The sequence below is a fragment of the Barbus barbus genome (genome assembly GCF_936440315.1).
Source record: "Barbus barbus genome assembly, chromosome: 10".
In the NCBI taxonomy this organism is placed as follows: Eukaryota; Metazoa; Chordata; class Actinopteri; order Cypriniformes; family Cyprinidae; genus Barbus; species Barbus barbus.
In genome coordinates this window covers 8,740,268-8,884,446 of record NC_136738.1, presented here as the reverse complement: position 1 = coordinate 8,884,446, position 144,179 = coordinate 8,740,268, and the positions used below count along the sequence as shown (strand labels likewise).

The 144,179-nt window shown below is 37.5% G+C and overlaps 3 protein-coding genes across 4 annotated transcripts; all 3 read left to right on the top strand.

Annotated features, from left to right (window-relative positions):
* The first annotated feature begins 37,995 nt into the window (after positions 1–37,995).
* LOC306875808 (rap guanine nucleotide exchange factor 4-like) lies at positions 37,996–82,075 on the top strand. The gene is made up of 28 exons (XM_079426553.1): positions 37,996–38,193; positions 50,849–50,921; positions 52,339–52,403; positions 55,950–56,000; positions 56,123–56,229; positions 60,556–60,677; positions 62,054–62,237; positions 62,558–62,642; positions 63,844–63,904; positions 64,087–64,163; positions 64,390–64,536; positions 66,747–66,844; positions 66,947–67,032; positions 67,925–68,018; positions 68,202–68,361; positions 68,508–68,596; positions 69,609–69,639; positions 69,731–69,809; positions 70,802–70,948; positions 75,533–75,630; positions 75,754–75,879; positions 77,042–77,220; positions 78,076–78,166; positions 79,880–79,930; positions 80,024–80,111; positions 81,087–81,151; positions 81,235–81,289; positions 81,372–82,075. The coding sequence occupies exons 2-28, from the start codon at positions 50,864–50,866 to the stop codon at positions 81,500–81,502; spliced, it is 2,625 nt and encodes an 874-aa protein (XP_079282679.1). The 5' UTR covers positions 37,996–38,193; positions 50,849–50,863; the 3' UTR covers positions 81,503–82,075.
* A 1,293-nt stretch (positions 82,076–83,368) lies between these two features.
* On the top strand, positions 83,369–126,382 carry LOC306876200 (mitogen-activated protein kinase kinase kinase 20-like). Of its 2 annotated transcripts, XM_079427199.1 has the most exons (20): positions 83,369–83,534; positions 88,423–88,613; positions 90,185–90,272; positions 92,442–92,543; positions 93,557–93,622; positions 94,418–94,446; positions 94,568–94,705; positions 95,822–95,908; positions 95,998–96,072; positions 99,898–100,004; positions 101,741–101,876; positions 109,862–109,906; positions 109,994–110,021; positions 110,696–110,829; positions 112,469–112,531; positions 112,688–112,786; positions 121,323–121,439; positions 121,680–121,754; positions 122,463–122,613; positions 123,408–126,382. In XM_079427199.1, the coding sequence occupies exons 2-20, from the start codon at positions 88,455–88,457 to the stop codon at positions 124,091–124,093; spliced, it is 2,385 nt and encodes a 794-aa protein (XP_079283325.1). In that variant the 5' UTR covers positions 83,369–83,534; positions 88,423–88,454; the 3' UTR covers positions 124,094–126,382. The 2 variants fall into 2 exon arrangements, with proteins under 2 accessions (XP_079283325.1, XP_079283326.1); XM_079427200.1 differs by lacking the exons at positions 109,862–109,906; positions 109,994–110,021; positions 110,696–110,829; ... (4 more) ...; positions 122,463–122,613; positions 123,408–126,382 and adding an exon at positions 105,582–107,212.
* A 1,725-nt stretch (positions 126,383–128,107) lies between these two features.
* Positions 128,108–134,613, top strand: LOC306876199 (cell division cycle-associated protein 7-like). The gene is made up of 10 exons (XM_079427198.1): positions 128,108–128,470; positions 129,243–129,386; positions 129,482–129,610; positions 129,717–129,938; positions 130,297–130,374; positions 130,649–130,846; positions 131,663–131,797; positions 131,926–132,075; positions 132,770–132,906; positions 133,803–134,613. Exons 1-10 carry the CDS (start codon positions 128,459–128,461, stop codon positions 133,831–133,833), a joined length of 1,236 nt encoding a protein of 411 aa, XP_079283324.1. The 5' UTR covers positions 128,108–128,458; the 3' UTR covers positions 133,834–134,613.
* Positions 134,614–144,179: the final 9,566 nt, after the last annotated feature.

The following is a 144,179-nucleotide window of genomic DNA, read 5'->3' as shown; positions in this document are numbered from 1 at the left end:
AAACTCTACATTTCAAAATGCTGAATATCTTTTTCTTCATATACTAACTCTATCAAAACACAGCAAGCCCGATTCAAAATCGAGTCATTCGGTCAAAACATTAGCACTGGTTTTCTATCCAACAGGAACATGTAGTCAATTATAGTGCATAGACTGTCAAAATGCTAACAATTAATAGCATTACAAAAACTGCATTACTGATCATGTTTCTGTTCGACCTGTATAGAACATACAATATGAAATCCATTAAAAAATATAACAACAACGACAATAATAATAATTCAGCCAGCAAGTTCATTTTTATGTGAGTGAGTGGATTCGTTTTAGGTAGTATGTGTACAGCATAATGAAGGGTCATAAGTACTTTATGGAATGTAAAAGAAAAGTGACAGAATTGCATCAGTAAAGGCTTTACTGGCTAAATGAAATTGCTGTCAGTGATTAAAAAAAACTTTAAATTAATGTACAGATGTATTATTTACAAGTGTACAGTTCACAAATGAACAATTTTCGGTTTTCTCTGTAGAAATGTGCCAGTTATGATGGACAATGTATTGTTATGAATGTTTTAGAATTGTTTAGGCTGAATATAGCCTGCGTTAACAAACTGTTCTTGTGCCTGGCTGTTCTGGTGGTTGGTATCGCTGACCAAAAGGCAACAGTTCAAAGAATGAGTGGGCAGGGTGTGTGGGGTCTAAAGTGATTTTTTTAGCCCTTTTCCTCACTCTGGAGATGTACAAATCTTGGATGTTGGGCAGGGGGGCACAAATATTCCTCTCAGCATTCCTGTCTGCTGTAGTCTCTTGTCAGATTTGGTAGCTGAACCAAACCAGACAGTCCTGGACCAACTACTCCTCTCCCTAGTACACCTTGTCCTCTCCCTGGTCCAACCAGTCCTTTTCCTCATCCCAACTATTCCTCTCCCTCATCCAACTCTCCCTCTTCCAAACATTTTCTTTCTTTTTATGCTTCTCTGTGTTGTGTTGTGTTGCGTTGTTCTGTATTGTTTTGAACAAAACCATTCAAGAGACTGCCTTATTGTGCATGGCTATGCATGGAAAGACTTATTCATTAAGACTGGAATCAGCTATTTCTCAATTATTAGTAATTAAAATAATTCTTAGCAGCTCTTTTAAGCTGCTTTTCTTGCAGAAGTAGAGGTTTTACACTATATTCAAAGTTTGGAACATTAGGTCTTCATTTCTGTCATGCTGTGTTTAAGCATTTGTAAAAAAGATAAGAAAGATCCATGATTTTTGGTATGGGGTAAGCTTGTGTGAAAAGAACATTTAAGCATTTTAGAAACGTGTTAATTGACTGAATATTGTGTGAAAACAACATGAGTTGTGTTAATGGTATGGTCACAAGAGAAGGATGTTGTGTTAATTGTGTTTAGAGTTTTGAAAATGTGACTAGATTGGACAAAGGGATGTTAGCAATTGAAAAAAACTGTAATATGTTAGTTTTAAAATTTTATGTAGTTTCAGTTTCAGTCTTTTCACAGACTTGCACACTAAACAGGGAAAGGAAGGGCAATTTTAAATTTTTATCATTGGAAATAAAATTACATTTACAAGGTTGATACACTGAATGTCTTTGTCGAAAACCTAATTCCAAAGCTTTTGCCAGATTTTTATTTTATCAATATTAAAACTTCTGGCTATGCACAACTGATCATGTTGTTGTCATTTTCTGAGAGATACTGTGACACAAACTTCAACCTCTTTAGTTTGCAAGACATGTTAAGGCTGCAGTGTTTTGCTTGACTTGCTCTGTGTTTGTGTGGGGTGTTAATTAGCCAATACTGTCAATATCCCATTACTCCACAGTGCTTAAACCTTAAACATTCACGTGTGATCGATCTCTGTGTCATTCTGCTTGGCCAGAGCTGTTGCATTAAAGAGTACTTGCAGTATCTGCATTGCAATGGCCATTGTTCAACCTGCGCTCTAGATATCAGCATTGGTCATCAAAATCCCATCGTTCCACTACTAGATTTGTGTCACATACTGTACAGTACCTCATGACTTACTATGTGTTGTATGTTGTTGTGTTTTGTGATAATGAGCATTGTTTCTCTGGGGTGTTGAATAAATCAGATTTGCTATATTGAACCGCTTCAAGTGGCAGTAGCAGTTAAGGGTCCCCTAACCATTTACAAACCCGCAAATGATCTTGCCTGGTTCATTTAGCTCACTGCATCAGCACTGTTTAGTACAAAGATTAAAGCAGGGTAGAACGTGGCTAAAGGTGCTCTGGGGTAAAACACACTACTTTTTTTAAAATCAGTAGTTGGCACAAAAACTGAATTTGGCTGATCTTGCGCGAAGTTGATTGAAACCGAATTTGATCTAATATTTAATGCTTTTTAAAATGTTTTAAATCTACACAGCAAATTGGAATCCATTAAAATACCAAATATAATTTGAGACCGTGGTCCTGATGATGATTTTCAGTTTTGTTCAAGGTAATTAAATCAACAGCTTTTCAATAACAGAAGCAAATGCATTTGAGGTAATATATTGGGATATACACTGCCCTCCAAAAGTTTGGAAACACCCCTGGCAAAGTGTGGTTTTGGACGATATCAGCATAAATCCTATCATTTTTTGGTGCAAATACATTAAAGTAACTTGACATTATCGTTGAAGACCAGCAATAAAACATAATAATGGCAATATATACATGTCAAAGTCAGACATGCCCCTTTGCCAGCTGTGATGCCTGGTGTTACGGGGCTGACGAGACGTGAGACGTGCGGATCCATTTGCAAAGCTTTATTAAACAACATGGTCAAGACAGGCAGGGTCAGTCAACAGCAGACAGGTATGGCAAGGGCAAGACAAAGCAATCCGTGGAGCAAGCGTGGGTCAGCGATCAGCAAACAGTATCCAAAGGGGCAAGGCAGAGAGATAATCCAGAAGAGAGAACAATAATCCAAACGGGGAGCGAACAGAGTCCAAACGGCAAGGCGAAGGGTTAATCCAGGAAACACGGGCAGGGTCAGACACGGCAGGAAAACAAGGCAAGACTAGGACTAGGATAATGGCTCTGTAGAGTTGCTATCGCTTGGGGAGTGATGTACGCTAACAATACTCGGCCCAGAGCAAGAGCAAGTCCCAGGTTAAATAGTGTGTGTGATGGGGTGATCAGTGAATTCAGCTGTGTGATCAGTGTAATCAGCTGCGTGTCGTCAGTGCAATGGATTGTGGGTATTGCAGTCCAGAGAAGTGTGGTGTGAGAGTCAATGTGGTGAGTGAGTGACATCTGGTGGTGATTGTCCGGAAGAGCATGGACCAGATTCGTGACATAGCCCCCCCCCCAAGGAGCGGCTTCCAGACGCTTCCAAATAATCCAGGAGGGCGGTGGAGCGGAGGCGGAACAGGGGGAGGGACGGAGGGCCAGGTCCGTGAGGAAGTGGGAAGACCGGGGACTGAGGCAGAACCGGCAGAGCAGGACACCCCGGCGGAACCGGAGACCAGGACAGAGCAAGAACCCACCAGGGCGGAGCAGACGGACCAGGAGCCCACCAGGGCGGAGTAGATGACCACCAGACCGGAGTAGAAGACCCCCACGGCGGAGCAGACGACCACCAGACCCGAGCAGAAGACCACCATGGCGGGGCAGACGACCACCAGACCCGAGCAAGAGCCCACCAGGGCGGAGTAGACGGACCAGGAGCCCACCAGACCGGAGTAGAAGACCACCACGGCGGAGCAGACGACCACCAGACCCGAGCAGAAGACCACCATGGCGGGGCAGAGGACCACCAGACCTGAGCAGAAGACCCTCGCCAGGAAGCAGACTGGGCAGGAAACCATGGCAGAGTCTGAGATCTGGGGGAAACGGAGACAGACAACACAGGGAGAGCAGAGACAGACAATACAGGGAGAGCATTCATGATCTCAGGGGGCGCGGCAGGGCAGGACGAGGATTCATAGACGGCGTTTTTAGCCGTGACAGGACAGGGTGAGAGCTCACAGACGGCCTCTTTAGCCGTGACAGGACAGGGCGTGAGCTCACAGACGGCCTCTTTGGCCGTGACAGGACAGACAGTGAGTTCAGGGGCGGCCTTCATGACCGTGACAGGGCAGACAGTGAGTTCAGAAACTGTCTCCATGGCCGTGACAGGGCAGACAGTGAGTTCAGGAACGGCCTCCATGGCCGTGACAGGGCAGACCATGAGGTCAGGAACGGCCTCCGTGGCCGTGACAAGGCAGACCGTGAGTTCAGGAACAGCCTCCGTGGCCGTGACAGGGTAGACCGTGACGTCAGGAACGGCCTCCGTGGCCATGACAGGGCAGACAGTGAGTTCAGGAACGGCCTCCATGGCCGTGACGGGGCAGACAGGGAGTACAGGGACGGCCTCCGTGGCCGTGACAGGGCAAACAGCGAGTTCAGGGACGGCCTCCGTGGCCGTGACAGGGCAAACAGTGAGTTCATGAGTGGGCGCCACCACCTCGGGAGGTTCTGCAGCGGAAGCTGCCACCTCTGGTGGTTCTGCAGTGGACGCCGCCTCCTCTGGAGGCACTGGAGCAGACTCGTGGACAGGAGAGGCCTCAGGAGCACAGTGTGCAGCCCATACACTCAAAATGGCAACCGCCATAATGGGAAGCACTGAGGTCAGGGGAACAGTCTCTGTAACAGCCAGGGTTGAGGCCCTGGGAATGCCAGCTACTCGCACTGACATCAGTGGTGGGTCCATCACACTGGATATCAGACAGGGAACTTGAAGGACTGACCTTAAATCCTTGGGTGTGACAGACTCTGGCTTGACAGCGACGACGTGAGCAGACTCTGGCTTGACAGCGACGACGTGAGCAGACTCTGGCTTGACAGCGACGACGTGAGCAGACTCTGGCTTGACAGCGACGACGTGAGCAGACTCTGGCTTGACAGCGACGACGTGAGCAGACTCTGGCTTGACAGCGACGACGTGAGCAGACTCTGGCTTGACAGCGACGACGTGAGCAGACTCTGGCTTGACAGCGACGACGTGAGCAGACTCTGGCTTGACAGCGACGACGTGAGCAGACTCTGGCTTGACAGCGACGACGTGAGCAGACTCTGGCTTGACAGCGACGACGTGAGCAGACTCTGGCTTGACAGCGACGACGTGAGCAGACTCTGGCTTGACAGGCATGACGTGAGCAGACTCTGGCTTGACAGGCATGACGTGAGCAGACTCTGGCTTGGCAGGCATGACGTGAGCAGACTCTGGCTTGGCAGGCATGACGTGAGCAGACTCTGGCTTGGCAGGCATGACGTGAGCAGACTCTGGCTTGGCAGGCATGACGTGAGCAGACTCTGGCTTGGCAGGCATGACGTGAAGGGGTGTTGTTGTTGCCGCCATTTTGTGAGTGAGTGCGGTGTTGCATTCCTCCGCGACACCCACAGTGAACGGAGAGCCCACACACACAGCAAGGCATAGTCCATAAATTGACTGAGAGATGAACGGGGACCCTCGCGGATTAACTGAGTCTTGAGCGGCTGATTAATGCCCTCACAGAAAAAATCTATAAGTGCATAGTCCGGCAGATCAGAAAAATAGGCAAGGTCCAAATACTCCTGAATATAATCCTCGAGCAGTCGCGAGCCCTGCTCGAGGGTTAATAACAGCCGTGCAGAGTCCATACCTGGCCAATGTTCTCTTGAAAAGCCGCTGGATCCTTGTGTGGCCGAGTATTCTGTTACGGGGCTGACGAGACGTGAGACGTGCGGATCCATTTGCAAAGCTTTATTAAACAACATGGTCAAGACAGGCAGGGTCAGTCAACAGCAGACAGGTATGGCAAGGGCAAGACAAAGCAATCCGTGGAGCAAGCGTGGGTCAGCGATCAGCAAACAGTATCCAAAGGGGCAAGGCAGAGAGATAATCCAGAAGAGAGAGCAATAATCCAAACGGGGAGCGAACAGAGTCCAAACGGCAAGGCGAAGGGTTAATCCAGGAAACACGGGCAGGGTCAGACACGGCAGGAAAACAAGGCAAGACTAGGATAATGGCTCTGTAGAGTTGCTATCGCTTGGGGAGTGATGTACGCTAACAATACTCGGCCCAGAGCAAGAGCAAGTCCCAGGTTAAATAGTGTGTGTGATGGGGTGATCAGTGAATTCAGCTGTGTGATCAGTGTAATCAGCTGCGTGTCGTCAGTGCAATGGATTGTGGGTATTGCAGTCCAGAGAAGTGTGGTGTGAGAGTCAATGTGGTGAGTGAGTGACATCTGGTGGTGATTGTCCGGAAGAGCATGGACCAGATTCGTGACACCTGGTTACTGGTTTAAACTTGGCCCAGGTTTTTAAAAGATTTTTGGGTCAACGTTTGAATAAACTGACAGCTCGGATGCCCAGATTATGCACAGCTGTAATAGCTGCTAATGGTGGATATTTTGATGAATCGAAAATTTTCTATGTATAAACTGTTTATGAACTGTTTTAATAAAATATGTTTTCGTAGTTTGTGTTGTCCCTTATCAGTGCAAAATTATCACAAATTAAAAAGGATTCATGCCAATATTGTCCAAAACCCCACTTGGTGTTTCCAAACTTTTGGAGGGCAGTGTAATGAAACCATCATATAATCAGAATAGATTTATTGTTACTACTGTAAAGACATATTAAATTATTATGGGATCTCCTCCAAGCCTTTAAAAAAATCTGTATTCATAAAATGAACATTGTGTTTTTTTTAACAAAATTGCTTCTATTTATCAAAATAAACAGAAAATAGTACAAACTGAAGTTTTGAACAAGCATTAACTTAGATATTATGCAAAACACAACTTTATTTCGCCTACAAATAGTAGAGTGATTTTTCCCTTGAGTGTGGGGTAAAAGGCCCTCTCATCATAGATATATATTATTATAATTTTTTTTAACCAAAACAAATCACTTATAATTTATTTTAAGAGGACAGAATGTGTTGCTCTATTAATTTGTCTGCAATCATACACTATGGGAATAGTGAAAAGTACATTTTCCTTAAGGTATGCCTTTAGCTTGGTTGAACCTAATGTGCTCTGGTTTATAATCAGACTTCTAAACAGACCAGCTCCACCATAGTGCAAACCACAAAGACAAATAAATAAATATATAAAAAAATAAAATGAAATCAAAAAGTCAAATAATGAGTAATTTGATTTGTATGTGTGTTTCTGTGTATGCAGACCGGAGGAGCGTTCGGGGGAGGATGTGGACATTATCTTGGCCCGTCTCAAAAGTGTGAAGGCCTTTGAGAAGTTCCACCCTGCTCTACTTCAGCAAATCTGTCTGTGTGGCTTCTACGAGTGTCTGGAGAAAGGCATCACATGTCAGTCAAACACACACACACACACATGATATGAAAACATTGTTTGTTGACAGAATCACTTCACAAAAGGTTGCATTGTGACTGGGTCTAGTGTAATGATATGATTTTTTTCAATAGGCCACCTTCTTCTCTCTGTTTGTGTGTGTTAGTGTACAGACAGGGTGACATTGGCACTAACTGGTACACCGTCTTGTCCGGTTCCCTGGATGTCAAAGTCTCAGAAACCGCAAACCATCAGGTACGTTGTCAAATGAAAGTGAACAGAGCTTATCCTGGATCTGAACTATCTAAGAAATTATAATATTAACATTTTAAGCCTTTCATTTATGTGCATTTAACTTCATATGTTTCAGAATCCTCATTATCGTCACATAACAAATTCATAACTCGATTAATGAATTAGTAATTGATAATAATCTATACAACTACAATAAGTATATCCAGCTTTATTGTAATACATACAGTACTCTCACTTAGTATTTACTATATGTGACCCTGGACCACAAAACCAGTCATAAGGGTCAAATTTTATCTGAAAGCTGAAAAAATAAGCTTTCCATTGATGTGTGGTTTGTTGGGATGGAAAAATCAATAATTTTTTTTTTTTTTGAACTTTATTGTGAATACACACAAAAGAAAGAAGAAGAAAAAAAAAAAATTAATACAACAAAAAAAAAAAAAAAAAAAAAGAAAAACATGAACATTGTCCTGAGACTGGGCTTCATACATTATTTACAATCAGAAACATAAACAATTTAAGGCATAGGCTTATGTCCTATTTCAGAAAGTCAATAGCAGGACCCCATCTTCTTTCAAAAACTGGAGTCTTTAATTGCAGTTGTGCTGTCAACCGTTCCATTAAATAAACTTGTCTTATCTTTTGTGTCCATTGCATAACGGTAGGTGGCTCAGGTTTTAACCAACATATTGTTATCATTTTCCTTGCCGTCATTAAGAAGAGATGGAGAAGAAATGCTTGGTCTTGAGAAAGATTATCTGGAAAGATATCCAGTAAAAATGTTTGGGAGTCAAAAGAGATGTTCACTTTTAGTAGATTTTCCAAAATGCCCTTAATGTCCCTCCAAAAGTTATGTATGATGGGACAATCCCAAAAGATGTGAGTTTGATCACCAACCAATCCACAGTTTCTCCAACATTTGTCACTCATACTACTCTTGGTGAGGAAAGATTTTAACGGAGTCCTGAAAAATCTGATTTTCGTCTTCCAATCAAACTCCCTCCAGACCTGACTGCCCACACCCTTATGACAGCCAGCGCAAATGTTAACCCAAACATTGTCCTCCAAGGTAACATTCAGCTCCATTTCCCATTGTTGTTTTATGTGTTGTGTATTATCTGACATGTCAATCAACAGTTTTTTGTACATCACGGACATTTGTTTTTTCATTACACCACCATTTTCAATCAAATAAATAAAATGCTTCTCTATATTTGTAGGCTCTCTTCTGATCAATTCCCAATCATTATGTTTTGTTACATAGCTCCTTATTTGAAAATACTTGTATAAATCACTTGAGGGTAACTTGAATTTCGCTCTTAATTGGGCAAAGGTTTTAAATACATTTCCATCAAACAATTGATTCACTGTGAGAAGACCCCTCTCAGCCCATCCCCGAAAGCCGCTGTTGTCTAATAAAGATGGAAGGAACTCAATATTTCCATTAATAGTCATAGCTCGAGATAAAGCAGTCTTTCCCTTCAACTGCTTTTGGACCTTATTCCAAATCTTTAATGTATGTTTGACCCATAAATTTGCTATTTTTATTCTTTTCTGAGACTGCAGGTTGAAAAATGGGAGTTGAGAGAGAGAGACTCCCGGCACCGAATATTCCTCCATAGAAACCCATTGTGACTCCGGATCCCGAATGATCCAAGCCACCACAGCTTTTATTTGGGCAGCCCAATAGTATAATTTGAAGTTTGGTAGATTTAAGCCCCCATTTTCCTTAGGCGACATTAATATTTTTAGGCGCACTCTTGGTCTTTGGAAAAATCAATAATTTTGACCCATACAAATATACCTGTGCTACTTATGACTGGTTTTGTGCTCCAGGGTCACATATAGAACATCTTAACTGCTTGATTGTTTATCGCTGCAATCGTATATCATTGCAAAATGTAAACTATATTATCAAACAGCTCTTTATGTAAAGTTGGATATGTAAGTATGCTCAACTTCATCTGTACACTAATGTAAAGCAATATGTATCATATAGCGAATCTGAAACTGCTTGATCGGCTGTATTGTTGTTAAATGCAAACTGTATTATCACATAGCTCTAATCTGCTAAATGTGACCATAATGCATGAAGATATTAAAATATTATAAATATTAGCAACATTATTTTTTTTTTTGTAAAGCTGCTTTGAAACAATGTATTGCTATATAAATAAACATACTCACACATTCACTATAGTTCATCAAGGAAGAACAGTTATGTAAATTATCATTTACATAACTGTTATTACATCACATTAACAGGTCTCCTTAGACGTACACTATCTCTCCTAAAACGAGCTATATTTAGGTACAAGACCATTATAAGAGGAGATGGAGCACTCAAAAACTTACAGTTTCAAATATTAATTGAAATAACCGGCTAAATTCTGTTCAGTTTGCTGGTTTTCCCACATTTTTTCTGTCTATCTGTTCTTTAGCAGTTGCTTTTTGTTCTCTGTGCTTGTTTTGTGAGCAAAAAATACCAAGATAAAAAAATAAAAATAAAATACTTTACTGGAATAATTTTTTAGTTTCTAAGTAAAATCTGAACTGGAACTAGACTCATTAAACTACTTACGATTCCCATCCCAAGTGAAAATTAATATGATCTTATATTCAGCTGCTCACAGTGGACATTTTTTATTGAGTGCAGGTGCTTATTATAGACCGCAGCAGAAAACTAGAGCAACTCCTAACAGATCGGCGTCTTACATTACAAACCTTAGGGACAAATGAGCTGACCTCTCTCTTTCTCTGTGTGTGTTGTCCTTGAGAAAGGCCTGGATCCAAGTGGAAGTGCATCAGTCTCTCAATCAGAAACATCTCAGATGGCTTATATGACTCCTCTCTTCTCATCTCTTCCGCTCTGAAAGAGTTGGTTCTGACCTGTGTTCCTCTTCATGTTAAGGATGCTGTCACCATCTGTACGCTGGGCATCGGCACAGCTTTTGGGGAGTCTATTCTGGACAACACGCCGCGGCACGCCACCATTGTCACCCAAGAGTTCAGTGAACTGCTGCGAATTGAGCAGAAGGACTTTAGGAGCCTGTGGGAGGTATGACAGTTTACTGAGAGTATAGCAATGACACCTATATGAATAACCATGATTGAAGTTGTATGTATCTGTTTGCTCAATTTATTGTGTAAATTAGGCAAGTGGAAACTTGAATATTGGCAAAATAAATTAGGATTATTAACACTGTCAGATTACCACTCTTAGGAAAAGAAGTACACTTTAGCATACTTTTAAAAAGAGTGCTTATTATGGAAATAATGCAATTTAATAAAATAATAAACTTACAGTAAGGGCTTGTATCATATTAAAGTGCTTAACTTTAGGACTTAAGTATATCTTTTTCATGTATTTGTCAAATATATTTGTAATTACACATTTGTAATGATGAAGTTGCAATGTAATACACATATACTGTACATGAAGACTTTAGATGCAAAAACCTCTAAGTCTGTCTGAGATTTTTCTGTTTTTTTTTCTTTTAAATGAGCATTTTTATCAGGCTCCTATGTTTAGTAATTTCACTTTAATGGCAAATAAAGGTTATTAATCAGTTATTGAATGCTTTATTTTCAAAAATGTCCAATGTTATTTTCATAGCCTGATAAAAAATGTTCATTTAAAAGAAAAAAATCTCAGGTGGACGTATTTATTAACCTTAAATGTAATATAAAATAACACACTACAGTTAAAACTATAATCAAGTACTTTAAATGTGTTTTAGCATGTTATTCAATACATCAAAATAAGTGCACTTCCTTGAAACATGACAAAAGATTATTGAAACAATTATTTAAAATACACTGTAAAAAAAAAAAATATTTCAAAAAAATTTTCAACTTAAAATAATTTGTTACCCTGCTGACTTAAGTTTTTTTAGTTTAGTCAACTTATGTTAAACAACAAGTTTAGTTACTCAATGTTAATTTAAGGGACAACTGGAATATTTTAGTTGACTAAACTAAACATTTTAAGTCAGGGGGATAACAAATTATTTTAAGTTGAACCTGAAACAACTATTTTTTTACAGTGTATGCTTTAAAGTATTACAGTATTACAAAGTGTACACACTTAAGTACACTTTTTAAAAGTGTACTTAAGTGTGTTAAGAAACTTACCCCCGGTTTCACAGACAGGGCTTAAGCCTAGTCCTAGACTAAAATGTAAGTCTGAGCTGTTTCAAATGAAAGAAACTTGCACCGGCTGATCTTAAAATATATCAGTGCCTTTGTTTTGTCTCAACACTGTAAAAAGTGATAAGTTGACTTAATCACTCCAAAAAGTGATACGTTGGCTTAACTTAAAAAAATTGAGGAAACCTGTTGCCTTAAAATTATTAAGTAAATAATAATAAAAAAAATATGTTAAGTGAATTGTCAAGTTCACTTAACTTATTTTTTAAAATTATTATTTACTTAAAATTTTTTAAGGCAACGGGTTTCCTCAATTTTTTTAAGTTAAGTCAACTTATCACTTTTTACAGTGAAGATGCACACAAGTAATGTTTTTTCTACGGCACGTTTATAAAAATTACTTAAATGTCCTAATTGAACTATGGCCTAATCCTGGTTTAGGCTAAGCCCTGTCTATGAAACCGGGCCATAGTCATAACAATTTACTTTCCTTAAGTACCAATTAGGTGGCCTTTTATTTTATTAATATTAAATTGTCTGCAAGTACAATTTTAACAACTTTGAAATTTTGAAGTACAAGTTCACTTTCAAAACAATTTAGCATATCTTTCTTTCCAAAAGGGCAGCCATATAAAGCAATAACAAATCAATTTGAATTGACAGTCCCAACCTATTTTACATTTGCAATGTGATTTTTGAATGAAACAGGATATTGAAGCGAAAAGAATGTAGAATAAGTCTTTATTCATGGATCTGGAATTTGATGCATTAAAGTGGATGTTACACACTAGAATGGAACAGGAGGTTTGAAGCGAAGAGGTTAAAAAAGTAGGATGGCATTGTGATGTCAGATGTTTTACTTCATACAAAACTGTACACTGTGCCAGCTGAGAGGGCCTGAATCCACACTGGTCCAACCTTAATTGCCAGACTGCCACAACTTAATGTAAAAATGTTTTAAATATATTGTAGTTGCTTTATCATCTGTAGCCAGCAGGAGGCGGTGGAGGAATAAGAAATATCCTGTTCTGAGATCTTAAAGTTTTGTGGTCATCCTCTAATTCAGTGGTTCTCAACTATATAGGGAGCTAGAAGTCAGGAGCCACTAGGAGACCTATGCACAATTCCATGGGGGCTAATGATGGATTAAAACACCCTTAAAATAAGCTAAAATAGCTAAACATGCTGTCTTATCCTGTCCCTATGAGTCATTGGAAAAGACAAGCAAATTTATAGGCCACGAAGAACTCTGAACATTTAAGAACATTTAGTTCTTAAAACTTCTGTAATTACATGATATAATTATTTGTATGTACTTAAAATTAATTTACTTAGGTTTTATTATACTGCCACTCATGCAGATTTATCATTACAACAGCAGTATGAAAAATATTTGAGTCTACATGGTTTTGAATGATGAATGTCTTTAAAGGTCTTGAATAATGGATGGCCTTGCAGTCAAAAAGGTTGAGAAACACTGCTTTAGTGTGACACTATAAATATATATTTTCTGTATCGTTTATGCAGAGAGTCAGGGGATTTTAGGCATGTTGCGCTCACTTCCCAGCACTCACACTGAAGGAATTTTCTATCACTTATTCTTCAAAAACACAACAGATGAAGAAGCTTTTTTGTCGTTTTCTATCTTTGGCAGAAAAGGCAGCAGTGCTTCTGCTCTTCAGGGCCCTGAGTTTATTGCTATCTTAGTCTTTCATTCTCTCGTTTTGTTCTTTCTGGCCCGTGGGCAAACAGAAATTCTGGGCCTGATGGGAAGCTTTTACTGGAGCAGGTCAGAGAAGGACAAAGCAGCCTGGAGCTACACCAGAATGAGAGGAAGACAGGGAAAACAGGAGAAAGAAACAAAAATAGAGGAAAGGAAGGAGAAGGCTTAGGAAAGATATCAAGATACAGAATTCCCCTGAGAGGGACTGTCCCTCTGCTGAGTGTGTGTGTGTGTGAAGCTGAAACTGAGAGGATCAGCAGAAGTTCTGTGCTGTATCTGATATAACTCTAAGGTGATGTCTTAACTCATGATTTCTGTTTCTGGCTGACTGCAATTATAATCTATTTATAGTATTTTTTTTTCTCTGACTGTTATAAAGAAAGTACTGTATCTATGGCTGTTTTGATGTGGTGATTAGTGTTTAAGAGAATTAGTACAGAACAAGTCAGTGTAGTGTTAAGATTGTGTGCATTTGTTAATTTGAAAGACAGAATAGACAGGTTTTATAAACATGCCACTGGTCAGTCTGTGTTTCATTATATTGGTTTCAATTGTGTTGGAAACTAATCTGCTCTGTATTGAGATTTTACAGCAGTGTTTAAAAACAAAACATCTGAATTTAACAATCAAATGCGGTAGTGCTGTTCGAATAGTTTTTTGAGTACAGTAGATACACGCTTACAATTGCGCACACTCGTCTAACTGAGTTAAAAGTGCAGGTTATTGTTAGCTGGATCTTCAATGGCTGTCAGTCATGTTGTGCTGTGCTGTTGTGTTAATGATGATTTGATTGAATACATGTCTGTGTGCAAAGCTCCTGAACAGATCAGTGATGTTCAGTGCTGTCTGACTGCCTCTGTCTGTTAGAGTGAAGCATCATGGTGTTGAGATAGAGAGGTCACTGTAGCTCAAACACCAGATTCCTCTGAGATTCCTCTAGTTATTATACCATCCTAATGGCATGATTATGAAAACATACAAACAATTACTTTAAGGCCTAAAAATACACTAGTAAAGAGTAATAAGTATATTAGGCTACACTAAAAAAACTGTACTTGTAGATAATAGAATATTAAAGAAATAAAAGACCACTTAAGTCTAATTACAAATGTTTAAATACTTAACATACAGGTTTCAGTAACACTTTAGTCCAATTCTCACTATTATCTATTTGCTTATCAGCATGCCTATAATTAACATATTGGCTGTTTATTAGTGCTTATAAAGGACAAATTCTGCATGACCATATTCTACATCCCTAATCCTACCCTATAAATTTAACAACTACCTTACCAACTATTAATAAGCAGAAAATTAGGAGATTATTGAGGCAAAAGTCGTAGTTAATGATTTGGTAAAAGCGAGAAGTGGACCTTAAAGTAAAGTGTGACCCAGGTTTCAATAGAAATTACATTAAAATACATTTTAGTTCACACTTATTTTTAAGTATATTATTTCCGTAATAAGCATGCAATTTATTAAATATGCTAAAGTGTACTTCTTTTTCACAAGGGTAACAAGCTTGCCAGCATAGGTTATAATGTTGTTGTTCATTAAAGTTGCTGAATACTGAATAGGTGTTTATATATAAATGTTTGTGGTCATATAATAAGCCTATGGTGGTGATTAGATGAGTTGCTTTTGCAGTTTAGTTTTCTTAAATGATTTGAGTGGACTGTGTTGGAAAAGGTGTGTCTAGATTATACATAAAACTCATATTACAAAATAACAGGAGAAATCCCTTTGTCCATGATTTGATTACTTTAAGATTCATTTTAGAGTCTGTTTAAAGTCCATGTGAAACGGAAGTTGCTGCTGACTTCAGTATTGTGATGCATTTCTAACTGAACTGGAACATTGAATAGAGGATGGGGGTTTATTTTAGTGCAACTCCTATACATCAAACTGACATCATCTGAGAAGGAATGGCATTCCAGAGCAGAAGCAAATTTAGACATTATTTAAGGACCATTTTTTTTTTCTGTGGATTAATTTGTTCACCTCAATACTACCAATGTGGCAGTTTTGATTTGCAGATTTTTTTTTTACAGTTGTGTACAGTCAGCTTACTTTAACAAAAATAGCAAATGACTGCTTGAATGCTTTCTGACTCCTTTCCGTTTTACAGTTATAGATCTTATTCACATGGCTGCTGGGAAAGAGAGGTGTGTCTGTGTAGGGGTTTGTGTGTGTTTGTAGTGTAATGCTGGGTCACTGGGTGGGTTGCACAGAGAGCTGACTAACAGGAAACCAGAGAGACATTGAGTGTCTGTCTGTGTGTTTAGGGGGATTTTGGGATGGACAGGATGACCATGTTTCCATCCCATCCGCACCAGCTTACACCCATCTATTATAACCACATACTATATTTGCAAACGTTCGAGAAAAAAAGGTTCTAGAATGTGATTTTGAGCTTTTGAAATATTTTAAATCGTCAGCTGTACATGCGACCAGATCATTACATCATCATTAAACTTAATCTGAATGTGAAATACTTATTAGTAACAAACTGGTTACTACACTGGAACACAGATTTGGTTCCCAAATCACTCCAATCATGCCATTTAATTACCAGTAGCACTTAATTCTTCTTTCACCAGTAGCACTTAATTCTTAAAAATGTCACTAACCAAAAAGTTATGCTTCCATTCACTTCTGTTGTCTACAGAGTGCAGTCAATGGGAACCGAAACTGTCTAGTTATGACATTCTTCAAAATATCTTCTTTTGTCATATATTGTCAATGTTTGTGTAAAATGGTGCACTTTCTTTTACAGTCCTATTCCCATATACTTACTATGTACATCTAGCACTAGTTATTCAATAAGTAACTTGGTACATGTTTATACCCCCAATTATACTACACATTAACTAATAGGTACATACACCAGTAATAATAAGTATATGGAAATAGGACTGTAAAATAAAGTGCACCATTTTGCATAAATATTACACAGGAATGACCAATTCTTCAAACTTTGTAAGCACTGTTGTGGAGAGCAATTTAACATTAACACACACTTGTTTGTAAGTACTACATATTTACCACGTGTATACCAAGTACAGTATGTGTCTTGTTTGTTACCACATAATAGCACATTTTTCCGTAGGTGCTATACATTTATCATGTACATACCATTAGTATGTACAGTAATGTGTCTTATTAGTTATCATATACGAATACTGTAAGGACGGGCCTGTTTGTACCCACTTGTCCGTAAGTACTACATATTTACCATGTATATACATTAGTAAGTACAGTAAAGGATCTAATCAGTTACCATGTACAGGCACTACCTGTAAGTGACGGTTCTTACCCACACTTGTCTGTATGTACAAACTAATTACCATGCATGTGCGACAGTTAAGTACAGCCGTGTTTCTTATTTGTTACCATGTACATGCACTTCAGGTAAATACCTTGTGTTACCACTCATTTGCTTGTAGGTACAAGATATTTACCATATATGTACCAGGGAAGTACACGTACTGTAAAATAAAGTGCTACCAAAATACAATTATATGTGTTTTGGAAGTTAAAAAGTCATCTTATTTACAGTGAAAAAAAACAAAACATAAATTGACATTCCCAGAATTATCTGTGTGTCACTTTGTCTCAGTTCAGAAATGTCATTTCTTCTTATGTGCATAAGGGTTTTATGTTACATCTTATGTTGTTAAATTAATGTTTATTGCATTATTTAAGTATAATGTGTGTTACCATGACGATGTTTGTATTTGTGTGTATGGCACTTCTGTATATTAATATTTAAATCATCTTGTTGTAAAGCTACTTGTGATGAACTTTGATTCATAATGTGCGTTTTTCTTACCTGTGTTATTAAGTTGGATGTCAGTATATTATAAATGCAAAAAGATTTTAGTAAATAGTACATTACTGTACATTTAAGTTAAATCTACATAACTTAAAATGTTGCTACCATATTTTTATGGTAAAGTTATATGCTCTGATATTTTGCCTGACACTAATTATAGAATAAATCATTTATAGTGATAACCAATATGATGGCTAATATAACATGATCTTTGTCAATATGTGCCTCTCCAATTTATGTTTATTTCTATTCATAATTATCATTAATTACCAATATAACAATGTTATAAATAGTACCTGGTGTTCCTGTTTTGGCTGCTCATTGGCATTTACAGGAAACCGTATTCATATAGATAAAAGACAGCTTTGGCAGAAACCAGCAGCACCTGTAAGTAACTCATTTCTATTTCAAAGCTGAAGCTCTGCGCTGGGTAATTGTGATGTTTGCTTGAATGACAGTGGTCTCTTTTGAAGCAGCATGTCTCTGTGCCTTTATAGAGCGACAGCTGGCCTTTAATCTGAGACAAACACAGATCCTATCACAGTGCAGACCTCTGCCCGTCTCTGAATTAAACTCCACTGCAGACGCAGTGTGTCCGTGGGAACTGGCCAAATTCAATGTGGCTTTGCTGCTCTACTATTTCTATCCAAGGTCTTTGACTGGTTGAGGTGCGTTATTTCACTCCAAAATATCCTCCCAGATCAAGCACAGGGCTTAAAGTTGCCGATTATCATTGCCTCACATTAGTTTATATATAAATATAGTCATATTAAAGCCTGTTTTTCAGCGTATAATTTTCCAAGTGTATGATACAGCTTTCTTTCTTCAGGTCAATCATATATTCCTGAAAAAAAAAATCAGTTTGAATAAGGAAAGCAGTAACTTTGCCATAGTATCCTTTCAAATGTTAAAGCTGCCACAGTCATTGCGTTCTTTGCTTGTGCAGCACTTTATTTGTACCATTTTGTTTTATTAGTTTATTTATTAGGTAGTTTCAAGGAAAATCATTTGTCATACCATTCGATCATACCAATTTGTCATACCAATTGACCAATCATCAATTGTCATACCATTCGAATTTTATATAAAGAAATTATTTCAATCCAAAAAGCAAATTAGTCTTCCTTCGAACTGGTTCTCTTTAAAATACAAAATTTGTGTAATCCCAGGCTATTGGTAGTCAGATGCACATTTAAAACTGGAATATATTCTGATGTCAGTCAACTGTTTCATAAACCCATAATCCTTTATGGATTACAATTCACCATCAAAATGATAAATTTAATTATTCCAGCTGCTCGGAGAAAAGGCTTTAAATGATCCACCACCTGCAGGATCCTCACATGCGATATAGCCTATTAGCTGGGACAACTTCTTTATGTTTACAGACGTGACATAATGATGCAGCGGCATGCTTGAATTTCCAGCAAATTCCTACCAGTACCACTCAAAGAAGAAAACATTATCATAAGCTAACCAATGTGAGCTGAACCAATAGCGGGCTAAAGCAAGGTGATAGTTTTGAACACTGGCTGGTTATGTACTTGCTAAAATATTGATTTTGTATTATTTTTAACCAAAAAAGTTACGGGGTGCAGTTTTAATAAAGAAACAAAAAGAAATATAACCACTTATAACCAAAACTGAACTATTGCAGCTAATGGGAAAGAGAGAGAGAAAAAGGACTCGGGCCGGTGTCAGACAAGGGCCGGGCTAGGGCCTAATGGCGCTTTTCCACTGCGTGGTACGACTCGGCTCGGTTCTGAACGGCACGACACGGCTCAGTTCGGCTCGGGTTACATTTCCACTGCAGTTTAGTACCTCTTTAGAGTGGGCGGGATTATTCACGTGTCGTTATAGTTGCACCGCCTCCTGAAAAACTTTTTAATTTCGCGTCACTCAGTTAAGCTCTCGCTGGATCTGTTCCTCGGCTATCACGAGAGGATCGTCTGTACTTCCTCAACAGACAACGAAACAGCCATTTATGGTTGTTAAAAAAGGCACGCCCATTCAAAACAGTTGCGTTTGATCCTTCACTGGCTGTGCTGATTTAAATCTAGCAGGTCTGTTGTGTCTCGTGCCGCAAGTTCAATGACGTTGTCATGATACTGTACAGATGAGGAAGCAAGTTGCAGGTAAAGAAATGATTTATTGTCCAGAAACTGAATATACAGACACAGGATGGAATGATGATCGGTGACGCAGGAATGGATGGGCTGCACGGCCGGTGAGGTGAAGAGTGTCCAAGGTGGTGTGGGAATCCAGTACAGGAACGACGAACACACGACTACACGGACAGACCTTGACACCGGGAACCAGAACTGACGAGAACACACGGGAACTGGAGACAGAACAACACGGGAAGACATCCAAAACGATCTGACAACGAGAAGAGAATCTGGTGATTATTTATGTGTGCGGGAAATGGGCTGCAGCTGCCGCTGCTGATGAGGCACAGCTGAGAGGAGTGAGTGGTGAATGCTCGGCCACGCCCACACACGTACGGCACGCACACACACATGACAGTACACGGGACAAAGAGGACACAATGGATGCGCGAACCGTGACAGTACCCTTCCCCTAAGAACGCCTCCTGGCGTTCCCAGGTTCCCCTACCTGTCGATTGTAGTCATCGATAAGGGAGTGATCCAGTATGTCTCTCGCAGGTACCCAACTTCTCTCCTCCGGACCGTAACCCTCCCAGTCCACCAAGTACTGAAATCCGCGTCCCCTCCGTCTAGAGTCCAGTATACGGTTTACCGAAAATGTGGGTTCCCCGTCTACGAGTCGCGGCGGGGGGGGGAACCGGGGCTGGCGGATTAATGGGAGAATGAAACACGGGTTTAATTTTGGATGCGTGAAAGACGGGGTGAATCCTCCTGTACACCGGAGGAAGGTTGAGGCGGACTGCCACCGGACTAATGATCTTGGTGACAGTGAACGGGCCAATAAATTTGGGAGCGAGCTTATTAGAAACGGAGCGGAGAGGAATGTTCTTGGTTGAAAGCCACACTTTTTGACCAACGACGTAAACGGGGGGCTTAGACCGGTGGCGATCGGCTTTAGCCTTGGTGCGCGCCCCCACTTGGAGTAGAGTCTCACGGGCTCTAGTCCATGTGCGGTGACACCTCTGGACAAAGGCGTGAGCGGAGGGGACCGCGACTTCGGATTCCAGACTGGGAAAAACTGGTGGCTGGTAACCTAAACTACATTCAAACGGAGATAGGCCCGTGGACGACACTGGCAACGCATTGTGGGCGTACTCCACCATAGAGAGTTGTTGGCTCCAAGAGGAAGGATTCTTGGAGACCAGACATCGCAACACCCTCTCCAAATCTTGGTTGGCTCTCTCGGTTTGGCCATTGCTCTGGGGGTGAAACCCAGAGGACAGACTGACAGTCGCTCCCAGCAATTTACAAAACTCTTGCCAAAATTTGGACACAAATTGGGGTCCCCTGTCGGAAACCACGTCTATCGGGAGGCCATGTAAACGAAAGACGTGGTTCACGACTGTCAATGCTGTCTCCTTGGCTGAGGGTAATTTGGGCAAGGGAATGAAATGGGCCGCCTTCGAGAATCGGTCCACCACAGTCAAAACGACCGTGTTGCCCTGAGAAGGCGGGAGGGCGGTAATAAAATCTAGAGCGATGTGGGACCAGGGTCTCGAAGGGACCGGCAGCGCTTGGAGTAACCCATCTGGGGGTCGATTGGAAGTCTTACCAGTGGCACAGACCGAGCACGCCAAAACAAAACTGTGAATGTCGTGAGCCATACGTGGCCACCAGAATCGTTGCTTAACCAAAAACCTAGTTCGATTGACTCCTGGATGACAAGCCACGTTGGAACAATGCCCCCACTGGATAACGTCGGACCGTAACCTCTCCGGCACAAATAACCGATTCGGTGGGCAACCGGGCGGAGGCATTACCCCTTCTAAGGCCGTTTTGACCTTCGACTCGATCTCCCATGTGAGTGTGGAGACAAAAAGAGTCTCAGGTAAAATGCACTCGGGAGTAGACGGGCGTTCGGAATTGTCAAAAACGCGAGATAAAGAGTCGGGTTTGATGTTTTTGGAACCCGGGCGGTACGAGAGAGAGAAATCAAAACGTCCGAAAAAAAGTGCCCACCGAGCCTGCCTGGAGTTCAGTCTTTTAGCCGTTCTAATGTATTCTAGATTCCTATGATCGGTCCAGACGATAAAAGGTACCCCTGACCCTTCCAACCAGTGACGCCATTCCTCCAACGCTAACTTAACTGCCAACAACTCTCGGTTACCAATGTCATAATTACGCTCGGCTGGGGATAAACGATGGGACAAAAATGCGCAGGGATGCATCTTGCCGTCCGCGGAAGAGCGCTGGGACAACACTGCGCCTACCCCCACCTCTGACGCGTCGACCTCCACCACAAACTGACGTGAGGGATCAGGGGCTATGAGAATGGAGGCCGAAACAAAGCGGTCCTTGAGTTTGGCAAACACAGCCTCGGCTGTGTTAGACCACCTGAACGCAGTTCTGGGGGAGGTCAAGGCAGTCAGAGGCGTGGCTAGTTGGCTGAAGTTGCGAATAAAACGCCGGTAGAAGTTGGCGAAGCCCAGAAACCTCTGCAGGGCCTTACGGGAATCAGGACTTGGCCACTCCACCACAGCCTTAACCTTCTCAGGGTCCATGCGCATTCCCTCGGACGACACAATGTACCCTAGGAAAGGAACTGACTGTGCATGAAAAGCGCATTTCTCCGCCTTGACAAAAAGCCCATTCTCTAACAACCTCTGAAGCACTTGCCGGACGTGCTGCACATGTTCCTGGAGAGACGAAGAAAAAATCAGTATGTCATCCAGGTAGACATATATGAACTGATCTACCATATCTCGCAGCACGTCATTGACGAGTGCCTGGAAGACTGCTGGGGAGTTGGACAGCCCGAAGGGCATGACCAAGTATTCAAAGTGCCCCCTAGGGGTGTTAAAAGCAGTCTTCCACTCATCCCCCTTCCTTATGCGGACCAAATGATAGGCATTGCGCAAATCCAATTTTGTGAAAATGGACGCTCCCTGCAACCTCTCGAAGGCTGAAGACATCAACGGCAAAGGATAAGTATTCTTTACCGTGCTGTTGTTCAACCCTCTGTAATCAATACAAGGACGCAGGGACCCGTCCTTCTTCCCCACAAAAAAGAACCCCGCCCCCGCCGGAGAAGAGGAAGGGCGGATGAACCCAGAAGCTAGAGAATCAGAAATATATTTCTCCATAGCCTCCCTTTCTGGAACAGAAAGTGAATATAACTTGCCCTTAGGCGGAGACATACCTGGCAGTAAATCTATGGCACAGTCGTAAGGACGATGGGGAGGGAGAGAAGCAGCTCGAGACTTACTGAACACTTCCTTCAGGTCCTGATACTCCGCGGGCACGTTAGACAGATCCATCGCCTCCTCCTGAAGCACAGAAACAGAAACCAACGGACAGGCAGACACAAGACAGGACTCATGACAGTTATTGCTCCAAGCTATGACGGATTTATGATGCCAGTCTATTTTAGGGTTGTGATTGATGAGCCAGGGGTGGCCGAGCACGACCGGTGCGAAGGGGGTGTCCATGATCAAAAAGGATATAGTCTCTGTGTGGTTGCCTGACGTGGTGAGAGTGATGGGCTCGGTGGTGAAGGCAATGGGGGGTAACTGGTGACCGTTCAGGGCATGGACAGAGATCTTGTGCGTGAGAGGTTTGATGGGGATGTGATACTTGTGAGCAAACGAAAAGTCCAAAGAATTACCCTCTGCACCAGAATCCAGTAACGCCTGACAGGTGATGGCACGTGTAGCCCATCTCAGTTTCACCGGGAGGAGGGTCGATGATGTAGATGAGGTCTTCTCTGCAGAGATCCCACCCGATAGTAGCCTCAAGTTTACTACCGGGCTTGACCTTTTACCGGGCATCACGAGACTGAGTGTCCTGCCCATCCACAGTAAAGGCAGAGCCCCTGGGATCTCCGCCTCTCCTTCTCCTCCCGGGAAAGCCGAGCTCGCCCTACCTGCATGGGTTCGAGATCGTTGACGGAGCTGACCACGTCCACGTCGTTGGTACGGTGACTCTCAAACCCACCAGGGACTCGGCTGGCCTGGACGCATCGCTCCGCTCTAGTGAGCCGTGCGTCCACCCTGAGGGCCAGGTCTATCAGTCCGTTGAGTGTGGTGGGGAGGTCCAGGATGTAGATCTCCTTCTGGACGTGGTCAGCTAGCCCATGCAGGAACATGTCCCACTGCGCCTCCTCGTTCCAGCGACATTCCGCCGCCAGGGTCCGGAACTCGATGGAATAGTCCGATACAGATCTTTCACCCTGGCGGAGATCGGCGAGTATTCTGGCCGCCTCTCTTCCGGCGACGGCTCGATCGAATACTCGCTTCAACTCTTCGGATAAAGTCAGGAACGAGGTGCAGCATGGATCTTGATTCTCCCACAACGCTGTTCCCCATAGTGCCGCCCTTCCAGTCAGCAACGTGAGAACAAAAGCCACCTTGCTCTGTTCAGAAAAAAAGGTTCTGGGTTGCAGGGCAAAATGCATAGAGCATCGCGTCAGGAATGCCCTGCAATATTGTGGCTCACCTGAGTATGGCTCAGGAACGGGTAGCCGCGGTTCCGACTGGAAGGGGGGTCCCGATGGAGTGGGGGGAGCTGGCGGCGTGGGTGGCGCAATGGGAACTCGTAGTTGTTGGAGCTGTTGGGTGAGCTCGGATACCTGCGTCACCAGAGCCTGAATAACCCGACCAGTGGTATTCAGGCTCGCCTCTTGAGAGTTCATGCGTTCAATGCTTTGGGTGATGAAATCCTCCAGAGATGTGGCTGAGGCGCCCGCTGCAGATGAGTTGGCTGGCTGGAAATGTGAACGTTCACGCACTTGAGGCCAATTCTATGAATGCTTAAAGTCCATTGGGCTCAAAACCATACAGCAGGTCCATGTTGGTGAAAAGAGAGCCTGTGTCCATTTGGGTTATGTACACGGGGTATACAGTCTCATGGAGCTGATGGTCAGGTGCAGGGGAGTTGGCCGTGTGTGTATTTTGGCCTGTCGTGGGTGGTCAACCATCTGCTGATGTGCTGTTTGGGTGCCATGACCATCTGGCGGTAGGATGGATGTCTCTGTGGTGAGAGACTGTTTGCTCTTAGTAGGAGGGCTTTCTGGTAGGTTGTTGTTTTCTCATGCCACTCATAGTTAAAAGGAGTCTGATAGTCTGATATATCCTGTTTGCCCTGCTGGGGGAGCCACTCTCAGGATCAGTTTCTTTTATGTCCTCAGGATCTCTGTTGCTGGCCCGTGTGCTCTCCAGAGTCAGTTACTGTGCAGAGATAGGCAGGATTTTAACAGTCTCTATGCAGGCAGCACTGTGTTCTCTGTAGGCCATATGGGCTGAGTTCCACAGATGTCAGGTGGTCATTGTGCAGGGGAAGGCAATGGCGCTTGGGTGGTGACTCACAAAGTAATGCAGATTTCGGGAGGAGGGAAGGTTCTGAAGTTGAAGCCTTCCTCGCTTTTGGCCTGTTCTGTCGTCTGCCGTAGACTCAAAGCTGGCTGTAGCAGGTTTCTTGTAGTTTTTGTAATCCACTTTGACAGTTTCAGACTGCTGGTACAGCATGTTGTGGGCCTTAAGGCTGGAGGTGATCCTGAGTGGATCGTCTGTTTCATGTGGTCACATTGGGCAGAGTTCAAGCATCACAGTTCATGTTTTGTCTCACTGTAGTGAGATTTTTTTTCATCACACAGCTAAAACTGAAGCCGCTGTCCTGAAGAGATTTTATCTGTTCAGGAGAGACTTACGCGATTTAAAACAAAAACCCGAAAGTGGGGATTTTCTTTGCCCGATATTAAATACACGTAGATTTAATCTAAAACTCTATGCGCTGCCGATCTGAGATTTACTAGTCAGATATGGGGTTTATGCTGTTCAAAACTGAAAGTGGGGATTATTCGCCCAGGATCAGTTAACCTTAATATAAAACTATTTACACGCGCTGCCGATCTGGGGTTTCTTCACCAGATATATAGGACTTATGCGGCTGTTGCAACAATTACTTGATCAAGATTAAGACTCCCAGTTATGATTAATCCGATACTGACCTGCAGTATTCTAAGATTAATTTTGCTCCGTGATCGGGCGAGGGGGCATGCATTAGTTAGCTACGCTAATGATTAAGCCTTAGCTATACATAATAAGGCCTTCATTTTAAGATAAGCGAGGAACATCACTTGCTATCGTCTTTGCGCTAAAAGAGGTTTTCTTCAATCAATTTAGGGCAGATAAAATAGCATTAAGACATGCTATAAAAGGTTTGGTTGTTTTATAGGGACAAATTTATATAAACTGCAGTTAAATTAAATCATTAACAGTGGCTGGTTTCTCAGTGAGAAACTCGAGAACTGTTAAGGCAAGGAAAGTGGGCGTGTAGCCTACACATTCATTCACAAAAATACGCAGTTGGATAGTTTGAATAAACACACATAAGAAACACATCATTGTTACTGAGTCTGCTCACAGAACCAGGTTAAAAACGTTGCCCTAGCATCTCCACCCAACTGTAACAAATTAGCTCAAAGTGAGATGAACATAATTAATCATAATGGGTTGTTAATAGTACAATAAGATGATTTGTTCATCCGCAGTACGGACAGTTTTAATCGTCTATTGATTCTAAGGAAAATTATTTCTTTTGCCATGAAAAATAATTTCCTCCCTAATACATTGCTCATAGAGCATGTAACAAAACCGGAACGTTAAACTGACCTTGTTGTGTGAGCAGCAGACACAAACAACCAAACGTGAACACATATGGATATTTATTAAACTACACTACAGGGGAACATGCAACATCGAACTAGACACAAACATACACACATTAAACATAGATGCCAATGCAAGGAAGGCATGGAGAGAGAGAGATAGAGATAGAGAAAGAGAGCGAGAGAGAGAGATAGAGATAGAGAAAGAGAGAGAGAGAGAGAGAGAGAGAGAGAGAGAGAGAGAGAGAGAGAGAGAGTGCTCGCGCGCAAGAGAGTAGAGTGTAATGGCAGGTAAACACATCAGCTAAACACAACCTGTTAGAACCATCTGAGAATCACATCACCTTAATTAAAAGGGGTCGATGCCTTGAAGCGCATCTAAATAGTTAAGCAGTTACTTGCATATTGGTTTTGTTGGTGCTGAGTAAAGTGTCCTGGTGCACGTATAATTTGTAGATTCTTGATAAATTCCTTTTAGGAGTGAAATCTTCGTCATTCCAGTCATGAGTTGATTGGTCCGAAGTAAATCGACAAAGTTACTGAGCTTAAAACTGCCAGAAGCTCGGACCCCCCCCCCCCCCCCCCCCCCGAAAGGGGAGTCACGAGATTTCCGTGGTGATATGTGTGTCTCCAGGGCACCGAAAGTAAAGAGAAGACCTCGCCTTTTGGGTGTGGGAGAAGTTTTATCTGTTTTATCTAACCCATTTTGGTTAGTTTGACCAATAACAAGGCACATATTTTCAGCGGGAAAGTGTTTGTTTGTCCCACTTGACACCTCATTTGCATGTTTTATGAGTGTTCTGGCGAATTGGTGTAAATTTTCCCACAGTACAGGAAAAAATAGTATGATGCATTTCACGATAACATAGTGTACATAATTGTTTGAGAAATACAGAGCAGATCATTTTGATATCAAGAAAGAGACATCTAAAAGATATTCAACCAGAGATACGCCTGAATATGAGTGTTTAGAGCTTACTAATACAAATAGCGAGTGGTAACTAGGTTAATATAATAAGGAAACATACAAACAACACATGCATATACCAGATACCTTTGTGGGGTAGTCCACTGGTCAGCCAGGTCTGGTACTGAGGGTCTCTTTGGAACTTGTTAGAAGTCCGATGGAAAGGAAAGACAGTCAGTCTGTTTAGCATCTTTTGACAGTGGGGGGGACAACCATTGACAATTTAGTACCCATATAACGGTCGAATGTGGGGCCAGGTCTGTGAATTATATGCAAAAGGCTAAAAGGGGTCTCTTAAGACATAAAATCCCAACGACCATCAAGGATCATAAGATGTTACACGATCCATCTCCCATTCAAAGTTGCGTCCCTTGGCTGTTTACTGTTTTAATTATTTTCTTTTTCTGCGGATGGCCAGAGGCCCCTCTGAGGGCAGGCCCCTCTGAGGAAGAGCGGTGTACGCCTCATCATGCAGTGCCCGTCTCTCCTCAGTGCCCTCAGGTGATCGATCTGTACCTCTGGTGCTTCAGGGCACAGCGGTCTCCAGCGAGCACTTCTCTCAGCTTCCGCCCGGAAACGTAGTGGTTCTGGGAGGCTCGCTACCTCCAAGGAGGTCTCCAGAGCAGCTAAATCAGCCGTTCGCTGCCGGTCCTCCACTTCAGGGCACTGAGCTAGCCCCTCTAAGTACACCAGAGGTCAGACTCGAGAGACTGATTCCCTTAGTAGACTATTTGGCAGCATGGAAGCTTCTGCTAAATGTGTCTAAATGGGTCCTGCATACTGTAGAAAGAGGCTACCGAATCCCGTTCGGTTCTCCTCCGTCTTGTTTCAGCGGCGTCGTTCCCCCTCTGGTGGGCCTTGAGCAGGCTCTAGAGAAGTAATTACTCTCTTGAGGAAGGAGGCCATCGAGGTCCGGTACTACAGCCAGTACTTCATCATTCTGAAGAAGGATGGGAGATTGCGTCCCATTTTAGATCTGCATCAGTTGAACCGCTCAGTCATGCGACTGAAAGATGCTCACACTCAAACAGGTTGTGTCTCAGATCAGGTCCGAGTTTGTTACGATAGATCTAAAAGATGCATACTTCCATGTCTCCATTCTTCCCCAACACAGGAATTTCCTGAGGTTTACTTTCGGGAGCGAAGCTTACCAATATCGTGTTCTTCCGTTCGGCCTTGCACTCTCAAGCCACACTGTCGCAAAGTGTGTGGATGCTGCTCTGGCTCCACTGCATCTCCAGGGCATTCACATACTGAATTATATCGACGATTGGTTGATATTAGCTCAATCGAAACAGACGGCGGTTCTCCATCAAGATGTCGTTCTCGCCCATATGAAAGAGCTGGGGTTAAGACTAAATGAAAAGAAGAGTGTGTTTTCTCCATTACATAGAACCACTTATCTGGGCATGGTGTGAGATTCGACCACGATGCAGGCACATCTGTTTCCTGCTTGGATCCGATCAGTCCTCACTGCAGTCGCGAGAGTGAGAGAAGGCTGGTCACTCACTGTCAAGCAGTTTCAGAAACTGCTGGGTCTGATGGCAGCTGCGTCCAACATGATACCTTTTGCCCTGCTGTACATGAGACCCCTACAGTGGTGGCTCAAGACCATGGGTTTTTTTCCGCAAGGGGAAATCCGCTTCGCATGATCAAGGTCACGAGGCGATGCCTACGTGTCTTAGACATGTGGAAGAAACCTTGGTTCTTGTCTCAGGGCCCAGTGCTGGGAGCTCCTTGTCGTTGCATCACATCAACTGCCTGGAGATGCTGGCCGTGTTTCAGGCACTGAAACATTTTCTCCCGGACCTAAGAAGCCATCATGTATTGGTGTGCACCGACAACACAGTGGTGGTCTCTTACATCACCACCAGGGAGGTCTGCGTTCGTGTCCACTTTACAGGCTGGCGCACCAGCCTTGTGTGGGCCCAAGGGAAACTCCTTTTGCTGAGAGCAGTGCACATCCTTGGGCATCTTAATTAGGGAGCAGACATCCTGTCGAGGCAGGGGCCGAGGTTCAGGGAATGGAAGCTCCACCACGAGGTCGTGGAGCAGATTTGGAGGGAGTTCGGCCAGGCTCAAATGGACTTGTTTGCGACTCAAGAGACCTCGCACTGTCCACTCTGGTTCTCCCTCACACATCCAGCTCAACTTGGGCTGGATGCCATAGTGCAGACGTGGCCGAGGCTTCGTCTGTACGCCTTTCCCCTGATTGCTCTGCACCCGGGAGTTCTGGAGAGAGTGTGCCGGGACGGGGTCCGTCTTCTCATAAGTCAGTATGATTCTCAGACCTGATTTCCCTTCTTGACGGCTCTCTTTGGGAGATTCCCGTCAGGAGGGATCTCTTCTCTCGGAGTTTTGGAACTGTGGATGTGGCCCCTGAGGGGGCACAGCTCATAGGTTCCGGTCTTTCAACTGAAGTTGCTGAGACCATGCTCCAGTCCAGAGCTCTCTCCACGAGAAAACGGTACTCCTTCAAGTGAACCTTCACTTCTTGATGAGGCAACCGCCAGCTCAATCCAGTTAACTGTCCAGTTGGTTTCAGCGCTGGAGTTCTTCCATTTGACTTTTTCTGTAAAAGTCTAATTAATTGAAATCATGAAACTTACAATATTAAATAGCAATTTGTTAAAAGTTTAACAAAAATCTAATTTTTAAGATCCTATGAAAAAAATTTTTCCCCTCAAGTTCAGTTTTACTTTTACCACATTCTGTTTTCCATTAATTTTCCAGATTTCATTTTAATGGTATCATTAAATATTAATAATGAAAAGTATCTCTAATATTGTTTTTTAATATTTTAAAATTTTATTCATTTCTTTGTGTATTTACATTTTTCTGCTAAATAATGTTTTCTGGTAAATATTCCTTTAAAAAATGCTATAATAATTTTATTAGTAGTAGTAGTAGTACTATCATTACAGCAAGTAATATTTCTGTCATGGTTACTTCAAGTTTAAGCAAACTTTTTTGACGATTACTGTGAAAACCTTTAGGTTTCTGTTTGTATGTGATATGACGATAGAGAGATTATGTTCGAGAGATTATGTTCATGTGTTCATTCGTGTACTTATATATTCAGGCGGCAGAGGCTGAAACCATTGTGTATGTGTGCAGCAAACCAAACTGTCCATCTGTGCCATTCATTCACACAGAGACACGCAGAACATGCAGGATTCGTATTTAAATAGCCTTTTCGCAGTTTGATATTCACAGACACTAGTCCATATCATGTTTTGACGCAAGTGTAATGACCTACTTTTGATTTATTCATAAAAAATTTAGCAAATTCCATGACATTCCACTTCATTTTGTAATTTATGTTATTATGACTGAATAGGGCCCTACAGTTAAAAAGTTATTAGCATAAACATGAGTGCAGTTTTGGGCAGTTGGTGATGCTAGAGGATTTGAGTTAGAGACTCCCAATATGCTGTGGATAATGTTGAGATCCGTATGCCCTCAAGTGGTTCTGCGGGCTGCCATAGACTTCCTTAGCTGAAGAAGAACCGGTAATGGATGTCCAGGATGAATGATTCACTGGTTCACAGTCCTTTGATGATCTGTGATGGAGAGCAGGTGTGTCCAATTCCACGTCTCATCAGCACACATGGCCAGGCTGCTGCTGTCGTCCAGAGCAACGCTAACATGTGCTCAGATGACTTGCTATAAGAGCAAACATCTCTTTCTTTAATGATGCTGCTGAAAATTCAGCCTTGGTGTGAAAGAGCATCTCTGTGTCTCGCATTCAGTCTGATAATCAGTTTTGCTGAAGACACAAAGCAGACCACCAAACACATGACGACATGATACAGGCATATTGTAGGGGTCTGTTTTATAGTGATAAATGCCAGGTCAGCGCTTGGGAGAAAGAAATGCAACTAATTGTTCTGAATGTGCACTTAAACTTTTTTTCTTCAAATCTTAAATTTCTATTTTAAAAAATACTTGCAGATAATATTAATGAAATAAAAGACCACTTAAGTGTATTTAAAGCAAAACACTTTCACGACTATTTCTTAGGACACTTAATTAGACTTGAAAAGTCCACACTTTGTAATGTCAAATTTAAATCTTACTTTAAAGTACATTTTAAATCATTGTTTTAACAACCGATAAAGATGTACTTAAGTCCTACTTCAGTAGGTCAAAAAGCACTCAAAAGTTCAATTAATTATATTTAATAAAGTTTTAAATTAAAACATTCTCATTAAATTGCAATATTGCAACATACAATTGACTGTATGAAAACATTACATTCAGTTCACACTTAAGTATATTATTTTCGTAGAACTTTAGTAGAAAAGTATGCCAAAGTGTAATTTTTTTTCACAAGAGAGTGCAATAATATATTGTGGCGGGAGGAGCAAACGACAGACACAGTGGGCGTGGCTTCAGGCCTCGGAGAGGTTTTTATTAAACAAAAATATTAAAATAAAGTGTCCAAAGGGGGAAAAGTGTCCAAAATAAACCGGGATCTGGTGTCCTCGTTGTGCTGCGGGGCTTGTGAAGGAGGGCAGTGTTCAGGAGGGAAGGGTCCAGGTAAGGGGCGGAGTCCGGTGGCCGCACGCGCTCCCCTCCTGGTTCGTCCTCTGCTGGCCGCGGCACTTCTGGGGGACTCTACGGCCCGGCATCCTGGCCCGTCGGCCGTATCACGAGTGCGGCGTCATCTGGACTGCGGGTCCGGCGGCTCGCGTCTCTGGCGGCGGCAGGAAATCCCTCAACGCTCCCTTCCTGGACCCACGAGGACACCAGCGTGCATGCACGGGGGAAGAGACCGGTCTCCAGAGGAGAGGCGCGCTCGGCATTTAAACGGCGGCGGTGATGAGGCTCATTCACATCAGGTGTGCCTCATCACACGCCGCCAGCCCTGGCTGTTTCAGCGCCCCTCCTCTCTCACACACCCACTCCCGTCGGGAGCCTGGTGAAGGGCGGCGAATACGCAGGTGGTGATGACAATAAGGGGGGAGGCAGCCGACTCGTCACAATATATATATATATATATATATATATATAATTAATAGCTTATAAAATACAGATATATTGTGAAAGTTGGCTTTGTTTAGAGATTCATGTTTCAAACAAATATATTCAGATCAGTGTAATAAATAGGGAGTTCCCATTGTGAAAACCAATTTTTTAATTTTTTTTTTCAGGCCAATGGAAATATCCAGCTTTTTGTAGTCATAGTATTTTGTGTCAATAGATAAACTGAATTTCCAAACAAGTCTATGGCGACGAAGCCCGCCAGATCCTGCCAGAATGGGCGGGGCCATCCGACTATATAAGCGGCCTATATAAGGTTACGATAGTATCCGAGTACGTTCCCTGTCAATACTTCACTCGTACTGCGTCTTGATAAAGACGCATATGGGAACTCAATTCAATCACGCCGTGCTAAGGTAGAGGAATGACTGCATAATATACCTCCATAAGTCTGATATATCCTGTTTGCCCTGCTGGGGGAGCCACTCTCAGGATCAGTTTCTTTTATGTCCTCAGGATCTCTGTTGCTGGCCTGTGTGCTCTCCAGAGTCAGTTACTGTGAAGAGATATGCCGGATTTTAAGAGTCTCTATGGAGGCAGCACTGTGTTCTCTGTAGGCCATATGAGTTTCACAGATGTCAGGTGGTCATTGTGCAGGGGAAGGCAATGGCGCTTGGGTGGTGACTCACAATGTGATGCGGATTTCGGGAGGAGGGAAGGTTCTTAACTGACGCTAGTGCTAGTAGCAGAGCAGTCTTCAGCAACAGTGACCGAAGGTTCGTAGACTGTAGCAGCTCAAAGGGAGGGCCCTTCAGGGCCCTCAATACAGTGGGCAGGTCCCATGTAAGGACGGTAAGGGGCCGAGGCGTATTCAGCCTCTTGGCTCTCCTCAGAAAATGGACAACTGAGTTGTCTCTGCCCACTGATTGGCCTGCTATAGGGGCATGAAAGGCAGCTATAGCTGCTACGAACACCTTGAGTGTGGAATGGGAACATCCTTTATCCAGCAGCTCCTGGAGGAAGGACAGAATCACCGCTAACTCTGAGCTAGACGGGTTTTCACTGCGGTCTAGGCACCAAGTGGAGAAAACAGGCCACTTAAGGGCGTAGAGGCGTCTCGGTGTTTAACACTCGCTCTGGGAGGCTGGTAGGCTCCCGTTGAGTGGCCAAAGGTGGAGAGCCCACAGCTCGGGTCGAGGGTGCCATATTGTTTCGTTCACCTGAGAGAGGAGATCCCGTCAGGGGCACGGGCCAGGGGGCTGCTGTCAGCAGCTGAGTCAGTTCTGACAACCAGGGTTGGTTTTCCCACAAGGGGGCCACCAATAGAACCTTGTGTCCTTGTTCCCTGATTTGCCTGATGATCTGTGGAATCAGGGCGATCGGAGGGGATGCGTAAAGGAGGAGGTTGGGCCAATCGTGGGCCAATGCGTCCCTGACCTTCGAATAATAAGGCAAAAAGATCTACTTCTGCCTTGCCAAAGATCTTCCAGATCATCCGAACCGTCTGCGGATGGAGCATCCACACCTCTGAGGGAACATTGCTCCGAGATAACATATCCGCTCCTTGGTTCAATCTGCCCAGCAAGTGTGCTGCTCTCAGCGAGCACAGGTTGAGCTGAGCCCACTCCAGAAGGCGCTCTACCAGAATGAAGAGGCGTTTCGAGGAGAGACCTCCCTGCTGATTTATATAGGACACCACGGACATGTTTTCTGAGCGAATCAGCACACGGCGTCCTATTAGGTCTGGCAGGAAAAACTGGCAGGCTCGACATACTGCTAACATCTCCAAGCAGTTGATGTGGAAGCCTTCCTCCACTTTCAACCAATGGCCGAATGTCGGTTTGCCTTCGCACAGCAACCTCCCCAACCTGTGTTGGAGGCGTCTGTCGTGACAACTTTCCTGTTGCAGACCATTCCCACGGCCACGCCTCTTTCCATCCATCGTGGGTTCTTTCAGGGGGCCAGGGCTGTCACACAGGCCATGCGTGGGGTGGAACCTGTGGTTTCAACCAGCATTGAAGGGGTCGCATGCGCAGCAGACCCAGCTGTAACACTGGCGATGCTGTGGCCATGAGGCCAAGCATTCTATGAAACGCTTTGAGGGGGCGATCGGTGCCGCTCTTGAAGGAGGCCGCGAGTTTCTGAATGGCCAGAGCGTGTTCTGGCGCTACCACAGCTGTCATCTGAGCTCATCTGAGTCTAGAACTGTTCCCAGGAACGATACCCGTTGGCTGGGGGACAGTGCGCTCTTGGTGAAATTGACCCTAAACCCCAGGCGCTCTAAGTGGCTGAGGAGGAGGGCCCTGTGTGAAAGTAGCTCCACCTCTGACTGGGCCAGAATGAGCCAGTCGTCGAAGTTGTTGAGAATGCGGATTCCCATCTGGCTTAGAGGGGAAAGAGCCGCGTCCATCCACTTCGTAAAAGTGCGGGGGGCCAGAGACAGTCCAAAGGGAAGGACCGTGTACTGATAAGCCACTCCCTCGAAGGCGAATCTCAAGAATCGTCTGTGATGCGGGGCTATCTGGATGTGAAACTATGCGTCTTTCAGGTCCAGAGAACAGAACCAGTCTCCTGTGCGAATATGCGAGAGGATCTGCTTCAGCGTGATCATCCTGAATGACCTCCTCATAAGGGAGTGATTCAGGCGTCTGAGATCGAGGATGGGCCGGAGGCCACCATCCTTTTTGGGGACGAGGAAGTAACGGCTGTAAAAGCCTGACTCGCTCTGAGCTGGAGGACCCCTTTCTACGGCTCCTTTTTCCAACAGCGTCATCACCTCTGAGCGTAGAACGCGAGCATTCTCGCCCTGCACCAAGGTGGAGACCACACCGCTGAAAAGCGGGGGTCTTCGAGCGAATTGGAGTGAATAACCTCGTTTTATTATCCCCATAACCCAGTCTGACACTCCGGGGATGGCCTACCAGGCCTCAGCCGCGTAGCAAGGGGTTGGATAAACTCGAGTGACCGACTGCACGGAGGCAGGGCACTCGTGAGGGATGGAAGAGGAAATCTGCTCTCTTTTTGAGAATGTTTGTGTTTTATTTTTTCCACTATCACAGCGGATGGTTGCTTGGGCACTTGTACTGGCCCTGTATTTGCAACAAACACAATTCCCTCTGTACCCGGAGATGAACGGGGTGAGAATAGGTTTAAGAGAGGTTGTTTGGTGGGCGGTTCGGCCGCGGTGGGACTTGGCCCTCTCCTCTTCCTGCCCTGCAGATCAGGAAGACTCCGGAGGCGCAGGGTCCAACACTATCCTGGGTCGGGGGCCCTGGCGCTTCGGAAAGGGGTGACGTCTGGCCGAGCAGGAACGCCCTCGCGTCTGCTGAGTCTTGGCAGGCTGAGGGGCGGGAACGGCAGGTGCAGGCTTCACAGGCTGCTGAGTCGGCGCAGGTCTAGGGCGACTAGTAGCAGCTGCGGAGCTGGAGCGCTTTGGCAGGAAGTGGCGCATGGCCTGTGACGCCTTCTGTGCCTCTGTGAAGCGCTCAGCAAATCCTTCCACCGCAGGTCCAAAGAGGCCGTTGGGGGAAATCGGGGCATCAAGGAAGGGGACCTTGTCTGTGTCCTTGATTTCCGTCAGCATGAGCCACAGGTGGCGCTCGAGCACCACCAGGCTGGCCATGGTCCTTCCTATCGCCTGGGCCGTGGTTTTGGTGGCGCGCAGAGCCAGGTCTGTTGCACATCTCAGCTCCCTGAGAGTCGCAGGATCAGGCTCAGACTCGTCCATGGCAGAGAGGAGTTTGGCCTGATAGACCTGTAGAACCGCCATGAATGAAGCACTGAAGCCACCTGTCCAGCTGAAGCGTAGGAGCGTCCAGCGACTGCTGAAGTAGTCAGGCATGGCTTGGATGGGTGGGCGGCCTTTGCCTTCCAGCCGATGGAAGTGGGTGGGTGGCAGTGACTCATCTAGTTGAGGCTTCTTCTCGTACCCCTTTTCTTCAGCGCCGTCAATTGTAGTGAGGGCAGATGAAGCAGAAGTACGGAGGTGAGCAGAGTAGGGGGAGCGCCAAGATCTTGTGAGGTCATTGTGTACTTCAGGGAAGAACGGCGAGGGTCGCTGGTGAGGGGCCTGACGGCGCCCCGGCAGGAACCACTCGTCGAGACGGCTGCGAGAAGGCTCCTCTGGTGGAGACCACTCCAATCCCAGCTCCTCGACCGCCTTCGAGAGGACACGGAAAAGTTCGGCATCCTTCCCGGCTTTGACTGGGCACGGACGAATGCAGGGGGGGCAGAGTCAGCTACCGAGCCCGACAGCTCCTCAGCGTCCAAAGCTGTCATCGGCCAGCTCTTCGTCACTTCCCCCAAACCAGACCAAATCGCTGGTCAGGTTGGGAAAAAAGGACGGGAGAAGCCTCTGTGTGGTGAGAGCGAGGCACGCGGGATCTGAGCCGACATGAGCTCGCTCTCAGTTGGGCACTGAGTTCCTCTGCCCCGCTGTTTTTTCCTCACAGGTCCCTGGGAGGAAGAAAACGGGAGGGTGCGAGGGGCGGAGTCGCTCTCTGAAAAGAAAGCGATCCGCGAGCGCAGAGAGGCGAGACTGATGTTCTCGCAGTGAGAAGCGAGCGAAGCATCTGCATGGGATTTCCCCAAACAGGAAATGCACTCGCTTGCACGAACCGCAGTAATGGTGTGGCATTTGAAACAATGCCGATTTGCTCTTTTAGAATGCGGGAGTTTCGCCGGATGGTGGCAGCGAACAGGACCAGAACTGCTGCGATGCTGGAGCGCGAGGAAAAGGCGAATAAGCCGAGCAGGTCGAGGTTGCTGGTCCAGCAGCGAGGCTTGTCTACGGCAAGCAGGCTTCTGCGATCACTGAAGGAGAAGAAATCTGAGGATCCTATGGCGAAACGGCCGCTTATATAGCCGGATGGCCCCGCCCATTCTGGCGGGATCTGGCGGGCTTTGTCGCCATAGGCTCGTGCAGCTCCGCTGCCGACCCATTGGTTCATTTTTTACACGCTGCATGAACCAATAGTCGTGCAGTTTCACTGCGTGATTGAATAAGAATTCAGTTCAGGAGAAAAAAGGCTTTTTCGACAGGGAACCATTCCTTTATATAATCCAATAAGGTGGGCGAAAAATGTTGCCAGACATCAATGGTCCCAGGTTTGGCCTTTTTAACTTTACACTAACAAGTCACTATTTTAAGGAGGCCATGAATCCAATATGTTTTTGCACACGTGCGGTGTAAACCAGTTCTACAGTTCTGTATTACTTTTTTGCAGCTGTAAAACCAGCAAATAACATTCTCTTTTATATTAATCTTGCTCATAAATCAGAGTCATTGTTAAGAAGACATACAGCTGGATTGGGGATGTAGTCAATTTTCTGTAAGGAGGACAAAACAAAATGTATGAGTCCATAGATTAGAAACAATTTGACATTAACATATGAAGAAAAGTACCTGGTAATGCAGTATTACAAATATGGCAATTATAAGTCAGTTGTAGTTTCAATTTGAATCTCTTATAAGGAGTTATCCATGCTCTGTAGATGACTTTGAAGTAAATAAGGGGATGAGCCAGATTTTTGGAAGTGATTTATAGTTGATTTTGAGGTGATTTTCACAAGATTGTATTGATATTAGTCGTTATCTCATATATTATACATCAGTACAGATGGTAGAGTACTTTCACTTTATGTCTGTTTCCATCTTCTTGGGAATACTGAATTATTAAGTGAAGTCCTGTTACCTTTAACATGCCTGAACAAACAAACACAATTTTAAAAATGTTAGTCTGCAAATATGCTTGTTTTTAAGTGTTAAACTTACTTTGTGTGCAGGTTCATCTTAAACAATGAATTATTAAAATTCATAAGTAATTGTTATTAATAGACCTTCATCTCTATTGAACAAAAATATGGTTTTTACACATGTATGTTTGTGTGCATGTGCAGTAAGTAGTCATCAGACCATGATGATTGGAGTACTCAAATCGCCTAGCAACCACTCCTCTCTCAGAGGGAGGGGGGGTCAGCTGCCCGTTCAGCCCTACACAGTACACACACACACACACACACACACAGAGACACACACACGCTCACTACATCAGCACTCTCTTCTGCCTGCCACTCGGACCACACACACACACACTACAGCATGCTTGAGCTGTTGTATAGAGCTCTCTGTATTAGACACTAATAGTAGTCAGAAAAAGACAGATAGAGCCGCACTGACTGCTTCAGTCTGTCACTCATGGGTCGCTCACTATTGTAGGTAAGTGTCTGAGCACTCACTTGATCTGCTTTGCTTTATTTTAAGTTCGTATTCTGTGACTGTGAGGTCACCGTTTGAATGTGCGCTTGATTGTTTTTATCTCAGGATGTAATATGAACTTTCTGCACTGATAGATTTAGGACAGTGGACTGCATGTGTGTGAGACACTGAGGTTTATATTGAGGTTTGAAGTCTTGTGTTGTTTTTAATGAGGTGAGGTCTTGTGAGAGGAGAACAGGTTATGCTGAGAATGTCTGTATGTGAATTATGTAATGATTGTGTTCAGTGAAAAAAGTGCAGTGAAGCGCAATTATGAGATGTGTTTGTATGTCAAGCATGAAAGAGAGAAAATTTAACGGTTTATCATATTGCTGTCTATACTGTAAGAAAAAAAAATCAGTTGAACGACTGAAAAGCTACTGTTAATTTTCTGACAGCATATTATGTGTTAAGTTTCCTTTAACCCTAAAACAGCACAATTACAGCTAACAAAAATATGTTCTAAGAACGTTTTGCTTACGTTCTCAATCAGTTATGAAAACTTTATTGTGAATGTTCTCTGAATGTTTAAAATGTCCAATTTTTTAAATTAGTTAAAATGCTTTTTTCTTCGTTATAGGACCATTAAAGGAACATTTGGTAACACTTTATTTTACTGTGTCCTTGTTACACGTTACATGTACTTACTATTATAATAACAATTAATTATGCATAATTGCATGCAAGTAACCCTAAGCCAAACCCTAATCCTAACACTAACCACATAGTGAGTACATGTAGTTAATTAATATTACTCCGTGCTTAAATGTATAATTACACTGTAACAAGGACACCTTAAAATAAAGTGTAACCAAACATACCATTTTATTATTCAGCAAACATTTTGGGAATGTTACTTTTGAATGTTCAGAAACGAGTACACTCTAAAAAATGCTGGGTTAAAAACAACCCAACTTAGGTTATTTGGCAACCCAGCTCTGGGTAAATATTGGACAGAAAACATGCTGGGTTATTTTGACCCAGTTGGTTGGGTTAAACATTTTTACCCACCATGCTGGGTTGTTTTATTTTAGTCATTTATTGTCTAAAAAATATTATATTGCTGGCTTAAAATGGGCTGGAAATTAAAAACCACACACAGAATTACTATAGGCAATAGCACCAAAATCTGTGGCAGCGGCGCTGAGAATCGCTCTCTCCTGTGGACTCAAAAACCCCACGCTCTGACTGTAACTCAGCAGCTGCGTTATTTGTCAACCCAGTGGTTAGGTAGAAAAAAATAATCCAGCGTTAAAAATGTCCCAGCAAAACTACCCAGCACCTGGGTAAAAATATTAAGAATAATCAAAAAAATGACCCACAAATTCTAGTGAACGTTCCTGCAAAATTGCCACGTGTTCATATCTTCACATTCAGATGGTCTTTGCAGTTGAAGCAAAGTCAAGTCAAGTCAAGTCACCTTTATTTATATAGCGCTTTTAACAATGTAAATTGTGTCAAAGCAACTGCACAATATCAAAATCAAAATCAGTTGCGCATTGTAATTCTGTTGTGCACTACAAATCTGCATGTTTAAATAATCTTTAAATCTTTATGTTTGGCAAAGAACTATGTGCTGATAGTGGCAAAGGTTTACTGTAAGTTCACCTCCATTGCTAAACATGAATTAGCTACAAATTCATTGCAAGTTTGTCACAAATAGTTTTTGCAGTGGTGATGTTAGCTCAAATGAAGCACTAATTATTTTGCATGTGTTTGATACTTCAATCCTAATTTCATTAAATGCTCAAGTTAACAACTTTTCATGTTCAGATGGCATCGTGCTGTAGTAGAGTGCATACCTTCAACAATTTTATTTCTCCGTGAAACTTTTATTTCACAACAAAGAAATTCTACGTGAATAAGCATTCACACTTTATTTTAAGGTCCAATTCTCACTATTAACAAACCATTCACTATAACCTTTGCCTCAATAAACTCCTAATTTGCTGCTTATTAATAGTTAGTAAGGTAGTTGTTAAGGTTAGGTGGTTAGGGATTTAAGAATATGGTCTTGGTCAGAATATGTGCTTTATACTAATAAACAGCCAATATGTTAATAATAGGCATGCTAATAAGCAACTAGTTAATAGTGAGAATTGTTCCCTCTACTAAAGTTAGCTTAATATAATTTTTTCTTTTTCAGAAAGTAATTATTTTGGAATTCCTTTTGGCATTGCTTTTGTCACAGAAATAATAGCAGCTTTATTTTTTTATTAGTATATTAAATTATAATATGTATTCAAATAAATATTATAAAAAATATTACAATTAATAATTGTTTTGCACATAGCATTAACATTCTGATATTTTATTTAGCAACACAAAGTGAAAATACACTACGGTCTTATGACTCATTCACAAAAACAAATCAAACAAAACGTTCAAAACTGGAGCAAAACTATGATTTATACAGGGTAGACTGTATACTCCAGTGAATATTTCTCAGGGAAAGTCTATTTCTGAAAGTCAATTTCAGTATTGACACAAATGTCAGCAATCAATGCCTACAATTTGTTATTTCATTAAGCCACATTTTGACAGTTTTCCGACTTTTGCGGTAACTAAGTTTCACACACTGTGGATCTGTGACTGTGGCCCATTATCCCAGCATGTTTGCTCAGGAGATCCTTCAGGTTTGAGTGACACCTGTGCATTGCAGTTTTGAAATAATGTCAGATATTCAGGTTAACATTCACCTGTCTGTTTTTGAGCCAGTCCAGTGTTAATTAGACTTCCGTTTTGAATATTTTTCCTGCTGGATGGGATTGATCCCAGATTCCATTCAAGTTTCTTTTTCCCTGCATCTGTGTTGCCCGTCCACACAGCTCTGTTTGCTCTCGTCTGACATGACATCTGTCCACAAATCTCAGTTGCGTCATTATTGTGCTTTTTCGCCCCAGACATGGCTCTCTCTGAGTAATGGCATCTATCTTCTGTTTGATTGCTGTATCTTTCTCAGCTTCTGAACTTTGAGGTCCCTGGATGGTTGATGTGGCTTTCATCTCCTAACAATTGTACCTTCTTCCTAATTGAGGCATTAGTTTGAATTTATATTTGTGTTTTTATAATGATCAGTAACTGTAGGCTTTATCCAGAAAATGCAATTGATATTTTAATTATTTGTTGGTTCCAATGATAATACATTGCATTTAAAATTAAAATAATTAATTTGAGGTTTTGTTGGTTGCAAAACCAATTCAAAGAAGAAGACTACTGAATACTAAACAGTATATTGTTATTTCCAGCAAGCAGTTAATCATGGATACTGTTTGGTAATGGTCAGATGCCCCGCTGATGCTGGAAACACTCCTTCATCTTTACAGTCCAAAAACTCCAAAGTCAAACTCTAATTATCTTAGAAGCAGGCTACTGTTGTCATGGCGATGGACACTCTTATTAATTCTGTATATTATTGTCAGGGTGGCATAGATCTCACAGATGGTCTTTATAAACTTTTTCTTTTCTTGTTTGCATAACAGTTGTGCAGACCAGCTACACAATGGCTTATTTCAGTGAGGACTGCTTTCATATCCTGTTGATATATTGGGTTTCTGCACTGATATAATAAAAGCACTAATGAGGAGATTATCAAATGTGAGGTTTCATTACCCTCCCAAAACTAACCTCTGTATGTGAGTGGAGAACAGGCTCTGTGAGACGAGCAAAACTCTTTGAGTTTGATAACAAAGTCTTGTGCGCTCACCAAGGCTGTGTGCGTTTATTTGATCAAAAATACAGTTAAAATGGTAGCACTTTATTTTACAGTCCTGTTCCACATACTATGTACTTATTATGGTAAATAGCTGGGTAATAACTAAGTACTAACCCTGAACCTACCCTTAAACCTAACCTTAACCCATGTAATTACCATATATTACCCAGTAATTTCTTAGATAAATACACTGTATGTACACATAATGTAAAATAAAGTGCCACAGTAAAAAAGCAATATTGTGATTTTTTTTTATTTAAATTAACTGCTTTTCTATTGTAGTATATGTTAAAATGTAATTGATTCATGTGATGGTAAAAACTGAATTTTCAGCATCATAACTCCAGTCTTGAGTGTCACATGATCCTTCTGAAATCATCCTAATATGCTGATTTACTGCTCAAGAATATTTTCTGATTATTATCAATGTTGAAAACAGTTGTGCTGCTTCATATTTTTATGGAAACCATGACGTTTTTGATGATTCTTTTTTCAAGAACAGCATTTATTTGAAAGGTCCAGTGTCATTTTGATCAATTAAAGTATTAATTTATTAAAAAAAATATTTACTGGCCCCAAACTTTTAAATGGTATAGTGAAGTATTAATTGATTAAATAAATGTAAAATTTATATCAAATTTACATAATTAAAAACAAACAAAAACTCCAAACAATTACATCTAAATAATCAAGATCTATTTCTTGGTTATTTAATGGATATCATAGAAATATTGTTATTTTTAAATATAGATCTGTTTTTTGGGCTGATCTGGTGAGTTTTCTGTCTGTTCAGAGATGTGATTCTCAGAGGCTTGTGAAAGTGTAGAGGTGGGTTATGTAAGAGTTTGCTTGAGATATTCACACACCCTGAGAAGGAACGCTTCATTACTCATTACTCTGCTCAGGTCGGATGCCTGCAACTTAAAGAAACAAATCCTGCCACATTCAGTATCACTCTGCAGCACATGTGTGCATATCTGTATATCAGCTGTGTGTGTGTGCTTGTCTAATGTGCTTGTATTTATTGTGTCTCATCATTATGTGTTTGAGTGAGTGGCCATGTGTGGGTGATATTTATATGCTGTGTTTCGCATACAGTACTCCATTGTCTCCTTCCAGCTTTGTGTGTGTGTGTGTGTGTGTGTTATTTTGTATTGTGAGTATTGAGGGTCTGGGTATTCCCGCTATTGGAAACTCAATTTGAATTGAATTCATTACTGTCTTGAGCATCAGACGTTTTTTTTTTAATTGACAGCACTGCACAGCCACAGTGATCTAATTATAAGGACATTTGTTTTGTATTTCTTTCTCTAGAAACACTGTTTAAACGTGATTTTATATGTGCTGTTTGTGTGTTTGTGCATCTGACTGTGTAATTGTATATCAGCCTGCTCTAAGCACCTCTGGGCTGCCTTGTCTCCTCCAATCACAGCGTCCCACTAAAGCCCCAGAAGATGATGGATAATTTGTCATGTTTTCTTGCTGTTTCTACATAATTTAGGTCATTAGAGTTTAGCGTATAGCATATGTGATGTATATGGTCAGCAGCACATATGCACGGTAGCTTTATACTAAAACTAAAAGCATAACACATTTGTAATATTTGGAATAAATGTTAATATTATATTATAAATATTAAAGAATATATATTATAAATATTATTACAATTATAAAATAATAAAACAATGTTCCCTTTTAATATATTTAAGTATAATCTTTTGAGGATTCTTTGAGGAATAGAAGGTTCAAAAGAAAAACGTTTTTAAATAGAAACCTTTTTATATAAAATATCTTTACTGTCACTTTCAATCAATATAGTGCATCCTTGCCAAATAAAAATATGCAATTATTTGAAGAAAAAAAAAATCCTGCACTTTCAGTATTTGTGTATATATTAAAAATGTCTGAAACTAAGCCATGTATTAATATGCATTAACATGCAGTAAAGTGACAAGGTTCCAAAATATGCATATATATATATTTTTAATGTTTAAGTTTCTTAATTGTGATCTGTAATGCATTAAGCATAAATACAATAATCCAATGAAATATTATATTTATATATTAGTATATATATATATATTTATATACTGTATTAATATATCTATACATATATTTATTACACATTTCTGTATAGTGGAACAAACCTTTACATTTGCATTAATCCTTGCAGATGTATATATATATATGAACAAATAGCCTACAATACTATGTGTTCATAGATATACATATGCAAGGATTAATGCAAATGTAAAGGTTTGTTCCACTATACAGAAATGTATAATACTTTTATAATCAAATTTAGAAAAAAGACACATTCTTCTTCCTTCATCCTTCTCTTCCTTTAAACAGCGTACTTTTAGTTGAAGCTGCATGACACAACACTCTAATTACCTTTAACATCCGCCTAATACAGAACATAACACATGAGAAGATCCAGACTACTTCACACAGATTCCTCCCAAAAATCACCTTGGAAACCGAAAGTCATGTTCAGTCCTAAAAGACATTTTAATTCAATTTTTGGGCTTTTAAATTACAGGAAAGTAGGAGAGGAAACAGCTGTACCACATGGTGGAGCGATGCACAAGTCTATAGCTCTGACCTAAAGACAGTCTGTTGTGGTTTTGAAAAGTGTTTACTTGCTGGAATTGTAACCTTTGACCCTGGGCTTTTGTACTTCAGCACACCTACACACAATCTGAGTCTGCAGAAAACACAGCAGCCATTCACAGTTCTACACATCTCACCCCTTGTGTTTTTATAATGCTGAATATTTTGAATATTGAATAAAGCTGAATATTTATAATGCAGTTCTTCATATATTCCATGCAAATTAGTGCAGAAATGTGACTCCTTTTTTTGTGTGGGCCTGCAACACTGCTGCTTTCACATAATTGTTCAAGAGCACATTGTGATGATCAGTGGAAGAATGAGTTTTACACACTGACAACTGTCTTTATCATCATTAAATATAACTGTTGCATATAACTCTCCTCAGGAGAGCTTTGTGCAGTTCCACTGATTACCATACAAAGAAAAATCATTACAAATACAATAGAACCACGACAGAGGCAGAGTCATTTCCAATTAGTGCTCTGCACTGAACTGTCAGATGTACTGGAGCTGTATAACGTGAGCGCTTCCTTTCCAGAGATGAGGAAGAGATGCCTGCTAGATGACTGGAAAATGCATTTCTTTTAACACTTTGAAAAAGAAGAACAATTTAGCATACTTTTAAAAAGATTACTTTTAATGGAAATAATATACTTTATACTTTATATAAATTTATGTTAAACCTAGTGTTTAGAATACTTTTTGACTCACTTACGTACATAATTACCTCACAGTTACTTCAGTGGTCTTAAAGTACATCTGAATGCACTGACAAGAATGTTCTCGCTTAAAAATAAAGGTGGTTGAAAAGTTCTTCACAGCGATTCCATAGAAGAACCCTTTTCGGTTCTACAAAGAACCATTCAGTCAAAAGTTCTTTAAAGGGCCATCTCTTTCTTACCTTTTTTATAATCTGAAGAACCTTCTTTCACCACAAAGAACCTTTTGTGAAACAGAAAAGATCTTCAGATGTTAAAGGTTCTTTATGGAACCATTTAAACAAAAAAGGTTCTTCTATGGCATCTTGAAGCACCTTTATTTTTTGTGTATGGTAAACATTACTATTGAAACTTATATGTCATGTATTTAAATATGTGACCCTGGAGCACAAAACCAGTCTTAAGTCGCTGGGGTATATTTGTAGCAATAGCCAAAAATACATTGTATGGGTCAAAATTATCCATTTTTCTTTTATGCCAAAATCATTAGGATAATAAGTAAAGATAATGTTCCATGAAGAAATTTAGTGAATTTCCTACCGTAAATATATAAAAACTTAATTTTTGATTAGTAATATGCATAGCTAAGAACTTCATTTGGAAATTGTAAAGGCGATTTTCTTAGTATTTAGATTTTTTTGCAAATAGTTGTATCTCAGCCAAATATTGTCCTATTGTCCCAAACCATACATCAAAGGAAAGCTTATTTATTCGGCTTTCAGATGATGTAGAAATCTCAATTTCGTAAAATTGACACTTATGACTGGTTTTGTGGTCCAGGGTCACATATAAATAAATATATTTGTAATGATGAACTTGCAAATTATCATACATAATATATTAACTTTAAATGTAATATCTAACACACTACATAAACTTATAATCATGTACTTTACATGTGCTTTTGTACGTTAGTGAATACATAAAGATAAGTGTACTTTAACTTTTAATTTGACATCCTTACATAGTGCATATTTTCAACATTTTTAAAACTTTAAGCTGCCTTTTATTTCATTAATATTATTATCAGCAAGTACAGTTTTTGTAAAAAAATGTATTTACAAAGGTGTACTTTCTATAAAATTAAGGGCACTTCATTTTTTACAAAGGATTGCTTATTATGGTTTGACATGTCACATGATATTTACACTAATTGCCATATAGTACATAACATTTCAGAAGACTGAATATACAGTAGCCTCAAGACACATTTAAGCTCTGAAGGCAAAATTTGACATGTCTGAATGTTGTTGCATGGAAATCTGTAATAATATATTCCTCATGTCAGTCTGTGAGACATATATGGATTGCCTTCCTGTAGCTCAAACAGCAGAGTATGGTGCTACCAACACCATGGGTTCAAGTCCCTGGGAAAGCAAAAACCAATTGAAAAATATGTTTAGCTATATGTAAGCTTCTGTCAAGTTCAAGTTCAAATGTATTTTATTTGTTTTATGATACAAATCATTGCAAAGCAGCTCTACAGGAAATTAAGTTTCCACAATATATTTATATATTGCAGAAGCTTAATATATTTAACATATGGCAAAATTTGGTAATTCTGTATGTTGTCTGAGTTTTGGCATCCTCTGAGGTCCTCTGAGGGGTTGACATAATCTTTTCTCGGGTGTTCGGTCATCTCAGATCATTTAAGGGTTGGATCCAGACTGAAGCTTCTGTAACTCCTAGTTACAGAAACAGAGAAACAAATAGAGACATAATTAGCGTAGCTGCTGTTCCATCTAAGCAAAAATGATTTGTTCAACCCAAGCTAAAGAATAATAATAATGTACATTTCAGATATAACTGCAGTACAAGATTATAAGATGCATTATGTGAATGCTTGGCTAAAGAGATGTGTCTTTAATCTAGATTTAAACAGAGAGAGTGTATCTGAACACCGAACGTTATCAGGAAGGCTATTCCAGAGTTTGGGAGCCAAATGTGAAAAAGCTCTACCTCCTTTTGTGGACTTTGCTATCCTAGGTACTACCAAAAGTCCAGAGTTTTGCGACCTTAGGGAGCGGGTTGGATTGTAGCGTGGTGGAAGACAAGTTAGGCACGCAGGAGCTAAACCATTTAGGGCCTTATAGGCAAGTAATAATATTTTGTAAATAATACGGAACTGAATAGGTAGCCAGTGCAGAGACTGTCAAATGTGTAAATGTAAAGCCAAACTCAGATGATCAACACAAAAGGAGAATTTTGAAGACTGTGTGTTTGAAGATTGGTTGTTTTTTTTCTATGCAAGAACAATGAATGTGGACTGTAGCTTTCAAGCTTTAAAAAGCACCGAAAGTATCTGTTCATATGACTTGTGCTCTGTAATCCAAATCTTTTCTCTGATCACTGATAACCTTCCACTCTAGTGAGTTGTTAACCATTGTTAACGGATAATTCAGGAAGGGATTCGAACTCGAGGCTTGGATTACTCCAGCTGATGACTGAATCATTCAGACTGGCTTTGTGAATGATCTTATGCAGTTCATAGAAAAAAATCTGACTCATGGAAGAAAGTTAATCATGTGGGTTTGAACAACCTGAAGGTGAGTAAACGATGACAGAAATGTAATTTTTGGGTGAACTAACCCCATATGCACACTCACTCTCTGACTGCTGTGTTCAGTGTTGTGTTATTTATCGATAGACATAAAGACAGATTAGGTTGGGTTTGTGTGATTCATGGGATGCATCAGTCAGAGATAATGACTTGTCCTCTCTCAGAGAGACGACCACTCCCCAGAGACCCAGACACTCACATCTGAGCCACAGAAAGGCCACATTAACTGTCCCAGGTGTCCTGGTTAATGGCTCAGGCCGCCTCTGTGTCATTAGTCACTGAGCTTCATTTATTGGCACCTCCTGTTACTAAAACTTTCAGCTTTGAGAGTAATAAAATCAGCTTATTCTGTCATGTTCTGTCTATATAATGATATTCTTCAGCTCATAGCTGCTGAAGAATATCTTCAGTTCTGTATTAGGTTTGATGGATCAAAACAGATGTTAATTAAATGTATTGACATATTGAATACGGTCTTTTGGGATGTGCAAAACCTCTGCATGTGGTGAGGTCTTAAACCCATTATGAACAAGCAAGACAAACTGGACTTTCTACCCTTTCGCCAAACACTAAATGGGCACTAATCTCTCTCGTGTGTCTATAATTATCAGATGCTTTTGTCCAAAGCAACATAAAGTATACTAGTGCTGTCCTCCAGAGAAATCCAAGGTTAAGTGCCTTGCCCAATGGCACTATCTCTCCATCTGTCCATCTGTCCATCTGTCTGTCAGTTATAGATGTTAATGGAAATGTCGAGTAACTGTGTGATATCATCCTTTTTTCCACAACATTTTTTTTGAAGAAAAAAGTATTTAAGAAAGGAAACAAACAAACAAACAGTAATATTTCTTAGATGGAAACATGACAATTTAATCCTCTCCAAAAAAAAAAGAAGAAATTGTGAAATGTTTTATCCTTTGTGAAAAAGTGTGCTTAATAGTGTTGAATGTGTACTTTAGCGTACTTCATATCTTAAAGATACATAAAAAATACTTGCAAATAATATAAAATGAAACAAAAACACTTTAAGTATACTTTAGTGGCCTTTATTTAATTAAAAATAAAATAAACACATTCTTAACACATTTTGATAGTGCACTTTGTAATGCTGCTAACAAAATTGGACTTTAAAGTACATTTTAAAGCAAATTTTGTCTTTAATATTACATTTAAATTTTAAACTATATATATATATATTTAAATATATATATACTCACCGTATTGTGATGCCGTGTCCTGGCGCGATGACACAAAAACAATAAAACCCATTATAAACAAGGGATTTGTTGCATTCAGTGGGGATGTAATTACTGATTATAATGACCTATACTGTCTTTTTATGCATCGCGTCGCATAAACATTACCATGTCAGCATTTGTGATCGAAGAAATGACAAACAACAAGCACTACTCTACACTGCTCAGAACTGGCGTTTGAATAGTCAGTAGCAGAAACGTACTTACAGGCTGTGAGTCACAAGTGACTGTCTTTGCAAAGTTGGAATTGCCCAACTTTATAGAAACAGCCTTTGTGCAAGCCAGCATTGTTGGCTGCTCTTCCAGGATCAGGAAATAGTCCTCCGTAAAATGCTCTTCATACACTCAAATATTTGGGTTGAACTGTTCTGGAACAGTGTTGTAAATACAACTTAACCACTGATTTCTAGTTGTGTCCTCTTTTGGAAGCCCAAACAAAGTACTTGCGCTTTCACAACTAAACACAGCATCTCCAGGACATGGCGCTGGCGGCAGCAGCAATACTACAGCAAGAATAATAGTTCCGCCTTCTTTCATTGCATATACATTTGGACGGTGTTTTGCAAATCTCCCCACACCGTGACGTAGACATGTGGGGATGTGTTTAAATGAGCCGTTTTAAGGGGGCATGGCAGAGTCTTAACTTTTATAAAGAATATCTCTTTGGTTTTGAGACTTTATCTATGCACAAACAGCTTGTAACACTCCAAAGAGAAAGGAAAACTTGAAATAGCATCATATGACCCCTTTAAGGCATGAATGCTAAAGGTATAAAAATGCATTGCATCTAGTGTGGAAGACTACTGGTCTATAGAGCTGGTACCTGTGATAGCATTTGATGTGTACTGTACATCAAGAGCTCTGTGTCAGTAATGTTTGCATGTGTGTGACCTGTGTGTGCCGTCTGATCTTTGATTCAGAAATATTGATTTAATCCAGCATAATCCCCTCTGATCTCCTGATTAAAGAGATTACAGACGACTCTCCAAACTCTTTCTCTAAAACTGCTTTTCTTATTTGTGCTCAGATGAGTTCATCGTTCTGGGCTGCAACTCTAAAGCTAAACTAGATTTTAGGCGACTATGGCAAGAAATTTCATGGGAGGTTTAGGCACTAAAGAGAAAAACCTTGTGAGGACTCAGTTGGGGGATGAGGTTTATGGTGGTTTTCATATGTGTATTATGTGTACCCTTACTCAAAACTCATGCTGTTAGTGATGTCTCTTATAGCTTTTACATCGCTGAGCAAATGTGTGTGTTTGTGTGTGTGTGTGTGTGTTTGTGCGTGTCTGTGTCTATTATTCATATATGACCAGCTCTTCTACCCATAAGAAATGTTGTTCACAACCCATTTACGTCCACATTCTGATGTATTTCCAAGTGAAATGGTGTTTTCAACCAAAAATGTAGGACAGGACTTTATTTTATCCACCAGGACATGATTGGATCATGAGAAATGTCTCTATATAGCAAGTGATTAGCAGAAAAGAGTTGAAAAAAGTGACATGTGATGCCAGATATAAAGAAGAGTTTTAATGAAAAACTGAGAAAACAAACTTGTTTTTCTTTGCAATAAGTGATGCAGTTTGTACGAAAAGACCAGGAACACGTACTGAGTAATTAGGGTCAAATGTATGTTTCATGTTGACATTATTTTATTATTTTAAGTAATTTATTCATTTCTTTTCGTTTTTCTTTTCATTGTCTTTTTGCCACCTCTTGTATGTGACTGGAGTGTTTGTGTCTTTCAGAATTATCGTCAGTGTATGGCTGGTCTGCTGGTCCCTCCCTATGGTGTTATGGAGAGCGGCCCAAATACTGACAGTAAGTACAAACACTTGTCCTTGTTCACCCAACAGTGATAATTCTGGGTTACACTTTATTTTAAGGTGTCCTTGTTACAGTGTAATTATACATTTAAGTACTGAGTAATATTAATTAACTACATGTACTCACTATATGGTTAGGGTTAGGATTAGGGTTTGGCCTAGGGTTACTTGCATGTAATTATGCGTAATTAATTGTTGTTGTAATAGTAAATACATGTAAAATGTGTAACAAGGACACCTTAAAATAAAGTTGTTACCTAATTCTATTGTAATTTACTGTAATTACATTTTTTAATAATTTAGTTTTGTTCCACAAATGTATGACTTTCATTCTTTAAAACAAAAGATAAGTTTTCCGAACTCCTTTCTTTTTTTTTCTCCATATAACTAAAGCATATTGTGATGAGGGTCTGTAAAAAAAATCAAGCAAAAATCACATTATACAGTAAGTAGTACAATGTACTGTATATGCTTTGATAAATGTCCTCTGAAACCATACAACTGCTTTTTGTGAGAAAAATACCAAAACATACACCAAATGTTTGGTGTTGGTAAGATTTTATCATGTTTCATGTCTCTTAATCTCAACAAAGCTGCGATTATTATCCAAAACACAGGGAAAAAAAGTCATATTTTAAAATATTATTGCGATTTAAATAACTGTTTTCTATGTGAATATATTTTAAAATGTAATTTATTCCTGTGATGGAAAGCTGAACTTTCAGCATCATTACACCAGTCTTCAGTGTCACATGATCCTTCAGAAATCATTCTTTGATGAATGGAAAGTTCAGAAAAACACATTGTGTCTTTACTGTCATATTAATCAATTTAATGCAAGTTTTGCTTAATAAAACTATCAGTTCATTTAAAAAAAAAAAAAAAACTTACTGACCCCTTACTGAAGTTTTGAAAACTTATTGAAGTTTTGAACGAAGGTGTACTGTATATCTTTCATTCCCCTCTGCTGTACCTCTTATTCTTCATTTGTGCTTCTGCATAATCAAGCATGGCACATTGCCATCTTGATAAGAAGAGATTTTTTTTTTTTTTTTTTGCTGTTATAAAATAATTTAAAGTAAACTAGCATGTTTTAAAGTTTTAAAATGTATATGAAGAGGGATGTGCTGTTGTCCAGGGCTGGAGTTATTGTTCCTGAAGGAGAAAGCTTTTGTGGTGTGTGTAATGATTGCCACTGTTCCTCGCAGCCCCTCAGGACCCATTACTGAAGATTACAAACATCCTGCAGCCACATGATGACTTTACACGCTATATTTAATCTTCTTACTTAACCATCACTTCTGCTGATCTGCTGATCTTGACTAAATGATGCTGCTCAATATTAGATCTTAATAATATGATCTTTTATATTCATCATATAAGTCTTTTATTTTGTTGATTTTGTTTACAAGGAATGCCTGACAAAGAGAATCTGAACAACAGTTCACCCGGATCATCATCCAAACACTTAAATAAGGTTTGTTTTAAGTCTTTGAAATCTTTCATCTCTTCAGTCAGGCCACATGTTCACGCTTCTGTCCAAAATCGTGACCATCTGAGGTCCGTCTGTCATCATCATTTACTCACCCTCATTCTAAAAGTATATGATTTTCATTCTTCAGTGGGACACAAACGTTTAGCAAAGTGTCTTGAGTGCTGTCGAGCTCCAGAAAGCACAATAAAAGGACAAAAAACATCTTAAAAATATATGTAACACTTAAGATTAGGAAACACTTTTCACTATTAACTAGTTGCTTATTAGCATGAAAGACATTGTACATCTATCCCTCACAGCCTTGGTTTCATTCCTGTCGAAAATGAGCTACACTGCTATATTACATTATCGCTGTGTGGCTGTGCATGCTCAATTTGATCTGCATATAAACTCTTTTTGACTACATAAGATGTCCTGTTTGCCCATATTTTGAGGTGGTTTGTGAATAATCTAAAAATCTAAAAGGTTCTTGTTTGGCATCCATGAAGAACCTTTAGCATCCATAGAACCTTTCCTTTCCACAAATGCTTCTTTATAGTGGAAAGCTAGTTCTTCACAAGAAGTTCACTGAAAATTACTTTTGTAACCAAAAGTGTTCCTTCTTGGCATTGCTGCAAAAAACAACAAAAAATCTTTGTTTTTCTTTGTTTTTAAGAGCATAATGTGAAATCTGATCCAAACTCTTTTCATGCCTGACGCCAGGAGGCAAAAATTAATAAACAACAACTGCAGCTTCTCTTTTGTAAATAAACAATGTCCAAATTTGTGCACAGAAAATGAATTTCTTGTAGTCGGACCATGAGAAGTTCCTTGAGGTCCATCTTGACTCACCTAATGAACAGAGAGAATTTGATTCTTGTTATTTCTCCTGTTTGCGTCAGTGATATAACTACATCCTTCCTTCCCACCATCTCCTCGACAGAACAAGAATACATTTGTTTGAAATGTAAAACGAACTGGGCAGCTCTGGCATCCTCTCTTTCTCATTTCTGTGTATGTCCGTGTGGACTTCCTGTTCCTCTGACCTCTCGATCTGTTCCTCATTTCCAATCCACTGCTCCGACAGCCAGCGTGTCTGTCATTTTTTTTTTTTTTTTCATTCTCTAAAGATGCATACAAACCGGCAGACGATCAATACCGGCCATGGCAGAGTCTCTGTGATTTGCATAATGGTGTTGTTTTATTGTTTGTTGCTTTGGTTAACAGAAGGAGGAATCCGTCTCACAGGATGTACAGAATCGTTATGTAATGAAGGAAGTGTGTAAATCATGCTGTAAGATGCTGAAGGGCTCAGCTGACACGCTTAAAGTGGTTTGAACTTGGATGAGTTCACTGTTAATGCAGCTCACAGTCTGTTCTGTGTGAGTTAAGCTCTGCATTAGACTAGCTTGGCTGGATTGCAGACAGAGTCTGTTTGTTTGGAACAAAAACAATTTTGAGATATTTTGGCTTTTAAGTTGCAGTTAATGGTCTTTTTGAACTGGGAAGAAGTTCTGAGTTCTAAATGCATGTTTTCATTATATATATATATATATATATGGTATATATGCCTATATGGTAGAGTGGGGGAAAACGCCCCCATAAGGACTGTGTAATTTTTTTTCTGTGCAACAAAATTTAAATGTGTTCAGAAAAGTTATCATAGTTTTAGTGACAATGACGTCAATTATAAACAAAGTATGAAAAATGTCAGTTTTCATGTTATTAGATTCTTAACAAAAATTTAATTTGTACCAAAGGGGCGTTTTACCTCACCTATGGGGCAAAACGCCCCCATGGGTGGGGTAAAATGCCCCCCAGTCTGACAAAGCAATTTTCTTTAAACATTTACAGCAAAATCCGAGAAAAGGCAGTTTTAGCTTAACACTAAAAAGCCTAATCAATAATTATGAATTACAAAATTATAATAGCCTATTTGAAATATATTGTTAGCTGATGCTAACTGGCTAGCTAACTAGCTACCTGATGCTAACTTGAGGTAATTTTTAAATATAAAATCCAAGTATTTTTATTCAACCAACTAGTTAGAATACAATACTAGATAGAAAAACAAATGATTTGATGTTCAGAACAAAATAACTACAATAATATCCCAATGCCCCCTGGGGTTGTTTTACCCCACTGACTTTGTTTGAGAAAAAATAGTCATTCTGAAAATATAATTATATTTTTATTAAATAACACACACTCCCTATATACAGGCCCTACTATTCTCATATCATACAGGCCTATAACTGTGATGTTCTACAAAACAACAAGCTTTAAAATTGCTGAACTTCTTTTTTTACTGTTAAAAATTTGATCATTTACTGTGAAATCTATTTTCTCTCATGTACATCACCAGTGGAAGCTTCATGGTGAAAACTTCTACATCACTTTTGTCAATGTAGTCCATAGTTACAATAAACATTTTTCTTGATTTTATCTTGTGGTTATTTTGGGAAAAACAGTAGGGGGGTAAATAATAATTACTGTAGAGTTTGATTATGGGTCATGTGTTGTTGTAGATGTACAGTCTGGGTGAGGATGGTCATGAATTATTTAAACAGTTTGGTTAAAAATGCAGCAGATTGGCCCTGGCCCAGCGTCAGGAGGGAGAGCAGTGCCCCAAACGTGCCTTCTGCTCGAAGCGCTGAGAAACACTGCAGTATGACACCATGACATGAATTATTATGTAAAATGAGAAGAGAATAGCTGGACATCAGCAGAATTCTACACAAGCTGCTTGTGATGACATTTGTTCTGATATTAAAGCACATGACTTAATGCTGATGGGTTTGTTATAAAAAGATGGCACTATCAAAGAATTGGGTACAACCAAATTTACTCACCAAATTTAGTTGGGCGTGTAAATATAGTTTAAACATTGATGCATGCGGTTTCATTATCTTATAGCATTGAACATGAAAGAAACACACTAATTAAATATTTTAATGAAAATATAGATATAAAGGTTCAAGAAAATGAATGAATGAACATACACACATACAAACTAGGTAGTATGGTTGTAAAGAATATAGAGAAAAGGGTAAAAATGGAGTTTGTTTCTCCAGAAAATGTGCAAATGTTGCTTTCTGAGTATCACAAATTTTTATTTAATGTTTTTATTTTATTTTATTTAATTATACATTTGAAAATTATCTATATGCTTATTCTCTTCAACATAGAGTGAGCACATGGCCATTAGTATCATTGTTAGGAAATATCCTGCACCAGCTGTCATTCAAAGCTAGATTTATGTGACTCCAGATATTGTAAATCCTTTTTGGAAAAGTCATGCCTCAGCAAATGAGATGTTATGATATTGCTCACTCTGCATTTCCCCATATATATGGAGTTAGTGTGGCTGAATATTTCACAGAAAGCAGTAATTTATTATTAAAGATTTTTACAGTTTACTCTGTCGGCCAGAAACAATATACACTTAAACTGTCTGCCAATATTTCACTGTGTTGTGTAAAAGGTTAACAAAAGACTAAAGAACAAACGGTCCTGCATCCATCTCATCCCCATCCTTATGTTTTCCAGAAATCATTCATTCAAAGTCCCACCAAACTTCACCCCAAATCCATTACTCAGGTATTCCAACCATCCTGTTATCAGTCTGACAGCTGTCAACCACAGTGTTGAGCTGTTTGACATATACATTATATGTTATGTATAGAGTGGTTTATGTCTGTCTTTCCCTGTTTGTCTCTCAGGTGCCGTCAGAAAAGATCCTGCGGGCAGGTAAAGTGTTACGAAACACAATCCTGTCCCGAGCACCTCACATTATCAGAGACAGGAAGTACCACCTTACAACATACAGGTAAGTGTAGTCTTAGGGTTTTATTATTAGGGGCCAAGCACTGAAGGTGCGTAGGCACCTATTATATCCGTTGGCGTTCTTATTCTTCTTCCGTTTCTTCTTCCGCTATTGCGTCTATGGAAGCCCATAGAATCGTTTGCGGGAAAGTTGTAAAATTTGGCACACTGATAGATGATACTGTCAATAGTAACCACACCAGATTTGGAGTCTCTAACTCAAACTCTCTAGCGCCACCACTTGTCCAAAATTTACATTTTGTTATACTAATAACTTTTGAACCGTAAGCCACAAAATGAAAATTTTGTTTTCCTCTGAATCCTTGGCTCAAGCCAAGTTGAATGAAGTAAATTAAAAAATCAGAAGGTTTAGTTTTTTTGCTATCTTCAAATGTTCGTCATGCTGGCAAAAAGTTATGGAATTCAAGTCGATTCGTTCAAGTGTTCTCGAAATCCACACTAACGAATTCGCCGAAAAGCACACAAAAATGGATCTGAGGCTATATCTCCGCAAGGGTTTGACGGATGGAGATGAAACTCGGTGTGTGTTATAACAAGCATAACCCGAGGCAACCTGCAGTGTTTCGGCGCTGTGCCACCTAGTGGTCAGGAGATATGAAAAAATGCATATTTTTGCATATAACTTGTGACTGGTTTGGCCAAAAATCATAAAAATGGTCTCTTTAGATTCGGTGCATCATGCTGAGTCCAACCATATCCAATTTTGGGCATCAGCCATGTTGAATTTTGTATTAAAATGCAATATTTTACGAACGCATTAACGTATCGTTACGAAACTTGGTATGGGTCATCAGCACGATGTCCTGAAGGACCCTGAGAAGTTTAGAAACAGCGCCACCTAGTGTTAAAAGCAAATATTCAAATGATTATAACTTTGGGTGGGGTTGACTTATTTTAACAAGAGTCACCTTTTTAGACTCCAGAATCCTTGCCGAGTCCAGCGATACCAAACTTGCCAGATTTTGCCTTATGGTTTGTGCTATGTTGCATTTTTAGCGCTTAAAAAACATTTGCCAATATCTTAGAAACCTAATGCCCAATTGCCAAAATTTTGATAGTAAGTGGCACAAAAATACAAACAAAGTCAACAGTCAATCATTTTTCATCTACTTACACACAAATATGTACCAAATATGTACCAAATTTGACACGTGAAAAATTTGGTGGGATTGTGCCTCTTGGTGGCACTATAATTGAACAAAACATGAAATTGCCACTGACTGTAATGGGGTATTATGATTAAAAATGCTATATTTTGCGAATGCATTGGTGTACAATTACGAAACTTAATATGTAAAAGTTTTGAAACAGTGCTACCTTGTGGTCAAAAGTTATAATGAAATGTCAAATAAATATTTATATCTTTCTGTGAATTTTGCCTATTGTAATGAGACTGGTATTAATAGATTCCTTGGGTCATGCTGAGAACAGTGATACCAACTTTGCCACAGTCAGCCAATCTTCCAGTCTGCCATATTTATTTTCTTTAAAAACCTGCTTTTTCTAACTCCTCCTAGACCGTTGGTCCGATTTTCACCAAAATCGAATCATATATTAAACCATGCTGACAAAAAGTTATGGATTTTGTGTTGATAGACTAAACAATTTTAACATACCACAACAACGAATTTGAGACATGATGCCAAAATGACACTTGAGGCCGTATCTCTGCAATGCTTTGGCATATTGACACCAAACTTTGTGTGTGCCATTGTCACCTCACACAGAACACACCACATCGATTTGATAACAGTGCCACCTGTTGGTCAAAAGTTAAAAGTCATTCAATCATATTGCTGGTGTCAGACTTTGTTTCCCTGTGTCTTGTGTTTCCACAAGCTCCCTGTGTTTCCACGCCCATATTTTGTCTTCCCATCCCGGTCCTCGTTTCATGTCTTCATCAGTTAATTAGTCCCCAGCCCTGTGTTGTTAATTATCTAGTTTAGTCTGCCCTTTTTAGCCCTGCGTTTCCCTGTGTCTGTGTCCGGTCTTATCGTCATTCCATGTTCATCTGTGTCTCCAGTGATCCCTGAGTTTGGTAAATAAAGTTCTGAGTTTATTACAGAAGTTCCTCGCCTCCTCGTTTCCCTTCTTCAGAGTGCGTGTCGTGACAGAAGACCGGGCCAAGACAAAGTAAGCGGCGTCCCACGTTCCCGTTTTTATTTTCGTTTTAAGAGTTTTTTAGTTGTTCCTGTTTTTGCCTGCGGCATGGACGCCGCCTCCCGCTTCGCCGCCCTAGCCCATCAGGATCGCCCCTTTTATGTGTATGCAGAGGAGTTCTGCAATATCGCCGCGGCAACGGCGCTTAACAAGCTGTTCTGGCTCGGGGCCAACTACCACCGTCCCATGGACCTCCCAGACACCACCGGACTAAGTTGGAAAGAAGGGATCTACCGGTGTCTGGAAAGCGTCCGGGCCCGAGCCAGAACCAGCCCATCGTCGTCCGCGGCTCTTCCAAGCCCGCTACCGTTTGCGGCTCTCCCGAGCCCGCTGCTGTCCGTGGCCAAAGCAAAACAGCCGCCGTCAGAGGCCAACGCAATCAGCCACCCGCGGCTCTTCCGAGCCCGCCGTCCGAGGGGAAATTCGCACCACCGTTCGCGGCTCTCCCATGCCAGCTGCCGTTCGCGGCAAATGCAGGACAGCCGTCCATGGCCAATGCAACACAATTGTGTTTACCGTCAGCGGCAAACGCAAGTCTGCCACCCACGACTCTCTCAAGCCCGCTGCCGTTCGCGGCCAACTCAAGTGTGCTGCAAGCCCGCCATCAGAGGATAGGGCAAGCCCGTCTTCTAAGAATATGGCAAGCCCGACGTCTGAGCATATGGCAATCCCACCAGAGAATCGCACGTGCCCTCCAGTGCCTGCTCCTCGCACGTTTCCCTGTCTGTGTCCGGTCTTATAGTCATTCCATGTTCATCTTTGTCTCCAGTTATCCCTGAGTTTGGTAAATAAAGATCTGAGTTTATTACAGAAGTTCCTCGCCTCCTCGTTTCCCTTCTCCGGAGTGTGTGTCGTGACAACTGGTAGTTTTAAATGATTTTTTTCAGGCATTTGGACTGCAATAATCTTAATGGCTTAAATGACTCATTTCTGCAGTTGATCTGATTCTTAGCTTCTACCATATGAAATATATATGATCTACGCATGCGCTGATTTGTGACTGCGTGTTTTGAGTTTGAGCTCCATCAAATTGATTCTTTATCGTCTATTTTCTATCTTAAAAACAATTTTATACACTATCATTTTCGTTTCTATAGCGTGTGAATATATCCCTATAGCATTCTAAACCAAAACCAATCAGAGCGCTTTGTTATCATTAGTTTTATTTTGATTTCTCGAGTCTGCTATTAGCTTACAGCCCGTCAGCATCGGCAGCATGGCTGCCGCTAATCTCGCTTACTCTGCTAATACTCTATTCACACACATTACCATTGTTTCACTGTTACTTGCTTAAATGGCGGATTTGTGACTTGGTGAAAGGTGACTTTAGCACCTCTTTTTACTTTGAGATCATTCTGAAGTTAAATCCAGATGTAAAATCATAACAAGATATAGTTTAATAGCTACAATACTGTTTTTTTAATCAAATCTTTGCATAGCCATGACAGGAAACACTTTAAAAGCATCTAACAATGCCTTGAAAAAAAAAACTTAATTTAAAAAAATAAAGCATATACATAAACCCAAATAGGAAATAAAACAGTTATCGAATAAGCAAGTGTCCTATTCTGTTGTCCTAAACTACTGAAACATTGGTGTCATATTTTAGATCAGTCAATGCTATTTTGGAACGTAATTAATCAAATCTGTGTGTGTGTGTCTGTGTGTGTGTGTGTGTGTGTGCATGTTTATGTGATTTATGAGGACACAAATTTGTATAATGACATGGGTATGACAGAGGTATTACAATATGAAGGTGGTTTATGAGGACACTGCCTATGTCCCCGTAATTCAAAAGGCTTAAAAAACATACTAAATGGTGTTTTTTTGAAAATCTAAAAAAGTCTCCTGTGAGGGTTAAGTTTAGGTGTAGGGCAATAGCACACACAGTTTGTTCAGTATAAAAACCATTACACCTATGGAGAGTCCCCATAAACCACAAAAACCAACCGTGTGTGTGTGTGTGAAAATATTCAGATGTAACCCCCTTTGTTAAAGTTAACATTTTCATAAGTAAGTGTAATTATTTACACATTTTCTCAATAAATGTAAATAGTTACTCTCCAACACTGTCTATAAGTCATTAAAGTCTGCTCTCTGTGTGGAGTGGTTCATTAGATTATCAGTATTCTGTGTGTGTGTGTTGTAGGCAGTGCTGTATGGGTACGGAGCTCGTTGATTGGCTGATGCAGCACACTTCCTGTGTTCACTCTCGTGTTCAGGCTGTAGGGATGTGGCAGGTGCTGCTGGAGGAGGGCATCCTAAACCACGGTGAGAGTGTCATCTCATACACTATCACTGTATGTGATAGCGAAAGAAATTAATACTTTTATTCGGCAAGTTACTTTAAACTGATCAAAAGTTTCAGATAAGATTTTTACAGTTACAAAACAGTTACGACAGTTACGAAAAAAAATATATTTTTCAGATAAATGTTTTGAATTTGAATTGTCTTTTTTCAAAGAATCACAGTTTCCACAAAAATATTATGTAGGACAACTGTTTTCAGCATTAATCATCAAAATAAATGTTTCTTGAGCAGTAAATCAGCATATTAGAATGATTTCTGAAGGATCATGTGACACTGAACGCTCACTCAGGAACTTGTTTAGTAAGATTTTACCAGAAAAGATTTTAGAATTTTTAGCATATGTTCATTTAAAAAATCTTATAATTTTAAATGCCATATTATTGTGTTTGCTTGGTTTTTATTTTGTGTTTATGTAACCCTTGTATTATTGTAGTTTTTGCCATTAAAGATGCAGACATGGCAATAAAAATAAATAGCTACTAACTCATGTGACACTGAAGACTGGAGTAGTGATGCTAAAAATTCAGCTTTGACATCACAGGTATAAATTGTAAAATATATTCAAATAGAAATCATAATAATATTTCACAATACTACTGTTTTCATATATTTTATTAAATAAATGCAGCTTTAGTTGAGCATAAGATACTTCAAAAACATAAAAAATCTTACCAACCCCAAACTAGTGTACATGTATACTGTATACTGTACCCATTACATGCATTTCAGTCATTGATTAAGGTAGTAAATCACAGCAATTTGCAACATTGACAGTTATTGAACTAAATTAAAACAATATTGAACTGAACTGAGCTGAATAATGACATTATTGCCTTCTGTAGAGCTGCTTTACAGCTGAAATGTAAGTATTTTTTATAGCTGATGAATTACAACAAACTTTTCCATTAACATTAACACTGTTATTTTCATGTTTATTGATGTAAATATGCTTTGAAATGCTATTGTATAAAGCACTATATAAATAAATGTGATTTGACAGCACAACATATGAGCACAGTTTGAGGGAGATCTTAATTAAGATCTATAATGCAGATGCTCATTATTCCTTACACTTTTAGAAAATATACAAAATCTGTCACTGGGGAGGTATCTTGCCTTTCAAAAGATACAGCTTTGTTCCTTATTTGCCCCTAAATGGTAAATATAAGTACCTTCAAAGGTACATATTAGTACATATTACTTTTGTATATTTTTCAGAGAGTGTAAAATGAGCCACACATGAGTTTTGTTTACACTACAGATGTGATGTGGTCACTTGTGTTTCTGTGTTGTATGGTTGGTCTCTATTACCGGTTTGTTCTGTGTTTGGCTGCAGTGGACCAGGAGCTGAGTTTCCAAGATAAGTATCTGTTTTATCGCTTCCTGGAGGATGAGACAGAGGACGCACCGCTCCCCACTGAGGAAGAGAAGAAAGAGAGCGATGAAGAACTACAAGACACCCTCCTGCTCCTCTCTCAGATCGGACCTGACGCCCATCTGCGAATGATCCTGAGTAAACAGTACGTTCTTCCTCAGAAGCAGCAGCACCTGTTAATATGAGTCATTACGTCCCCTAGAGGACTCTGGGTTATTAAGAGAAGTGCCTCAGAGTGATCTGATCTGTATCTGCTCCTGTTTGGCTGCTTTCCTATGAACTTTCCCACAATTCTGATAGTCTGAAAGTCTCTAAAGGCAGATTAGGCTTTTATATGCATGCTGCAACTGAAGGAGAGACCTTTTAAAGGTCCTGAGAGATGTAATATCTGCACCAGGACAAAACTTTTTAAAATGTCAGAACAAGTTTCAAAGTCATCACTGTCCTCCCTGCTCCTCTCTGCAGGCCTGGCCAGAGAACAGTAGATGACCTGGAGATCATTTATGAGGAGCTGCTGCATATTAAAGCCTTATCACATCTCTCCACCACTGTAAGTACACATTATATGAAGTTAGAGGAAATTAGTTTGGTATTACACACATTTCAGTAAACGAAAAATTGAGACCAACAAAATAAAAAAAATAATCTGTGTAATATAAAGGCAGAACTTTTGCAGAATGTTCAAGCTTCTGTTTCACTTGAAATTAAAAGTGAATGGGAGGTTATGCTGTTCATCTTCATAAAAACAAAAAAAAACCTTGCCACCCATACCCTTGTGGAAAAGAAGTGTGTTTAATTGTATTGCATGTGCACCTGTAGTGTACTTGAAATCCTGAGAATGTATTTAAAAAAACTGTACTTCCAGGTAATATATTAACCAAATAAAAGGCCGCTTAAGTGTACTTAAAGAAAGTACACTGTTACACTAGGTGTTCTTGTTACAGTGTAATTATACATTTAAGCACTGAGTAATATTAATTAACTACATGTACTTACTATATGGTTAGGATTAGGGTTACTTGCATGTAATTATGCATAATTTATTGTTATTATAATAGTAAGTACATGTAACACCTTAAAATTAAGTGTTACTCACTTTTATAATTTTGCTTCTTAAAAGTTCACTTTTTAATGATGTCAAATTTTAACTTGTTTTAATAGTACATGATGTTTTAATAATTTAAAGTACAATCTTGTCATGATTTAAAGAATACACTTATTTTGATGTGTTGACTAACATATAAAGCACAGGTAAAGAACTTGATTATAATTGTACATGATTATAATTCAACTGTAATTTGTTACTCAATACTACATTACAAGCTCATATATTTTTAAATGTACTAACTGCAACTTTATCTCTACAAATGTGTAATTACAAATATATTGAAATACATGACATAAATAGAAATCTCATTAACATATATTTTTGTTTACCATAAAGGCTTGTCAGTATATTCAGCAGTACTTTAACCATATTTCAAAGTGCATTTGAAATATGGTTAAATAAATGCTAATTGCATTTAATATTTTAAACTGTAATATATTTTCAGTTAATGACAATCGGCATGCAAACAAGTGTCCGAAAACATTACATTCACTTTGCATGTATATTCTTTTCAAGCATGTTATTTCCATAATAAGTACACTTCTCAAAGGTATAAATTGGGCTGAGCTATTGCATTAATGCATATGTGTGCATTGTTAAAAATATCTAGTATAGAGTCTATTGTCTTGTGTTTTCTCCTCAGGTGAAAAGGGAACTAGCTGGTGTTCTGATATTTGAGGCTCATGCCAAAGCAGGCACAGTGTGTAAGTGTTAAAATCATTACAACACAAACCTGCTCCACTAATAAAATCAAATCAAGCCATTCAGAACTAAACAGCTTTAAATGAGTGCTGAATTTCAGTCTGTGATTATTATTTGTCTAATATGTGTCTGTGTTCTGCACCAGATGAGTTTGATGTTCTTTATCGATCTCTTTTGTTCCTAGTGTTTAATCAAGGGGAGGAGGGCACGTCATGGTACATCATTCTGAAAGGCTCCGTTAACGTGGTGATCTATGGAAAGGTCAGACTAGTAATTCCCCACTAATGCTTCACATTTAACAGACTAATTAAGCGTTTAATGTGTGATAATGCAGACCAGCTAATCACTCTCAAGCCAATTATAGTGCATGAAGACTGTGCCAGGAAAGTGTGTGTGCAAATTGAATTACAGCTGGAAGATGTTTTCATAAGTGTTTGTGCTCTTTGCTGGATTGTCGGTGTCTGACAGAAATCATGTCTCGTTGCAGGGAGTAGTTTGCACGTTACATGAGGGAGATGACTTTGGGAAGCTGGCTCTGGTGAATGACGCACCTCGGGCAGCGTCTATCGTACTGAGAGAGGACAACTGCCACTTCCTGAGAGTGGATAAAGAAGACTTCAACAGAATCCTCAGGGTCAGGGCTCATTATTCACAACAAAACAAATGCCCTGCACTGAGAAATGTGCTTTGTCATACACTCTACACTGTAAAAAGTGTTAACCTGCAATTGTTACCCTGGAAAATTTTGATTTGTTGGTGCAATATTTAAGTTGATTCAGTGATGTTAAATAGTACTTTGGACTAAATAAAATAAAAAACAAAACAAAACAAAAAACAAAACAAAACAAAACAAAACAAAGCAAAGCAAAGCAAAACAAAACAAAACAAAACAAAACAAAACAAAACAAAACAAAACAAAACAAAACAAATAAAATAAAATAACATAAAATAAATTTTACTTTTATAAAACTTTTAAAAACTTTTTAAATCTTTTACTTTTATATTTTCAGTTTTTATTTTAATTTTGAATTAAAAATTTAACAATTTTGAAATGTGCTTTTGTCATTTTTATTCGTTTTTTGTTGGGGTTTTTATATTTTTATTTAGCTTTAGTTTATTTTATTTCAATTTTAGTTTTAGTTTAAGTAATTTCAGCACTTGAACTTCAACTTATTTTGTTTCAGTTAGTTGGCCCAATCAACATTTCTAATTGTTGCTTACATTTTTTAAGTTTTAAATTTTTCATCTATTTATATTTTATTTCAGCTTTCTTTAGCAGTTTTAGTTAACAATAACACCAAATAACAACTACCATTGTTATTTTAGTATCGGTTTTTGAATTATTTTATATTTTCTCTTTTCACATTTTATAGTTTTAGTCATTTTGTTGTGCTTTGTCATTGTAATTAGTTTTTTGTCTACATAGTTATTATTTAAAGTGCTTCAATTTAAACTAAATATAAATTATAAATGTTGCCTTAGCAACTAGCTGAAATGTTATCTTTTTATCTTTTATTTTATTTTTATTTTATATACAGTATATATATATATATATATATATATATATATATATATTTTTTTTTTTTTTATTTTTTTTTTATTTTTTTTTTTTATTTATTTCCTTTTTCCAAGTTACAAAATTATAGAAATTTAAATGGGTGCGTTGATAGTCAAGGAAAAGCAGAAAACAAGTGTGCAGCAGACATGTGAACTCCTCCAATACTGTTTAAAAGCATCCCCGAAGGGAATGTCCACAGACAGAAGAAAGAAGAAGCTCAAAAAAATTGTGTACTGGTGCTAGTGCACTATTTGCTAATGTGCTGTTGGCGTAATTACTATTTACTCATCATCTAATAGTTTTCTCTGGCTGCATTGGTGTTGTGTTAGTATTGTATAATGGTCCATCCATCAGCAGCACAGGAAAATCTCTTTGACAATAGAGAGCTGAGCTCAGGAAAGCTGTGTAAGCGGAAGCTCAGTCTGATAGTGAGGGTATGTGTGGCACTTAGTATGTCTTTGGAACACACACAAACAGGATGCTAACAATCTAAACAAATATAAGCAGGTTTAGAGAGATTTCACATTCTAGGCTCATTTATTGCATGGTTACAGCATGATGCAACTGGACAAAGCAATCTGTATTCACTATATTAGTTAGTATGTATGAAGACTGCAACTGATAGAAATGGTGAAGGACATAGTCTTTAAAATGCAGTCTTTAATATGGTATGGTTTCTGGGCTTTTTCCTTAATTGTCAGAGTAGATTTTTTTTTTTTTTACAGTCAGTTTCTGTATAATCCTTAAACAAACAAACTTAAATTTCAGAAAAAAGAAACAGTTGATAAAATACAGCTGCATACTGTATGTTGCTGCAGTGACAACTTGCCTCTGTCTTCTCTATGCAAAAATTAGTCATTAAATGCATTATGTCTTGTATTAATCGAAAGGTTTGAACAAATCTCGTGTACTTTTTAAAAGTAAAATTTAAGATTAATATGAGCAATTTAGGTGCTCAGACGAAATAAACTGGGAACCTGTCTCCCTCTACTGGTAACGATGCTGAATTACAACAAACATTACAGAAAAGACATTGTGGAAATCTTTAAGTGACAAACACCTCCATTTGATCATTCATAAATCAACTATATGATCTGAGCTCATCAGTGCTGTAATAGCGAGTTTATTGCTTATTGCTGCTAAACTACTGACGTCAGAAAGATTTGTTTCCTGTGTGTGAACACTAACCAGTCATTTAGATCTTAGTACAGATGTTAGTATATCACATATGAACACAGTTATGATCCAATCGATTTCTTTTTCTAAATCTATTCATTCTCTTTCAGGATGTGGAAGCAAACACGGTCCGTCTGAAGGAACATGAGGAGGATGTGTTAGTTTTGGAGAAAACTAACAACAGGGGCTCCAGTTCCTCTCCTCTCAAGTACATTTCTGTCATTTTTTAACATTAGGAATTTAGGAATACTATGGAGTAACTGTAAACTGCTGTATATATCAACAATCTCAAACTACACCTGTTCTTCAGGTATACTGTGATGTCTGGAACTCCGGAGAAGATTCTGGAACATCTTCTGGAGACAATGAAACTCGACTCCCAGTTCACAGAGTCAGGTACTTTGCAGTGCATTGAGTAAGAGAAATCTACACAAATAAACAGTAAAATGGGAAGTGGCTATATGCAACTTTATTTTCTATTTCACGTTTTGAACATTTTTTAGTTAATACAGAATTATCTGGAGTCCTGTTTGGCCTGAAATATGTGCAGAGCTGACCATCACAGTCATTAACATAAGGTTTCAATAAATAAACAATGCAGTATTTCCCATGCTAATGGAAAACCTGAAAATTTTATGGATTTTTAGAATTTTCCAGAATTCATATAATGAACATTTATCGCATTATGCTGATCCCTAAAATGTCATCATTCAAATCAAAAAATATATTGCAAATAAATGCTGTACTTTTGAACTCTGTTTTCATCAAAAAAAATGTTTTCAACATTGATCATATTCAGAAAAGTTTCTTGAGCAGCAAATTACAATATTAGAATGATTTCTGAAGGATCATGTGACACTGAAGACTGGAGTAATGATGCTGAAAATTCAGCTTTGCATCAAAGGAATAAAATGCATTTTAACATAAATTACAATATAAAATCATAATTTTTGAATTGTAATAGTATTTCAGAATTATATCACAAAATTATTAAACATTAAAGATTTTACCAATCCCATAATTTTGCACGGTAGTATAGAAATTGCCCTTGTGCATGTATTTTCAATGAATCAGTCAAACTGGTTAAAAAATGGTCTGAATGTTTCAAAAAAATCAAAAGTGGCAACTCTATACATATTACACAGTGCATGCATTAAACATAAATTACATGCATTTACAGAAGAAGCTGAGCACAGTAACCAGAATTAGCGTAAAATCACTTCACCATGATTCATGTTGCAAATTGTAACCACTTTTAACTAACTTTTCTTTTTCTCTGTCTCTGTAGATCCTGCTCTGGATGACTTTTTGCTTATGCACTGTGTTTTTGTCCCAAACACTCAGCTGTGTCCTCTGCTTATGGCTCAATATCCTTTACAGCTGTGCTGACTGATTGGTGAAACTGTATATAACTGAATCAACTGATATGACTGAAGTCTCTGTAGTTCATCAGCTCAGTAAAAATGGTCAATGTGCCATAGCTGTGTCTTTTATGAATATTGTTTTATTCAACAAATGAGAAGGTCACTAAACTCTCAGATTGTGTTTGGCTCTGAAGTCCTTAGCTTGTTCACCTATCATGCTCAGCCGTCTCAGGGCAGTGAACAGGAGCGGATGGATTACTCTCTCAATAACAAGCGCAGGGTGATTCGTCTGGTCTTACAGTGGGCCGCCATCAACACAGACCACCTGCAGGAGGAGGACAGCTCTTTCAACTTCCTCCAGGTCAGCAGCTCTGATCCGCTCAGCCGTGTTAGCTGATTAAAGTTAGCTAGTTCACAAAGCTGTCCGTTCATTTTATAGAGACTTTCTGGTGCTGCTGTGATTTAATGTGTGTGTTATTGTCAGTCTGAGCATGTTGTTTGTTGCAGGAGTTTTATGAGACAGTGTGTGAAGATTCCAGACTCATTCCAGCTCTGAAAGACCAGCTTCCCGAAATAGAGAAGATCATCAAGCAGAAGTAAGAGCACAGTCTTACAACCCTGTTTAGCCTGACATATGAAATCATAGTCAGAAACATCTCTTTTTAAAAAAAAATAGAACAATTTACTGAACCTTAAAATCTGGTTATCATATTTGATAAATCAGGATTTTGTTGCTTATAAAGTATTGTACAGTATTTGGTGCAGATGCTGATATTCACATAGCAATTAATCGCATCCAAAATAAAAGTTTTTGTTTACATAATATATGTGTGTGTGTGTGTGTGTGTATTTATTATGTATGTATATAGATATACAAACATGCATGTATATATTTACATTTACGTTTATTCATTTAGCAGATGCTTTTATTCAAAGAGTCTTACAATATGGGGAATACATTAAGTGATATATATATATATAAATGTAAATATTTTCAAAATATATACTGTATAGGTGTGTATTTATATATAGATAATAAATATACACAGTACATAGACATACATTACAATGAAAAACTTTTATTTTGGATGTAATTAATCGCGATTAATCGTTTGACAGCACTAATATAAATATCAGTTGTCACTCAATATCTCCCAATAATGTTTTAGTAAGATGATATTTAAATGGTTAGTTTGATCATCAAAGCGCTGTAATTTTTGTGTGTGCAAAACATGTAAAGCAATACAATGATTATTGAGGGATGAATAATTAAATTATCCTCAAAAGCCTGGTGTATCTTATTTGATAATCACATTTTAACTTGATTTTTAGAAATAATCATGTATGGATAATAAAGTAAACATAAGTTGCTTCAGTCCAGTAAGTTTTCATCTTTCGTCCTGTACCTTGTAAAATTAGATGAAGGAAGGCATGTAGCAGATTATGTACAGCAGGTTTTTCATAAAAATTGTGATCATGTTGATAATGTAGAGGTCTCAGAAATGTGCATATACACTGCAATACAGCAGTTTTTTTTATCAGACTGATAATGTTCAGAGAAACCTTTTACTTGCTCATAATCATAACACTCATAACATTTATTCACAGCTGTGATGATGGCCGGCCCTCTCAGAAAAAGGTGAGGGGAAAATAAAAACAAGCAGAGTTTCTGTAGTTTTCTCTTCAGTGCTGAATAAGTGTCATGTGATAGTCCTTCTCTCTCATTTCAGCACAAAGTCCTGCTGCGTCAATTCAGCACAGGGAACGACAGACTGCAGAAGAAACAACCAATCAAAAGCACAGACGAGAGTGAGTCTGTATCTGTTCTCTATTGGGACTGATAGAACACTATACTCTCCTTTGGCTAATTTCACAGATGTGATAGACAGACACACAGAGAAGACCGACAGATCGACCGACCGACCGACAGATAGATAGATAGATAGACAGACAGACAGACAGAGAAGACCGATAGATAGATAGATGAGACAGACAGACAGACAGACAGACAGACAGACACACAGAGAAGACCGACAGATCGACCGACCGACCGACAGATAGATAGATAGATAGACAGACAGACAGACAGAGAAGACCGATAGATAGATAGATGAGACAGACAGACAGACAGACAGACAGAGAAGACCGACAGATCGCCCGACAGACAGACAGACAGACAGACAGACAGACAGACAGACAGATAGGCAGACAGACAGACAGACAGAGAGACAGACAGATAGACAGACAGACAGACATACAGACAGACAGAGAGACAGATAGATAGATAGACAGACAGACAGACAGACAGACAGACAGACAGACAGACAGATAGACAGACAGACAGACAGACAGATAGATAGATCTGTACATTATTCATTACAGTTTATCATTATATATTATAATCATTATATTATTATATTTAATGAGTGGTTATGGAACCTTGAATTCAAAGGGGATTTTATTTGTTTACTTTTTTGTAAATAAAACACCGTAAGGGTTTAGCTGTAACCTTTGTCCCAGGTCAATGAAGCAAGAAAATTTCATTTTTATTTATTTATTTATTTTGAGTGGGATCAACAATTAGAGAGATATCGGTCATAGAACAGAATAGTCAAAAGTGAAATAATCAACAAAAAGAAGATTCAAAAGAAGTTAAGACTTTAGGACAAAGAATAGATGTGAACCAATGATATGTTTATCTTTAATTGAAGTTAATATTGTTTTGTTATTAAAAAACAATTGATTATTTATCAATGTTTAATGTTAGTGTACTGTTCAAATGTGTGTGTGTTGTGTTGAAGTCCTCTTTAAGGTGTATTGCAGCGATCATACCTACTCCACTATCCGAGTGCCTGTCGCTGCGTCTGTCAGAGAGGTCATCGGCGCTGTTACCGATAAATTGGGATCAGGAGATGATCTTCTGCTCATCCACCTCAACTCAGCCGGAGGTGAAAACACACGCACGCACGCACACACACACAAACAAACATACACACAAGCTATTTTTCCATTCTTATCACCGTATTGACAGCCATTTCCTCTGTTTTCATTGGTGTTTGATTAATTGCAGGGTGATTAATTACATGTGTGCAGAGTGTGCTGTTGCACTGACTCTTATCTCTTTGACCTCTGGCTGACAATATGAGGTCTTTGCTGCACCCGTCTTGCTGTAATATTTCATATTCTGCATCCCAGTGCTCCATACTCACTGCCAGTTACGTGAAATGAACGTTTTCACTCAATAGCCAATTTGGCTACTAAATTTTTAAGTTACCGGCCATTCATAACTTCTACTAGCCAAAAAACAAAACAAAAAAAAAACAGAAATAAACCAACAGCGTGAGGCTGTCGACACTGGATGTGATGAGGCAACCATTGCAAATAATTTGGTGTCGGTACTAGGGATGTGCGATATTGACAAAAAAAAGTATATCTCAATATTTTCTGCACTGTAAAACCTGATAAATTAAGATTACTCAAAACATATGAGTACACAAACTAATTTAAGTTAGTACTTACTTTTTTAAGTTATTAGAGCTTAAAAGTTATGACAAGTGGGGTGGGGTTGGGAGCCATGGGAGCCAAGCCAAGCCTCGCATCCATGGTCCCACCCCACTCTTCACAATGACAATTATATACAGCTTGCTTTCATAAACATCACATCCATACAGATCTTTCTCTTTTCATTCATATCTAAGTGCTGTTTAGCAAAAGCACACCCCACGTACTGATGTAGTTAACAAAAAGACTTTCACTATACACTTGCATGTAAATAGTCAAACAACATGCAGTATAAGTAGTTTTAACATTTAGCCGTTTATTTGAGTGAAACTAACTAATTTCATTAAATTCATTTAGTTTTTTTTTCGATAACGACAAAATTTTGCTGAGTGTGTTATTGTGCTGGTATCTTAAGGACTACTGTGGACACCTGACTCCCGAATTCTTTGATATTCTTCATATTCTGTGTGGTGGGCAGTTCACACTGATATAAATGAATCTTTTCCAATAAGTTTACATAGATTTTTACCTTTTATAAAGCCATTTTTTCTAAAAGTGTGCATCATCTTTTGAGTCAAATTCTTACATTTAATCAGTCGATTATAATAATAATACATTTAGGCTGTTACCAAACAAATAAAAACATTTAGATGTATTTATACACTGTTTAATGCAGCTCAGATGGACATGGAATGCTTTAACCTGCAGTTACAAATGCATAAATAATGTTTTGATATTTTAAACATAAAACGTTGAATACTGATATTTGAAATTATTAAAAAAATGAAAAGATTCTTTAAATGTGAAATTAAAACAGCCAGTAGGTGGCAGCAAGTCACTGTTAATAAGTGAGTCATGCGATTGAACTCAATCATTTGAACAAGTGATTAATTCAAGATTTTTTATTTTATTTGTCACATACACAATTATACAGGGTATAACCAGCAGTGAAATGTAGGTGATTGAGGAACTAAACACTGTCATGTTGCTCAGAGATGCAAAACAATGCTGTGGCTGTTTGGAATGATTTTAACAATTAGAAATAGAACAAAAACAGCCAATATGGTGTCTAAAACGTAAGTATTGTATTGTTTATTGAACTGTTGTAAAAAAATCAATCAGATTTGTAATCATGCTGATTTTTGAAGAAAAAACGTCACTCTTCGTGTGATATTGATTAACTATATGAAATAATATAAATATATACATTTTCTGCCCCATTTCTTGAATTACCAAGTCAAGTCAAGTCTGCTTTATTGTCAATTCTTCCACATGTACGGCACATACATACAGAGAATTGAAATAGCATTACTCTCAGACCCTTGGTGCATACAGTTAACATTTAAGACGCTGACAGTAGACGTTCAAATACAGATAAATACAGTTTAAACACATACAACTATACAGATATACAAATGAGGACATTGTAGAAAAATAAAGAAAGAGATAGATAAAGTGGCATAAGGCACATGGCAGATAGAGTGCAAACCAGTTAAATAAAACAAAACTGTGCAGATATATGTGTTTATGTATAGAGTGTATATATATATATATATAGTGCAAGAATTATGTGATCATTCTTAATGCATATATTAATACAGTGGTTCCCAAACTTTTTTTCTGGGGACCCCTATTTTAACATTCAATTTTTCCATCAGCTGGTTAAATTTTCAACTGTGCATAAAAATTCGGTCTGATTTTTGCATTGATTTGTACAATGACAGGTTGGATAAAAATATAAATCCACTTTCTGACAGCAGGGGGCGCTTATGGAACAGATAGATGTTTCCCCGGTAACTGCTGTAAACAAAGCAGCTGTGCTAATAATTTTATTAGGCAGTATATGGACGTAAGATAAAAAGAAAATATCATGGACATCTTTCTGAAGACAGTCCGTTCCCTTCAGAGATACAGTCATATAATTCTTATTCATTGTCAGGAATTTCATCTTGTGGTCAAAGAGTGAGCTTGGTGACCTCTTGTAAATCTTTAGCTACACCTAGTAGGGGTCGCGACCCCCAAGTTGAGTTAAGTATAAACGTCGGAGGTCGGAGCCAGATCCAAATGGGCAGGTCAGCTGCAAATGGGTGGGATTTGTAATATCATTTACTCCAAATCCAAACCCAACCCTATACATTGAATCATGCAGTGAAAGAACTCACTCTAAATGCGCACGCACACTAAGTTAGTCTAACCAGACTTCATCACGTTGGTGTGCATGCGTGCATTTCTGTAGGAGTTTTTTGTTTGGTTTTTGCAATAAACTCGATAATGTCATGATGTTTCAGTATTTGCTCTAAACCTGCGCAGATTTGGCTTGCATAAACTTCCCCTATAAATTAATGTGTGAACAGTGAACATAACTTGCGAAAAGTAACCTGCCAAATTGGCTAGTGATTTGACAGCTTTAACCGCTACAGCTGATTTTTACAGCGGGTCAAACCCTGGTCTGCTACACTGTGACCCAGCGCTGAGTGTCTCTGCTTTAGATACAGTGAAGCATTCACAGTAGCACAAACAAGATTTTCAAGCAAAACATTTGACAAAAATAAGTTTGTTAAGTTCTGAAATGATACATCAATAGATAAAATTGTGAAAAGGAAGGAAACTTTAGCATATACTTTTAAAGGAACACTCCACGTTTTTTGGAAATAGGCTCATTTTATAACTCCCCAAGAGTTAAACAGTTGAGTTTTACCTTTTTTGAATCCATTCAGCCGATCTCCAGGTCTGGTGGTAGCACTTTTAGCTTAGCTTAGCATAGATCATTGAATCGGATTAGACCATTAGCATCTCGCTCAAAAAAGAGTTTCGATAATTTTCCTATTTAAAGATTGACTCTTCTGCAGTTATATCGTGTACTAAGACCGATGGAAAATGGAAAGTTGCGATTGGGCTGTTGGTTGGATATGTAAGTTTTGGTTCTTTCGTAAACTGCACACATTAGGTCTCATAAACCAATAGTACATATTATACTAGATTTGTGCATTTTCGGAAGAATATGTAAGTGGTGCTTGTGCAAAACTTGTTAAGATATCATTACTAAATTAATAGTTCGACCAAATATGATTTTTTTTTTTTTTTTATTTATTCATCCTTACGACATCCAATATGTATATGAGTTTGTTTCTAGATTTGAAGAAATTTTCTGGAGAGTTGAAATAGGAAAATCACATCACTTGCTCACCAATGGATCCTCGGCAGTGAATGGGTGCCGTCAGAATAAGAGTCCAAACAACTGCTAAAAAACATCACAGTAATCCACACCAATCTAGTCCATTAATTAATGTCTTGTAAAATGAAAAGCTTCTTGTTTGTAAGAAACACTCCATCACCAAGTTTAAAGTTTTAACTAAAGTTTTAACTTTAAACTGTCGCTTCTGTCCAAAATTCCCATCCATAATCTATATTAACACTTCCTCCAGTGAAAATGTCCACCCCCTGTTTCCCCTCCCATCAAAATTAACAGATTTATTTATTTTGGACTGTTTGCTTTGTAAACTGTGCTTGATCTGTGCATATTTCTCTCCTGATTCAGATTTTTCACTGGAGAAAGCAATATTATAGATACAGGATTCGTATTTTAAAGTATCAGTTTGAATTACAAATTTGTTTCATAAAAACAAGCAGCGTTTCATTTTACAAGACATTAATTAATGGACTGGAGTGGTGTGGATTATAGTGATGTTTTTATCAGCTGTTTGGACTCTCATTCTGACGGCACCCATTCACTGCAGAGGATCCATTGCTGAGCAAGTGATGTAATGCCACATTTCTCCAAATCTGATGAAGAAGCAAACTCATCTCCATCTTAGATGGCCTGAGGGTGAGTAAATGTTCAGCAAATTTTCAGTTTTGGGTGAACTATTCCTTTTAACTTGTTGTTTGCTTTTTGACATGTAAATATTGCAAAAATACTTAACATAGTTATTTTTAATTAGCAACTTCATGGTTTAGTCATTTGAGAAGCAGCTGATTACTGACATCTTTAGAAGCCGAATGACTGATCACTGTGTGTTTGTGTTTCTCAGATAAAGAGCTTCTAAAGCCATCAGATGTGTCCATCTTCTCATCACTGAGCATTAATGGCCGTCTGTTTGTCTGCCCGAGGGACCAGATTGACTCTTTGGTGAGTAAGAACCCCTGGAGACTGCATTTATAACACACATCGGCTGTAAACACACAGGATCAAACGTACATTAGTTTACTGACTGGCTGATTAACTGATCAATCGATCGACTCGTTCATGCAGACTCCGCTGCCAGAGCAGGAAGGGCCGTCTGCAGGCTCCATGTCCACGTTTGAGCTCATGAGCTCGAAAGATCTGGCTCATCATATGACTCTCTACGACTGGGAGCTCTTCGACTGTGTACACGAGGTACAAACACACAGTTCTGCTTTGGTTTTAAAATTACTCTCACTTGTAGGAATAATCCTGCCATTGTTTATGCACCCTCATGTCATTCCAAACTCACTTTAGTTCATCTTCAAAACACAACTGAAGATATTTTGAATGAAACCTAAGAAGATTCTGTCCCTCTATTAAAAGTTAATGCAACCAAAATTCATGAAAACGTACATAAAAACATGTAAAAGCAATCCAAATGAATAAAGCAGTTTAATCCAAGTCTGAAAAGACAATCTCTTTATATGCTGAACAAAATTTAACTTAAACTTTTCCAATTTTTTTTACATATAAACATTGATCACTGCACATACATACCCTTATGAAAAATAAGTGTGCTTACCGGTAATTTGATTGAATGTGCACTAAAATATCCAAATCAAATCTTTAAAAACTGTACTTGCAGATCATACAATATTAATAAAATAAAAGTGTGCTTTCAAGAGAGTACACTTACAAGATTGTTTCTTTACACACGTACAGTAAGTACAATTTTGTAATAAAATATGAAAAATTACCTTTAAATAAATTTTTAATCATTATGTTTTTAACTTTAAAATCAATATCAATATTGCATTTAAAGTAATTAATATACTAAATTGCAACTTCATCATTACAAATGTGCAATTACAAATGTAAATGTTAAATACATTACATACAAGCTTCAATAAAAATGATAATGTAGTATATTTTAGCTTACCATAAATGTTCGGCAGTGCATTCAGCAGTACTTTAACCATATATCAAAGACAATCGAAGTAATTATGAAATGACATATTTCAAAAGTCCTACTTGAGTCAAAATTTCAGCTAATTGCATTTATTATAAATTAAACTAAAACATGTTTTCGTACATTATTGCAATGCATTATCTATACATATGCTACATTTTCATTAAATTCCAGTTTCACTCAATTTTAATTGTCACAAAATGTTACATTCAGATCACACTTGAGTATATTCTTTTAAATTATATAATTTCTGTAATAAGTGCTCTTTTAAAAGTATGCTAAAGTTTCCTCAAGAATTCTAAAAGAATCTTTATTATTATGTGTGTACATTTATATTGCATTTGCATTGCATGAATCACCATTTCCAGTAGAGTTCTAGTAATTGTCTGTGTATTTGTGTTTTAGCATGAGCTAATCTACCACACGTTTGGCCGTCAGCATTTCAAGAAGACCACGGCTAATCTGGATCTGTTCCTGCGGCGCTTTAATGAGGTTCAGCTGTGGGTGGTCACAGAGGTTTGTTTGTGTCCCACGCTCAGCAAACGCGTCCAACTGCTCAAGAAGTTCATCAAGATCGCAGCGCAGTGAGTCTTCACTCATAAACATATGAAATGTATGTGTGTGATGAGTCATTTATATGTACACATCTTGTCCCTAGTGAAAAAAATTACACTTTAGCATACTTGTGCTTATTATGGAAATAATACCCTGTATTATTACTGTGAGTTATAATAAATAAAACTGTGAATGCATACTGAATGTAATGTTTTTGGATGCTTAATTGGATTGAATTACAATTAAATGAAAATGTAGGTTACACTTTATTTTAAGGTGTTCTTGTTACAGTGTAATTATACATTTAAGTACTGAGTAATATTAATTAACTACATGTACTTACTATATATGGTTAGGGTTTGGCTTAGGGTTACTTGCATGTAATTGTGCATAATTAATTGTTATTATAAGTACATGTAACGTGCAACAAGGACACCTTATGAAATAAAGTGTTACCAAAATGTATTATTTGTTTTTTGACCGACTGAAGTAGGACTTAAATACTTTATGGTAAACTATATTGAAATGTATTTGTAATTACACATTTGTAATTATGAAGATGAATATTGAATAACAAACTACAAATTATAATCAAGTACTCCACATGTGCTTTAGTATGTTAGTCAACACATCAAAATAAGTGTACTGCTGTAATAAATGACAAAAAATTATTAAAACATAAAGATTTAAAATGGACTTTAAAGTAAATCTTTTAATTTAATTAACATTATTACAAAGTGCATTTTTTAAAAGTGTACTTAAGTGTGTTATAAAGCAACATATTCAGGTGTCTCACTTTCATTAATGGTGTACTTGTATGTTACAGTCTATGCTGTCTAGACTGCTTTTCTCTAAATTATGTGTGTGTTTTTGCTCTTTTTAAGCTGTAAAGAGTTTAAGAATTTGAACTCCTTCTTTGCCATTATCATGGGCCTGGGAAACCCTGCGGTCTGTCGACTCAGTCAGACATGGGAGGTAAGTATTCACCACACACACACATACACATACACGCACACACACACACACACACACACACAAATATATATATACAGTGGTGTGAAAAAGTGTTGGCCCCCTTCCTGATTTTTATTTTTTTTTGCATGTTTGTCACACTTTAATGTTTCAGATTATCAAACAAATTTAAATATTAATCAAAGATAACACAAGTAAACACAACATGCAGTTTTTTTTTATGAAGGGAAAACAAAATCCCCCCCCCCCGTTAAAACATAACTGTGGTTTATCACACCTGAGTTCAGTTTCTCTAGCCAAACCCAGGCCTGATTACTGCCACACCTGTTCGCAAGCAAGAAATCACTTAAATAGGACCTGCCTGACAAAGTGAAGTAGACCAAAAGATCCTCAAAAGCTACACATCATGTTGAGATCCAAAGAAATTCAGGAACAAATGAGAAAGAAAGTAATTGAGATCTATCAGTCTGGAAAAGGTTAGAAAGCCATTTCTAAAGCTTTGGGACTCCAGCGAACCACAGTGAGAGACATTATCCACAAATGGCGAAAACATGGAACAGTGGTGAACCTTCCCAGGAGTGGCCGGCCGACCAAAATTACCCCAAGAGCGCAACGACGACTCATCCAAGAGGTCACAAAAGACCCCACAACAACATCTAAAGAACTGCAGGCCTCACTTGCCTCAGTTAAGGTCAGTGTTCATGACTCCACCATAAGAAAGAGACTGGGCAAAAATGGCCTGCATGGCAGAGTTCCAAGACGAAAACCACTACTGAGTAAAAAGAACATAAAGGCTCATCTCAGTTTTGCCAGAAAACATCTTGATGATCCCCAAGACTTTTGGGAAAATACTCTGTGGACTGACGAGACAAAAGTTGAACTTTTTGGAAGGTGTGTGTCCCATTACATCTGGTGTAAAAGTAACACAGCATTTCAGAAAAAGAACATCATACCAGCAGTAAAATATGGTGGTAGTGTGATGGTCTGGGGCTGTTTTGCTGCTTCAGGACCTGGAACACTTGCTGTGATAAATAGAACCATGAACTCAGCTGTCTACCAAAAAATCCTGAAGGACAATGTCCGGCCATCTGTTCGTGACCTCAAGCTGAAGCGAACTTGGGTTCTGCAGCAGGACAATGATCCAAAACACACCAGCAAATCCACCTCTGAATGGCTGAAGAAAAACAAAATGACGACTTTGGAGTGGCCTAGTCAAAGTCCTGACCTGAATCCTATTGAGATGCTGTGGCATGACCTTAAAAAGGCGGTTCATGCTCGAAAACCCTCCAATGTGGCTGAATTACAACAATTCTGCCAAGAAGAGTGGGCCAAAATTCAAAATTCATTGCAAGTTATCGCAAACGCTTGATTGCAGTTGTTGCAGCTAAGGGTGGCCCAACCAGTTATTAGGTTTAGGGGCAAGCACTTTTTCACACAGGGCCATGTGGGTTTGGATTTTGTTTTCCCTTCATAATAAAAAACTTCATTCAAAAACTGTATGTTGTGTTTACTTGTGTAATCTTTGATTAATATTTAAATTTGTTTGATGATCTGAAACATTAAAGTGTGCCAAACATGCAAAAAAAAAATAAAAATCAGGAAGGGGGCCAACACTTTTTCACACAACTGTATATATATATAAAACAGACAGACACTGTCATGACTGACTGCTTAGTTCCATGTTTAACACTGATTCTCCGATATGCTTTCTTATAGAAACTGCCCAGCAAGTTCAAAAAGTTTTATGGAGAGTTTGAAAGCCTGATGGTGAGTTCGGCATGGTAGTTCAATTGCTAGTGACCTAAACATGTCACCTAATATTAAAGCAACTTAAGAGATCTGTTGTCTTTCTCACTGCAGGATCCCTCCAGAAATCACAGAGCTTATCGACTCACAGTGGCCAAGTTAGAACCACCTATCATTCCCTTCATGCCTTTATTAATTAAAGGTGAGCGCTACTCTGAAATCACACACACACCAGCCAAATACTGCTTTATTAGTTGCATTTTCCATATTTTAAGATATATAAAGTCAGAAAAACTGTAAAATATCACAGATGAAATTATAGGAACTGCTCAAGTACTGTATATTTTAAATGATAAGTTTCATGAAGAAATTCACACAGATCACATATATATATATATATATATATATATATATACTAAAACAACATGTGACATACCTAAATGTTCTTTATTAGTGGCATTCCCCACATTTTTTATATATCTTTAATTAATTAATAAAAAAACATGTTAAATTCATTAATTGTAACACATCTATATGGTCTTATTAGTAGCATTTTCCACATTTGAATTAATTTTATTTCATAAATGAATTCATTCATAAAAACATGTTTTATTAATTTATGGTTAAATTTCAGTTATGGTCAAAATTTTTTTTTTTTTTAAATGATACTATAAAGATTGTATATATGTTTTTAATATTCTAAAAAATGTTTAAATGTAACTTATTTTGTAAAGTTAATTTTAATAATTATTAAAATAAATATTCATAAATAATAATTTGGTATATAATAAAATATTATATATAATAAATATTGCATCTATTTAAATGTTAATTTAAGACAATAATAATGATTCATCCTCAATATAACAATAATTATGTTATTAAAAATTCTATATTAAGTATACAACAAAATTAGCCACAATAAATTAAATAAAACTCTCCATACTTTTACTATTCTGTACATTTGGATATTTATTCACACATAATTCATGCAGCATGTGCACAATCAAAGCAATGAGAAACTAAAAACAAATTACTGTAACTGCAATAATCTGATGAAGTCAAGAGTCAAAATTTTATGGAAACCACAAAATGTTCTGAAGAACTGTTTCATGACACAAAAAGATGCCGATTTGAGCATCGCTTAAATGTCTAACGCCCATTTCTGCACTTTCAGACATGACTTTCACACATGAGGGTAACAAGACGTTTACTGACAGATTGGTGAACTTTGAGAAAATGGTGAGTTTGCAAGGGACCTATGTCACCATCTCTGAGACAGTTTTAAATGGGACGTGTTTTAATATTTCTTGTGTGTTTTCCAGAGAATGATTGCAAACACAGTCAGAATCATGAGATACTGCCGGAGTCAGCCATTCAGTAAGACACCAACATAAACTTTACAAACTCATGTTTGAGTTCATCTGATTCAGCATTTCTCTCTTTCTTTCATCCACTGCAGATCAAGAAGCACCGCAGGTGTCTGGTAAAAGCCATCAGGATGTGCGGAGCTATGTGCGTCACATTAGCGTGATTGACAACCAGCGAACCCTGTCACAGCTGTCCCACAGACTGGAGCCGCGCCGGACTTGATCCGCTCCCGTCAGTGCTGCTTCACCTCTGCCAGTCAATAAGCTAGCTGTAAGAACAGAAGCCTTCCTCTGCTGCAGCGTATGCACACACAAGGGCTTTCCCTTTCTTTGGCTGGTTTTGTGAAAGCGTGGCTTCCTTTCAGTGTACGGCTGTGGATGTTCAGAGCTCTGTTTGTGACCTTTCTTATATTCTGCCATGCACCGATCAGATGTTCCCCTTGCTTTCAGATTGTGTTTGTAACAGTTGGACATCTTACATGGTGTTTTGTAGTTTGGAATCACGAGTTTCTTTCAAAGAGTTTATCCTGTGGGAGCTTTTGGAGACTCAACTCTTTTTTATATATATAATTTGAAGGACATTCTGAGCTTGAGTTTACTGAAATACAGCTTAAAAATTTGGGGTTAGTAAGATTTTTATTTAATTTTTTAAAGAAATCAATACTCAGCAAGGATGCATTAAATTGATGAAAAGTGACAGTTAAGACATTTATAATGTCACAAATGATTTCAAATAAATGCTGTTCTTTTGAACTTTATATTCATCAAATAATTCTAAAAATATATCAGTCTCCACAAAAAAAAAAAAAACTAAAACGAAACTAAAACACACCAATACACACACACACACACACACACACACACACATATATATATATATATATATACATAATTTTTTATTTATTAGAATAATAGAAGGATCGTGTGAATGAATAAATAAATAAATGCAGCCTTGGTAAGCATACGAAACTTCTTTCAAAAACATAAAAAAAATATTACCAACTCCAAACTTTTGAATGATAGTGTTTATCAATCATCTCAAAGCATTTCGAATTTCATTTCTACATTTTTTTAAATTATGATTTATGGAAGTTTTGGACTGGATGTATATTTCATCAAGATATTTATTTCATCTTAAGCATGAAGAAAAAATAAACTAAATGGTGAAATGAGAAATTATGGGCACATTTCAAAAGCCTTTTGTTGGCTTGTCTGCAAACTTTATACCTCTGTGTGTATTGCGTAAATAAAACTGTCATAAGATGACACGTTACAGACATGTCAATGTCTTTTTTTTCCCATTCATAATTATGTATTTCAATTTGTTTCAGTTGATTTCGTATAGTTTACAGCTTAAGAACAAATTTTCTTTAGTAAGCAGGTCCCAAAAAAGTTATCACAAACGTTATCACATGCTCAGAATATATATTATATTATATTATTATATGTGACTCTAGAGCACAAAACCAGTCATAAGTATCACAGGTATATTTGTAGCAACAGCCAAAAATACATTGCACGGGTCAAAATGATTGATTTTTCTTTTATGCCAAAAATCATTAGGAAATTATGTAAAGATCATGTTCCATGAAGATATTTTGTAAATTTCCTACCATAAATATATAAAAACTTCATTTTTGATATAGTAAAATACATTGCTAAGAACTTCATTTGGACAACTTTAAAGGTGATTTTCTCAATATTCTCAATATCCAGATTTTCAAATAGTTATATATTATAAAATTAATACATTTTGATTATGTACATATTTTCAGATATAATCGATTCAGATTTAATTTAATGTATGATTATATGTTATAATATATCACTATAATGATTGTGAATACATATTTAAATAAAAATAGCGTTTATTTTAATTGTATTCAAATGAATACATTTATAATTCATATATGATTAATATTTTGTGTAATTTTAAAAATATAATTTAAAAACAATGACCATAATAGATCAGTTTTAAATGTTATTTATTTATTAAATTAGTCTTTTTTAAATGATGTGCAGGATTCAGTACTATTGGGGTTTAGGGTTGTTTGTGTTGCGTCCGCTGGGTGTCGCTGTGTCTGTCCCGCTCCGCTGCGTCACAGCGCGCAGTTCTGATGTTGGCAGCTCTGATCAGGAAGAAGTTGTTACACGTGAAAACACCGCAGCGGACACTGCAAATATCACAAGTTCAAGCAAGATCTTCCTGACTGCTGTCCATCTCCAGGAAAGACTGTACGAGTACAGGAGTGCGGGTACGTGTGTGTATATGTGCGCGCGCGCGCATGTGTGTGTGTGTTTGTCTCATTTAATTTGCTGTTACACTGTAATAACACTGCGTGTAATGTTGGAATGATGGATCAGGAGCTTATTGATCTGTTGGGAATCTGTCTGGACTTGTTCCTGGACCATTCTGCGCATCACAGGCAGGGAGAGTTTCTGATGAAATACCCCGGAAATCAAACTATTCTATATGTTTTTCTAAAGCCTTAAAGTCAAATAACACAAATCAGATGTGGTGTAAGAGCCATGTTTGCTATTATATAGAGAAGAGTTCATATAGTTACCTACATTTAATATAACTGTTAGTATTTGCAACAATTGTAGTATGTTGTATTGTTTCAGTTAAACTGAAGATAGGATTTGGTTGAAGAATTGTATTGAAATTCTGCTGTCCGCTGCATGCTGCATTGTGTGGAGAGCTGGATGAACACACAGGCCTCCACTCCTGGATGAATGAGAAATATCCCAATTATTGTTGGAGTGCAGAGACCATGTGCTGAGATATGAATGGGGGAAAGCTGCTGTCATCCTATTGGCTCATAATTCAATGAGGAAATTCTGCAATAGAGTGCAGAGAAAATCTAAGTGTCTGGACACTTAAGGCATACTTAAAAATGCATGAACGTCATTGCATTAGATACAAAATATCAAATGCCATTTACTTTAAAGACAGATAAACTGATGAACAGATGAACTGATACAGCAGTTAGGAAACATATATTGTTTAAAATGCAGACAAATACTATTGAATTTTCTGTTATTTGATCATCTGCATATTTAATGTGATTCTCTACACGGTTCCTGCTACCTGCTAGTGTAACTTGAGAAGAACTGACTTCATATGTCCACTAAAAAAATGAGGAAGGGATGTTAGTGAAGACGCTTGTGGAAATTGTATTGAATGTTGTACTTCAAATCCTAAAAGTATTAAAAAAACGTAGTTGCAGGGAATGTAATATTAATGAAATACAGTAAAAGACAACTGTACTTACTGTATTTAAAGAGAGACACTTTCATGACTTTGTAAGTAGACTTTGTAATAATGTCAAATTAATGTAAGTGCTTTAAAGAAAAGTGTGCACATATTTTGATGTGTTGACTAACAAAGCATGTAAAGTAATTGAATATAATTTTAACTGTAGTGAGTTATTTGATATTACATTTAAAGTTAATATATTTTAAATGTACTAAATGGCAACTTCATCATTACAAATGTGTAATTACAAATACTACAAGGATTTCAATAGAAATGCCATTAAGGTATATTTGAGGTTTTTAGCTGAATTTTACAGTACATTCAGCAATCCACTTTAACCATTATTTCAAAGACAATCGAATTCTGAATTTGCAGATACATATTTGCTTACGACTTAACTAAAGTTTAGCTAAATGCATTTAATATAAACTGAAATTCTAGTACATTTTAATAGTTTTTTTCAATTGCAATATCACCAATTAAGTGTCCAAAAACCTAACATGTAAGCATATTCCTTTTAGATACTGTATAATATTTCTGTACTAAGTACTCTTTTTAAAAGTATGATAAAGTCTACTTCTTTTTCACAAGCAGAGAAAAGCTCATGCAGCATTTAATGACACTTCAATGAATATTTTGTATCGAATTAAATGACATTCCAAACAATTTTGGAGCCAGATGTGACAGTGTTGCTCTTTAGGTATATAATCCACTAGGGTCTCTTTCTTGTATGTGTGGATGTAAGGCACCAGGGTGTCAATCCACTTCCTGCATTGCTAAATATAACATAAATCGGCCCAAACCGCCCAAGAGCTGTGGCGTCCGTCTGTGAGAATAGAGCTGGAGCCCGCTGCGCACCTCAGCAGTCCAGCACAGCCCTCAAAACTATAATTACTCCAGTGAAAATTAGAAAATAACCAACAATACACCAGCAACAATTTGCTCTATCTCTCTGTGTTTGCTTTAACAAGATGCATTTATAATTTGTGAGCATCACAAACCCAGGGAGATACTGTGGGATGTTTGTCTGTAACTGATATTTTTTTTACAGACAAATACATTTTTATTGATTTTTATTAATGTTATGCTATTGAGCTGCTAAAGTGTTTTGGGTGGCAAACAGTGTCATAAAAGTTAACTGTCTTTAAGCACACTTAAATGGCCTTGAGTTTCATTAATATTATATTGTATGCACAGTTTTTAATATAATACACTTTTAAGATTTAAAGCACTCCAGATGTACACATGCAATACAATTAAGTGAACTTTGGTTTCACAAGGGGGAGCCTGCTGATATGATCTACAGTAGTAGTCTGCTGTCAGCTGACCTGAGATCAGTATGAGTGTGTGGATGAGCGTGGGTCATGTGCTCTGATTGCAGATATGAGGAATTCCCAGTAAAACATTGACAAGCGAGGGGAATGTCAGCCTCATGCATTACCAGAGAGGCAGAGAATAGGGATTGTCCCCTTGTTGATCATAAGGCAAATGTCTTGCTTTCTGTCATGAATTGAACGTTATTCTTATGAATTCTGCGGATTTAAAGGTGTAGTTCACCCAAAAGTGAAAATGAAGATTTGCAGAAAACTTACTCATCCTCAGGCCATCTAAGATGTAGATGAGTTTGTTTCTTCATCAAATTTGGAGAAATGTACCATGCAGTGAATAGGTGCCGTCAGAATGAGAGTCCAAACAGCTGATAAAAACATCATAATAATCCACAAGTAATCCACACTTGTGAAGCGAAAAGCTGTGTGTTTGTAAGAAACAAATTCATCGAGACGTTGTTAACTTCAAACTTCCAGCTAAAATATGAGTCCTCTATCCGTAATGTTGCTTTCTCCAGAGGAAAGTCATCTTGTCTGAATGAGGAGAGAAATATGCACAGTTCAAGTGAAAATGGTCCAAAACAGTTCATAAATAAATCTGTGGATTTTGATGTGAGAGGATAACAGGGTTGGACTATATCACTGGAGGAAGCATTATTATGGATTATGGATTCATATTATGGTCAGAAGTGCATGATGGTTTAAAGTAAAAAAAAAAAAAACATCTTAATGATGAATTAGTTTCTTATAAACATGCGGCTTTTCACTTCACATGATGTTAACTGATGGGCTGGAGTGGATTACTTGTGGATTATTGTGATGTTTTTATCAGCTGTTTGGACTCTCATTCTGACGGCACCCATTCACTGAAGAGGATCCATTGCTGAGCAAGTGATGTAATGTTACATTTCTACAAATCAGAAGAAGATGCAAACTCATCTACATCTTGGATGGCCTGAGGTAGGGGTGTGCGATATGACGATTTTTGATCGTGGACGATAAAAATGTCTCCACGATCTGCTTTTTAAGAAATATCGTAGTATCGTGCTACAGCACACATTATGTCAAATACAGTTCTGGTCTCCGTCTCTATATACTGTACAACACCACATACAGCAGTAGAGTTACTCAGACAGGACACTGCACTTATTCGCGATCGCAAAAGTACATTATTTGCATACAAGCCTTGCTGGTTAAATGTTTAATTCGCGCGCTGGTCTGACGTGCGCTTGTTCTGAGCGCATACACCTGAAGCACGCGCACTAAAAGGCCTGTCTAACAGCGCCTGATTACTCAACTAAGTTATATTTTGCGCTAATACTGTCAAAACACACAAGGTTTACATACAGACTCAGTTGGTTATCTCTAAACTGAAAGTAAATAGTTAAGAGAGAAACGGATGCGTGCCTGTATATTAGATGCGTGCAGCTCTTAAAGGGACAGGACACTAAACATGCTGTCGACTGTCATTAAAGGGATAGTTCACCCTAAAATTTAATTTCTGTCATTATTTACTCAGTGGAAAACCAAACAGTTGCTGGTCCACATTGACTTTGATAGTAGGAAAGAAAAATCCTATGGAAGTCACTGAGGACCAGCAACTGTTTGGTTTTCCACCTTCTTCAAAATAGCATTTATAAATGTTCAGCACAAGAAAGAAACTCATTCCGGTTTAAAACAACTTTTGAGTAAATGATGATATAAAAATACAACATTATGACAGAATTGACAGACAGATGACAGAATATTAATTTGTGGGGGAACTATTCATTTAACGTTAACAAAACAACAAAACACAAAGAGAAAAATCACTCACTATTCTTGACTGAAAAACTTTAATACAGTTGCTTTAGGAATCAGTCTATCTAGTGTTTTATTTTTATATTTGTTCATTCAATTTCATTGAATGCTCTGCTAAATACACCTATTGCACCTGGAAATAAAGCACTGTTTGTTTTATTTGTATATTATGTGTATTTGTAATATGTATCTTTGTTCTTATTTTTTAATAAGAAAAATAAAATAATGACAGATTTTTTATCTTCACCCACTTTGGCATCTATAGGTCATCTAAATATCTGCCATGCATCTTTGTCTTTCTAGTTTGGCTGTAATGCTCAGACAACTTGTAAAACCAAAATAGTAAAACTAACAAAGAATCGTGATAAAAATCGTGAATCGTGATATTTCTATAAAAAATCGTGATATGATATTTTTCCCATATCGCCCACCCCTAGCCTGAGGATGAGTAAATATTAATTTTTGGGTGAACTATATCTTTAAATATGTCACTGTGTTAAAGTTATCCAGCAGAACAGGCATGCAAACTGTTGCAAAAACACATAAACACATAGTGCCAAACGTCACCTTCACACCAGCCTGTGACACTTGAGCAAAACTTGTTAGAGTAAGTGTGTGTGTGTGTGTGTGTGTGTGTGTTCACTGGAGTAGAAGTGAGCAGTTCTCTCCGTGGCAGATCAAATCACAACATCTGTCCTCTGAGGAGCCTCGTCCCTCGCTCTCTTCTCATCCTGTCCTCTTTTCTTGGTTCTTCAGGAGAGAAGTGTGTTTCTAAGTGCCATTATGCCATGGCATCTCTGGGCGCCTCCTTTGTGCAAATCAAATTTGATGACATCCTCTTCTTTGAGAACTGCGGCGGCGGGAGTTTTGGGAGCGTGTATCGCGCCCGCTGGCTCTCGCAGGACAAAGAGGTGGCGGTGAAAAAGCTTCTGAAGATTGAAAAAGAGGTGGGAGTGAGAGTCGCCCGAGCTTTTCATACACATGCTTTAATTGTCAGTGTGATAATCATTTTAATTGCCTCTCTGTGTGTCGACTCCAGTCCGAGCAGCGCGATTACGCCTCCCCCTGCTCTACGCAGAGAAACGCACACTCTCACAGCGGCTTTTGTGAACTGAAATTCATAGACTATGTCTTTAAGAGAAAATTGTCACGTAATTAAGTCATATTAGTTTCAGCTGAATGCAGTGTTTGTCTTTGGGGTGAAGTCTATTTACTTTTAAGTGCTAGATTCATTGTTGTCTTTGTTCTTCGCGTATGATTTTAGAGCGTAATGGCTTTGGTAGCGTTTGGGATTGTACCATTTGGTCGGGAAAAAACTACATTAAAAATTAATTTGATGGAGGAACTAACTGCCTAAATAGTTAGTAAAATCACTACTCCTTTCGAGCGATTAATCGCGTTTAATCACATCAAAAATAAAAGTTTTTGTTTCACATAATATATGTGTGTGTACCGTGTAGTATGTTTATTATGTATATGTAAATACACGTATATATTTAAAAATGTTTATGTATTAATATATTATTTATATAGATAATATTAATTATATGAATATAAATTGATATATGTAAATACATGTAAATATTTTCAAAATATATACTGTATGTGTGTGTATTTATATATACATTATAAATATTCACAGTACACACAAATATATTATGTAAACAAAAACTTTTATTATCATGATTAATCATTTGACAGCAATACAAATCACACAAAAGTATCGCCAGTAATCAAATAAAGCTTAAAATTCATATGATGCGCTTCATATTAGTAGAGCTCTTCCAAAAATGTTTGTTAAAGTTGTTCAAATCTTATGTGGTCATATTTGATACATCAGGTTACTCTACATTTTCCAGTAATATGTCTTAAGAAGATGATAGGAAGATATATAAGAAGATCACAATTTTATGATCAAAGCTCTGTAGTTTTTAGCATATAATGCAATTCAATGATGATTAGAGATGAACAAACAAACATTACTCAAAAGCCTGCTGTATCATATACTTACATTTCAAAAATGATTTTTCTGAGAAATGATGTTTGGATCATGAAGTAAGCACAAGTTGCTTCAGTCCACTAGTTGTTCATTACTAACAGTATTAATGTTACTTTTACATTTACTTTAGAAATATCAATAAAGATTTGACAGCAAAAAGACATGTGAAGCACAACCTAACAGTTTTACAATTTTACTAAACATAAGTTTAAGCAAAAGTTTTATACAAAAGTATAAACTATCAATCAATCAGACGACAGATGACATGTTGTAAATTGCGTACAACAGGTTTATCGTCAAAGTTTTGATCCTGTTGATAATTTAGAGACCTTAGAAATGTGTGTATCAAAAACGACACAGTAGGCTTTATAGGGTTAAATTGTTATGCTAACAATGTCATTAATTGTAATGAAACATTGCTGTATTAAATTAGGAAGGTATACAGATATATTGAATATTTAACATGAATATTATCTCTTTTTGATGTTGCTGTATTCTTTGTGTTGGCTGTATTTCCAGGCAGAGATTTTAAGTGTTCTCAGTCATCGAAACATTATCCAGTTTTATGGAGCCATTCTGGAAGCGCCCAACTATGGAATTGTTACAGGTTAGTCAAACATGACTCATCACTCTGAAACGCGGCATTTATTAGTGTTTGGAAGGCAGGGCTGTAGTGATATTCCGCAAACGTGCTTTTTTATTATTATCCACAATCTTCTGCAATTAATTCAGCTAGAATGATTAACATGCAGACTCCATACGGACTTTGTTTCATAGATAATTTCAGTCTGAAGATTTTTTTTTATTTTTAATAAAAAGCATTCTTTTCTCTTTATTTACTTTTTTCTTTTCTTAATTTGCATTTCTTTTCTGTTTATTTACATTTTCTTTATTTACTGCTCTCTTTATCCATCTATATTACATCATATCAATATCTGTTTCTGTATAATGATTTATTTTTGTGTTTGCTGACTTGAAAGCACTGGTACTTCCTTCAGGAAATGCAATTTTCTCAGTTTATCTCAGATTGGTACTGTTTGCATTTGGATTATAATAAGCAAAAAAACTGTAATAAACAAATATCCTCAGTTTATTTTTCTTCAGCATGTCGGGGATGATTTACTGGTCTCCAGTTTTTAAAATCACACGATGAAATGGTCACAGTTTATAATAAAGTTCCATTTGTTAACATTAGGTTAAAATAAATTGTTAACATAAGTTACTTCTGAAGCATTTATTAATCCACACAACACACAAACTATTTTCTTATTTGTGTCAACATGTTTCAACCATATATACAAATAATTAGTGCTGAACATATTGAAATTGTTTAGTTTTAAATAAATTAGAATGATGAAATCCCACAACTTTTGTCCCATATATCAAGAATGAGTGACTGTCGTAACGTACACACGTAATGCTGTTTCTTCATGACTCTCATGTGCATGTCAAACTCAAATCTCTGTGAGTTTAAAACCGTGCTTGTCATGGTCTGGTGCTGCTGTGCTGAGTGAGTGTGACTCTGCAGTGATTGTAAACGATCATAAAGTGCTGTGTAAAGAGTCTTTGGTCTGCAGTACTGAGAGACCATTGAGTCTCTCTTTATGAAAAGTAAATGTAATAAAAGCAGGGCAAGGTGCTGTTTATGGCCAGCTCAGCCTTGTCAGTGAGGTTATTAATTTCCCCTCTCTCTGTGTGTATCTCTGTTTGAACCTAATAATCTGACCATTATATGGTGTGTACTCACAGTGACCTAGAGCAAAGCTAAACATACAGTGTTCATGAATATTAACAGATGCAGACTGCAGTCATATGTTAGCGATATGCGTCTGTATTTGAGTAGTTTGCATTCTTTTGGGAACACTATGTGTATGCAAACATATATATTGTGTGTGTGTATATATATACGTATACACACACACACACACACACACACATATATATATATATATTTAATTGACCAAAAGTGACATTTATCGCACACAAATTTTCATAATAATAACAACATTGATAATATACAAGTCAATCATTAGATTAAAATTCTTTCTGAAGGACCATGTGACACTGAAGACTGGAGTAAATACTACTAAAAATTCAGCTTTTGTATCACAGGGTTAAATTTAAATTTAAAATATATTTAAATAAACACTTTTTTTTTTTTTTCAATTATAAAAATAATATTTTTTACCAAAATTATTGAAAATATTTATTACTGAGAGAGCTACACATCAGTTCGTTGCAGGAGGAGATAGTTATGCCCCTCCTCTGTTGTCAGTAATGTTGAATTTATGGGGAAATAACTAAAATTAGGTGGGTCTTGAAATGGGGTCAAAGTCCATAGTTTAGAGAGCTCTGATATGTTTGTTTTATAGCAAACAGTGGAAATTATTTTAATATTTAATGTTTTAACCTATGATCTGTTGCCTGATGCCACATACTATGCCATGCAAATGTTACATTACAGTTGTTTCCTTCTGTCGTGTGTGCCGTAGATGTGAGTGTTTGTTGGTGTTTGAATATATAACTGATTGCATGTAATGTTATGTGGCGTTAGAATTTTCCTGATTATTTTAGATGATGTCATTGAGCTCAGAACAGGATATTGTGTTAAACACAAGGACTATGGCACAGTACTTAATGACAACTAATACTAGTAGTACACGATGCCCCACAGCAGTGATATGTAAAACTACTTCCCAATACAAGATTTACTAGTTTTTATAGAGTTTGTTTGCATTTTAATTTACATTCTGTATATGTGTTTGTGTTATGGTAGAGTATGCCAGTTGTGGATCTCTGTTTGACTATCTGTCCAGCGCTGAGAGTGAAGACATCAGTATGAAGCAGATTATGGCCTGGGCAATGGACATCGCTAAAGGTGTTACATACACACTCACACACGTAAATCAAAAAAGAGAGAGTGAATGCACAGCAAAACACACTTACAGTGGAAGCCTAGCAGAAAATATAATGCTAAGGACTAGGGATGTTCGCCACAACAAATCACTAATGTTTAAGCGGAAATTTTGTAATAGACTAGTCGATTATAGCAAGCCTATAAAACAAGCTTAATTGCTATATGCTAGTTTGACATAGCCTACACAAAACGATTCAGATTTTTTTAGCTGACTAGTTGGCAAGCCTTGCACGTTCCTAATAAGGACAAGAACATATAAGCACATTAGAAGTGTGCGGTTCATACTTAGTGGAGACCAGGTCTCCCATCCTGGGGAGATTTTAGTGGGATTTTGGTGCTGCTTAGACTGGCAAACCACCTGGACAACCACTTTGACCAGCTTAAACTAGTGAAGGCCAGTAGGGCTGTAAACATTATTACAGTTTAACTAACTTTAACTTCCAGCTGTTTCTCTGACCGGACTTGACCTGTAAGAGGAAACAAACTGTTTACATTCATGTTTGTGCCTCTTGAAGAAACACTGAGAATTTGAACTGCGCTCTGACATTTGCCTTCACATACTCGCGTGAAATATGTTGCTGCGTTTGGGTTAACATTACACATGGTAATATAATGCTGGTGTGATACAATCAGTTACCAATCTTGTCTGTGCCAAGTTATATCTAATCTGTCAAATCTGCTAGAAATGGACCCGTTTGCTTTCAGTCTGGATTCATAAATCACTGTTTACATGGTGCAAATGACACAAGACAAGAATTGAAAGCGTAATGTTTAACCACAAGTTTGGAAACGGTCTTAAGCACACTAACAAAAATAAAAGCATCACATTTCTGCGTTTAAATGTGGCCTCCATTGTAAGTGCACTACTGTATATACACTGAGAGACATGGGTAGCTGCAGATGTTGTTGTTTTAATAATTACTATTACAAAATCAAACTCTGCTCTTTCTCAATTTGTGTGTTTTCTCTCATAGGCATGCATTATCTGCACGCCGAGGCCCCGTTTACAGTGATTCACAGAGACCTCAAGTCCCGTAATGGTTTGTAACATTCAGTGTTAGGGATAAATCTAAAATATTAAAAATAAATCTAATCAGTTACAGTTACGGAGAAAAAATGTGTAATTACAGTTACTTATGAAAAGTTAACAATTACAAAGGGGTTATATCTGAATATTTCACACTTATACAGATTTAATTGATTTCTTTCCCAAATTGCATTGACTGCTCGAAAATATGAGACACCAATGTGTCAGGCGTTTAGGACACATGCTTATTCGATAACTGATTTATTTCCTATTTGGGTTGAAGTGTATGCTTCATTTTTTAAGATTAACTGTTTTTTTCTGAAGTATTGTTAGATGTGTTTCCTGTTTTGAAGATTTGATTTCAAAAACAGTATCATAGCTATTAAACTATTTCTTTTTATGATTTTAATCTGTATTTAACCTCAGAGATCTCAATGTAAAAAGAGGTGCTAAAGTCTTTAAAAGTAAATGATTATAGTCTTAATTCAAGTGTTGAAGGATTTTGAAAGTCTGACAGTAATCAGTGTTGAGTAGTACTACTGTAAAGTTAACCCTGCCTGCATTAAATGTTTCAAAATAATTAGCAGTTGAAAAAATTCATTAGAAATTTAGAAAAGTAAGCAAATCAAATGTAATTAGTTACATTTCTTTAATGAATTGAAATAGTTACACAGTTTATTACATTTTGAATAGGGTAACTTGTAATCTGTAAATTATTACATTTCCAAAGTAACACTCTCAACAACACTAAAGGCTGTATGTGTATTTTCTCTGACCTTTCTCTGATCAACATGTGTTTTCATTCCAGTTGTGTTGACAGCAGATTCAGTACTCAAGGTACATGATGACTATCTGTTCATACATAAAGATTCAGGCTGTCTGTATTTTGTTAGTTAAACTTGAAAAATCAACCCTTATTGCAAAATCTGCTGATTAATTGGATTCTCCATGTCCTCAGATCTGTGACTTCGGGGCGTCTAAGTTTCTTTCTCACACCACCCACATGTCTCTGGTGGGCACGTTTCCCTGGATGGCCCCCGAAGTCATCCAGAGCCTTCCAGTGTCTGAGACCTGTGACACATACTCGTATGGAGTGGTGAGTGTGTGAATATCATCGACAGTGCTTCTGGCTGCACTGAAAAAACTGAAACAACTGTGTCATTTATTGATTTAAGTCAAAACTCAGGCAAAACTTTTTAAAATAGTAGTAAATAGTTTAAATAGTATTTTCACTTGACACCAGACTGTTGATGTGCAGAACACATACTACATATCTTTTCAAATTTGTATTATTATTATTATTATTTGATAGTCCATGACATAAAATGTGATGCATATAAAAAATACTGTCTTTACTTAGTAAGTGATCTAAATTAACAATTAATTAGCATGTTTTTAGTTTTACATATTATAGCTAATTTAGCCTTTGTTTTGGTTATAAACGTTGTAAAAATAAAAAAATATTGTATTGACCCATATTTTGGCTTACGGCTGTAGAAAATGTAGTATATTGATTGAGTATATGGTCTTTACTATAAATAGTCTTCTTAAGGCCTTTCCACACTGAGCGCGAAAAAGTGAAACGAATATCAGATGCAATGACGTGCTGGAATAAAACAACAGATTCCTATGGATGCTTCCACATAGTCCACGAACAGTCACGCACGGAAAATGCTAATGTTTTTTTTTCGAACCAGTCTGACGAATCTTTTCAGTTTCGCAAGGCGAAAACACGTGCCATCCAATAAGATTTGAGCATTACATCACGTGGCCAGAGCAACTGTTGTTACCCAAAAGGTCGTCCATATACAAGATACATATCTCAGGAAAAATACATTGTTGGTCTGCGCCACCTAGCGTGCAAGCGTGAATTAGCAGAAGGCGAACAAACGTTTTGCGCCCGGTTTGAAAGCACCATTCATCGGCGCTCAGTGTGGAAAGGCCTTTACTTTGCATAAATGTTTTTTGGTTTTAGGGAAATAAATATTTTTTATTAATATATTAAATCAAAATGTAAGGTTTGAGCCAAACCTTCAATATAATTTGAGAAAAACTAATAAATCTGGCAGATTTTTAGGTCCAAAGTATAATCTTTTGAGTGTATGGATGCACTGTGTCAGTTGGTTGATGCAGTGCTATGCTGTCTGGTATGCTTTTCCACAGATAGCTCTCTTTATCATATAGCTGTGAATAATATGTGGGTTTCTTTCAGGTCCTGTGGGAGATGTTGACTCGTGAAATACCCTTCAAAGGTCTGGAGGGGCTGCAGGTGGCCTGGCTGGTGGTGGAGAAGAACGAGGTAAAGGGAGTTTCTATCAGCCGTGTGACTGATTTAGTGTATGCAGAAGTTTTGACTGTGGTTTATGACGTTTCATGTGTGTTTTGCAGAGGTTGACGATTCCCAGTAGCTGCCCAGCCAGTTTCGCCTGTCTGATGAGAAGCTGTTGGGTGACAGAACCGAAAGTAAGACAACAAATACACATGTTTACCTTAATGTGTAATTTAGGCCATGGCATAGATTATGACCACAGACTAAACCACTGTTACTAATGTAGTCAATAGAAGCAGCTAAATTCTGCTCAGAAAGTTGCTAAATGTTAATACAATGATGTCATACGCTAATTATATACAGTTGTTTACATTCTGCCTAGTGTCAATCTTTTTCATTTGTTTGCTTCTCTTCTCCTCTGTGTGCTGATGTACTGTATTTTAATACAGCCAAATTCCCAATAAATCTGTTTTCATTTACAGGGGTGCACATAAACAGTGCATAGGTGCACATGCATGACCAAAATAAAAAATGTTCTGTGTAATTAAGTAATAAGTAAACAAAAATAATGCACAATCAAACTGTTTTAGATTTGCTAACTGCAATACTGTAAAACTTATTTTCAAACTGAAAGCATAAATCTAGGCTATATGCTGCCATTTCAAATGCAAAAATGTGACATTTCATTAATTCACTGACTCCTGGCAGCGCTAAAAATGATAAAACAAGCTTACTTGCCGGCAACCTGCCAAAATAAAAGCTTGCTGATGTATTGGCATTGTATTTTTTAAGTGTACTATACAATAGTTGTAATTTTATTTAATACACACTTTTTATTTTAAAATATAATAGCATTATAACACTTTATTATTTTGTTTTATTTTTATATAAAAAAATAAATAAAAGTGCAATAATACTATTATTACTATTTTTAATTACTTAATTTTTTCTAGGTATATTTAATAGGTCACACTATGTGCAGTGTGAGCATCAAACCAAATCTCCTGGTGCTCTCATGAGAAACAGATTGAAAAAGAATCGCAAAACTGATCTGAAAAATCACTAGGGATGCATCGATCCGATACTCAGGATCGGTATCGGCTCCGATACGTTCATTTTTTGCGGATCGGGTATCGGTCAGACGAGACCGATCCAAATCCGATATTGTGCGTATACTATTCTGTGTTATTGTTGAGCCCCACGAAAGGCACAAAAACATTATAAAGCACCATAAAGTTTTCGTGCACTATATTTCAAGTGTTCTGAAGCTGTTCCATAGTTTAATCTGAGGTACAGATGAATATTTAAGTCTTTAAATTCAAGTTCAGGTAAACTCTTCTCTCCGCCGCGGCAGTCTGACATCCTCCATTCAGCGATCAAACTGTGTGTCGCGTACAGTCAAACTCTCTTCAAGAGCGCACAGTTACTGAGGTTTAAAACTGTTAAAAGAAAAGGCTTAATAAAGTTACGCACAGATTTAATACACTACGCATCAATATCTCTTCCCTTTGTACTTTCAACGTTTCTATGTGGACTCAGAGGGCTGCGCGCTGTGACTCCGTGTCGCTTCAAGCGCATCATTCTGCGCACGGGATGCGCATAAGCACTTTCTGCTGCTCTATATTGGAGCCTTACATATTATAATACTTTTGCGCAATGAAAGATTATTAACAGTCTTTCTTGTTCTGTCCTATCTATCATATGTTGCTGCCTTCATTACTGTGCAATAGATTTAAAAGAAATGTCTTTTAATTTTAAAGTAGCCTATATATTTATATATAAATGTTTTTGCTTGTTTTTTCATGAATGTATTTTACAACAATTCAAAGAGCAATGTGTATAATTTCACCAGATTCAGTCCTACACTTATTCACTTTTATTTATAAATAAAAATGTTTCACTAGGTTTTATAAAACTATTGTGCACCCATGATTTTTCTAGAGTATCTTTTGCTATATTATAAACCAAGTTTATAGTATTTTTGTCATAGATTATGATTATATATTTTTTCATTAAAATGATGTTATCTATATGTAGTAGATTGTGTTTAACACACAAAAGAGTAACACACACAGACACACTGAAGTATAGATTCTACATCGATTTAAAAAAACGGTGCTGGTATCGGATTGGATCGGTATCGGCAGATACTCAGAATTTTCAGGATCGGTTCGGATCGGTTCTGAAAAAAATGGTATCGTTGCATCCCTAAAAATCACTTAATAAAAGTTGGCAACACTGGACTAAATCAAACCCAAACACTTCCCTTGAAACAATTTGTATTAATTAATGAATTTTTTGGCCATTTTTTAACACAAATTTTAATTTGATGCACCCTTTTGGTGTTTCAAACCTGTATGAATTTTTTTTGTAATTTTGTAATTAAACCTGTAATTAATTTCTTCTGTGTAACATTAAAGATTTTTTAAGAAATCTTTTGTTCATACAGTAGAAGTCGGTGCTTACCAAAACTGATTACCAACCAAATATTGGTTCAAAATATTCTGAATGTTCCACAGAAGAAAGAAAGTCATTCAGGATTTGAACGACACCTGAAGAGATAAGGGAATCAGCTCTTTTTATAGCCTGTTTATCTTATGAGATAATATTTAGCAAATACATTTATGCAAACGTACAATAAACCTACGATAATTACATACATTACAAAGCATTAGCAATATGTTGCAGTATACTAATACAATAATTATGCAGTGCTTAAGTAAACTGGTATTTACTCTGGGTGAAAGTGAAATGCATTAATGCATGAATAAAAGATAAGACATGCTGTTTGGTCAGGACATTAATAGCCTCTGTCTTTATTAATATATGACTGTCTCTTATCCTGACATTTTTAATTCATCCAATCAAAGTTCATTCCAGGGCTTGTTTTTTCCTCTCAGTTTTAGTCTGTCAGGTCACACATCTCCTCTGAACAGTGAGCTTCATAAATTCACGTTTGCTGGCGCTGACGTCTGCCTGTCACTCACAGAGCGCGGCTGTGCCAGAGAACAGTATCATAACACCCAGCTACACACAGCTGTTTAGAAACAGTATCATATGGACGTTTCTACCGTTCATTAAGTTTATGACAGCTTACGAATACTTAATTGAAAAAGCTGTTAATGTGTCACGGCCTACTGACTGTATGAACCGCTTCAACCTTACAAGCCCTTGTGGAAAAGAATTGCAATGAATTGAATTGAAAGTGCACTTTGTAATGTACTTTCAGATATTATAATATTAATGAAAGAAAAGACCACTTAAGTGTTAAAGATAGATACTTTTATGAATACTTTTACACCTAAGTGCACTTTTGTATATTTTGCCAATTAACTTTGTAATAATGTCTAAGTAAAAGTTTTGCTTTAAAGTACATTTTAAACCATTGTTTGAATGATTTTTAATGATGTCTTTCGCTTTGGATAAAAGCGTCTGCTAAATGACTAAATAAATAAAGCACTTTTAAAGCCCTTGATTATAGTTTTAAATGTAATTAGTTATTCAATATTACATTTAATCTGTTTTCATCATTACAAATGTGTAATTACAAATATATTTAAATATATGGCATACAAGTTTTAACAGAAATGACGTTAAAGCATATTTTAGTTGATTACAAATGCTTGTCAGAGCATTCAGTAGTACTTTAACCATATTTGAAAGACAATAGAAGTAATTATGAAATTACACATAAAGATGTACTTTAGTCCTACACAGATCGGCCATTATATCACTCTAAAGTTCAGCAAATTGTGTTTAATAGAAAATTATAATACATTTTAACTTAATTGCAATGAATATTATTTCCTTAAGAAGAACTCTTTTTAAAAATATGTTAAAGTCTACTTCTTTGTTCATTGATCAAATTCGAGTATGGTTTTATTGACCAGGAAAGATTTCATTTTTGAGCCAGTTATCAGTTTATAAATGTTTATAGTGTTTTAGAAGAGTTCAGCTTGTCAGAAATGCTCTGTTGGAAGTGCTGAAGTTTTAATGACGCTGTTGTGATTGTGTTGTAGGACAGGCCGCTATTCAAACACATCCTGTCCACGCTGGAGTCCATGTGGAACGACAGTCACTTACCTGAGGAGTGCAACACTTTCCTGCACAATAAAGCAGAGTGGAGGTACAGTAACTCACCAGTGATTACATGCTGCACAATATCAGTATCATATGCCTGCCATGCCATGTATTTTTTTTTTTGCATATATATTATATATATATATAAAATAATAATAATATAGTATAATGTAATATAGTACTGTTCATTTCAATTTAATTTCAAACTACCATGCATGTCCCTTCACACATTTTGTGTACTGGTGATCTAGAAAGGTCTGGGTGTTTGATGCTATATTAAGACTGGACACGGGCCAGAATACAGGGACAAGAGGTTCCTGTCCCTCCCTACAGCTAAACAGAGAAACAGACAGAGCGACAAAAACAGTGAAAGAAGAAAGAGATGTGATGGGTCAAAAAGGGGAACCGAGGACATGTGAATGTGAAATTTCAACAGCATTTGTCAGAAAAGAAACAGACAAGGAAGTCAATCACACAGGGAGTTTTGGAGTTGGAGTGGAGCAAGAAGGGGGTGGGGTTAAACGGGAGGAGCGGTCCTAATGGAAGGAATTTGGGCAATTGAGTTCCAGTTCCTGTTCTTTTATAAATAACTGTAGTCTGGAGAGAATGTGCAGCTCCCTCTGCTGGTGAAATACGATATTACAAAAGAACAATGACTCAGGCTTGACTGTACTCACCTATAATTAAAGAAATGCTGCTGGATGATTCTGCACTAAATGTTGCCGACCAGCTGAGAAAATGTCTTTCCTTTAGGAGTATTTATGCTGTCTAGAGAATAAAGTTAATATTCAGACATTATTCTTCCATGACATTTCAGAGCTTTGTAGTGAAATCAGCATACAAAAATAACAATTTCTTCAAAACATCATATAGCTATATGTTAGAGCACGTGGAAACATATTTTAATAAAAAAGACTTGTGAGTAACAGTACAGACACCATGTGTGTCTGAAATGGGACATTTGTATACAGGTTATGAGCATTATTAGACCCATTATTTTCTGAGCATTATTAGAGCATTATTTTATTTTAAGTTTTTTGCCAGTTGTTGTAATATATTCAAATGTTTTGTCTTTGAATACGTTTTTATTTTTAGTTGTTCTGGCCCCAAAGTCCAGTTAAATGTTGGTAAAAAGTGTTGGTAAAACAGAAAGCAATAAGTAATGTTAAGATGTTACAAAATAATTTATTATTTAAAGTAATGATAAGCAACAGTAAGTGCTTTATTTTTCTGATATTTTTGCCCTAAACGCCAGTGGAATATTATATTGTAAAATTGTCAATGTACTCGAAAGCAATAAATAATATTAAAATAAATGTAAAAAATCACCTAATGTTATATCTATTTATTTTAGTGCTGTCAAATCAATTAATCGCATCCATAATAATAGTTTGTGTTTACATAATAAGTGTTTTGTGTATTTTTATATGGATAAATAAACACGCACATGTATGTATATATTTAAAAAATATATGTCATATATATTTATATATAATATTAATCATGTATAAATATAAATATGTGTGTGTATGAATATTTCTTAAATATATACATATGTGTGTGTGCGTACATATAAATATATTCAGAACACACATATATTATGTACAAACTATTATTTTGGATGCAATTAATTATTTATAATTATTTACATCTCCATATCAATTAATGCCACTTATGCAAAAAATATTTAGGTATGTTCTCATTGGCAAACAAGCTAATCACTTATTGATATGTTTATGGAGGGAGTGATGTTGATGAATATGATGGGTTTTGTGTGAGCAGGTGTGAGATTGAGGCGACTCTAGAGCGTCTGAAGCGGCTGGAGAGAGATCTGAGCTCCAAAGAACAAGAGCTGAAAGAAAGAGAGAGACGGTTAAAGATGTGGGAGAGAAAGCTCATCGATCAGTCCAACACACCGGTGAGTCTCTGTCTGTCTCTTACTGCAGGTCACGGAGGACTTGACTCATCGCTCTAACATAAAGTAATTGTTTACTCGAGAGTCAATCTGAATCACTTCTGTCATGCTTTACTCGCATGTTTTCCCAGACCTTTTATTTCTTTAATAGACCATAAAAGGAGATGTTTTGAAGAATAGTCACACTCTTGTATATATCTTATAAAATAGTCATGCTCTTTTCCATACTATGAAAGCAGCTGACAAGGGACTGTAAATCTCCAAAAAGAACAAAAAAACCTGAAAAAACCCATATACTTGTGAAAAAGAAGTACACTTTAGCATTTATTTAAACGAGTGCTTATTACTGAAATAATACGATTTAAAAGAAAATACGGTTACACTTTATTTTAAGGTGTCCTTGTTACAGTGTAATTATACATTTAAGTAATGAGTAATATTAATTAAGTACATGTAACATATGTAACAAGGACACAGTAAAAAAAAGTGTTACCGAAAAGTACTTAAGTGCAAACTGAATGTTTAATTGCATGTTAATTGCGAGAAAATGAAAAAAATATGGTGACACTTTATTTTAAGGTGTCCTTGTAGCACGTTACTTGTACTTACTATTATAATAACATTAAATTATGCATAATTACATGCAATAACCCTAAACCAAACCCTCATCCTAACCCTAACCATATAGTAAGCACATGTAGTTAATTAATATTACTCAGTACCTAAATGTGTAATTACACTGAAACAAAAACACCTTAAAATAAAGACTAACCAAAATTATTATTTTTAAACTTGATAAAAAATAGCTTAACAAATCGCTGAATTTCATAATTAGTTCTATTGTCTTTAAAATATGGTTAACGTACTGCTGAACGCACTGACAAGCATTTATGGTAAACTAAAATATACTTAAATGTCATTTCTATTGAAACTTGTATGTCATGTATTTAAATATATTTGTCCACAGACTGAGCCCTGCATTTCGGGCCGGACCCGACGGACCCCGACTTTTTTACGCCTCTAGGGCCGGGCTTCGGGCCAATTTCCACGTCATAGTTCAGAGGCGGGCCGGGCATCGGGCCTGTTTTGAGTTTCTCCTTATTTTATATTGTAGACATCTATTGATTAGTGATAAAAAAAAAATTGGCACGCTGGTGGAAACAACACAAGACCGTGCCGTGACTGAGAGCAGCTCGATGGTGTTTAGAGTCCCGCAGCAGCAGCGAGTGCAAGTGACTTCAGAGCAGCTGACTAGTTCTGCGTTCAAATGCACGCAGTAGGCTAAAGCTTGCTGCAAAACCCCAGCAAACATAACCATGAATGTGTCTGCGGGAAATAGTAAGGAGATATTTGAATTATTTACTAATAAACTACTGTTTTCTGAGTCTGTGTCGCAAGGATGAAGTTGCTGATCCTGACTCACCGTCTCCTCATTAGACGTGCCTTTAGAGAGAAATGCTTCTTTATTGATTATGATTAAGATTATAATAAAAGAGTTTTTGTTTTCGATTTTTTCATTTCGTTAAGTAATAGTTTAAAGCTTTCTATAGATATATTTATCATGTCTGTGAGGCATGTATTCGCTCAGCTTTCCTGTTCAAGACGGCAGAAAGCGCATCATGTTTGTTTTCTTTGTTTTATAAAAGAACTACCTTTTGTTGGTATTGCGAGTGCACACAAATACAAGTAGACACTTTAGAGGTCCAAATTATGTATTACTCTTACCTTTATCAAAAAAATAAATGATGGCGTAGGCTATTTTAATTTGTTTCCACTGAAAAAAATCCAAAGCATGTCCTGCAGAGCGTGCTTTAGCTTCCACTCTCCGCACAAACTTAGATATATATAGGCTAGCGCACATTATTATTATAGCGCAGGTTTAACGTTTAAACATTGTTATATTTGAACTGTTTTAGTATAGCTATAGATTTTATTTTAGGCAAGTCGTGATGATATGAGAAGTCTAAATTTATCAAACATAGGCTATGATCAGCTCATGCAGCTGACCGCTTGGTCGTTACTTTAAAAAACAAAAACTTATAGAACAAAAATGCTCCAAATGTTTTTCTAAATTAACTTAATAAAAAACACAAAACAAAATATAATCATTTTGCCATTACACACTAAACTGAACTATTTTAATAGCCGAAAGAGTAGTATAAACTCTTTTAGGAGAAGGGGGGAAAAAAAAGAGGGGTTGGGGTCGGACTCGGGCCAGTAATTCTGATAAGCTGTCGGACGTGGGCCGGGCTAGGGCCTGAGCATCTCGGGCCAGGGCCGGGCTAGGGCCTAAATTTGAGGCCCGTGCTGGGCTCTAACACAGACATAAGTAATGATGAAGTTGCGATTCAGTACTTAAAATGCAATTAAGTATTTAAAATATATTTACTTTATTTGTAATAATGAATAACACTACAGTTAAAATTATAATCCCATACTTTGATTTAGCATAATAGTCAACTCATAAAGATAAGTGTACCTCTTTATAGTAAAATATGACAAAAGATTATTAAAACATGATTTAAAATGTACTTTAAAGTAAAACTGGTCCCACTTTACTTTAGGTGGCCTTAACTACTATGTACTTACATCAAACAATAAGTACAATGTACTTATTGTGTTCATATTGTATTGCAAAACACTTTTGCTGTTATTGAGGTGGGATACGGGTAAGGTTAGGGACATGTTTGGTGGTGTGGGTAGGATTAAGGGTGGGTTAAGGTGTAAGGGATGGGTCAACAGTGCAATTATAAATGTAATTACAGAAATTAATTACAGATGTAATTACATATATGTATGTTTTTAAATAGAAGTACAATGTAAGAACATGTATGTACACAATAAGTGCATTGTATCAAATGGTTAATTTAAATGTAAGTACATTAAGGCCACCTAGTATAAAGTGGGTCCGTAAAACTTAATTTGACATTATTACAAAGTGAATTTAAAAGTGTACTTAAGTGTGTTAAGAAACATAGCGAACTCACTTTAAGTACACTTAAGTCTCTGTTTTATTTCATTTTGATTGCAAGTACAGTTTTTTTCTAAATAGACTTTTAAGTTTACACTAATGTTAATTACACTAATTCAAAACAATTAAGCACGCTTCTTTTTCACAAGAAAAAAGATGTACATACAAATTGTGTTTTTATTATTGAGTAAATCATGACATTTTGAGAGAACTGTTCCTTTAAGAAGTCTAACCTTAATAAACATTAAAACAAGCCACTCACGTATGTAACCTGCAGCTTAGCTGAGCATCATGGGATGCAGTGTTTCACTGCACAACTAAACCAGACTTCAGCCACAGCAGATCCTTTATATCTATGCATTTGGCAGATGCTTTTATACCAAGTGACTTATATTGCATTGAAGGTATACATTTTGAAAGATTATCCATTCCAGAAGCTTGACATGCAATTGCTGTGCTTTACTGTTTGAGCTACAGGAACGCTGTACATATAAACACACATGCCAGCAGAAACATTATTAGCTTTGGTTTATTTTTGAGTATTTAGAGCACAATCTTTTGATTGGCTGTATGCTTTACACTCATCACTGCCTTCTGAATCACGTTCAAATCTTGTTTATGTTACTGATTTCCTTCGCTTTATTTTTTTCTTTTTCTGTGTTTGTCCTTTTTACTTTTTTTTCATTTTCATATTCTCTGTCTGTTTCCATCTGTCCTCGTCCTCTCTTATTTCTTAGTTCTTATTTCCTCTGGCGGCAGCGTTAAGCTCAGAGTTGTTTTTTGACTCGAGTGTGGAGGAGGACTTGAGTTCAGATGGAGAGCTGCAGGCCATCATGAGGGAGTTTGATCAGATGTTTCCTCTGGAGTTTCCATCAGCTCCCCTGGACCTACAGGCCAATCTCAACTCCTCCAAGACCTGCTCGCTTAGACAGGGACGCAAAATCACCATGCCTTTGAGCTTAGCTGCGTTTGACTCATCTGATGACAGTGATTAGGACCCCAAGATTCTGTATTGGGGTGTCTGTTAATTAGGGAGACACTTACAGTGTGGAGACATATTCCTGTCGGTTTGACTGGATGAGCTGTACATTTTCCATTTTCTTGTTCTATTTTCAGACAGGAAAATAAAGTAACACTTGGTATTTTAATGTGATGTAATATAACAATATCTGTGGCAAGAGTTCTTCTTACTCCGCTGCATCTTTTCCCTCTGATTATTTTCATTTTTTCCTCTGTATTCCTCTGTAGCGATATGAAAAAAGACAATATATACTGCATATTTGTGGTCTGATCTCTTGATTTATAGTGGTGGCCAAAATTGTTAGAACACCTGACAGATCTAAAAAAAAGATATATATTTTTTGCCTCCAAAACATGATTTCATTTCATAGTGTTCATGAAACATGCAGATGGTTGCTCTGAGCACAACAAATATTATATGAAGTGAGTCGCACTGTTTTTATCTACTTTTAACTTTAATATTTGGTATATCCACCTTTCACAGCAATTACAGCAGCACATCTCTCTGGAATAGTGTCAGTATATTTCCTGAGAACTTCAACACTATTGTTATCCCATACCTTCTGAAACTCAAGCCAAAGGCTTTCCTTTGAATGTACTGTCCAGTTTATTTTCTAACTCGCCCCAAATTTGCTTGATGGGGTTGAGGTGCGGACTTTGATGGGGCTAGTCCATCATTTTCAATGTTCCAGCAGATTCCTTCCGTCGCAGGTAGTTCCAGCAATAGGTAGTTTTATGGATATTTTAATATCAACCAATTCAACAAAAACAACTGAAACCTCTTAAATATGACAAGTGTTCTAACAATTTTGGCCACCACTGTAGTTTTCCATATAAACTGTGAATAATGAACTGGAATGCACTAAGAATCTCTTATTTTTCTCTCCAAATCCTCACTTTTCTTTCCAGGATTGTTGTGACATGGTAGCCCTAGTAAAAAAAAGTAATATATTTAAAATACTCATATTTAATACTAAGTATCGTTAAAATCTATTAACATATTTACTGATATATCGCTCGAGACTTACTGATATAAAAATTATAATTCAACTTTATTTGGACTACTTCATGTGCACAATGCACATTTCTTAATATTAAGCCTAAAATGTGTTTTAATTTCACTGTTGATGAGGATTGTATGATCTTTGAATAATATCAGTCTGTAAATGCAAGATATTGAAAGTGTAAGTTTACTTGCAATAGTTCCACTTTAGCACAATTAAATATACTTAAGTGTAAAAATATACACTAACATTTAACATTTTGGACACATTTGCAATTTCTTTTGCTATAAGTGAATTCATCAAAACACAAACTGATGTAACAAATTAAATAAAAAAATGCTTATAAACAATATTCAGATCAATTGCTCACTCTCTTCTATTCGGTATCCATTTCAACAAATTTATTCCATCATATAAAAGAACATTTTAGGTTTTGTAAAGAAAGGCATAGTTTACTTTTGTCTACAAAACTAATTTGACCATTTAAGCAAACACTGGTAGTGAAAACTCGTGGTCTTATCAAAATGAATTGGTTTTACTTAAGCTTGTTTTTAGGTAACTGCACTCTTTTAGATTGAGTGTTTTTGTGCTTTTTAAATCCTTTCTGTTCTATTGGGAACAGTATTTGTTTGCTGGATGAAATATGCTGTATTTTAGAATAGTTTTAAGTGTAAGTAAGTGGTCTGTCATGTGCTGTGGAGGTTAGAGCAGTCACTTTCCCTGATTTCCTATAAAGGCTGTATTAGGTGAGGCTGCTTGACGCCCACCGGGTCCTTATGGATGTTATTTATGGCAAATTAAGTGGATGTATAGCCACATGCTGAGGAGAGCGAGAGAGAACAGCATGTCAACGTGGCGAGGACAGCGCACACTTACGAACAACTGACATTTCACTGACATTAAGATTGGCCAATTTGAGCAGTGTGAAGACTGTGAGGAACTCGCACACTATCAAGAAAGAGAGCGAGAGAGAGAATGAAAAACATGAGCAAGAAAGAGTATTTCAATATTTCTTCCAGCAGAACTGAAATGCATTACATCTGTTCATCTAATCAGACTTTCCTCTTCACTGTTCACTCGATCTATCACTGAATCCAGTTAAAGATTGGTACCCCTTGTGAAAAAGAAGAGTTATTAAAGTATTTTAAAAAACTGTGCTTAGTACAATACTAATAATGAAATAAAAGGCCACTTAAGCGTATTTAATGAGAGTGCACCTTCATGACATTTTTAATAAGTGCACTTATTTTGATGTTGACATGTAAAGCGCTTAACTGTAGCATGTTGTTTGATATTACATTTAATGTATTTTAAATATACTAAAACACAGCTTCGTCATTACAATGTATAACTGCAAATATATTTAAATACATGACATACAAGTTTCAAGAGAAATTACTGTATAAAACTATATTTAGTTTATCATAAATGCTTGCCAGTACATTCAGCACTACTTTAACCATATTTCAATGACAACAGAATTATGAAATTACATGTAAAGATGTACTTAAGTCCTACTTAAGTGGGTCAAAATCACTCAGAAGTTCAACTAACTATATTTTATATCAATTTAAATATTAATACATATTAATTTCATTGAAATTATCAATGTCCAAAAACATTACATTCAGTTTGCACGTAAGTATATTCTTGTGAAGTATATTATTTAATAAGTACTCTTTGTAAAAGTTTGTTAATGTGTGGCCTTTTTTTCACAAGGGATGGTAAAAACAAGTTGTACAATGATGGAAATGTTGAGCAGGTGAAAGCTTTAAACTAGTTTGACTCTTTGTCATCTAAATAATGATACATGAGGGTTCTTATAATTATTCATACTGACTGAATTTGTTTTTGTGCCTGTTTGTATTGGTTCTTATTAAAATGTATTTATAAGCCACATTTCAGTCGTTGTATCCGCCATCTTAATTTTGTTTTGTTTAGTTTTTTTCACTGAGCTCATCATAGTGCATTTTTGTATGACCTGGTCATATTGACATCCCTAATCCAAATAAAAAATCCTTTTGATATTTGGTAAAACTTTAGCATTAGTTCTGACACCATTAACAATATTGATATTATTCCCTTCACTCTTCATTGTTCATTGGTGTGTCAGATATGCTGTTTTTATTTTTATCTCTGCAAAAATACCTTTAAGAAATCTCTCTCATATCAATGATGTAAGTGAGACTAATATCTTTCTGTACTGATGTCTAAAGATGCAGAGGTCTTGTGCTGAAATCACTGAAAGAACTGTGACTGGTTTTAACGTGTGATACAATGATTAATATTGACTGAGATATATTGTGCAACTGTCTGTCTGTCCATCTGATGGATTATGCTCTTATAATTTTGAGAATAATTTAGAGAAATTGACATTTTATGGAATAATTCATTACTTTAAACACATAGGATGCGATTTCACATTCGTTTAATAATAGTTTATGTAATTCAAAAACAAAGTATTTGCTAATAATGTTGGAAACACAGGCTGAGAACATGTCAAAAATACTATCCTCACGGCATCTAACAACAGTTGTTGTTAACATCATTTTGGTAACACTTTACTTCAATCCTTTATGTATAATGCAATATAAAGATATTGTACATTGTAATGCATTTTATCTATTTATAAGTACTTGTAACCAAAGTTAAAATGCATATAATTATAATATTTTAAGGTTTGATTGTCACGTGTTTTAAAGCATTATGCTTTATAATGGTGTAACAGTGAATAGATAAGTATTATATTGCATTATAACCGTGTTACAGTTATTCATGAGATCACACAATGCATTACAATTGAGCATCATATTCTGTATTATGACAGAATCAAAAATTGATGAATTGAGTGTGGGTTTTCAATCGTTCTTGTTGATAATACTGATAAATCTGCACTTATCTGTACTAATATTAACACTGGCTGAATGTTTTGGTGATGACAGTAGGCTGTGTGCACATGTGAGTCTTTCTGTTCTTCTGTCTGTGTTTGACAGCTTCTCCCAAACCTGGCCATCCACTCCTGGACAGAAGAACATGTGGTGGGTAGAATATTTCTCAACAGAGATGATCTGATCAGAGTTCACTTTTAGAGTTTTGTTCTTTTGTAACATAGTTTGTCTTTACAGCATTTCTGGATGGAGCAGATTTTTCAGGGTGAGATTCTTTATCATATTTATATTTATACAAAATTGAAATTTGGGGCCAGTGAGATTCTTTTTTTAAAGACATTAATACTTTTATTCCACAAGGGCACATTAAATTGATCATAAGTGACAGTAAAGACTTTCACAGTGTTACAAAAGATTTCTATTCAAAATAAATGCTGTTTTTTAACTTTTTACATATCAAAGAATCCTGGCGAAACCTGTTTTCAATGTAATTAGAAGAAATGTTTCTTGAGAAGCAAATTAACATATCAGAATGATTTCTGAAGGATCATGCAGTAACGACTGGAGTAATGATTCTGAAAATTTAGCTTTGTATCACAGGAATACATTATATTTTTAAATATAAAATTATTTTAAATAGTAATAATATTTCACAATATTACTGTTTTACTGTATTTTTGATAAATGCAGCCTTGGTGAGCATGAGACTCGTTTCAAAACATAAAAAAAAATCTTTCTGGCACTAAACATTCAAACAGTAGTTTATATTCAAATACAAATCCAGAATGATTTCTTTGATGGTTAGCTTTTTCGGTAAAGGGTTAGAGGATAGAAAATATCATTAGGTCAGTATAAAAACAATAAAAATTGATGCAGTTAACTGAAAGAGTCCCTGCTATGACAGAAACATAAGCATGTGTGTGTGTGTGTGCTGTGTAGGTGATGGAGAGCTGCAGCAGTATGCCGAAATCTTCAAGCAGAATCACATCACAGGACAGAGACTGCTGCTGCTGTCCGAGACGGACATGAGAGATCTGGGTGTGATGTCTAAAGGACACATCATACATCTCAAGGTACCAGGCTGCTTCCTCCAGGACACATCGTGCTAACACTGGTGCTAGTGCACTAAACAGCTTATTGGCACACATTTAAATGCACTGGCACACTGAAGAATGATATTTTAAATGGTTGTGTTATTAGTTTTAAATAATTATGTTACTTTTGTTATTTATTGTGCCATTGATGATTATTTCGAACATTAGTGGTGGCCACCTGACAGGTTTTTTTGTCTCCAAAACATGATTTAATTTCATAATGTTCATGAAACATGCAGATGGTTGCTCTGAGCACAACAAATATCATATGAAGAGAGTCAAACTGTTTTTATCCACTTTTAACTTTAATATTTGGTATGTCCACTTTTTGCAGGAATTACAGCAGCACATCTCTCTGGAATAGTGTCAGTATATTTCCTGAGAACTTCAACACTTTTGTTATCCCATACCTTCTGCAACTCAAGCCAAAGACTTTAGATCTTTTTTAGGCAATAGATCTGTCCAGTTAATTTCCAACTCGCCCCAAATTTGCTTGATGGTGTTGAGGTCCAGGCTTTGAAGGGGCCAGTCCATAATTTTCCATTAATGTTCCAGCAGATTCCTTCCGTCACAGGCAGTTCTGGCAATAGTTAGTTTTATGGATATTGTAATGGCCAATTTGACAAAAACAACTTAAACCTCTTAAATATGCCAAGTGTTCTAATAATTTTGGCCACCACTGTATTGTCACTGAAAACATGAAGTTCTTGAACACTCTGAAGTTCGAGTTAATAGGAAAGAATCTTAGCAGGTTTCTACATGTTTGTAGATTTTCCAAATGCCAGAAATGTGTATTTTGAATGGCACATGCTTCTCAGATTCAAAGTGCATGGTTAAATCCATCAGTGCAACAGCGTTTCAAAATACATTCATAGCTCTCACGAGTAAGATCGTTGAGCCAGCTAATCCACAGGACAGCAAAACCATTAATGACATCTTATTAGCTCATTTACTTCTGCTAGACAGCAATGAGATTGAATGGAGAGAACACAGAGACTTTTGAGGTCTCCAGCATCAGATTGTCCTCCTAAGAAACCCAGACCCAAACATCTGACATATATTTCGTCTAGTTTCTCAACAAAGCTCAAACTGTGCTCAGAAAGGTCAAGATCTCAAAATGAACTCAAATGAAGATGCTACATTCATTTCGGAGCTTGATAATGTATTTAAACAATTGACTGATCTGCTTATTGGAATTTTTTTATTTCCACCAAGGAATTCTAGAAATATCCATGACAGCGTTTGTATTTAAATTAAACTCCATTATGTCATATTGCTAAGCTTTGAAAGAGCAACATCTGAGAAATTATTTTTCCTCCACTGGCATACGCTGGAAACTGACATCGTATGTCTGATCGTGTAAGGCATTCGTCTGCGTGCTCCGCAGAGAGCCTGATTTGTTGAATGAATTACTCTAGATGTATATGACATATGCCAGAGCACGAATTATATGTTCATAAGTGATACACAATGGTATTAATTGTTGTTTTGCAGCTTAAAGTCCATTAACAGGTAATAATTACGTTACATTCACACACAGCTGGTCATTGGCTGATTGCCAGTGCGCTGCATAAATCCCTCATGATGTTTTAAACATTGTCAAATCTTTCTTTTTCAGACCGAAATTGAGAAACTTACCCACGACTACCTGAACCTGTTCCACTTTCCGCCGTTGATCAAGGCATGTGGTCTTTGTGGTTTCATCGCTTTCTAGATCTTCTTTTACATCAGAATTGACATGAATTTGCATTTAAATAATCTGTACGCTGCTTTAGCTGAATTCTACCTCATCTGTCAAGGTCGCAGCTAATGTATTTACCTGTACATCCTCTCTTAGGATGGTTTGGCCACGGAGGAAGCAGAGGAGGACTGGAGGAAGACTGTAAATCTGGAGTTGGTGTTTGGATATCACTGGAAAGCAGGCACAGGACAAACGGTAAATCACACTACTGCATATCATGTGTATCATAGTTTCTGATTAATATATGAAACAAAACTGAATCAATGCGATCTTTGGTTTTGGCGTCATTTTATTCTGTTGCTCACAAGATGCTGGGATGCTGTTATGCTGTTACTGTTTTGAGTGGTTGCCAGGGTTTCGTGGGTGGTTACCAATGACGTAATGCTTAGTTTTGGTCATATCTATTCATTTATTCAAAAATACATCTTGCTGTTTAATTATTAAGAAAACCTTATTAAATGCTAAGGCATAAAAAACAATATAGAAAATAAATAATGCTTTATATTTTAATTCAATTTATTTTATAACTTATACTTAAAAAACTACAAAATTTCAATGCGGTCAAACTAACATGCAGAGGTATGCAGGGGAATAATATCATAGAGAGGACCCTCATGTAGACCCTCATGACTGTATGTCAAGGTCAGTAAGTCTAATGTCATGTGGTGCGACTCCCCAAAAACTTTGAATTAAAAAATAATTTGATATTTGATATAAAATAAATGAATAACTTGAAAAATACATTTAAAAACTTTTTGGAAATTAATGACATGTTGTCAGATGTGGACAATCACATTCATTCAAGAAAATTAATGTTTACACCCTATTTTAAATTGAAAATAGCACCAAGATGATTAAATTTCCAAGAAATAAAAGATTTTTCCTTGTCATTGACTCCAATGTCCAATGTCCGATCACTTAAAAAAGTAATTGCATTTTTTGTGGTTCTCTTTAATGTACGTAAACCCTAAGTTTTCTTTGTTATTTGCCATCATAATTTTTTGCATCTCGGTCTGTGTATCATCTGCCATGTTTACAGGGGGCTTTTGTTGGAGATGTGATAACTGAGATGTTTTGTCACAATTGCAGTGCTCCTTGATTTGAAGTTGTCTTCCTCAAGTAAAAGATGCCTGTTATCGGCCTCCTCTGAAGACTGACCACCGTCTCGCTAAACGCATTTTCAGTTCCCAAGCCTCTTGTTTTTGTTCCTCTTTTTCATTCACTTAAAAAGGGCCACGAAAGATAAATAATTTTTCATCCAAGACGATGCGTAGCATCCACCCCCTCTTGCCGGTGAGCCTTTGTTTGGGCCCCTGACACAGGAGAGCGACTGCGTCTTCACTTGCCGTTTGAATTTAATCAAAAATTTAGCCAGAAGTCATTTTCTTTTTAAAAGGCAAATGTTATTTAATCTTTCAGCTGTTCTTTGTCCCATCATAAATAGTCCCCTTTCAACGCGTGCGGCGGGGCTGAAGCGGGGCCGCTAATTGCCTCCTATTTCTCCTGACATGTGGTGGTTTGGTTGGGAGGAAGCTCAGCGGGAAGAAGGAAACAGGAGTCTGAGAAAATGAGAGCTAATTATTTTCCCCTGCCTGGTGTCAGCCTCCGTGTCAGCCTTGTTTTTACAAACTGCAAGGTTTTTTGCACTAAATAAAACAAACCCGATCTGCTCGAGGTTTTTTTTCTGCCGTTTTCGCTCGCTCGCTCTGCATCTCCCTCTCTCTCTCTCTCTCTTTCCTGGCGGTGTCGTGGTACCAGCTGCACTTCTCAAAGCCTAAATGAGACCCTGCGATTGTGCTTTGCCCATCTGACAGCACAGAGTGTTTCTGTTAATGAGGATATCAGGGCTTAGTCGCCAGAAAGGTGCTGAATTATGTATGAGGTGTCATTAGACGCTTACCACGCTGGCCGTCATTACCGCACATTGTTTCTGCCGCTGCTATTAGGCAGGGCTAATGTTTGGCAAACGCTTGGTCAGTGCTCGGCCAACGTGTTACTGGACGCCTTTAAGCCCATCCAAAACAAACAGGCAAACGTTCACGATTGCCTTTTCTCGCTCCCTTGCCTCTCGCGCGAGGAAGAGGGCTCGTTCTCTGTCGAGATGTTGTGTAAGTGTGAACGGCCACGTGCTTTAAGCAGTAAACTTTGACCTCGGCACCGTGATGGCAGATTGGACGGATCATTACCACTCTGCCCAGCATGTGTGGCTCAGCCGTTTCTTGCATGGCCTCTCGGTAAGGGGCCTCATCTCCATTGCTAATGTGAATGAGAATGAATGTTAAGGTCTCCCGCTCTTGTTATGCCTGAGAAACGAACACGGTCGCTTCTCTGCACTCTGATCTCTTAGCTTCAGTGTTCACATCATTCTATCTCAGAAACACGTGTATGTGAATGAACACCGACATTGACCGAGTTGACATTCATTCTCATGTTTGGCTTCCTCCAGGATGTTTTTGCATTTACACTCCACACCTCAATGCCACATGGCTTTACAACAGAGCAAAGTTCAACATTATCTGTAACACTTGAAAAGCTAGTGTTAAATGTGTCAATTTTTAAGCTTTCTTCTGTTGTCCTATTGTACTTATTCAAGGCCCAGACGCACCAATCTAACATAAATGAACTAGAAGCAATGGAAAGTGTATCATATCGCCTGAGTCTTCTCCAAAAATTTGTGCTTGAACACACCACAAATACTACAGCCAGTGGCCAACTAGCATGTAACTCTCCACACCAGCAGGTGGCAGTAGTCTGCATCTGTCAATCAAAATGGGAAACCAGAACTAGCGGTGCGTTCCAAACAGGATATATCGCCCTCCGAAGGGCACTTCGGAGTGAAAACAATCATGGCCGCCATATTGAAGGGTCGTTCAAAACCAAAGTGCTCAAAACTGGCCACTTCAAAGGGCTCTTCGGAAGGACTTCGGGCCCCCATGATCCTTTGCGCTGATTCTTTCCATGATGACAGCGCCTCCAGCACCGGATGTTGATGCAGAAGAAACAGTTGTTTAGTCTACACCCTTCAACCCTTCAAAGCTCTCACTCCGGAGGGTAAACCCTTTGAAGGGATTAGGGCATAGGGACGAACCCTACTGAATGGAAAGCAGGGTAGGACTGCGGATATTCAAGCTATAAACAAAGAAGTGCTTGTTTGCCATTATCACACTAATCTCTCTCACCACAGACAATGGCCCTGTCCCAAATGGAACACTTCATGTGCACTTGCGGTCTTACGGACTTACAATGGCCGCCGTGTGCGCGTGTCCGTTAGGTTTACAAGACCGTAGGGTGTCCCATTCATCATTTTAGCGTTCAGAAGGGTGCTCGCGAGCGCCCCCTTAGCAGAGTTCTACCCGACAGTCATTGCGTCACAAAAGTGCGGACTAAGAGGAAGACTGCGAGGGTTTAGGGTGCGATTTGGGACAGGGCCATTATCTGCATATTTGGAATTACAGTCGAGTCTGAGTGCATCTTGTAGTAGTAGAGCTACAGTAGATTCTGGATAAATAGAGGATCACGGTTCTCCCACGATTCTGAACTAAACTAAATAATGTGACCAAATATGAATTGCTGCAGTCTATTTAAAAGTGTTTAATTAATTTAAATGAATTATTAAACATTTTAAAATATATAAATATTTAGAAATTAGATTGTGCGGGTATTTGAATCGAGATTGCGATCTTTTAACGATTAAGTGTGCAGCTCTTATATACTCCAAATAGAGTATTAGTCCTAAACAACTGAGTGTGAGATGTTTGTTAACGTTTTTATCTTAATTTTATGTTGTTACTTATTTTTATGTTGTTACTTATCTTTCATGTTACACATGACATTACAGGCATGATGCCCATTCAAACTGAGGGGGCACATGCAGCTTGAATGCAGCTTCCAAAAGACAAAAAAAAATAGCCATATAATAATTTTTTATACAGGTCCTTTTCAAAAAATTAGCATATTGTGATAAAGTTAATTATTTTCTGTAATGTACTGATAAACATTAGACTTTCATATATTTTAGATTCATTACAACACAACTGAAGTAGTTCAAGCCTTTTATTGTTTTAATATTGATGATTTTGGCATACAGCTCATGAAAACCCAAAATTCCTATCTCAGAAAATTAGCATATTTCATCCGACCAATAAAAGAAAAGTGTTTTTAATACAAAAAAAAGTCAACCTTCAAACAATTATGTTCAGTTATGCACTCAATACTTGGTCGGGAATCCTTTTGCAGAAATGACTGCTTCAATGCGGCGTGGCATGGAGGCAATCAGCCTGTGGCACTGCTGAGGTGTTATGGAGGCCCAGGATGCTTCGATAGCGGCCTTAAGCTCATCCAGAGTGTTGGGTCTTGCGTCTCTCAACTTTCTCTTCACAATATCCCACAGATTCTCTATGGGGTTCAGGTCAGGAGAGTTGGCAGGCCAATTGAGCACAGTAATACCATGGTCAGTAAACCATTTACCAGTGGTTTTGGCACTGTGAGCAGGTGCCAGGTCGTGCTGAAAAATGAAATCTTCATCTCCATAAAGCTTTTCAGCAGATGGAAGCATGAAGTGCTCCAAAATCTCCTGATAGCTAGCTGCATTGACCCTGCCCTTGATAAAACACAGTGGACCAACACCAGCATCACTGACTGTGGGTACTTGACACTGGACTTCAGGCATTTTGGCATTTCCCTCTCCCCAGTCTTCCTCCAGACTCTGGCACCTTGATTTCCGAATGACATGCAAAATTTGCTTTCATCCGAAAAAAGTACTTTGGACCACTGAGCAACAGTCCAGTGCTGCTTCTCTGTAGCCCAGGTCAGGCGCTTCTGCCACTGTTTCTGGTTCAAAAGTGGCTTGACCTGGGGAATGCGGCACCTGTAGCCCATTTCCTGCACACGCCTGTACACGGTGGCTCTGGATGTTTCTACTCCAGACTCAGTCCACTGCTTCCGCAGGTCCCCCAAGGTCTGGAATCGGTCCTTCTCCACAATCTTCCTCAGGGTCCGGTCACCTCTTCTCGTTGTGCTGCGTTTTCTGCCACACTTTTTCCTTCCCACAGACTTCCCACTGAGGTGCCTTGATACAGCACTCTGGGAACAGCCTATTCGTTCAGAAATTTCTTTCTGTGTCTTACCCTCTTGCTTGAGGGTGTCAATGATGGCCTTCTGGACAGCAGTCAGGTCGGCAGTCTTACCCATGATTGCGGTTTTGAGTAATGAACCAGGCTGGGAGTTTTTAAAAGCCTCAGGAATCTTTTGCAGGTGTTTAGAGTTAATTAGTTGATTCAGATGATTAGGTTAATAGCTCGTTTAGAGAACCTTTTCATGATATGCTAATTTTTTGAGATAGGAATTTTGGGTTTTCATGAGCTGTATGCCAAAATCATCAATATTAAAACAATAAAAGGCTTGAACTACTTCAGTTGTGTTGTAATGAATCTAAAATATATGAAAGTCTAATGTTTATCAGTACATTACAGAAAATAATTAACTTTATCACAATATGCTAATTTTTTGAAAAGGACCTGTATTTGATACAGTCACACTGTTGTGATTAGAACGTTCAATGTGGCACATCACCTGAGCCAGAAACACACATTTTTACAGTGCTGTGCATTATAACACACACAATTATAATATACACGATCACACACAATTCTGTTGAGCTTATAAATGCAGTTGCCAATCAGAGGCGTTCAGATGAGTTATTGCTGAAACGCCGGTGTTTTGTTCAGTACACGCTTGCTAACTGATTTCTGCTCTCTGGCGAATTCTTTCATCAGAAACAACAAAGTGCAGATGTGCGTGCGTGCTTGAACTGGCTAGACTGACAGTGAAAATGTTCTTTGTGTTAACAAAAGAGGGTGATAATGTATAATGTTAACGTTCTTTGCTCTTTTTATGTACAATGATAGTGTTATAATTAGGAACTTACAATGTTTTTATTAAATTCACGTTAAATACAAAGTCAGCCCTATTAAAAATATTTTATGGTTCGACACCCATCTGGTATTAAGTAAAAAGACAGATTTAAAGTGTAGTTAATAGTTTACACTAACATAAGGCTTCTTTGCCCATCGCCCATTATAGGTCAACGAATATGATCTATAAAGGTGCAAAATGCATTTATTTACACATATTTGAAAATCAAGATATTTCCTGAGATAGTTAACACGCTTGGGAATATTTTCAATAAAAAGGAAAAAAATTTATAAAATGTAAGCCTACATCAGTTACACAGCGCTATCTTGGCTGCTGTGTGTCACATGACAAGCCCAACCCCCACCTCCCTTCACTCGTGTCCCCTCAAAAATAATAAGTGCATGATGCCCTGCATGACGTGGATTTGTCTGTATTCAGAGTCTGTGTCAACTTTGAATCCAAGTCCATCCAAATCCAATTTAAACTCTGTCCCCAGCTCTGTTTGCAATGCCCTGATGAGCTGTAAAATTTGAAGATTTTTTTGTGTGTGGTCTATCTTGACGAGAACTCGTTGTTTGCTTGCTTTCGACATTTCATTTTCCTGCTCGTTCTGGTTTGTTAAGCTGAACAGCCAATCAGGTCTCTCTCCGTCTCTCCGTCGCCAATTCAACATGCTCAATGCTCAACATGTGCTAGAAAATTTCATCCTTGTCCAGTGTCCCCGCTATTTCTTTCCAGAGGTTATCACCGATAAAAATATATTTGTACTCATTTAAACTAGAATTTTGCATACATGCACGAAACTCGGTACACACGTGTAACACACCATTACCTACAAAAAAGTCTCTTGGAACAAAATCCAGAACCCAACAGGAATTACGTTATTTTGAATTCCCTGTACAATTTTTGAGCAGTTTTTGCAATTTCCAGGCCTCGTACTTTGATTAACTCCTCCTACAGTTTTAATCGGAACATCTTCAATTTTGCTGCGTGTAATCATAAGGCCTTTGCGATGCTAAATTGCGAAGATCTTGAGTTTTCGTCAAGGGGTGTGTCAACGTTTGATGTTTCGCCATGAAACAGGAAGTTGCTGTAACTCAGGCAAGCAATGTCCGATCTGCCCCAAACTTCACACGTTTGATAGGAGTTCAGTCCTGAACACATTCTCATGCCCATATTCCGTTATAGTAATAGCGCCATCTGCTGGCAACAGGAAGTGACACGTTTAACACTGTTATGGACTCCTAGGAGCATATTAAAAAGTGCCAACAAGTGTTAAATAGGCTGGCAACATGCTACAAACATACTAAAACATGCTAGCAACACTTAGCTAAGTGCTAAAGCATGCTATTAATGCAGTGAAACAGGAAGTTGCTGTAACTCAGGCATGCAGTGTTCAATCTGCCCCAAATTTAACAAGTTTGATGAGAGTCCTGTCCTGAACACATCTACATACCCATATTTGGTTATAGTCATAGCGCCACCTGCTGGCAACAGGAAGTGGCATGTTTAACACTGTAATGGACTCCTAGGTTTATATTAAAAAGTGAGCAAGTGTTAAACAGGCTAGGAACATGTTACAAACTTCCTAAAACATTTTAGTAACAATTGGCTAAGTGCTAAAGCACTAATGCAGTGAAACAGGAAGTTGATGTAACTCAGACATACAGTGTCCAATCTGCCCGAAACATAACATGTTTGATGAGAGTCCTGTCCTGAACACTTCTACATGCCAAGATTCAGTTATAATGATAGCGCCACCTACTGTCAATAGGAAGTGACATGTTTAACACTGTGATGTAGGCTACTATTAGCAAAACAGTAAAATATGACATTGTGTGCTAAACATGTTAGAAACATGCTCAAACATGCTAGCAACACTTACTAAGTGCTAAAGCATGCTATTAACGCCATCAAACAGGCAGTTGTTGTTACTCATGCATTCAATGGCCAATCTGCCTCAAACTTCACACGTTTTATGAGGCCCTTTCATCGCTGCTTGCAGCTTTAATTGTTGTTGTTCTGCCTCCCTTTTCATTTTCAACTGTTAAGACAATGGTACAGGTCAGTGTTGTCATCTTGTGGACTGATCTGTCAGAACTTTTACGATGCAGATGTTGAAATTTCCATCACAAATACTGTACAAATACTAAAAATACTAAAAAAAAAAGGTAAAAATACTAAAAAAGTATACATTGACAACTACCCAGAATTCTTTAGGAGCTGTATAGCAGCATGCTTAACACCTAGTAGAGGCTTTTATTTTTTCAGAAATTCCTGAAAAATTCCTATAGACTTACACTGAAAGATGGAGTTTCAAGATCAGAATATCTTAGAGACAAATTGAGAGTAGCCAAAACACTCTAGAAACAAATAGCAATGCACTAAAAAAACACTCAGAATATCTTAGCAGCACCCTGGCAACCACTCACAAGTTTTGTATGGGAAAGAAGTGTTACTTCAGAAAATTTGAAAATTGAGATATTACTTTTCTAAGCAATTAGATTAAAATTTTTTGACCTGGAAATGTGAAAATCTATTTAGATTAAAGTGTACAGGGTGGTTTCACCCAGGTTTGTGCTTTTGCAAAAAGAGCCATTAAAGCTCAAGTGTGATTTGAATACACATTATCGTCCTCTAGGTTGTGCTGTTGGGTTATATCGCCCTCAAACAGCTAAAATCATACAGGTCTACATTTCTGTTTGTTGAAAACATGCATCATGTTTATGGCCACATTTACCTACTCAAGATGCTACAGTTTAACCTCATTCTACTGACTGTTGTCTCATCTGTATTTCTGTGTTTCTGATCTCTGCAGGACTGCAAATGGAAAATGTACATGGAGCTTGATGGGGATGAGATGGCAATCGCATATATCAAAGACGTGACCTTTAATGCCAACAGACCAGATGTAGATGTATTAAAGATGACCAAGGTGAGAAATGTCATATAACACTGTAAATTACGTCTCCATTATGTTTGTACTGTGTTCTGAGGAATGCAGGAGACTGAGGTCGTATAGCAGAGATGATTGTGTCATAATGCTACCTTATAACCATCAACAAATGTGTTGTGAGTAGAAAGAAGACCTGATGCTTGTTATGATGCTGTCATGCCTTTCAGCCGTAGGTTGATGTGCTTTACTGTTTGTGGTAAAATCTAAATTACTTTCCAGCCTCCGTTTGTGATGGATAAGTGGATCGTGGGAATTTCTGGCACACAAACCGTTGACTGCACAGTAAACTATGAGGTAAGTACCTAAAAAAAGACTAGAACCACAGTAGAGTCTACATGAAATAGCGTTCTGAATGTACTTACTACATACAGTAAGATTTCTTGATGATCTCTCTAAGCCTGCATTTATTTGATCCAAAATACAGCAAAATCAGTAATATTGTGGAATATTTTCACTATTTTAAATGACTGTTTTCTATTTGAATATATTTTAATATGCAAATTATTCCTGTGATCAAAGCTAATATATGGTAATGATGCTGCAATTTAGTGCATTTAAACTATATTACATTTAAATGCAATACTGAATATCACACTGCAGTTAAAAATTATATTCAAGTTCTTTACATGTATATATTTAGTATGTTAGTCAACACATCAAAATAAGTGTATTTCTTTAAAACATGACAAAAAATGATTAAATCATAATGATTTAAAATGAAGAAACAGTCGTGAAATTGTCTCTTTAAGTAAGCTTGAGTGGCCTTTTTAATTAAAATTAGTATGAACACTTTTGAAATATATAATTTTAAGTTTCAAAGTACATTACAATTTACATCTATATAAATGTTGCCATTTAGTACATAAGCAGTATGCTTTTAATAAACTCTTTAAGTGCAACTTTCTAAACAGTGTAGAATCTGCCATCTGTATGTTAAATTTTCTAATGTGCCATTAAGGTTATAAGGGGACATGTTTAACCTGGTGCCTTGTTTCCTGCCAGGGTAATGTGAGATCTCCTAAGTGCACGAGACACGAGCACAAAGTGCAGTGGAGTCCAGACAGCGGGAGGGATGTGATCAGACCTGTAGAGCTGGTCATTGAGACAGCCCCAAGCAACAGGGAAGGTCACAACAGAAGCAGGTCCAACTCAGGTAATACAATACTGATTAGTAGAGATCTTGTTTGGTGCCATATTCAAATTAATTATTTTGAACTTTCTTTTGAAAGGCAATATAACATTATAATTGAGAACTGGGTAGTAATTGATTACATGTAATCTCAAATTAGACTTTTTATTAATAATATGATTACATATTACAATTACATATTAAGATTTTTTCATGCAATTTGGAATCAGTACCGGACTACAATTTTCAAGCAAACTACCAGTTCTGTATATATATAAATTGTAAAATTGTATTTTAAATATACATACATATGTGTGTGTGTGTCTGTGTGTACATAATATATAACATATATAACAACTATAAACATAAATTTAACAATTTTTACAGAAAATTGTACATTGTATGCAGATATCATTCAACCCTACTATCAAGTGTTTGAATGAAAAATAATAAATTAGCGTTAATTCATAGGTAAACTAACTAGTTCCTACTGAGTAATAGCTTAATGTAGGCAATATTTGCAATCTTTTTAAATTTATTTTGTATGTTTTTATTTATGTAATTTTATTTAATGTTATTTATTTAATTTTACAATTTTCCGGCTGTTGTATTTGGAAATAAAAATACTAATAGCAATTACAAACATTTGGATATCAGTGTTGCAAAAATTGCAAACCCCACATGAAATGAACAATAAATAAACCAGTTGAATTGATATTTAGTTTGACCCTCTGAGATTAAATGTCCTTTCAGCCCTATTTTGCATATCCATGGCAAATGTCTCGGTTTCTCATTCTATTATTCTGTTCCTCAATCAGGTGTTGATCCTAGATGGATTTACAGTCTGAGAATGAAGCAGTGGAGAGAGCAAGCTGCCCAGGAGTCCACAGGCAAGATGACCCTCCCTCAGTTCCTGTCCATCATCGCTAACCAATCATCATACGCCGCTGCGGTAAGGAGATCGCCCAATCGCAGCCCTCTCACTCCATGGACAGACTCGCGGAGTTCCTCTCCCACTCTTTCTGTCAAACTCTCCACCATCCATCTGGGGTCAAAGGGCAGCAGCCCATCCAGCACGACATCTGAGAGCACCCTGGAGCGAGAGCGGCCCCCTAGTGCTGGAGATAAACACAACTACCACAGAAAAGCATACTACGACCACACGTTTAAAATCAATGGAGGAGGAAGAGGAGAAGCGGAAGCCAGAAGGTTTAATCAGATGTCACAGAGAGGATCCAGAGGCTTCCAACATGCTGGACGGCCCCGAAACAACAACTCCTATATAACACCATCTAACCACCAACGCCCAATACCGGGGATGTCAGTTGTCAGCGAAGGGGTGAAGCAGAAATCGGCATCTGAAGAGGCCGGGTCTGGTGATGGGGACTGGATTAAAGTAGAAAGAAAGAAATCTAATAAACAGGAACATAAGCATCAGGAAGTGAGGCAGGGCAGAGGCCGGCTGCGCAGAGGAGGGAGAGGCGGTGGGCGTGGCCGAAGTTGAGCGCTTATAAAGCATTACACCGTGTCCTAACTACACGCGACAAGACAAGATTCCAGCAGCAAGCAATTTGTCTGTCCACACCAGACGTAATGCGACATGACAGAATCAATCAGATATCCAGTGTTGGGCAGCAACTAGTTACTAGTTACTTAGTTACTGTAATAATATTACTTTTTGCAGTAACTAGTAGTGTAACTAATTACTAATTAGATTTCAGTAATAATATTACAGTTACCATCCAGAAAACAGCTTAGTTACTTTTGATGCCTCAACCTCGCTGATTTATAATCTAACAATCAAATAATTCCTAGATTTATTTTCATAATTTTCACGACTCGCACATGCACGTGATGTCCCCAGTGCAGCAGGCAAGCTTGGAATATGGAAAAGCATACATTCAGCAGATAGAAATATTGCATTATATTGATTTTGTCAGGAAAAAAGATGATATGAACACTGTTGTGTAAGTTGTGGCTTTACTTTACTCTGGCATTACATCCCACTCACATCCCCCTGATCAGTATGTGGTACATTATATTACTATAATTAATTTTTTTTTTTTTTTGGAAAATTAAACAGTTTCTTAGAAACTTATGTGATTTGATAAAATACATAATGAAATATCATGAATATAAATGAAATATAATTGTATATGGGTAACGGATAAAGTACAGTTAGCTTCAAGCTACACATGACAATTGATGAGATTAATACAACACTTCTACTTGAATGTCACTATCGATCACTATTGAGTGTTTGTAATAACTTCTGATTGCAATCCAATGTGGATTTTGGTCAAATGATGAGGCAGAATTATGTTGTTAATAACATTCTAGAAGAATTTTATGTGGAAGATACACAGTTACAACTTCTGTGGGGTGTGAAGAAAAAGTAAGAAAAACTAGTGGTGTATCTAATTACTGTTACCAGAAAGTAATAAGTAAAGTAACAATATTACTTTTGAAAGGAGTAACTGGGTCATTCCTAGGATTCGGTAACATTTCAACTTGGAATATACATGTTTTTCAACTACATCTGATTCAAATTCTAAATACCCCACATTATTAGGCACATACCAAACCTCCAAAAAATCATATTTTCCCACCTCAGGCATTAAAGGTTTTTTTCAGCTTTAGACACCTTTTTTTCTCAACCCCGTAATGGACCAAATGGGATTGGTTTCAAAAGGATTTTACAAAGAAATTGTTATAAAACAATCTATCATAATTTTCACATTTTTATAGGACTGAAGCTGAAAATACACAAATTGTGTGTCTACGGTCTCTTTAATTTTCTAAAAAATATTTTTAATTTAAAATTTTAACTAAAACCACAATTCTTATCATGTAAGATAGTAATCAGCAATAAATAATTTTGTTCTTAATTGTCTTCCCTATATTTTTCTAAAAATATTAATGTGATGGGGTTGAAGACTGTAACACATTTGAAGAGATACATTGCCTGAAATTTAAATTTTTGCCTTTGTTTTGCTCTCATAGTGTCCCCTTGTTTCTGAGTCAACATATCTGCATGCCCAACATTGTCTTTCTGCTGAAAATCTGGGTGCAATTTCTGATGTATGATGCTTGTCAACGTTTAAGTGGATATATTACACCAAATATTCTGTTTAAAACAAAAATATGAGTTGTCATGTTTTTGGAGTATATATATATATTTACTGAAACCATGACTATTTTATATTTTTTCATTAAAATTATGAATAAATGAAGCAAATGAGAAATACATATATTTGTGACAGGGTTGAGTGTGACGGGGTTGTGATTTTTCACTCAAAATGGCCTCTGCTGCTCATGTAGCGTAGGAGAGTAGACCATATATGGCAGCAATAAAATAAGTACATTGTATATACTTATGGATTAAAATAAAATGCTTAATTATATGTGATGGGGTTGAGTGGTTAAACTTGACAGTACCCTCCCTGACTAAAACATGCCTCAAAAAGTATGATACTACTAACTATTTTCTGCACTACTATTAAAGAGACCTGAATGATGCCATTTCAGGTCAATTATGTCACATATGGGTGGAGTCTAAATAATTATGGGCGTAGAATTGTTAGTGTGACGGGGTTGAGTTCAGACTGAGGAACATAACTTTAAAGTCTATTTTTTATCAAATATTTTTTACAAGAAAGGAACATAAATAAATGCTTACATTGTTGCCAAAAATCACAGACACTATGCACATTTTGTTAAAAAGTACAAACTCAGTGAAGTGCCTCAGGGACATGACAAAATGCTTGGTTTAAGATAGATATAAGACATTATTTTATGCAAAAAAATATAAAAATACAGTAATTATTTGTATTCATTATAATGGGCATCCCAAAGTCTTGTGAAAAGCTTCTAACAATTAATTTCGGTGAACCACCACTTTAGAAATTTTGAGGGACTGAAATATTACAGAATCCCAGGAATGACCCAACTAGTAATGACTAATATATTATATTCTTTGAGTAACTAGCCCAACACTGCAGATATCACAGCCAATCGAAACCGTGTGTGGGCGGGTTCTCTCTGGAAGCTCACTGCCCTCCCAACGAAATACGTTTATAATCTAATTCATAAATATTAAATCTTTTAAAGATTTTTAAATGTACATACTGAGTAACTGATACCATCTTTGTTATGGAATATGCTTGTTGGTTTGCAGTTTTATAATTTAATTTGTATGTTGTTGTTCCAGGACGTCACAATAAAAGGTATCTTTTCCATGTCAATCTGTGTTTTTGTCCTAACTAGCCTAACTACTAAATTTCTATTTTACAAGCGGTTTCTATTTCCATGACGTCGCAGCTGGAACAACAACATACAAACTAAATGACAGTAGATAATCTTAGGTGATTATGCTCTTTATTAAAAGTTGAATGTGTCTAATGTGATTTTTTTTACCTTATAGCCGTACCGAAAGCAACAACAGATAGTTTACCTCAGATTTTTAAATTAAACCAAACATGTACATTAAAACTACCAACACAATGCGAACCAACAAGCATTTTCCATGACAAAGATGGTATCAGTTACTCAGTATGTACATTTAATTATGTTAAAAATGTTTGATGTTTATGAATTCGAACAGAGGTCACCAAACTTGATCCTGGAGAGCCTTGATTCTTGGAGTTTAGCTCCAACTTGCCTCAACACACCTCCCTGGAAGTTTCAAGTAGTAAGACATTGATTAGCTTCTTTAGGTGTGTTTGATTAGGGTTAGAGCTAAACTCTGCAGGACACCGGCCCTCCAGGACGGTCTGGTGACCCCTCAATTAGATTATAAACTTTAGTTGCGAGGGCAGTGTGCTTCCAGAGAGAGCCCGCCCACACAAGCATTTGGTTGTGATATTTGATTGATTTTGTCACGTCGCGTTGTCGCATTGCATGTAGTGTGTACACCCAAATTGCTTGACGCTGGAATCTTGTCGCGTTGCATGTAGTTAGGACACCGTGTTAGAAGGGGTTGATATTTAATCACATTTGATCCACTGTAAGGGCTGGAGAGTTGGTTTATATCCAAAGCACTTAACCCCAGTTGTTCCTAGGGATTCAATAAAAGCATCTTCTAAATTGACACTGATAAAGGGTAAAAGTTCACCATGAAATGGATATACTTATCTTAAATATCATAAATTATGCATTTTCTGAAAAAAAGCTTTTTCATAGTTGACATTGCCTTTCCAGGTTTTAACTTTTGTTTCTTTTTAAAGAGTTTCTTATGCATTTGAACTATGCTAAACACTTAAGTGATGATCATAACAGAGGATTTTTTTCTATTAAACTGTTTCAGGCAAACATGGTGATATTGTTATATTTTATTATGAGGACTATTTCATTTATATGATATTAAAGATTTATTTATTATATTGGTGGAATTTTGAACTTTTGTCAATTTATAAGATATTAATAAAATATAAACTTGAAATGAACTGCTTGTTTGATCTCATCAGTATTTCGCGCGATTTATGTGTCCTTATGCAAATGAGCTCTGAGGTTTGGCGCCACAGCTAAAGATCCTGTAAGTGCATGTAAAGCTAAATAGACATGGTTTGTTTCACCTTTATTCATATAACCTAGGATTTGTAAGACAATTATATTAACAGGTGTATACTCAACTCATAATGAAATGGATGATGCAGTTCTTGAATCTTCAGCCTATTCGATTGCGTTACTTTATAAATTTTACGGAGCTTCCAGGACTCGCGTGTGGCGCGGAAGAGAGTCACGCCTCTTCAAGAATTACCCGCCAACCTCCAGTCTAAACTCAGCGCCACGGGACTGAGAAACACACATTCACAGCGGACTCAGGCACGGTATAAACTCACACCCCCTCAAATCACTTGAACTCAACACGATGCGCTCCAAGGTACAGTAAAACCTATCAGCTTTTGTTTTCTATCGACTTGCAAGAACAGTTGCTGTTGTGTGTGTGGGTTTGTGTTTATGAATGAATGAATGAATGCTCTCGTGGCGTGTGTAAAGTTTGTTTCAACTCTATAAAACAGTGGAATTAACAGTTCAAACTATTCTGAACGATTGATCGTGTTATTTCTTTGTCGGGGATATACATTTATTAGACCGTATGTTTGTTTTTCAAGTGTTTGCTGGTTTAGTGAACTTGTAGGCATGTGTTTAGTGGGGGCAGGGGTCGCCCCAATCTTCACAAAGCAACAGTTAATCAGTACTTTTCTGTAAAGTAATATTCATCAATATTATGAAAACTTTTTTACTGTTTGTTGACCGACTGAAGTTTAAATAAAATTTATTAACGTTATACAAATAACTTGTTCTTACAAGAAAAAAAAAAAAAAAAAAATGTTTTGAATGCAATGATGCACTTTTTAAGTGGTTAAATGTGTAACTTATGCCTAGCATTCTAGTAACAGAGTTGGCTTCACTTTTACTTCTCACCCATCTGCACTCCTTTATTTTATATTTTATGGTTTCCAGTGTTTACCCACTTTAAATTGTCATTTTTTTCTGTTCTAAGGAAAATTGGAAACAAAAACAGGCCTAGTAGTTTTTCTAAGCTGCATGTCTGAAATTGCTCTCTATGGAAACCCCAGACTGAGCTGAGCAGGTTTATATGGTGTATTTGCTGGACTCTTTGTCAATGTTTTGTCTGTTGTTGTGTGCAGAGGCAGCAGGCGTCTCCCCCCTCCACCAGAATGAATCTGCGCAGTTACAGGAGCACTGCTGCGCTTCCCATGGAAACCTCCTCCTCCTCTTCCTCCTCAGATGACAGCTGTGACAGTTTTGGATCTGATGGTTTTGGGACCTCGGTATGACCTTACAGATGCCCAAAAGATCAAAGACCGTTCTTTATACCTCCCTCTTAAAGTCATTTGATGATAATGTTTTGGATTGCTTTTTATAGAAGAGACCGCTGAGACAAACGAGAAGATCTGCTCCGAGTGAGAAAGTGTTTAACGTTTTACCTGTGACGGAGGAAGAGGATGCGTGCAGCGGTTTTGAGAACGACCTGAACAACAACATGACTGAAATGGTTTGTAAACCACAGGAAACACTTCAGTCTCTGCTTGTTGCTTTATCATATGCTGGTTTTTGAAAGGATGAATATGTTAAATTAATCAAGTGGTTTTTCCTCACAGAAAATGGACTCCGATTCTGAGGCCTGTTCGCCTCCCAGAAAAACTCGCAAATCATTCACACTCAGAGTAGCAATGAAGTTCCCAAACAAACGGGCCAGTCCATCAAAACCAGTGTCGCCTGGGTCCAAACCCGGCCCTAAACCCAAAGTCCCTGAGTCTGACCCTGAGGGAGAGAATTTCATGCTGAAGAGAGCGCTGAACATCAAAGAGAACAAAGCTATGGTGAGGAAGTCAACTTCTACACGCATGCACTCTTAAAAATAAAGGTGCTTCAGAAGGTTCTTCACAGGGATGCTATAGAAGAACCATTTTTAGTACCACAAAGAACCATTCAGTCAAAGGTTTTTTAAAGAACCGTCTCTTTCTTACCTATTTGTAATTTGGAGAACCTTCTTTCGCCTTAATGTTTTTTTGTTTAAAGGTAACTCCGTATGTATCCAACCCTGGATATTAGTATGCATTTATCTATTTGCTGTTTGAATGTAATTCTTATGATGATAATCTTCATTATTTTGAAGTGAGTTATGATTAGTTTGAGTATGAATCCAGTTTTAACAGAATTGCGATCTCTTCCTTGTAGCTTGCTAAGCTAATGGCAGAGCTGGATAAGGTTCCTGGACTCATTCCCAGGAAGGCTGCTTTGTCACAGAGCAATACGGTAAGACTTCAGAGTACTGTTATTAATATCTTCTTTTTTTTTTCTTTTTTTTTTAATACAACTACTGATGATAAAATGTATACTAACAATTTATTTATAACAATTACTATAAATTACTTATTAGTTTGAATTTATTAGCATTAATAAAATTGAAGAAAACAAATTAATTAAATAATACTTATTTTATCATTGAGCAATACAATGCTACTAATTTGGATTATTATTAGTTTGTTTTACCTTGATTTGTTTGAATGTTCCCCTTCTCTCTGTACAGCCTCGCCGTGTTCCTCGGCGCTCTCTGGACCCCAGCACCACTCGCCGGAGAAACCCAGAGCGAACGTCCCGTCCTCACACACGCTCACGGTCACTGGTGGATGGACCACCCTCCCCTCTTCCAGAAGATGAGTCCGAGGACAAGTACAGCCTGGTCCGCAGAAACAGAAATGACGACGATGATGACTATGAAGAAGAGGTGCGTTTTGGCCTTTAGTTAAGATCGAGACATTTGTTTCCTGTGTGCTAAAATTATAAACTACTGTTCAAAAGTTTGGGTTGGTGAGAGTGAAATATTACAATTTATGTATTTTAAATGTCTCCAGGTTTCAACAGTAACAGAGTTATGTAACCGGTTTTTTTTTTTTTTTTTTTTTTCAAGTAACTATTAAAGTAACGCATTACTTTAAAATTTGAAGAAAATATGAGTTATAAGTTACTTTGTTTTTCCATTTATTCACTGACACCTCTCCTGTTGGAGTGTTGAGAGAAATTGGGATTGAGGTGCAGAGGCACTTCCTTCAGCCTGACGCTTATTCAGTTCACTTTTGGTGTGACTTTACAGTTGTCAGAAATATAACTTTGTTTTTGTTAAATATAAGCAAGCCCAACTCGGGTGACAAAGTAGCAAAAAAAGTAACAATGCATTACTTTCTATAAAATAATTTGGTAAATTACCCAAATAGTAATGCAATATTGTAATGCATTACTTTTAAAAGCAACTTTCCCCAACACTGGTCGCTTCAGTGTCACATGGTCCTTCAGAAATCATTATAATATGCTGATTTGCATTGTTTTATCAATGTTGAAAACAATGTCTTTACTGTCTCTTTTCAGCAAGAATGCGTTAGTTAATTTCTTTGAAAAGGAAAAAAATCTCACTGTCCCCAATCTGAGCAGTGAACAGCAGTGCACATGCAGTCTCAAGTTTTCATATTTATTTTGTCTTGTAAAATTAAGGTGAGTGCCACTGTATTGATTTTTACTTTTTATTTTCCTGCCCGTGTGTGAGCAGAAAGAGCCACGTCGGCGCAGCTATAACAGCAGTCTGACAATTCCTCATGTCGTGAGGCCTGTGGAGGAAATCACTGAGTCTGAACTGGACAACATCTGTGTGAACGTCAGAGAGAAGATTTACAACCGGGCCACTGTAAGTCTCCTTCAGCATGATGCTTTTACCATCACAACAGCTGTTCCATACCCAAGCCTTCATTTCTCAGCTCGTTTGAAGTGCTGTAGACTCTTCATGACTGTGTGGGCTGTGCTTTTGTCCATCAGGGATCCACCTGCCATCAGTGTCGACAAAAAACAACCGACACCAAGACCAACTGCCGCAACCCAGAATGCGTGGGAGTTCGCGGGCAGTTCTGCGGGCCTTGTCTCAAGAACCGATATGGAGAAGATGTCCGTGATGCTCTCCTGAACTCGGTTAGTGACGTTTCCAATCAGTCTTATGCACATTGTGAAAGCATTAGCGCTGGGGTGCGTTTCCCAAATGCATCGTTAGCCAACTATGGTCACAAGTTCTGTCGTTACCAACATGGTTCAACGATTTGGTTTTTACCGAAACAATAGTTCAAACGGACATTCGCAAACAGCGTCGCAAACTTGCATGGTGGTTAGAAGCATAGTTTTTTTTTTTTTTTGTTAGTAAGTCCTATGGGCTTAAATATGTTCTTGGGCACACTAAGCAAGCTAACATGCAGTACAATCTATATATTAATTTCTATCTAAATATAAATGCATTTGAATCTATGTATTTTCAATAAGCTCTGTTTTTGAAGATTGAACGTGCATAAATATGGGAACCCCAGAGTATGACGTAAGAGGGAACCTGCGATGAATCAAACATCAAATAAAGCAAAATGATGGGGAACAAAAAATTGTAAATTAGTCATCAGGTGCCCTGTTCAATACAATTAATTGGTTAAATAGCAGAAGTTATTTCTCCACCACATGTGTGTGACGTCATTTAACAATGGCCCTATGATGTTGAACTAATGTGGTTCAAACGATGGAGATGCAACAGTGTTCGGGAAACAGTTGTGACTAGCTAGTTAGTTTACACAACAATGCATCGTATGATGGTTGGATGGTGTTGCTGAGATGTGTTTTCTTCTAGGAGTGGCTTTGCCCCCCGTGCAGGGGCATCTGTAACTGCAGTTTCTGCCGTGCCAGAGAGGGCCGCTGCGCTACAGGTGTGCTCGTGTACCTGGCCAAGTACCACGGCTATGACAATGTCCACTCGTATCTGAAAAGGTAATGGGATTTTGTAGTAACTTAATTTGTATATTAAATATATATATATTTATATTTAATTTTTTTCATTTAAAATAACTGATTTCTTTTTTAATATATTTTAAAATTAATTTGTTCCTGTGATTTGAAAATTGAATTTTTAGCATCATTACTGCAGTCTTTAGTGTCGCATGATCCTTCAGAAATCATTCTAATTTTTTTTTTTTTTTTTTTTTCGGTTTCTTTGAATGGAAAGTTCAGAAGAAAAGCATTTATCTGAAAAATCCTTTGTAACATTATAAATATCTTTCACTTTTGATCCATTTAAAGCATCTTTGCCAAGTAAAAGTATTAATTTCCATAATTTCTTTCCCAAAACAATTATACTGACTTCAAGCTTTTGAAAGGTATAGTGTATAATGTTACAAAAGCTTTTTATTTCAGATAAATGCTGATCTTTCTATTCAAAGAGTCTTGAAAAAAAATGTACTGAATAATAATGAAAATGTTTATTTAACAGTAAATCAACATATTAGAATGATTTCTGAAGAATAATGGGACACTAAAGACTGCAGTAATGATGCTGAAAATTTAGCTTTGATCACAGGAATAACAATTTTAAAATGTATTCAAATGAAGTAAATTTAAAATGAAATATTTCACAATATTACTGCTTTTGCTGTGTTTTGGATCAAATAAATGCAGGCTTGGTGAGCAGAAGAGACTTCTTTAAAAAACATAAAAAATCTTACTGTTCAAAAACTTTCAGTGTATGTGTCTAGACTGCATTTTAAAGCATCAAAGCTGTTTTATGTACACTCACTAAATTCTGGGACTTTTTTCCATGTTTTGTCAGTCACTTGGCTTTCGGGTGAATCTATGAAAATGTAACCGTGACCTCTGACATTTCTCCACAGTTTAAAGAAGGAACTGGAGGAAAGTGAATAAAATGGTTGCCATGTTCGGCAGAATCCAACCAGAATCCAACGTCGTCCTCAAGTGTCTTAATTGATGTATGATTCTCAGAGCTTCCTAAACCCCTTAAACCTGCTGCAGGTTCAGTTTGAGTAGACAGTTATGAGTTGTCTACATGAAATCCTTAAGTTTGCATTGTTTTAAATGTAGTCTTTTTCAAAGGGAGTGTTTTTATCTCTGTACTGTATTGGCTGCAATACTTGTTCTCTTTGCTGTTTTTACCCTGATTTTTCCAATCTGTAGGTTCTTTAGATGCTGTTAAAACTGCACAATGTACTGCTGTCATACTTGAATAAAATGTGTGCTTTCTAAGTTCTGTTGTCTTTATGCATCAATGGAGGGGAAAATATTTGTTCATCTTGGTTTTGTTCTTTGAAAACCTTTTTATATCAATTTTAACAAGTTGTGGTGTAATGTTAATGTTGTCCCTTACATCTTCAATAGATGTATTTAATTATTAATAAATATTAGTGCTGTCAAATGATTAATTGCATCCAAAATAAGTTTGTTTACATAATGTGTGCTGTTTATTTTGATATATATAAATACACGCATGCATATGTTATGTTCAGATATTAAATATAGTTATAAATTGTATGAATAAAAATATATACTGTACATGTAAATATTTTCAAAATATGTAACGTGTTTATATAGGCAGCCGCATAATTAATACACACAGTACACGTATAAACAAACTTATCTTTGTTGCAATTAATCGTTTAACAGCACTACTGATGAGATGTACCATCTAAACTAGTGTAGTTATGTAACTAAATTATATTTTTGTTATATATAAATGTTAAACTCTTAATATTTTGGGGGGTAGAATATCCTAATCTTCATCTAGTTAAGTCACAAACAACTGGCAAAGCTATTGGGCCTGATTTTGGGGAAAGAGTGGTCCTTGGTCTTTTTTCTTTTTTTTTTTTTAAGCTACCAACATGTCTGTTAAACAACACTGACAGTCTTTATTTTACGGAGTTTTTTTTTTTTTAATTGGCTTCGTCAAGACACTTTTTTGCAGTTAAATCCTCAAGACAGTTGTACTAATTTGATAGTTTTCATTTCATGAAAACATAATAAAAGAGGTGTGTTTATAGACTGTGACGCCCACAAAAAAAAGAGCATCAGGAGTTTGAGTTCCCATATTTACCAAATTAATGGAAACCTCCTCTTATCAGAACAACCCCTGCCAAGCATTTCATATTACAGCAGCGAGCCCGCCTCGACATCTATTTCAGCAGAAATTCAATCAGAAATTAATATTGTTGTGATTTGAGCATGCCCTTCGCTCTTGCCCCTCTGTGCCCCTGTGGGTTAAGAGGGCATAAGGAGGGGGATGGTGGGGGGGCTATTACCACGACCCCCTAGCAGAGCACTGTGATATACTGCAGTCTGCTCGTATCCCTCATTAGAGAGCTGCCACTAATGGTGTGGAAATAATTAGCAGACTCTAATGGGAAATCTTATACCTGTGAATCATTTTTCCCTGTTAAAGCTCTTTCATGACCATCAGCTCACATGTTCTTTGCTTTTTTCTCTCATTCAGACTTAACGATTTTCTGACTTAAAACCCTGCTTATGCAGCTTTTGGGCAGTCATAGCATGCTGTTGTATGCAAGTACCATGGTATTACCATCATTGTACCACCAATTAAGTTTGTGGGAGGGTGCTGTGTGAAGCTATGAACTGTGATAGATGCTTTCTTACCCAAAATGTCCACAGTACACATGCATTTTTAGTCTTGTTGAACATCACGAGATCTTGATCAGTGGTGCAGGTAGATAAAGGGGCGCCTGCAGGAATTAATCTGAGGGTATGGGGAAAAAATTCAGATTTAAACACTAAAAAGTTAGATATAAGCTAATTTTACAAATTGAACTCTGAGAGAACTGTTCATTTTCTTGATTATTAGTTTTAGCAATCATGTAACTGTTGCACTTCTGTAAGACTTACCAAACGACCACTGAGGTATCAGTCCACATAAGCAGTGTCTCTACAAGTTTAAAACGTTTTCAAACAAAAACTGCAAAAAGCAATGAAATGGACAAAGACCTCCATCTAGTATGTTCACATAGGAGAACAACTGAAAAACACAGCGCGTATACACACACTTTCGCTGTGAATGGCCACATATTCACATGAACCAATAGGCCAATAACGTTATCTCTTGAAAATTAGCTTTGTTTCAGTATCCACTTCATCCAGCGTTGTTTGTTATGTGTTCTTAAGTATCGCAAAACCAGTGTTGGGGACTAACTACTTGCATGTAACGGAGTTACGTAATTTAATTACAAAAGAAATGTAATACTAGCAAAAAATGTGTTAAATTAGATGCTTATGAAAATTATAAAGGGGGTTAATCTGAATATTTTCACACACACAGGCACGTGCATTGATTTATTTCCCAAATTGCATGTTTATTCGATAATTTGGGTTTATGTATTATATTTGAAGATTAACAGTTTTTTTTCTCCGAGGCATTGTTATGCCAATGTTTCCTGTCATAGCTATGCAAATATTTGATTTAAAAAAAAAAAAAAAAAAAAAAAATTCTCATAGCTATTAAACTATATATCTTATTAGGATTTTAAATCAATAGGCTATTTAACATCAGAACCGACTCAAAGTAAAACAAGGTGCTAAAGTCTGATTTTGTGGTGACTGTGTTTTAAAATGAATTATTTATCTTAATTCAAGTGATGAAAGATTTTGAAAGTCTGATAGTAATCAGTGTTGAGTCCTACTCTAAGGTTAACCCTGCCTGCTTTAAATGTTTCAAAATGAATAATGAGAGATTAAGAAAAGTAAAAGTAGGCTAATCAAATGTAATCAGTTACATTACTTTAATAAAGGAATTGAAATAGTTACACTACTTATTACATTACAAATAGTGTAACTTAACCTGTAACCTAAACATTTCCAAAGCAACCTTCCCAACACTGCTCAAAACTGTCTGTTTGTTTTACTGACTGAGAAATGATTGATGAATGATTCGAATCAGTCCGAATCGATTCAGAATGATTGACCGACTCACTGAATCAAAAGTGTGACTGATTCAACGACTGGCATCGGTTCAGTAAACAGAAACACGGGACACAGATGATAGCGTTTCTCAGGTCAGTTTCGGAGACATAGCTTCGTCAGAAAATCAAATAGTAGACTTTATTGAAACTATCACAGTTTTATATAGTAGCCTAGTTGAATGGTATTTAGTCAGGGATTACTGGTACTGTGGTGATTTGTATAATGGGAGTAACATGACACGTCTGGTCTGGTCTAATGTCATGTTTCATGCCCATTTTCCCCAGAATGCAGTTTTTAATTCTGAGAGTGAATCTGCAGGAAACAAACGCTTCAAAAGTATTTATTTGCATAATAAAGATGCACTCGAAAATACTGGTATTAAATACCAATGATCATCCACTTTAGGGTGATGAATATTTAGGGAAATAATTGTTTACGACGCTCGAGCGTCGAGCTGATCTGGTAATCAGGCTATGAAATACAATATTTATTCATTAGAGCGAACTTAATGAGGCCTCGCGGCGCTAATTATGAAAAGCAGCGTAGCGCTAAATGAGCGCGAGAGAGACGGCGCGTGCGAGGGAGCGCGAGCGCGCACGCGCTTTTCTTACCTGTTTCCCGCGCTGCGGGGTCAGTGTTGGGCACCTGCGTGATTATATGCGAGGGCCCCATAAACACTGCAGCAATGCAGCACAGTCTGGCAGAGACCGCAGTGGCCCTGACTGCTGCTGTATCCGTGATTAATAATTATGTGGAATATTGAGTATTTATTATGGGCCCTTTTCATTGCGCATTGTTCAGACGTGTGCTTCTGTTTGCCTCTTGAGAAGAGAGACCAGAAGAGCAAATTGCTCACACAATCTCCCGCAGTTAAACATTGATTGAAAGAGCAGGAGGAAGAGAAGGGGTGAAATTAGATTTCTAGCTAGTTTATAGGAGAACACAGAGTATAATAAGATATATATTTGACAGGAATTACAGAATTTTAATGCACTAAAATATACTAGGATGCATCTTATGCTCCTTTAGGTCTCACATTGAGAGTGACAAATACCTTCTATTCATGGAACACTGCCTTAAAAACTCAACTATTACTGTCAACAATAATAATAATAACCATCAACACTATCATCAAAAATAATAAGATAATCAAAAATAATTATGTTTTTTCACTGATAAATGTAAAAAATTCTTAAGAATAGCAAGCATATTATTGCAGTTTATGCAGTATGTTTACTGTGCAGTTTGCACATTTTCTGTATAGATGCATAAAATGGTAAAAAAAAAAGAGTTCCACTTTCCATTTGCAATGGGACTATGAACAAAGGTAATTACAGTCACAATTTTAACATTTATTTTAATAGTATATTTTTTTTCACAATAACAACAATAATGATAATAATTATATAATATTAATTATAGATAAATATTATTATTATTATTATTTTAACTAGTAGGCAGCATGTACTGTATTCAGTAAAGAGCAAGCAAGTAGTGCATTCTGAAGTATTAGTCTATTCTCAATCCAGAAAAAAAAGAAAAAAATCATGACTGATATTACTTCTGGTTCATCTGTCACACTGGAAATGGAAGGTCAGGTGCACTGTTTTCATGATTTAGCAAATGCATTAAATCATTTGACATGCATACATATTATTTGCATACTATGCACAATGTGCGTAATGGGCGCTGCAGTAACAGTAGAGCGCTGTGGAAGCAGAGCTCTCTGGACTGGATCGTCTGAGGATGCTGGGATTGTATGACAAGTCCCCATCAGCACTAGTCCAGCTCTGCGTGCTGATGCTAACACCAGCTCATGTCAGAGACGTTATCAGAGAGAGACGGCCGACTGCAGTGGTTCCATCTCACAGGAAATTGCCAACTCACCCCAACAAAAGAAAGCACAAGTGCACTCACAGTGCAGTCCTCAGAGCAAGCCAGATAAGATGACATTATAAATAGTGAATTTCTAGAGACGGGGGTGGTGGGGGGGCTGAACTTCTCAATTCTCTCACTCTCTCTCTCTGCTTCTCTCTCTACTGACATTAAGGCTATTTGGGAGCAGTTTGAAAAAGTACCTCACATCTTGAATAATATCACAGGGGGATGTATGTGATAATATATAGATTTAGAAATAAGATTTTTTTAAAAGTGAGTACATTTAGGGCATATTCTCTTTTACAGCCACAATGCTAAAATATTAAACACAATTATATATGGAGCATTACTCCGTACTAAAATATGATTGTTTTCAGCTTACAACTCAATAGAAATAAATATATAGAGAGAGCATTTAAGTTTGAGCTGAGGTTTGATTCATTCCTGAGGTGTCTGTGTGAGGAGGTGCAGTGTTGCTCCTGAAGGGGGAGCTCTGATACAGGACACTTTCTGAAGAGCAGTCCTCACACCTGTGTCACATAGAGCTGGACTGGCTGGACATTAAACCCTTATATTATGGTCTGAATTGTGTGAGTGCATATAAACCTCATATTTGTAGTCTAAAATGACATCAGCAACCAGGAGGGTTTCAGCCACCAAAAGGGAAATGATATTTTAGGTTAGACAGATTGCTGGTCAATGAAAACTCATAATGGTGACCCTTTAGTTGGATCCAAATAAATAAATTAAAAGTAATATCAAATAAGAAATGTTTAAAAAGGCTGTTATATTTAAAGAACATGTTTCCAGTTGTTCAGTTGCTATAAGTGCCATCTGAAATGGTTTAGGTTCAGTAATTTTACTCTAATTGCAATGTATAGGTCCTTTTCTATGCAAATAAAGTGAAATAACTGAACACGAATATAGGAGCCAGATGAAGAAAATAGAAAATTATAGAAAATTTCAGACGGCCAGAGGCTTTTGCATCTGAACTCTTCATATACATTTACTTGATAACTTGTTTTGTGAGAAACTGAAAAAAAGCAGTATGTTGAGATAAATAGATCTTGATTTAAGAACAAGTAAATCACTTATTTTGCAGGTACAGTAAAAGTTATGGTTATTTCCATATATTTCCATATTCTATTGGTTGGGAACCAAGGTGTTCAAGCCTTAGGCTATTTTTGTAGGCTGAATTAAAAAGTATTGGAGATTGGTTAGAAATTGTATTTTTATACTTTGAAGTATCACTAATACAGCTCATTGTGTGCTTCATCATATTTTGCGAAGGTGTTGTTCCCTTGAATTTACCCCCTGAACGTTCTTTACTTGGTCATACATATACAATAATTCAGAGTATTTTAATGCACTAAAATGCAGATCACTCAAAAGTATTATTATTTTTTGTTTGCAAACAAGAATATAATATATATAAACAAGACAAAGCACATCTTATGGAGTTGTGAGATTCTCAATTACATAAAATCAGTTTCACAGTAATTAAACCTAAGGATGATAATTATTATTAATCAATCTGATGCGCTACTGCAGATCTATGTCATAAGCTTTTTAGATTCTGAATGAAACAAGAGTAAAATAGTTAAGTTAACCTGTCCCACTTTATATTAGGTGGTCTTAACTACTATGTATTTACATTTAAATGAGTCGTTTGATACAATGCACTTATTGTGTACATGTCTTCACATTGCACTTCAATTTACATGAAAATACCAGCATGCAATTACATCTGTATTTAATTTCTGTAATTACTTAAATAATTACACTGTTGACCCATCCCTTACACCTTAACCCACCCTTAAACTAACCCATACCCAAACCTGTCTCTAACCTTAGCCATATCCCACCTCAATAGTAGCAGAAGTGTTTTGTAATATAATATGAACACAGTAAGTACACTGTACTTATTTTTTGATGTAAGTTCATAGTAGTTAAGGCCACCTTATATAAAGTGGGACCTGAACAACAATTCTTGCAAATGATAAGTAATATTTCTTATGTTTTGTTTGTGCATGAATGCGGTGGCTGTGCTGGGCTGTGTGGAGTTATGCAGGAATGTAATATCTGACCGTAAGAGAGAGCGAGAGCAATGGCCGGGTTTTATTGAGCTCATCTGTTACTCTCTCAGCTGTGATGTGAGGCACTCGTAAGCTTCATTAGTTTTTACCTCATTAATCTACTCTCTCATAACCTGTAACACACAATTCACCTCAGTTCATTAAACAGCACCAGAGGCCTCCATTCATATAAATATATACTATATGATAAGAATTGTTCGAAAACAAACAAGTAAACATTTCATTCACTTTATTTTACCTCAGTTACTCAATTGTTATGAGTGTTTAATGAGATATTGTAAACATTTGACTAATTTTAAATATTTAAAATTGATCTAATAATGAAATGAAGTTTTGGCAACATTCTTATGCACTCTCCACTCTCTCAATTAAAACACACAAGACATGCACTTTTATAAAAGATAAAAAATATAATATACATTAACATAATATAAAATGCTAAGTTTTCTGTTAAAAGAAGTTAATAGAATATATATATATATATATACACACACATACATACATATATTATTTATTTATTCATTTAATTAAATATTACAATTATTTGCACAATTTATTTACCCAATATAGTCACTTATGGGTGATCGATTTTTTTTATCTTTCTTTTTGCATCACATACTCAGACAGAATAATACAGAAATATTTTTTCTTCCCAAATTATTATAATTTTTTGTAAATAAGATTCTGTCCGAGTGTACAGAAAGGAGGTGATGTCCAATCTATCTATCTATCTATCTATCTATCTATCTATCTATCTATCTATCTATCTATCTATCTATCTATCTATCTACAATGTAAAAAGTGGTAAATTGTTACCTTATAGAGTTATTTCTAACTGGTTTAAGACATAAAAATAAGTTTTATTGGAATAAACTGATGTATAGAGGTTGGTTTAGCAATCAAATATACTTCAAAGTTTTCTGTAAGTCTTATATAATAAGGATTCTAATTGAATGTAACCAGTGCCTCTGCTTTGAGAACACAAGTTGATTTCTGGAAAACAGGGCCGCAGCGTGTTGACTGAATTCTCCCAAAATCCCAGAAGTAATGCATTGTTTAAAAACCCCTAATATATCCCAGAGCTAAAATAATTTAAATAATACATTAAAAATTGTCACAGGAAAAAAATGTAATTGCAAAATATCAAATTACACCCTGGAGCTTGATTCTTTAACCAAACATGCTCTGGCTGGTTAGGTTCTGTCACAGAGGACCAGGCTGCCACACACACATTAATTTCTCCTCTCTCAGAGGCAAGAAAACAATTAGGTGTCTGGAAACGCATTTCACCATCAGCCAATTGACACAGTTTTGGACTTATCACAGGGGCAACTGTCTGCGGAAGGGCGAGAGACAAAGTCATTACAGTCAGACTTCTAGGAAAAGCTCAGGATTTAAAAACATTTCAATTAGGAGTGACGCTAAATAGCCTAATGCAGTGATTTTCAACCAGCGTGTCGTGACCCAGGTCTGCAAATAACTGAATGCAAACAAACCACGTAATCATTCATTGATACATAGGATAGCTAAATAATTGAACTTAATTTTTTTAAAAATTCCAGTATATTTTACATTTGACATCAAAGGCCATGTGTGCAATCTGCAGTATTTTGGTACAAATGTATCTGTCACATGTTAGACACTAGACAAATTAAGCAGATACACTCATCTTTGAAAACCATTAATAAAATTATACATAAAAATATAATCCAAATCCAAACTAAATTGCAATTGCGGGATATGAAATCACATTACAAGATCAACATTTATCATTGAAATTACAATAAATCTTTTTTTACTGACATGATAACAGGTCTCTACCCCTATGTAGTTCACAAATTGCAGAAAAAAGAAATGGTTTCAAATACAAGATATGAAGTCACATTGTGATATTTAAAACTGCAATTACGATAAAATCACAATTGTGGGATATCAAGTGACATTGCAAGACCGATATTTATTGTTGCAATTATGATAAATTTTGGAATTGCAACACATAGAGGCAGAAACAGGCTTCCATCCCTGTGCAGTTTGCAAACTGCAGAAAACCCCCCCCAAATATTACAAGAAAGAAAATCACAAATCACAATTGCGGAAGTAACATTGCAAGATCAATATTTATCATTGTAATACATTTTACAATGGTGAGATATAAAGTTAGTTTCTTTCTTTATTTAAAAAATTAAAATGCGAGAAAGTTACATTGTGACATATAATCACATTTCGATATGTAAGTCACAATTATGAAAAACTAAATTGTGGAATATAAAGTCACATTGCAATATTGATATTTCTCTTTGCAATTGTGATAAATTAGAATAAACTGCGGCAGAAATATGCTTCCATCTCTATGCAAACTGAGAAAAAAGTAAATAAATCAAATGCAAAATATGATTTCATATTGTGACATATAAAGCTGCAATTACGAGAAACTAAATCTAAATTGTGGGACATGAAGTCACATTGCAAGATCGATATTTATTGTTGCAATCATGATACATTTGCAAATGTGAGGCATAAAGTTACAAATCCTTCCTTATTTTTTTATTCATACTGAGGTGGAAATAGATTTCCATTCCTGTGCAGTTTCTGGTAATATATAATATTAATTATAATATATAATTTATGACAAGCAGTTTTGGTATTGTGTCGAGTCGTCACATGATGTCAATATAAAATCTTGGTACTGAAGCAAAACCAGTTAAGAACCAGTGGTCTAAGACTTCTATTGTGGACTTTTTAGATGTCAAGTGTGTGTGTGTGTGTGTGTGTGTGTGTTACCCCTCCTCCACCTGTGTTCTCATTCAGCTCTCGGCACCTTTCAAAACAAGGTGAGGTTAGTACTGTTGCTGCGTTTGGATGATCAAACAGAGCGCTATCACGTGTGTGTGGTGACAAGGGCAGTGCGTACCGATATTCTTTAATTGTGGCAGGCCTTACTGGCCCTGCCTGTCAATCATAGCGCTTTGAATTTCACAAAATTTGCTCCATTCCTTCAGTTAAATGATGTATCCAATTAAAAGCTTTAGAATTCATGATCTTCACTCAAGGTTAAATGAAGGCACTCGCTGCTGTCACTGAGGGTGATTAAACGCTGCCTACATTAGCCACAGTCGGCACAAAAAATTCAAATTTGGATCTAAAGCTCGAATCTTTATTCATTATCAAACTCACTCGCAGTATAAATGCATCACACTTTTCCTCATAATCACCAAGTTCATTCTGAAACTGCCCACTGTTTCCACACTGAAAAGGATGTGATCTTTAAATTGCACTACTTTACACACACACACACACAGGGATGTGTGGACACTA

Bases quoted from the DNA above. Each gene is read 5' to 3' on its own strand.
- LOC306876199 (XM_079427198.1), top strand. The intron at 129,939-130,296 runs GTGAGGAAGTCA...TCTTCCTTGTAG, and splicing joins TCAAAGAGAACAAAGCTATG to CTTGCTAAGCTAATGGCAGA. The intron at 130,375-130,648 runs GTAAGACTTCAG...CTCTCTGTACAG, and splicing joins CTTTGTCACAGAGCAATACG to CCTCGCCGTGTTCCTCGGCG.
- LOC306875808 (XM_079426553.1), top strand. From the start codon at position 50,864: ATGGCTGGTCTGCTGGTCCCTCCCTATGGTGTTATGGAGAGCGGCCCA. The intron at 64,537-66,746 runs GTCAGGGCTCAT...ATTCTCTTTCAG, and splicing joins ACTTCAACAGAATCCTCAGG to GATGTGGAAGCAAACACGGT. The intron at 70,949-75,532 runs GTGAAAACACAC...TGTGTTTCTCAG, and splicing joins CCACCTCAACTCAGCCGGAG to ATAAAGAGCTTCTAAAGCCA.
- LOC306876200 (XM_079427199.1), top strand. From the start codon at position 88,455: ATGGCATCTCTGGGCGCCTCCTTTGTGCAAATCAAATTTGATGACATC. The intron at 92,544-93,556 runs GTGTTACATACA...TTTCTCTCATAG, and splicing joins GGCAATGGACATCGCTAAAG to GCATGCATTATCTGCACGCC. The intron at 93,623-94,417 runs GTTTGTAACATT...TTTTCATTCCAG, and splicing joins AGACCTCAAGTCCCGTAATG to TTGTGTTGACAGCAGATTCA.